The sequence below is a fragment of the Pyrgilauda ruficollis genome, unplaced genomic scaffold, assembly GCF_017590135.1.
Source record: "Pyrgilauda ruficollis isolate IOZ18807 unplaced genomic scaffold, ASM1759013v1 scaffold96, whole genome shotgun sequence".
NCBI classification, from domain to species: domain Eukaryota; kingdom Metazoa; phylum Chordata; class Aves; order Passeriformes; family Passeridae; genus Pyrgilauda; species Pyrgilauda ruficollis.
In genome coordinates this window covers 1,521,095-1,662,015 of record NW_024531710.1, presented here as the reverse complement: position 1 = coordinate 1,662,015, position 140,921 = coordinate 1,521,095, and the positions used below count along the sequence as shown (strand labels likewise).

Sequence of the window (140,921 nt, the reverse complement as noted above, 5' to 3'; positions counted from 1 at the left end):
CTCCTGCCCGTGCTGGCAAGAGTAGACCCTCACTCTCAGAGGGGAGCAACTTCTTCTGGAGTAGAACTTCGAAGTCTAATTCTGAATAGTTGCTAAGTCTGCATTACACAGTGCCGGAAGGAAACTGCCTCTCTGTGTGAATAAGGTCTGAATCTGTACACATTGCCACAGAGAGGCAGTTAGACTCTCTAGAGTGTAACTGGGTTTTTGTTTTAGAAGCTGTATTGTGTAGGTAGAACAATGCCTCATGGTATTTAGGTAAGATTATAACATAAATCAAAATGTAATTTAATATCTTTATATTTAGGATAAATAGTTCAATGTGCTGCCATTGCAGAATAGAGGCTTTATTGACTGAAGGCACTTCTTCCTCCCAGCCTGATGCACTTTCTGGATGAAGGGTCTTTTGAAGGCTCCCTCTTGGTCCTCATGGAACAGGTCAATGGTCACGGTGCAACACGTAGAACGCGCGTCCTGCATCTTAGAGACACTCAGGTCACATCTGCTGCAATAGTTCTTGTTTGTGTCAGTGGGTCAGCAAACAAAAGAGCTTAAGTGGTCCTTTAAAGAAGAAATTGTCCTTCCTTAAAATCTTCTGAGCCGATTTATTTTCTCATGTAGAGATAGGAGTTCCCATTTGGTTTATGCTGCTCATACTCATTGTCATAGGTAGCTAAGGACTTTGTCCTGCAAAGAATGAGCCATAACACTTCCACTGGGCTCCAGGTATGCACATTCTGCAGGATTCTGGAAGCAAAGCATGTAGCATGTTTTCAGTTGTGCAGCTGGGAAGTTGAAACTGAGGATCTGAGCAGGGCTTTTCTTCAGTGTTTCATACAATATACAGGCTTGGTACGTGTTTGTTGGGCCTGCAGCCTTACATTTGAAAATCTTAAGCCTACTTGCAATAGGAAATTGTTTGTCTCTCTGTCTTTTTTTTTTCCAAAGGGGGTTTTCTTTGAGGCAATTTGAAATTTTAAACAAAGTATTTCATATGGAGATGAATTTATTGTCATTTACTAAAACAACTGAAGAATGCTTCGTGCTCTGGTTTTTGTTTGGGGTTTGTATTGCTCTGTTTCTCTTTTTAGAGAAACCCTGTTATTGGAAACATATATTCCTCTCTGAAATGTTCATTTCCTGCAAAAAAACAGATATCAAAATATTTCCATTAAAGAGCTATGCCAGGTCTCCAGGGTGTTCTTCTGGAAAGGCAGAAACAAAAATCAATAGAAAAAAGAGTGACAGTCAACAGACAAATACTTGATTGTGCACTATGGTTCTTACTCAGGTGAAGTTCTTTCAACTTCCTGGAATAAAAAAATGACAGCAAATTTCAGCATATATAGAATCCTGCCTAACATACTAAAGTAACTCCCAGAACTACTCATTTTCCAGGAGTAAACACATTTTATACTCAAGTAGCCTACGTGTTCATTTTACAGAATCTAACAAGTGAAGAATAATTGTGAATGGACCATGAAGTTGGTTCAGCAAAGGTTTTCCTATAATTAAAATACATCTGGCTCTGTCCTGTGTGGGAAATCACAGGCCTCTGAATGTTTTGACTATTTCCTTATGCACAACAGCAGCAGAAAAACTCCATACACTTTAACCTGTCAAATTCTGTTCCATTTTATCATGTGGATAAATCAGCTGCAATAAGGAACTTTAATCTAGCATCTTTGATCTGAAGCTGAGGGATTCAAAGCAAAGACAATGGAAATGGTCATGGAAAGTATGAGGGGCTCAGAACAGCACCCTAATCTTCAGCACACTAGTGCTAATTTAAGTAAGTGTAAAATAGCTTGCTGTGTTTCCCCATAAAACTTGTGACTGCCACGGGCGTTGTTCTTCCTGATGGCAGTTCTGCACCGACATCCTCCTGCTGCCAGCGGAGCGACAGAGCCCTGGGAACGCGTGGCTGTGGCAGGGAGTGCTTTAGGCGCTGTGTATCTCTGTCCTTCACCATCTCGAAGGGGAGACTCGGCTCAGGGCAGTGACAGCTTCTTTACAACAGTTCCTTCTCCTGGAAAGTGTTCTGCTCCCTGACACCCTTTAGACCTGCTGGCTGTCCCAGGGAGCAGTGCTGGGGGCAGGTTGGCAGCTGGGAGGCCCGTGCATGCAGGGGCTCGGGGTGAGGTGTGATGGGCTGCTGTGCCTCGGCCCTGCCGTGGTGGGGTCAGCCCAGTGAGCCTGGAGAGACTGGCGCCTGCTTGGATAGTTCTCTGCCTTCCCTGCCTGCCTCTGGGGCTTTTCATCAAGCCCTCACTGTCCACCTCATTTGTCGGACAAGTGGCAATCGGGCTCTCGTTCTTGGGCAGCTGTGGAGCCTGCAAGGCAGGCGGCAGACGGTGATAGATGGAGAGGGCAGGATGGATGGATGGATGCATGGATGGATGGATGGATGGCCATAATTGGGAGGGGGCCGGCTGTCTGGCGGTGTGATGCTGGCCCGAGGGAAGGGGTGGGGGACCGGGTGGGTGTGCCCGGCTCTCCCTGCCGCTGCCGCCGCGGTCCGCCCCACTCACAAGGTGCCTGAGCCGGAGAGCGAGCAGCAGCGCCGCGTCCCCGCCGCCCCTCCGCAGCGCCCGTCCCGCCATGCCTAACTTCGCCGGCACTTGGAAGATGAAGAGCAGCGAGAATTTCGACGAGCTGCTCAAGGCGCTGGGTGAGTCGCGGGGGAGCCGGGCAGCGCGCCGTGTCCCGCAGGAGGGGACGCGGGGCGGCAGCTGCAGCTGCGCTCCGGTGCTCGGTGTCTCCCGGGAGAGCTCCGTGCGTCGGCCGCGGGCAGGAGCTCTCCCGCCGGTGCGGGGCATGGCTCAGAGCCCTACCCGGGAAGGGGCGGTCGAGGCACGGCACGCTCCCCGCCTCACCGACGAGCGCCGGCGGTCCTGCCCGGGCAGCTGGGCTGCCGCCGGCTCGGCGTTCTGCCGCAGGGATCTCTGCGAGAGCCCGCGTGTGCCGGCCGTGCCGAGCCTGCCGGAGCGCCGCCGCTCCCGAGCGCCGCAGCTGTGCTGTGCGGCTACGCGCGCTGCCCCGGCCTCTCACCCCGCTCCCCGATCTGTGTGCGATGCTGGGCGAGGTCAGCCCAGGGCACGGCTGGCGACTTCAAGCTCTGCTTCCTCCCCGCTTCGCCCAGGTGTCAATGCCATGCTCAGGAAAGTGGCGGTGGCAGCCGCCTCCAAACCTCATGTGGAGATCCGCCAGGACGGGGACCAGTTCTACATCAAAACTTCCACCACTGTCCGCACCACTGAGATCAACTTCAAAATCGGGGAGCGCTTTGAGGAGGAGACGGTGGATGGACGAAAGTGCAGGGTAGGAGGAGAGCTGGGGCATGTGCGTATGTGTGTGGGGTGTGTGTGTTAGCAAGTTCTTTTTAGATGGAACAAACACATCTGCTGCTGGTGTCCCCAGACAGTGGCATTGCTGCCCTCCACCCTCTTCTTGAAGCACTCCTGGGGGTTCTTGATGGTCACCACTTCTCTTGTCCCTCTTTTGGGGTAAAACTGAAATCTCAAGGCAACAGGACATGACAGGTCCCAAAAGCAGAGTTCACGTGTCTGGTTTCCAGCTTGGCAGGTTTTAGTTCTTCTCTTTTTGCTTCCCTCTCCCCTGAAGACCTCAGCTGCAGTGAAAGCTCTCCCCAACTTCTGTCCCTGACACAAAGATGGGAAATGGTGGAGCAAGAGAGACCTCAAGAGTCGGGATTTAGGGCACAAATCTGACATAGTTCTAGATTGAATCAGATGAGTTCTCAAGCAGGATCACAGACTGTTGGTTGGTTGGGGCTGAAATCCTCTTTCACACTCTTGCCAAGTGCATATGTCCTGTTTACTGATGATAGCTCTTTAATAGTGTAAGACAGGCTTTCAGCAGGTTTCATACCAGCCACAGTTATACCCTCTCCTTGAGCTGAAATGCATTAGAGGGCATTCCCTGGAGTGTTTTGGGCTTGACTCTGTGTGTGAGACCCTGCTCCTCTACCATTGTAGCCACTTACGTGGCCGTGGAGGAGGATTTAAGTCGGCAGCATCTGACACCAGGTCCTTGCTGGTGTAGATATGTGGGATCTGAGACTTGGGGAGCTGGACTGTGGTCACAGCTGCCTTTTGAAAACCATTATTGAAGGCATTGGTTAGTTATGCTTTCTTCAGACAGTTTACTCTCATAATTATAAAGAAGTATGTATAAGTATATATAAAACTCTTATAAAAGAAATACAAATAAAGATTATCAGAAGGTAGTCTCAAATGAGGATCCAGTTTTAAAAGTATCCAATGTTGGTGAAATAATCTACTTTCCAAAATATGATCTCTCCTAATTCTTGTGTCAGCCTTTGAGACCGTTTTTATCACTAAAAATTCAGAACTTACTGTCTTCAGTGCAATTGCTGTCAACATAAATTTATGAAAAAGGAAGCAGATTCTGGGAATCAGTGAATATTTAGACCATCCACTTGCTCTCTAGGATGAGTTATCATATATTTAACAGTTTGTCCAGGAAATGTCGCAGCCTTTGTTAATTTATCTTGTTCAACAAAAAGTGTCTTCTTATATAATGCATATACAATAAATGTGACCCGCTTGCTGGAGAAGGATTTATTGTTGCAGATGGAAAAACAATAATTATGGCTGTAAGCTATGAAAGTTGGAAAAACCTGAAAGAAATTGGTTTTGTGAAGAAGTAAATTTTTTCCATGTGTTATGAAATTATTTATAGTCCACTCTCAGGAATAAGTTGTACTGCTGTGTGAATATAACCAAGATGTGGCCACAGAGCAGAAACTGACAGATAATAAAATAATAGTCCAGAATGTAGTTTGCAGTATCTGGCAGAACTGCTGACTGGTGATAGATTTTGATATACTTTATGGGGTGGAAGGTTTTGTACTGCCAACTAACTTGATCCATTGTTTGTGCAGACAAAGAGGGCATCATATGTGGTTGTACTTCAAGGCACAGCTTCTATAACCGCCATTTGAAATGGCTTGTTAGTTTATAAAATCTATTGTTTTGAAAAATATTTAAAAAGTAAACAGCTAATTTTAAATCAAAGTAAAGGGTTTTTCCCTTGGAAAGTCTGGGAAGTGTTAACTTGAATTTGGGCATACATATGCACACACACATGTGTATATGTACATGTATATGATCACAGACTAATAAATGTCTCCCCTGTGTAGTTATAAAGCTTGAACATTCATTACAGGGCATCCTTCTGCACAGCTGTTCCGTTGCACTGTGGAGTAATAGTTCAGAGTGAAAAGCAACAGAGTCAGGGCTTGCCTGTTTGTGAAAGTTTAACAAAATCCTGTAGTTTCGTGTTCTTTTATTTTTCAGTGGTGTCATTGTCGTTATTCAAATGCTTTGAAAAATGCCCAAGGGTATTTCAATCGCCAGACTCACAACCTTAAAAAAGTAATGTCACAAACACTTGAATTCTGACAGCATTTTTTAAATTTAGCTGTGATTTATTCTAGTTTGTTAGCTCAATATGTTTAATACACTGTTAACTTGGCACAGTGCCATAGAGCAGGAAAGATTGTAGGTGACAAATACTGCATTATTTATGACTACAACTTGATTTATGCAATTGTTTATGCTTTTACTCTTAGGGGACACTGTAGTGATAAATAACACGTCAGATCAAATAATTTTTACAAAGATGCTTGGGAATGTAGACGCTACATTAGCGTGCTCCTAAATTACACTTTCCAGCATCAAGCATTTGATGGAAACTGAGTGTCTTCACACTGAAAAGACACATTTGCAATTACTTTGTTACTAATATATTCCTCTTTCCAAAATGCCCCGTTACACCTTAATTTTTATTTCACCACTTTCCGCTGATTACTTTTTTCCTCTGCCTTTGACTGTCTATGTGTTACTCCTTTAGTGGAGCAATTATTCTCACTACTGCTCATTGTTGTCTCTGTCTCATGCTGCTGGGGAATATAATTAATGTATTTCCTAATGGTTTTCTTGCCTGCAGAGTTTGGCCACTTGGGAGAATGAAAACAAGATCTACTGCAAACAAACTCTTATTGAGGGAGATGGTCCCAAAACATACTGGACTCGAGAATTAGCTAATGATGAGCTGATTTTGGTAAGAACCTTGAACTCCCTCAATACCTGCACCATATTAACAGGGTTTTTTGTTACCACACAGTATGAGTTACTATTTTTTCTTAAATCTATCTGGAAGACTACCATTTTTATAATCTGCTACCTTACAATTAATACATTGCTTTTTTTTCCTTTTATTTTTAATTTTTTTTTAAACAAACGGATATATATGCATGTTCTGACTTGCATTTGATTGTTAAAACTTTTACCATACTAATACTGGTAGAATAATCACAAGTTGGTGACTTCTGCTCTGTAAATTTACAACATCATCAAAGAATTTGCTTGATTTATTGCAGATTTTATCTGGTGAAAGTGAGATCAAGGCATTTGACCTCATTTCTGGAGAATCTTCTTTTTAGGCATGTGCATAATACTGCTTCTTATCCACGGTCACATGGCATGTAGCAGGAAAGACATGCATGTTGTTAGTATGCTCTAATCCCTCCTGTTCATGAAAAATACGTAATTTCACCCCATATCTCTGCCACCTTCTCCACTTCCCCGATCACCTCCAAGTCACATTGAGAATTGCCTTCATGAGTTTCTTAGAAATACAAAGATTTGCATGTTTGCTGCCAGCCAATATCCCCGCAGTGGTGTGTGAACTTCCATCTGGCAGCAGGGTGACTGTGGGCATTCTGAGCAGCGCCTCTGTAACCGCCTGGCTGTGCCCACCCTCAGTCACACACAGTTTGTTTATTCCAATTGTGCTTACTTCTGTTAGAATTCTCCCTGCTGCATCTTTCCTCAGTAGTCACTCCAGATTAATTTACCAATATCTGCACCTGAGTAAAGACACAGTAGCACAGTTCAGCTCGAGTTCAGAATCATTTCATTGCACATGTTCTAACTAGTGAATTCTGGATAAATAGTTGATTAGATTGTTATGCCTCATCAGTTTGGACATGGAAGACAGGCTCCTGGAGTGGTGGATAAGAAAACATCAAAGCAGGGAGGTTTTATTTCTAACTATCACACTAGCTAAACCTCTGTACTTTAAAAAACAAACGGCCTCCCCAGTGTTTCTCTAAAGCAGATGGAGTTCTGTTTTTAAGATTGTATCTGAAACAAAAACAGGACCCAAACATAACCAAGCATAAACAAAAAGCTTCTAAGGTGTTAATATTATTCCAGACATCTTGGAACTGTTCACCCACATGAGGACGTGTGCTGTTAGTGAAATCACACTGATTTCTAATGAATGAATACCCCAGTGCTGCATAATTTCTTTTGACTCAACCACTGGAATTCTTTATATTGTCACAAAACTTTAGGAGGCAAAGTACTTTGATATCTTCTTTGCATCTTTAGATGAAATGCAGTGGACAAAATATATTCTCAACTATAACTTTTCCAGCTTTCTAACAATACATTTCTGTAGTTTATTATTTAAGCAACAAGCTGAAGAGGCAACTGTTAAATAAAGTGCACTGCTGCGAACAAAGCAAGAAAGCGCTCATAATACAAATGCCTCCTGCTAGCAGCAATGTGAACTTACCTGCTGGGGAGGAATAATGAACCTGGGTAAGAATCCAGAGGGATTACAAGATTTAAAGCCATCTAAGCTTTTTTCTTGTTTAATACAGTCTGTTGAACTTTTGTGAATTAATTATTTTTCCAGTTAGGATATAAATTAGAACAACTTGCTTCTTATTAAAATGTTTTATGGGAACTCAGAACTTTCAATAAGTTGGTTTCCTGGTTAATTTCCTTGCCATTAGAATATACATATTTCTTTTAATCTGTGTATGTGTAGATTCAACTTCCAGTCATTACATATTGTGTATAAAAGAACCTAAATAATATGCCTAGAATTTGTTACTGCAAATACTCCTCTTAACACCACTGATCAAGCCACCTCTTAGAAGAACTTTCTGGTTGTGAAGCTAAACCAATGGAAAACCTCGAGTCTTTCATTATAAAGAAAGCTTTCATTGAATCATTATTTGAGTGCTTTTTAACCCTGTCCAATTTACAGATTTCCCTCCTAAACTAAGAAAACCAGAATGGCATGTACTGTTTTGCTAGTGGTCTAGCACCTGATGTTACAGTGATTTCCTCTCCCTACTCCTATCTAAAATGATCCTGATTTATTTGCAAAGGCTTTGTTAACTCTTTTCTGGTTTCCGTTTCCTCAGACCGATCCCCTTCCCATCTCGGGCAAGCTGGAATTACATTCATTGGTTGCAATGTGTGATTTTACTGTGGCCATGATGAAAATTTGGTATTTGTTTCCAAGTGATCCAGATCATTCTCTCTGCATTTTTACTATTCAATATGATATACAGTTTCATTCTCCCACCTCTTTGAGCAGAGTGACCTTTTTTGCTTAAGTATTATGGCAATAATTTGTCCTCAGGACAAGCATTCTCAAACCCTCATGGCATTTGATGGGACTGAATGTACAGATCTTTTAAATATGTGTGTTGGAGTTCAAGATCTGACAGCCAAAAGCTCAGCAATGAGGTGTTTCTGGGAGTAAGGGTGGTGTGAGACCTCTGGTCCTTTGCAGAAGCTGAAATGGCCCTTCTGGGGAAAAAACAAACAAACAAAAAAAAAAGGCAAGAAAAAAAAAAAGCTGAAAATTAACCCTTCTGGGAGGCAACAAAAGGTTCTACTGGTTGGAGAGAGACAGAAGAGGATAAGCTACATTTTCTTTTCTGTGGTCCCTAATTTTAAAGCCCCAGAACATTCCTTCACAGAAATGGGCTTTAGAAGCTAAACTATTGAAGGGATTGGCTGAGGTGTGTTCAGCAGCTGTAAAAGGGAACAAGGTAGGAATAAGAGCCCTTAGTGAGATGACTCTATTGATCTCTTGCCTGTCCACTGTGTTTGGGTTTTTCATCACTCCAGTGAACAAAGATTCCATATTAGATTAATTTATTTCATGCTTGGCAAATTTCCTTGGATCTGAGTCTGCAAACCCCCACTTATATCTTACTTCTTCAAAGCCAAGATCACAGTGAGAAGAAGAGATCTCTGTATTCTTCTTTTAAAGCCCTTTGTCAGTAATCAACCACTTTAAAATGTTTGTGTGTTACAAATTAAACTTAAATCGATTTCTTTCTTCTTCCACCCTCAGAGCTTTCTTAGGGATCTTTAGGACCAGAAATTAATTCTCATTCAGTTTTGCTGTCCATATTGCTTCAAATATTTAACAGTTCCTGTCTTCACACTTCTCAAATCTCCCTGCTTACCTAAGGAATGTTATTTGTTCCTCTGCTCTCTCTGATGTGCTTCAGTAAGGCTCTGCTTCTGTTTCTCTATCCAAAAAATTCTTTCAAGAATTTCTCAAGACTCCTTATTCGCTATTAGATGCAGTTGCAGAGGAAACCAAGAAAAGTCATACCCAGTTTAAAAGAAGTTGCAAGAAAGAATGTAAACTGTATTAGACCGAGGCATGAATTGAAGAAAGGCTTGGGGTAACAGGCAGGGGGTAAGAAATTAGTTTTACTGTGTTAGTATTGGCTCCATAAATGTTGGAGTTTTGCCACATAATTTTGATCTAAAATGCTGCATTGCTTAGGGGATCCATTTGTTTATGGTATTTTCCTAGTGTAAGGATATATTTTTCTTTCCAACCCAGCATTATTAAATAAAATGCATTTATTAGCCCATATAATTTAAAAAAAAATCAGTGTTTAATTGCCATGATTACCACAGAGCTAAAATAGAAACAATCTTTCTTGCATCCTGGCAGAAGAATTCCTTATGTCCTTCAAAGATATTTCCTTGGAGTAAATTGATGGTCTTGCAAGTCACATCATGTCCTCTGGTACACAGATGCTGAGAACACACTATTTAGTAAGCAAAGGTTTCCTTTTCCTTCAGTTGCCTTCAGGTCTCCTTAGCTCCTTGCAGCATGGAGAATAAAATTGCTCTTATGAGTAGTTAAATAATATTTGGCTCATGCAGTGACAGAGGTAGGTCTGAAGTCCTGTTAGAAAAAGAATTCTTTCAGCCAAGGAAGGGGAGGATCAAGTTCTGCTTTATAAAAAGATGGTCTGAAAACTAGAACATTGATCTAAAACTAGAACATTGCAAAGAGATCTTTTATCAGAGCTGTTTATTCTAATCTCATCTGATGCACTTGCTGGGATTTCAGCGCTGCATTTTTAGAATTACTGAACAATGTAGATAAAAATTACATGGAATGTGCAAGCAAGGGAGGATGGAAAGGATAGTTCCCCACCGAAGCCCACATTTATTTGTCTTGACTGCATCTTTATATTGTATTGTACTTTAGGATTGTAATGCATACACAGAGTCAGGATATCTGTATTTACAACTCTGCATTCATAAACTAGCTTTTGAGCAATCAAGATCAGAATATAACACAAAAAATATATATTTCTTTTATTTGTTTGAAAATTATGACCTGGAATTAAGTGCCTTTTCTTCCCTTTGTTATACTCACAATGTTTTTGTTGCTGTGTGTTTTTGTCAGGGACATTAATGAGCTATCAATCACTTATGTAAGTCAGCAGAACAAAAGATCTGCTCTTTGCAAAGTTGAAGGATACTGCTTACAAATATTGGCTATTCAAATGAGACACATTTATATTCAAACCTTAGGTGCATTGCTGCTTTCATGGCTGCTCATGCCTCTATCGATTTAAGTTTAATTTGTAACACACAAACGTTTTAAAGTGGATGATTACTGAAAAGGGGCTTTAAAAACAGCCTCTGACCACATTTTACACAGTTCACCTATCACACAGGGGTTCTCAGAATCGATTGTAGCAAGGGTCAAAGACCAGAACATTGGTGGGGGTTCAAGCATGGTTTCTATTCTACATTCCATCTTCAGAAAAATCATGCCATAGTTGATTAAAACTAGTGAACTGTGGAGCCTAGATGAGCAAGCGAACATTTTTAAATGATTTTGCTGACTTCTGAAATGAAACATAGTATGTGAAAAGGGTCAATGCAGATTTGGAAAAAGATTTTGCAGCAGAATGCTGAAATGTGTGATGTGCCTCAGCCTTGTATCAAACAGTGTCTAACTATCTAAGTGTTTAACTTTTCTGTAACTTTTGGAGAGTGATCTTGTATAAAATCAATTCTCAAAAGAAGGGTCTAGTCATATCAAGCTCAGAAGGAGGGGGTTGCTGCTGTTCCCATTAAAGCAGCCTTGACAGAATTTCAGAAGCCTGTAATAATGCACACGTGTGTGTTGCATGGGCCTAATGCTTTAATTTACTCTTTACCATGAGCAGATTTACAAGGGGGCTTAGGGATCTACAGTCCCTGCTCACTACTACAGCCTTGTCTGGATCACATCCCAAACAAAAAAAGAAGCTAAAGCCATTTGCATTTTGGCTGCACCCAATTCTGAATGCAGCCTTTTGTAACATCGCTTGTAGCTTAGATGTCCTCTGTGCGCTGGCTTTTAACTATAACTGGGAGATACCATTGTTTCAGATCTCTGTCATTCATTTGCTGCATAACTTTGAAGAAATTGTATAATATAGCAGTGCTCAAACACAAATACTGACATTTAGGCCCCTTGAGAAATCATCTAATTTTGCGTGATGCTGTCAGTTGATATCCTGAGGAACACGAGGTTTTGAATTGGGTGATTTGCTATTAATAGCCAAGCTTGAAAGTGAGGGCTGCACATTCAGTGACTATGGCCTTGTAAGGATAACCTTTTTCTTAAAATTTTGTGGGAGTCAGGAGGAGAATGGAAATAGACAACATGTCTTTGTTGTGAAGATTTATATCTTTATTCTAGATAACATGGAAGTGTGCACGTGGACAAAGCCTTTTCTGAGGATTCATTTAAGTAATACTTTCTTTTCTCCATCAGTTTGCTGATGGAATCCGTCTTCCTTTTGTAAGTTGCCTCTGCATTTTGATCAGTCATGAGCAGATAAAGGGGTTTCTGCATACACTGGCAGAAGTGATCTTTCCCAGGTGATTGTTTTGATGACACTCTTCCTTATACTGTGTGCTCCACTTACCACAAAGCCTCCTCAGCATTTATAAAGAAGGCCTTCAAAAAGCAGATTTGCTCCTACAGAAATATATTACTGCCCTGTAATTCTCTTTTAATCTCTCATGATGTCAGTGGTCATCAGATTTTGAGTGAACTGAGAGAGGTCAATTTATTGGATTATCCCCCCTGCACAGGGCTTTGTTTGCAGTATGCTTTTGGACTCTTAGCTACAGATTATGACAAGCTAAGTGAAGAAGACAATTCTGTAATTTGCAGTGGTTGCACATTATAAATCCTATTTTAGATTTAGATAGAAGCCTTGCCTTGTAACATTTTATGAGGTAAGTGGGACCTTTCCAAGCCGATGAGAAGGTGGTATTTGAAAATCCTCCTGTTACATCTGAATTACATCCTGTTGCATCCTGCTGTTACATCTGAATTACAATTTGGTGGCGTTGCACTTTTTTTCAGTTGCTCTGATGCAACTTCACCATCAAATAGCCAGGATTGCTCATTCTCTTTTCACTTGGAACTTCTACTGCTTTGGGTCATGGAAATCTTTAAAGTCTGCCTATTGGAACAGGAACTATCACTTCTTTTGTGTCTAGAATTAAAACCATAGACACTAAACTGCTTTATCCTACCACCAAATACAAGGATTTAAATGTGAAGAATAGAGGAATAACACCCTTTGTATTTGGATCCTCCCCTGACCTTGTAATTGTGCTCTGCATGATTTCTATCTCTTTGCAATCCAGATTTAAAGACATTATTGTGTTAAATTCTAGTGGTTTTCCAGACTGTGGGAATGGTGTGTTGTGGAGTCCTTGTGTGTAGCAACTGATTTTTTTAAATTTGGGTTCCCTGAATATGTTCATATTTTCTGCACTTGATTTTTGTCCAGAGTAATTTGAATGTAGTCCTTTGCCTGAAATTTTTGGAAGTCCAGAAGTCTAGCTGGATGCTGGAAGTACAAAGTGAGGATCCTGCATCCTGTGTCACAAACATGCTGAGTTGTGATTCTCTGAGTGCACAGCAGTCTGTGGTGCTGCTACTCACCCATACTACTGAGCTTTCCCAGAAAGTCTTATGTCTTTTTTCTTCCTCCACAAATTTTAATCTTTATTTCCACACTCCCTCCTGTAAATCTTCCAAGGAAGCTGCCAGTCAGACAACACTGGTGTCTTAGGAGCAAGCTCTGCCCAGGAGCACAGTTTTAGAACTGGACACTGCAATTTCAGAAGCTCAGACCTACAGTGGCTCCCTTGCAGTATGAATAACATCTCTTTGCATCTACTCTTCCCCGCAGTGCTCCTTTTCAATAGAACTGCTGGTCTGTTCTGAGAATAACTGCTGTTGCTTAGCTTTAGGGGAAGGAGTTTCTCTCTTAACTTGCCTGGAAGAACAGACATCAGTTTGTCAGAGAGGTTACATGAGTTTTGGCAAACGGCTGCTGCAGCCTTTCTCAATAGAATTGACTGATGTGACATCCATTCCCACCTCACGATGTGGCTGCATGGCTGTGCAGCTCCAGCTCTCAGACTGGGGCTGTGCCAGCTCTGGGAGAGCTCTACTCAGGAATTGTTTTACTACTGTTTATGATTTGTGTTGAAGGAGCAGCAGGGGACCCAAGCCTCCCTGTGCTTAGCAGTGCCTGAGTGTGAAAGACAATCACTCTTGCAGGGATCTCCTGCAACACAGAAAACCTTAAGCCCTGGATGGTCTTGACTTTTGCTTCCTCTCTCTGGCAAAACTCCTGCTGAAATAATTTTTCCGTTGTGGATCATTTGGAAATGTTGAAGGAAGCCATAATAAGAGTATTTGCAGCTGGTGCTGTGAACATTAGAGAACTATCCACATCCTTTAATGCTCATTTTCAGGTGTATTAATGTATAATCTAAAAGTATATATTAAGCACTGATATGATATTGATATGCATAAAAACAAAGTCAGTATCTCCAAAATACTAACAGACTTGTGTCTCCAACAAAGTGAACGAAGTATAAGTCAGAGTCAGTTTTAAACCAAGTCTTTTCAAACTATTGGCCAAAACAGGTGTAGAAAGCATTAAAACAAATAGCCCAGCTGAATTTTCATAATGCACTGGGGTAGTTCTTAATGCATGCTTTTCAGTGAGACCTTGGCAGTGACCACAGCCAGACATCCCACCTCAGACCTTGTTAGTGCTGAGCTCAAAACCTTCTGTCTGCATAGCTGAATGTGAAGTTTTTTGCAGTCTCTATTTACTCATGCTTGCCCGTATTGTTTCCTTCATGCTTAATTGCTCAAATTTTAGCTTGCCAGACCTGAAACTACATACAAACACTTTGGGATTCAGGTGGCTTTCTCAGACAGCCCCACAATCACTGTCCTGCCTAAATGTTCTGATAATCTGTAGGACATTCCAGATTCTTCTCATGGTTAACAAACTCACTGGTTAAGGGCACAGTGTCCTGAAGGAAGGCTGTCATTGAACTGCCCACACTCCAGCCTGGAGGAGAGGCTTTGGTACCCCAGCAGGGGCTGTCAGCTGCTTGCAGCAGCGCTATGTTTACAGGTATACATTCTCCTGGTCTTCATCTCTCCTCCACTGACTTCGTTTGCCTGCTTGGATTTATATCTGCAAATATCAAAGAATACCTCTGGAACATGCCATCTGAATTCCACCCTCAGCATTTCTAGTTCAAAGTGCTGCAACTGGTTCTAAATATAACAACAGTACATTCCAAATTCACTTTATTTTATCATGTTTATTTATCAATTCATGCCAAGAAACTACAAAAAAAAAAAAAAAAGAATTTATGCATCATTTATCATTCTGATAAAATCCATCCTGCCTTGAAAAACAGGTCATTTACATTGCATTTCTCTTTCAAATGATTTCTTTCTTTACTCTCATCTGTCAAAAGACATAAGAAAAAGTATTTCTGCTGTAGGACTAGTTACTTTAGTAAAAATAACACTTTGAAATGGTGTTAAATGTTTGCTGGTTCTATGTCTTTTGATTGATTTTTATTTCTTTTCCAGACCTTTGGTGCTGATGATGTTGTGTGCACAAGAATTTATGTAAGAGAATAAAAGCATCAATTTACTTGTCATCTGGGATGAAGTGGAGAACTGTGAAAATCCCCAGTGTAACGAGTATCTGTGTGTGCTGTTACTAAGGCAGTGTTGTATGTGACCGTGTGTGTTATATCTGAACCCAGATCCTCTGTTAAGTGTATTTTGCTTTCAGTTTTCGTTTCAGACACTATTCCTTTCCACTTTTATGCCATCAATTTTCATGTCTGCTTTGTATTTTGTAGTTGTCACTTGCTATGGTTTCCTCAGTTATTAAACTTATTGGGCATAACTCACAGCTGTTTGGGGGTGTTTTTAATTGAAAACCCAGCAGTGCTTTGGTTAGGACTGAAATACTTTTTACCTTCTGCTGAAGTCAATGTGGAGCTTCCCTGCTGTTGGCAGGTGAACACCTCCTAGGGCAACACAAAGGGATGGAGAGCAAGTGGATGGCAAGACCTTTCAAAGAGCTGCAGGCTGCTCTCTTGAACCCAGAGCTCTGCTTCTTTCCTTCTTTCTGTCCTCTCCTTCTTCCTCCTCTCTCTCTCTTGTCCTCTCTTCCTCCCTATTGAGGAATAATTCGTGTATGCTGTGGTTGCTGGGACTGTGGTTAATCTGAACCAGACAAGACAAAGTGAGATATTTCCCCTTTCCTGCTACAGGAGAAATAACATCATGATCATGACTAATATTCATTGTCATCACACCCAAGCACCTGATCAGAGAGCCAGGAGAATCTGACAGTTTACTTGTTTTGGCCATAAAAAAATAAAGCTGAGGAATGCTGCTTTTCTCCTACCTTCTCACCTGTGACAAAGAGAATTTCCAATGGCTTCACTCCCCCTCCATGTTACAACTCTCACTTCTGGTGATTCAACCTTTAATTCTTTGAGCAACTAAGTGTTTCACAAACCAGGGCCATAGTTCAAGAATTAAAAAACCACCACATTTAATGTATTTATTCTGGCTCAGAGTTCTGGCTGCAGCACTATCAAGTATTAGATTCAAGCTGAGCAGAGATTCCACTAATGAACCAGATAGCCTTCAGTTCTTCAGCCTTGGAAGTGTCTGGAGATTGAGACTAGGAGCACTGCTTATTTCACTGCAATATCCAATCTTATCTGACCAGCTTTTATTTTTGCAAGAGTAATTTTTCTGCTCCATGTCACACAGTAATACAAGATTTTTAAGAGGTTCAATATTAGCAGAATATATGCCCTGTTCACTGGATTCTGCTCACTACTCACAACAGGAAAATAGGACCAAAACTTACTCATCTTGGGACATCCATGAAAAATTACTCTGTCTCTTCATCCCTCCCATGGCTATGCAGAGAAATCCTCTTTGACAGGATTGCTGAACTGCCATAAAGAGATCAGCCTGCAGAAGCACAAGAGGAGAGAAACATACAGTGTTTTCTGTCTCCTCTGCTCTGACAGGTCATTCTTGCTTTCTCTGCCATCAGCACTCAAGATACCATATTGCACCTGAAAGGAGCAATCTGAAAGGGGATTTTTTCTTCCATGCTCTAACCTTAAGCCAAATCCTTTTTGTGAGACCTTGGTTCTATTGATATCAATTAAATAGAGTGCATGCTGGCCAACACTGAGACAGGAGCTGAAATTAGTTCACTGAGGTTTGGATACAGCTGAGGCTACCCCCCGTAAGAACGAAACCAAGACGGAGGAAAACTGGACAGGGATCTATCTTTATTTTCTATCTTCTTTTAAGATTCAAATTAAAATAGTTGAGTGTTTTGTTATAAACTAGTTCCACTTCAGGAATATCTGGATCTGCTTGTGCAATCAGCTGTGCCAAAGGGACTCCAGAAAAAAATGCCAGGCTTTGAGCTTGCTCAAAGCTTCTCATGGATGCAGACAAAACTGTCTTGCCACATCAAGGCTGAGCAGTCAATAACACTGTCTTGCAGGACATGTTGGCACAAGTCATATCCCAGAGCACCAGGAGCCCACCAACACCACAAAGGCTTTGCCTCTACCTCCAAGAAGTTGTGTGGTGGATGTAGAGGCTGGTACAAGCTGAAGAAGCAAGTAGTAGAGACAAAGCCAGTGAGTAGCAGGGCTGTTTTGCCATTCCAAGGAAAGATGCCACTCTTAGCAATTACCTTTTCCACCTGTGTCTGAAACAGCCCTGATGCACAGTTTGTGCGGGTTCAGCAAGGTATTGGCATGGGCCTCAAGCTGTCCAAAGCCAGTGAGTGCATTTCATAGAAGCAGCGATTGCTGTGTTTTATTTCTAGGAAGGCTCAAGCTAAGCTGTTGGGCTGCTCAAGCAAATGTCCTTCAGAAAACTTTCCCATCAACTGGAAAATGCCAAATTAGGTTTCCATCCAGTTGGCAATTACAATCCAAGTAGTAAAGCATGAGCTATGTAATGAGCTTGTAGGAGTTATGATTAAAAACAGGCTCTGAAGACGTGAGCAATGCTGAATAACTGGGAACTTTCTTCTTACAGGCTTGAAGCTGTTCTCCTAAGCTTCATTTGCAGTCTGGCGTGACAAAAGTTCCTTTCTTTAATAATTTCAGTGTGGAAGCTTTACCACTTGATTGACTTTTTTGAAGTTATAATAAATGTACCGGTGCATGGGTAAATTCCTATGAACAGAGACTAGAACTGGTCCAGGGTGTTAGTTTTATGGCTCATTGTTGAAAGTGCAAAGGCCAAATTGCATTTCGTGACTCCTCTTGGGTTTAAAAGCCTTCAAATTTAGGCAGTCAAGGATTTGGAGTGAATTTATTGGCCAAAAGCCTTGCAGTTGTCTCCTGCTCTTTTTTTTCATTGCTGAGATTAAGCTCCTTTGGCAACATGGATGTTGAATAATGCCATGGCGGCCAACAGAGACAGTTTTATCCCATTTTTGTGTAAAAAGTAATGAATTCACATGCACACACACCCCCCTAGATGAGGTGATGGAAGCAGAGTAGAGTTACTGTACTGTGTTGCATCCACAAAAATTAAGTTTCGTGATGTCTGAGTGTTAAATGGTTGCTCAGCAGAACAGGGTCCTGAAAGCTTCAGGCAGCTGCACACAGGAGGGAGGGACCTTTACAGGCAAAGGTGCCTGTAAAAGTCCAAAGGAGAATGGAACACCTAAGGGTTACATAAGTGGTTTGTCAATTATTTGACAGCATGTGATGTCTGAAAAAGCTCCCAGGGATTTTGATTTCACAGATACTGTTTTCCAGATTCAAGTCAAAGAGACAATGTCTGTGGCTCTAGGTAATCAGCCAGGGACAGAGCCTGGCTCGCAGTTACGTGTATCAGTGGGCAAGCAGAAACTTCCCCTCATGCTTCTGTGTTCTAAGCAACACTTTTGTCACTTGGGCTGGAAACCCTCTGGTTCTAAGCACTGACTGGTGACAAACATGGCCCACCTCTGTCTAGATGGCTGCTGATTGACCACTGGAAGCACCATCCCCCCACCTGCTGTATTGCACATCCCTGTGCCCTACAAGCCAAACTCCTGAGCTCTGCAGGAGCTCAGGTAATGGCCAAAGGACTTTCTGACTGTAGAAATGAATGCATGAAGGCACTTTCCTTGTGAGTGTATTACATACTACTGTTTATGGTTGAGAGCATTTCTCCACACAAAGGAAGCAGAACACAGCCAGCTAAGAAGTGAGAAGTCTTCCTCCTTGAAGTTTAAAGGCTTTGTCTTGCCATTGTCCGAACAGTCCTTGAATGTACAAGTACAAGTCAGTATTCAGTATTATGCCTAAACATGACTTTCTACAGCTGTTTTAGATATCCTCTGTATCCAAGACGTCTGCACAAAGCAGGATCTTCAGGGGAGCTGTACCTTTTTTTGGAAGGACAGCAGCAGACCAGGGACAAAGCCTGAGGGCATCACAGCTGGGGTGGCTGTGACTGGGCAAGTGACTGCCAGCCTCTGTGCCTGTAGGCTTGGGACTGAGCACTGCCCAGGCCATGCTGATAAGAACTGCTGCAGCAAGACAAAGAAAGGGTTTTATGGGTATCTGCAGCAACATGGCACATGGGTAACGTTTCACAACAAGAAGACTTGCCCACATGCGTGGAACACTAGGATCCAGCGTTCTCTGCCCTAAGGCAAGAAGAGTTCATTTTAGGATTTTCCTTTGATTTTCTATACTTTATTCTTAAGCTGCTTTCATAAAACATTTATTGTTTTTCTTCAAGAAAAATAAACATCCTAACCAGTAAATAAATCAGACAGTGAGTTGGAATCAAAATAATCCACAATGGGAAACTCAAATTATGAAAAAAATTCTCAGCAGAAATGTGACACTGCATTGAATAGTTCAGTTCACAAATATCTGTCTCACCAGCTCTTTTTGTTGGGATCAGAGCTGTCCTACTGCGTGCTGTGTGCTCTGGAGACCTAGGGCTGCTTTAGCTCAAGTGATCACTTCTTGCACACTGAGTGCAAAGACAACATTTCTGCTAACAGGAAGCCCCAAATCCCACATGGCTGCAGAATCCAGAGTCTTTGAATATTTTTTAAATTTATGCTCTCTGAGCACTGCCATGTCAGAAGTGGACAACCTGATGCTCTGCTGACATGATTTTGTGACAGGCACACAGTTCTTTGGCCATATTCTCAGAACAAAGAGGAACAAGGAACCTAAACTCTTTTACAAGCTTGAGTAAGATTTACCATTAGAATTTGCTGCATGGTCACACACTGCAACAAGAAAAGAAGGTGGTGAGGCTTGAAATGGTTTCAGCAGCAGACAGTATCACAGTCTTCTGCCAGATACTGCTCTCTCCAGCAAAAACCAGTGGCTCATGAGGAGAGGCAATTCAGTTGCTCAAGCAGAAAAGATGTGACAGCCTAGGTGACTGTCTGAACTACAGATTTCTTAAAAGCCCTGCAGATATGTTCCTCAACGTTAATCTTCACAGATGTTCATGTGGAGCTGGGGGACTGATTTCATCATAAATCTGATGAGTTCACAGAAAGTTTTCAAAGTGCTGAAGCTTTCGTGTCTAACTAGCTGCTGGTGCTGGTCGATAAAGGCACAACTGGAGTTGTAGTGTTCTTACAGAACTGCAGATAGGAGTAGCTATAGTGGGTCAGTGTAAAGGTCCTCTCTCCTCCAGAATTCAGTGCCTAAGACTCTTCCCTGGGACTTCTGGGAGCCTGCATATCAAAGTTACTCAGAAAGATCTTTTGAGCACTAATATATAGTCCATGTCAGTGCTCAGATTCTGCTGCTTTTAAGATGCTGAAACCATTGCTTTCCATTTATCTTGCTGTATCTGGGAGATTTTTAAAATGTTCCATATGTGGAAGTTTGTGTAGAACTGACACCATGCCATAATGATGCGTAGTGAGTCTGGAATATCTAAATAATGATAATAATTTGCATGATCCTCCATAGGGTGTGCCAGGACATCAGCAATGACTGCAGTGAGAAAGCCTGTCTCTGAAGTAAGCACCTAATAACTCTTTTTGCAGGAGTTTTTAACACTGAGCTTAGGCATGTGGCAAGGCTAGAGACTGAGAACATACTGCAGTTATTACGGAGCTTGAAGTCCAAGTTCCTTTTAAGACACGTCACTAGTAATGTGTTTTAATCAGAAGTATTTTAGTGAAGTAAATTGGAAGCATCTGGACCTGACTGGTATCCTGTTCTTTCAAGTGTGATTTACTCCATAATTCCTTTAATGAACTGGATATCAATACTATCTGATGAACAGGAAGAATAAACAGTAAGGATCTGTAACACTTTTTATTACAGGTTATACATTTCCAGTATAGGTTATACAGAAATGTTGCTGTAGTTGATTTTATTGCAGCAACAAAAGAAATCTTTAGTACAGTTCACAGGGCAGCTATGGGAATGGTCAGAGTGCTGTAAAAGGATCTTTTCCAGGGATAGAGCTTTCTTCCTTGCTATTGTTTAAGTAACAGGAGAATTAGTTAATCCACTGATTTCCTGCCAAAGTTTCATCCTCCTGGAAAAATACCTAAGAATACACTCCAGAACTTGGGATGGGGGACACCTTGCAATGTTTCTCCTGACCTCATAGTCAGGGTCCCAAGCGGTATGGGCACAAAACTGTGTTTTCAAGAAAGGGAAGGAGGAGGCAAGAGAGGTGTGTTTGTCTGTGTGTGAAATAGCCATCATTCCACAGCACCTGATTTTCACACAGCTCTAGTAGCCCTAGATAACGATGGACACAGTGCTTGCTTGCTTTTCTTTCAGTTTATTGGAAAGTGACCCATTTTGTTCAAAAGTTATTCACTTCTCCCTGACTGAAAGATAGAGAGATGGCATGACTGAAATACCTCCCCCCAGTGTTGGGAAACCAGGCTGAAATACAGTGAGACATGTACGGGGACACAGTTTTAGCGACAGAAGGAACACTGGACACTCCTGTAGATAGGGTGAATGGTGCTATGAAATGAACCATTCCATTATTTTCCCAAAGCTTTTTGATTTTGCCATGGGGTTGACACTGTGGCACAGAAGATCATGTGTACACAAATAGCTCTTTCCTCGCTCACCACAGCTTGTGCTTAGTGTGTTAGTATGTCAGTGGGGAACACTCTGCATTGTATATCAAAGTCTAATAAATCTCAAATATAATACTTGGAACCATTGAAGGATCTCAGCATAAAGCCCTGAGTCTGTTCCAAGGTAGGGAGAAGGAGGAGGAGAGAAAGGGAATTTATAACTTTTTCTATAACTTTTTTCCTTCTTGATTTTGGCTGAGAAACAAAATTCAAGGAAGGGTTTGGATACTTTGCCATAATTAAAAGCCTGGGAAGAGCTTCTTTGTAGACTTTTTAACTTACAAGCATTTGAGCAAGTTGCTGTATAGCTCCCTAAACTGTTTGACATTTGCTCTTGTTAGGGCAAATTATGGTTACATCTACTTCTGACCTGGATATTTTTTGAAAGAGTAAGTTGCTTTCTACTAAGTTTAAACAATGCAGCATGTGCTAAATGCTTGTAGTAAGTGCAGTGGCCTGTTAAATTAAGCCTCAATTTATTCAGGATATGGTAATTTTATGAATAATTTTGAATAAGTAATTATAATTTTGCCTGAAGCCTGTCATTTGGATGCTGCAATAATTAGGGTGCCCATTAGCCAGATTTCATCATCTAATAACACAAAGTAAATACAGAGGGAAATTGAGGAGAAAAAGTTGGTGTCTTGAAGAAGATATTGGGATAAGAATTTAGAATACATTTCTCTATAAGCAAGACAGGAGTTAACTGTTAAGTTTCTGGAGCCGATTCAAAAGAGCCACAGTGCCAGCATTCGTCTGGCAGGCAGCAGCCATCACAGCTGGATGGCTGGAGGCAGAGGCAGCCCGTGGGGATGGCAGGGGGCCACCACTCTTTGTCCTGGGCACAGCACAGGTCTCCAATGGCAGCCCCATAACATCCAGCTGGTGAAGAGAACAGTTCATACAGCCAGTCATAAACATGAGATCAGTCTCAAGGAAAAGATGAGAACCTACAAACATCACAGTGCTCACCAGCTGGGAATAGTGTAAATCTGCCTCTCACTTAACCAGTCCTGGAGGCATATAATCACCCTGTTACACTGCACTCTGGGCAGCAATTTTAAACTTATTCCTATGAAGTTGCATTGTTGCTTTGCAAGAATTTTATTACCATAGTTACCCACATATATGTAAAGGTGTTTTTTAAAATGAAGTTTTCTCTCTGTAGTTTGGACAAATGTCCCAGTGGAGTCCACTGAGTTTCTGCTCTGTCCAGAGTTTAACAGGAGATGGAAGGAGCTAGCTGGCTTTGGACGGTTATCCATGTCAACAAATTGTGAGAAGGGCTCATGGAGCAACAGGGATGCAATACACAGAGCCAATGCCATTCAGCAGCCCAAAACTTGCTTTTGGTCAAGGAAGCAGCTCTTGCTCCTCCTTTGCCCCTGCCTGAATAGAGTCAAGATATGCCATTCTGGCTGAGTCAAGGAATAAGGCTCAGGAATGGAGGAAAGGACAGGAAGGTGAATGGTCAGGAATTGCAGCCACGAACAGAAGGTGTTTGTGTGGAATACAGTTTTATCTCTTTAAAATAGAAGCAAGGGTGTCCTTACATTTAAGGATGTCTTACACGCTTTTTCACTCCACCTGGCTGAGGTTTCAGTCCTGCAAGTTGTTTCCAGTGCTGCTCACCTGACAGGAAGACGGTTCCGTGCTCAAAGCTGCTTAGAACGTGCTGTCTAAGCAGTAGGAGATCTTGCTGCAAGGCTCAGCAGTAGGAGATCTTGCTGCAGGCTGCTCAGGGAAACTACGGGTGTAGGTATAAAGGATTTCTTTCAAAGTCCATTTGAAGAGTGCCAGCTGCATTTCTAACACTAAAAATAGCAACAGTGCTTTTTCTTATATGTGACTTTCAGGGCATCATTTGTCTTATATTGGTATAACTACTGTCTTCTCATGCGCAGTGGTGCAAGAACAGCCAGAAGGCATTCAGCCTGCATGAGCCTTCACCAGAGATGTTTTCTCCACAACACATGGCAAAGTCCTCTATTGTTTCTGGGAATCTTTGTAGCTTGAATGCATTATTCTGTTGTCTTGTCATCCATGCACACGATAAACTGGGCATTCTTGACTATTGTTTTATGAAACTGTGGCTAAGAAAATTAAATGGCCTTTTATTTTATTTAGGCAGCAAAGTGATTTATGAAAAGACACATCCACTTCCCTGATGGAACGTCCATGTGTGCTTTAAGCCCCAGAGCTGACTGGACTGAGACCATGCCTTTGCCATAGTTGTTACCAATGGTATTACTGGAGTGCACAGGAGGACAGAGCTCCTCTACTGCCCCCAATTCTACTGTGCTATATGCTGAACAAAGATGGTTTGAGGCCCTCCCAAGCTTCAGCCTTTGTATACGCTCTGGGACAATAGTCCTGGGGACAGAAAGACACAGTCCTCTTCCCCATGGGGTTCAAATGATCTACACGGAGGTTGTCATCTCTTAAATTTCAGTTTTGAGCTGGAGGGAAAGGAGGGGGATTTAAGCAGCACAGAAATCATTCACACAGCCTTGCTTCAGTGCCTCCCCTCTCAGCTCTCCCCACAGCAAGGCCTTTCTCCAGAGCTACACCATTTTCACTTCACCAGGTTTTTGGCCTCAGTCTGTGTCTGGGAAACATTGCCCCATCTGTTGGGGATCTGTGTCTCAGGCAACTCTCACTTGCATGAAATGAAGCTGTGCTCAGCTTTATCTGCAGTTACAGCTGAGTGCATCCACCTTAGTTGGGCAGCCATTGGCTGAGGTTGGCTGAGCCTCTTGGCTTCATCTGGTGAAAGGTAAATGACTGAAAGGATGAAAATAGGGTTTTTTAATTGCCAAGCCACTTGAATCAATAGGAAACTCTGCATACTACTATGTGTGGTCTCCATGGACCCCATATGAAAGATGAAGGCAGCTGTGACCTCGCTTCATCACCCTTGCCTGAATCAATAGCTACCAGCTTTTAAGGTCCCAAAAGGTGTGATTAAATCTCTGCTGCACGAAGTTAGCATTTCCTAGCATATAGCCCATTGTCCTCACTGAAAGGACCTAAAAGCCCTTATTCTGTGAGGGTTAATGACCAGATGTCCCTGGAAGGAAACCCATCAGCCCTGGGCCTCAGTGCCAGATATTACTACAGCTGATTTCATTTCCCTTTGCATCCATGTCACAGCTTCGGTGGCAGCGTGAAGCATTTCACTTGGGTAACCGAGCCTGTGGGTGCAGGGACAATCCCAGCGATGTCCTGGGAGAGGACTGGAAAGAGACTGGTGTTATTCTATGATGTTACTCTTAGTATATGAGAGGATGCTTCAGAGGGATGCAAACTCACACCTTTCCACACTTGAGGGTGTGGTAGTGCATGGTTCAAGTCCATAAACGTAGCACCTTCTCTGCAGCAGTCCCTCTTGTGGAGTGAGTGCTTGTGTAAAAGTGACAGTGCCAGCAAGGTCTGAATCAGACTGTCCCCTTGTAATAGCAAGGCTTTAATAATGCCTGAACAGGACAATTGCACTGTCTGTGTAAAAACAGTAAGGACAAGTTTATAGTCTGCAGCAGTAGACGCTTCAGCACCTTTAACAGGAAGGGAATGGGCACTGTACTTTGGAGAAATAAATAAAGAAAATATTGTCTCATAGGGTGTAGGTATATGACACATTTAGGAGACTAATATTGATACATCATTCTCAAAGGGCCATTTCAATGTCACCATTTTCACACAGAAATCTAACAGTACATTCTTTAACTTAAAAGAGCTCTCTGAGTAGCTGCCTTTCTTGTACTTTTCTTTCACTCTGTCTCATTGTTGATCCCAGAGCTCTGGAGGCTGCAAGGATGCTTCACTTCAAGGAAAACACTGACACTGGTATCCTGCTCTCCTCGTGGTGTATTACTGACAGTACAATTGGATAGGGAATTTAGTTAGCACAGTATAACCAGGGTATGTGGTAATTACTGGAGCATCATTATTAGTCTTATGGCATGTTTTTAAAGTTATTAATTAAAGCTTTTATCTTCCTTTGCACATTAGAATTTTGAAAAATATTGGATACCATTAATAAATCTTTAGTCCCTGTAGCCAGCAGCATCTTAGCTTTTGGAGAAAGAAAAGCCCTGGAAATCTTCCTTCCAGGCAGTTGTGCCTTGCAGGTGAGGCTGTGTGTAAGGACAGATCATTAAGGATTTGCTGGTCTGGGATGGAGGCAGAAATAAACTCACATATGCACAGAATATGGAGCACAGATCAATCCAGCCATGATTCAGTTTGAAGGCAAGATTAGTTTCTTTTGAAATGCCATCAGAAAGCATTTGCTCAAAATGTAGGTCACAGCAACAAAGGCTGTGGGAGGGATTGACTGAAGGCAAAAGGAGTGAAGCTGAAATTGCCTATGTTCAACAGCTGTCTAAGCCAGATGTTTGCAACGTTAAATATTCTGTACAACAGAGGTTTGTAGCAATGTAGACCCTACAGTGAGAAGAAATGGAATTGTGCATTTCTATAAGTCCTCACAGTGACCTCGTAACTCTCTTACTTTTGCTATTGCTAAAAGTCTCTGCTTCTCTTCATGCTAAAAGTGTGCCAAACACTCATTTTCACAGCTAGCTCATGTTATGTTTTTTCTAGTGCCTCACTTCCTTGCCCTGAATAAAATAATTGTTCTTTGAGCTCAGTACCTGAACCAAACACTGAAAGAGATTACGATGACCAGCAGATGATGGGAAACAGAAAATTCAGCTAGACTCATTCCACATAAACAAATATTTTGAGGTGCACTGCTCAGGCAAACTGATTAGTTTGCCAGCTGTAGGTAGAGCTACAGAGGAAATTAAAAAGGTAGGCTATGCTGAAAACTGCAGAGGGAAAGAAACTGCAGCAGGGTCACTGATTCATAATGCAGCAGGGAAAGAATGAGGTTTAGACATGAATCTGCTGGGTTTTAAGATTCTTGCTTCTTTGAGAGACAGTCTGTCTATGAGACATTTTCTATATTGTCACGCCAGCAGTGAAGCAGAAACTTCTTTTTTTAACAGGCAGGAGGAGGGGGAAAAGCCCTGCATAAAGCCCAAGCTCCCATAAGTGGAAAATATCATATGTACCTTTTAAAAATCCTTCAGGATGCAGCTGCAAATAATGAAGACAAATGATTCCTTCAAAATAAAGATAATAATGGAAACAGGCTATGCCTAGAATTCACCTCAGCTTTAGATTCTGATGGCAACAAAGGTAGTAGTATAAGGGAGCCTATTAATACAGTAAGAGGCAGAAATAGACAAAAACTGCAAGGATGAAGGGTTACTTAAAATCTCCAAGAGATGTATACAAAAGAGTCTGAAGCAGGAAATTATCAGTGAGATCATGAAAGCATGAACAGTCATGATGAATATCTGAAATACTTTATGACCTACCTTTATTTGCAGATAGAAGGAGTAGCATCTCTATTGCCCTCTGCAAAATGGGATATTTCAGCAAATATCATTAAGTGGAAAACAGTCAGAATGTTTTCAGAAATATTCTTCTTTTTGTCAAGAAACATCAGGCCCCAAATTTCTCCTATCAGCAATGGAAGATTAACTGTGAAAACTCAGTAGGTTTAGGGTAGTATTTCTACTGAAAAAGCATCCAATTACAGAAAACATCCCAGTAATTTTGGCACTCAACAGTATTACAAGAGACACAGGAAAGTTTGTTCCAAGTTCCTCTTCCTGTTTAGATGATGCCATGATCTTCAGTCAGATGACATAGAAAATGCCTGCTTTTGGTAAGAGCTTTTTGGCAGCCTGGACATTCTCCTAATCCCTGAAAGTGATTAAAAGGTCTGAGAGAAATAAATCTAAACTACATGCACTTCTAAAAGTGAATACTGGTCACCTTATCAGTTCACACTTAATGCTATCTGATAACACAGTAAGGCTGGAGTGTCTTTTTTGTGTTACTTCCTCTGATTTTTAAGAAAATTTGGGACATAATTTAAATTAAACTGAATAGGAAAAAAAAAAAGCATATTTTGAACCAAAGAGGGAACTGAGAAAATTCAAGGATGGGGTGAACCATCTGGGGAAGTAGGAAGCCTGGTTCATTTCTGTCAAACTGCTCACAGCATTCCTGGATGGTAACGCAGGCCCTGCCTGAGCCCCCATGAACGCTGAGCAGCAGGGTAGGCCTGGTCTATGTACAAAACATACAAAGCTGTCACTAAGGTCTGGTAAGAGCAAGGCTGTAGGTGTAAGGGACACGCACCACTGGAATAGCTGTACTTAGAGATCAGTGCTGAAAGAGCAGCTGGCAGCTTATATGAATAAGGTTTAATCTGTTATCCAAGGAGAATGTACATATATCACAGGAGTCTGTGACCTCCCAGAGGGAGACTGACTGCTAACTTCACTAGGATTCGTTAGAAATTAGGCCCTTCAAGGCCTCTCCTCTACTGATTAATCATTTAAAATACTTTTGAGAATCTATTTCACACCTGACCTTGAAACCTCAGCCTGCACCTTTTTAAGTTTGCCTTGTTAGCTCTCTTAGACCTTCATACATTTGCAAAAACCCCCAGAGCCACAGTATCACCCATCTTTAGAAAACCTGCCTGTACCAAGCAGTCTCTGGCACACAGAGCAGTGCTGGGGAGGCAGAGGGGCCATGCCATCGCTCCTGATGGTCATTGGTACTCTGAGCTCCCTGCCAGTTCTCAGATGCTGAGGCCATTGCAGCAGGAGCAGTCTCTGTTCCATGTGCATGGTCCATATTACAGTGGGGTCTGGGGCTGGAGGCAGCAGTACATTTCTGCTAAACAGAAAAATACTGCTACTAAGAGAACAAAGCCTTTCAATGTGATTAACATTTTATTGCCTGGGCGGTAGGTATCAAAGGGCTTTTTGGCTCTTCTAGAGCCACTTCAGTCCAGTTGGATTAAAATCAGCACAGCTGTTCCCCAACTGACTTTAAAAATGCTTCTAGTAAATGCCACTTCCTGCTGTTGCTGTCCCTCCTTTTGGAAGCTGCATCATCCTGCTTAGCTTAGCTCAAATGCTTGCTCTTCTACTCCCTCCTCCCTCTCCTTTTCCTCTTCCTCCTCCTTCCCTGTGTGTTTGCTTTAGACCTAACAGTCTCCATCCCTATATCCCCTGCACTTCCCAACAACAACTTTCAGCACAACATTGGTGAGTGGGACGGTGGGGGTTACTAATAAGGAAATGGAATTGCCCACAAGAGAAGTGGGGCTGTGAGCAGGAGAGATGCCAGGTTACTCCTGCTCTGCTCTCCCCTCTACACTGGACTTGGACACCAGGACTGGATGCTCTCCATGGCTCTTCCTGCATTGATAGACAGGTGAACTCTGCTGGAGCCAGCAAACCCACTGTGTGCCAGGGAGCTGCTCAGCAGAGGCAGGACAACTATTTCCTTGGACATGCCATGTGGAGGTGAAACTTCCAGATAGTGAGGACTGTAACACCAGCAATAACAGGTGTTTCTGTGGATAAAGGGCTGCAGAACTCTCTGGTAGCAAAGCAGGCATAAAGAGGGGCTGGAAGACTCTAACTGCACTTGGAAGTGAGTAACAGAGAGTGTAAATTTAAAAGAAACTAGTTCAGAGTGTCTGTGCAGAAGCTAGGACAGCAGAACTGGAGCAGCTCCTCTTCTGTTAAAGAGCTGCAGATGGGTGATCCCAGTGGGATGGTGAACAACAGAGTGACAGAAGTAGGGTTCAAAGTTGTCTAAGCTCCTTTGATATCTCTCTAATGCACTGCCGTGCTCTAGCCTAGATTCCACTCCATCCCTAGGATGCAGATGCCATCTGCAGGAGCCACTCGATCCAGCCTCATGCAAACTACAATAGCTGTGAAGGGAAGATCTAATTCTAGTAGTCAAAGAGATGACAGAAGAGGGACTCCATCTGCCTCCCTGCCTGCACCCCAGGAAGGAAGCACAGTCCCTTTTTGTGGAGAGAGCTGCCATGGTGGGTGGCATGAAAACCGCCTCTCTCAGCCAGGGTCCAGGGGTGGGGGAAATTAGTTTGCTCAGGCATCCCTCCTATTTTAGGGTGTAACTTGAAGGTCTCTCCTTGTAGAGCTAAGGGCTTCCCACCTCCAGTAAAAGTGTGTTTGACAGTAGGCAGAAAGGTTGGGGTTGTCTGCTCCCACAGCAGATTTCTCTCCCATATGCCTCATAGGTCTGTGGGACTCTTACTCAGTGCTGACTTGAGGACCATTTTCTCAGAGGATACAATGATCCTAGCTCACACTGTTGGAAGTTTGTAGGAAGGAGGGGTATGGTTTGGAGTGGTCATTAGCTTCAGGAGTTGGGGAGTATCTTGCTGAAAGCCTCAAACACTTCACTACATTAAGAAGTCCTGAGTACACCTCCAACATCTCTCTGTGCTTTGGGTCACAATGACTGAGCTCAAAGCACAACTTGCTGCAAGCCACATCCCAGGTCTCCAGAAAACAAACACAGGAAGTGTCTTGTCCTGCTGCAGAGGTTTCTGTGGATGACTGAGCACTGTCAGGTGTGGATGAGCTGTCATCATATTAGAAGCAGTTAATAGCAATCAGCAGCTAAAAGGAGTTTTGACACCATCCATTCTTCCCTTATGCACTAGGAAATTGCGTGCCTAGTGCTGAAGGGTGTTACTTAATGATTGTTCTTGCCAACTGTCGTTAAATCCCCCAAATTTCTTTCTTGTGGATGTGTGCAGTGTGTTCCCTGATGCCATCCCTGTCAGAGGGGATGGAGCTCTTGGCCCTCTGCAGTTGGGATGCACCCAACAGTGGTGCCCAGCATTCCATCCCCACTTCAAACCTCATCCCGCCCACCCCACCCCACCACCTTCTTCCCTGCAGGTGTGAGAAATGCCCCTAGTGGGACTTGCTAAATGAAGCTTTCTCCTGCAGTGAGTGAGGAAAGAAAGCAATTTGGCTCTCCAGAGCATGTATGAGCACATGGCAGGTGACCACTACCTTCCTGAGAAGGAAAACGTTTATTCCCAGAAGCCAGCAGTGCCTGAGCTTGCAAAAAATCCTGAGGTAAGAAAGCTAAACTATGCCTCCCATCTCCTTTTCCAGCAGCATTGAGGAAAGAAGGCAACAGATGCCATCCATTTAAAACAAGCATGTCAGTAACAACCACAACCTGAACCAAACCAGATGTGATCTCTAGGGCTGTTAAGTCTGATACTGTACAGACTGCTCTAAGAGCTGGGCAGTACAGCTTGAGGTTCCCCAGTTGCTTATTGCACTTCCTGAAATGAAGACCTCAGGCTCACAACTCAGAGTTCAATTGATCTGCCATCAGAACAAGAGTCCTTCTTCTTCCTGACATCTCTGGGAAAAGACTTTGCACTCAGTCTCTGTTGAATAACTAGAAAAGGCAATTTTTCAAGCTCCCTAATGATACAAGAGGCCCAACAGTGCTGCAACCTGAAAATAGGTGCCTGGTTTCAGATTAGCAAAAGTTCACCATCCTATTCTTCTATTAGATGATGTAATTGGAAGTAAGCATGTTTAGTGAATTTCACTTTTGGTACTAACGAACTCTTCACAGCAAGGCTATTCTCCCAAACACAGTTTCTGCAGGATCCTGTACACAAGCACTTGTCTCACATGTGAAAATCATCTTGAACACTTTTCCTCCACCTGGAGAATAAAATGTACTGAGCTCAAGAAATAAGTCTTGAAAAGCAGCTTCCATGATACTTGAGCCTCTTCATATACCCAGCCTTAGAACAGTTCATGTGCTATCTAGATATTCACAAGACAGCATTATCATCAGATTTACTAAGAGTCTGCTGAATGCTAGGGAGGGACTTTCAGAGGGGTGTTAGAGTTGTGTACTTCTGTTTAAATGACAGCTGTAGTAAGAAGAGATTGAAACTGATTTTTTAATTTCCTGAATGTCAGCATTTTAGATGAAAAATTATGACAGCAACTTGAATTGCCAGCAGTGAATCAATTAATAAACACCATTCTGAGATAACAAATATTCCAGGTATGAGAAATCTAGGTAGTGTTATTTCTTAGTGGAGCCTTAGCATGAGTAAGGAACCTGACTTTTAGTGTCTTTCATGACACGGGCTCAGACAGCACAGACTTGTTGCCATACCCTTGTGTCAAGAAGAAATGCTTTTTCCTCTGGCAGTTATGAATCTATTTACTTTGACATAAGGGACAAAAAAGCAAAGCTTACATTCATATTCTTGAAGATGACATGGTAGCATTGAGGATACTGTATTCAGAAAGTTAATTTACAGAAATAAAGATTGTATCTCAGACCACTGTGGTGTCAAAACTAAATATTCAGTCATGCTCTTACTGAAGTATCCAGTCTGCCATGTTCTCAGTTTACAGCTCACCTAATTCCTGTGGCTTTGCTGCTGTGGTACAAGACACAGGAGAATGTGACCACTTGATTTTCTTCTTACAAATTGTGCAATCTGAATTTTACAAACCCTTTTTTTCAGTTTGTTACTGAAATGTGACAATGTCAAAATATCTTTGTGATTTTTTAATCAGCTGCCCCAACTCTGACTGCATAGATTACTGTGTGTCTTACCCACTTTGTACCTTCACCTGTGGATTTAGACTCAATTGATTGGACTGACCTAAATTTCTTAAGTAAATACTCTAAAGAGGTTTCCCTTTTTTTTGAGATTTTCTTTCAAAACCTCATGTATTCATTCAGTTGGAATAAAATCAGGTTGCTGTGTTATTTTTTCCATCTATAGGCAGTTATGAACAGTTTCACTCCCTTCCTCTAAAGATGTCTCACTGCCTCACAAGAACAGTGTAAGATTTAGTGCATCTGAGCTTCAAGTATAGCAGTCATATGGAAGCCAGGATTAGAAGTGATTTGATTCAAAGGGCTGTACTTCAAACTCCTGAATCAACCTGCTCCTCCTGCTGAGGAATGGATGCTGTGGACGGTGTCTGGTTGTCACTGCTATTGCCTTTCCTCTGTCTTTATAGGGAAAATGGAGGAAGACAAAAGAAGGGCACAACTAGAAAAGTGTCTTGCACTGGTTTCTCTCCGTCTTGCTGGGGTCTCTTCTGTGTGACAGTGCTGTAGAACACAGACCTGAGAGCAATATTTAGCTCAGCTTTTTCCACAGCAAAACTGCTTTCTCTGTTTGAAGGCTGAAATATGGTGAACAGCAGTACTGAAATTCTCTCTATGGAGTGACTGCCTTTCACACAAGTAGCACAACGTAATTCCCTCTACTCACATTATCTTCTTCACTAAGACTCTGCTTAGCCTGCTTCTGTCAGCTCTAATTATAAACCAGCAATAGCCATCCCTGCTTTCTTCTGGATAAGCTCTCCCTTGAATTTGACTTATTTCAGGATGTTGGATGCCAGGTGGGAAATGGAAAATACATCCTGAAAACTGCAAAACCATCTTTCTTCCTAGACAGTTACACATTTCCTTAAGGGACTTAATTCTAGAAGAATCACATAAAAAATAGTAAGCAGAACAGTGCAGTAGCTCAGGTGGTAATAAGCAAAAAGAAAGAAAATTTTCAGTATAAATTGAAGGCCAGACATTGTGTTAAAACCAAATATATATGCAATTTGTTTTCCAAGAATCTGTCTGGTATGTAGGAAGGGCACAAACCTCTAAATATTTGGGGTTAAAGGATTTCACATGTGAGCAAGAAATAGTCCATACTGCCTAAAATTCCTTTCCCTGGATGTACCTGACACTGAAGTCAGCCTTCAGCCAACAAAGGGAGATAACCAGCAGCCATTTATTCACTGGCATCCTGAGGACTGAGCCCTGTGAGACTGGGGTGTCTTTGGCAAAGGAAAACAATGGCTGAGTGATGGTGCAGCACATCCCTGGAGATGCTTCTTATCAGAATTTGTCAAGAGACAGAGCTCCAGCACTTGTCTGCCAATACTTCATTTGCTTGTCACCACAGCTGCCAGCACCAACCAGACACTCCTGCCCAGTTCCCATGGAGCTCACGTGTGACCAGCACGAGAGGCAGCCTTGTGTGCTGGGGCAAGGGTCTGTGCTGGGTTCTGTCAGGGGAAAGGACTGCACTGATCCAGCAAGGGTAAAAGCTACCCCTGAGATGTCACACATGAGTGATCTCTTCAAAGACAGACAGCTTTGGGCACCCTGAATGTGCTTTACACAGCAGAATTTGGGGAGACGCTCTGGACACATCTTGGCCACATTCTCCACTGCCTTTCCACCCATGCCATTCCCTCTTCCTGCAGTATGTCAGAGATAGGTCAGGCATCATTGCAACCTGGAACAGGAAAAAAGGGGCCACAATTAGGGTTGCTCATGCAGTTTTGAGCATAACTATTGCAATCAGTGTGTCAAGTCCTTCTGTCACTATTCAGGAAGGCAATGGCAGTTTAGGTCAAAAGAGATGCAGGCAAACAGGAAAATGGATTGAATAGAGGCTGAGGCAGACATCTTTTTGGTAATCTTCTTTTCTGCCTGAGCCTGGTGATGAGTTCTGGCTGCATTAATGTCTAAACCCCAGGTATTATCTATGTCTTATAGCCTGAAGAAATGACTATTGCTTGACTCGTTCACCACTCATGTACTGCTACTGTTGCACTTAAGATGAAGACAAAAATAAAATTCCATCATCCAGCAAAGAAAAAAGCCTCTTATTTAAGAGAAAGAAAAGAAGAGAGATATGGAAAGGAAAAATCATTGTGAAGAAATCTAGCATCAGAGACTAAGAGCAAGAGCCAGGTCAGGCCCTGCTGTAGGGCAGTAGACAGAGCACACGCCTTTCCGCCCTCAGTGTGGGCTGTGGTAATGTTCCTGCCCTGCACTAGGACACGGCTCATGGAGACTTCTAATGGCCTGCCCTTGGACAGGTGTGCTAGCACGCGTTTATTTCCTCAAGGACCACCCTTTGCCTTCGGAGCAGGGGGAGGCGGGAGCACCGTGAGCTGTGCCGCGTTCCGGGCGCTGCTGCTGGGCCTGCAAGGCTCCGCTGGGCGCTGCCCACAGCACCGGCCGCCCTGCCCTCAGCGCCAGCTGCGGACAGCGCCGGAGCTGCTGGAGCGGCTGCTGGGGGCCGCGGGGGCTGGAGCACCTTCCCTGGGGAGCCAGGCTGGGAAAGCCGCGACCGCTGAGCCTGGCAAAGAGAAGGTTGTGTGGGAGCTCGCAACGCCTTCCAGTCCCGGAAAGGGCCCTACAGGGAAGGTGGGCAGGGGCTAAGGTGGCAGGACAAGGGAAAATGGGTACAAATTGAAAGGAGGAATTTTAGATGAGCTATTAGGAAGACATTCTTTACTGTGAGGGTGGTGAGGCACTGGAACAGGCTGTCCAGGGACGCTGTGTGTGCCTCATCCCTGAAAGCGTTCAACGTCAGGTCGGATGGAGCTTAAAATGGGAGCGTACGATCTTTAGGGCCCGCTGCAGCCCTCAGCCTCGCACGCTGCGCGGAGCTGCGGGGCCGCGACCGGGGAGGGGCCAGGCCCGGCCGGAGCCCCCCGCCACCAGGCGGTGCCACCGCGCGGGTCTGCGGCCCCGCCTCCCGCATGGCCCCGCCCCTAACGGTTCCGTCCCAGAACGGCCTCGCCCTCAGAATGGCCACGCCCCATCATGGTCCCGCCCCCGGCGCGTCCTGACCGGCAGCTCCGCCCGCGCGCTCGTCATTGCTATCGCGAGAGCAGGGGCTGCCCGCTCCCGGCTACTTTCGCCCTCTCCGCGAAGCCTCGCGCGATCTCGTGCCCTTTCCTCCCGGGTTGGGTGCACAGTCTCGCGAGAGCGGGGCGTGCTGCGACTGCGGGGCGGGGGCGGGGCGCAGTCTCGCGAGAGCTGCGCGGGGGCGGGGCGCAGTCTCGCGAGAGCTGCCGGCCCGCCGGCGCCCCCCGGCCCGCTCCCTCACGCTGACATGGTCGCCGGCGATGGACCCTGCCAGGACAGGTCGGTCACTGCGGGGACGGGGCTCCCGAGCCCGCAGGGACACCGCGGCCCGGGACATCGCCTCGCCCTCTTCGCCGCCGAACGGCGCTGTCTCAGGCCGCGGGGGAGAGCGGCCCCGTCCCCGCCCCGCTGTCTGCTCCCTCCCGGGGGTTATTTATTCCGAGCGCCTAATGGTTGCTACGAGGTTTATTTTTGTGTCTTGTTTCGTTGACGGTGGCTTGGCAGTCAATGCTTTGTGCTTCCTGCTGTATTAAAACCCTTATCTCTTATCTGCGCTGGTGAGGTGTCTTATCCTGTGTGTAGATGGCAAAGTGAGATAACAAAGGTCAGGTGTGTTCAGGCTGTGCTGGCGACCTGCACTGACCTGTATGTACCTCCTATTAGCGATGCTTTTAAAATTCACCTTAGTCACACATCTTCATCACGAGATGTCTCAGTCCATTTAGAAACCACTCCATGTTGCATCTAATTACAGTCTAGAGGAACGTTATTTCTGGCGGAATCAGAAGTAAAATCTTTTTGTGAGTCCTCAGTCAGTGCTGAAACGACCCATTGTTTTGTGGCTGTAACTTTGTGTGTTTCGTCCCGCAGGAAGCCCTTACCAGCCCGTCATTGAAGCTTTGGAAAGCCACCCAGAGAAAAAGTTTTACAATGTGTCGAAGCTCGGAGGCGCCAAGTACGGTACGATGCTCTCGGGGGTAATCGGGGTGGGGCCAGCACGCTGCACCACTGGGCCCTGCGGTGGCAGGAATTTCTGATGGATGTGTTTGGAAGCTGATTACATCCCAAATTCTTAGTGCTTTATGGCGTTTGCAGGGGTAATACTTGTAGGGTTTTTTTACTAAGGGAGAAAGCACAGGAGTTTCTGCAGTTTTCAGCAGTATTCCAAGTCAGAAGAATTACTCACTTTTGGAAAAAAAAAAATGAAGTGACAAAGAACTCCTGTTTAATGCTTCAAAAATAAGTACAGCTTTTACTGTAGTTCTGTACAGCTTCATGGTGTTCTAGTTTCTGCTCCCCAGCAGCCTCACATAGCGGGTGACTGTTTGCCAGAACATGGCTCCTGCTGCAGGGTGAGGTTTTGTGGTGCTCGTGCTGTTCGTAATCTCAGTTTGTCATTAGTATGCAGTGGCTGTCTGTGCCAGGGAGGCCTTCATTGGGTCTCTGTGTCCAAGTGCCTGTCACAATGTTGCACGTGTGGTGGGAGGGGAGTCCATGCAGGGAGGGAGCTTTGCTCGGTGCCAGCTGGAACAGGCTTTAGTCTTGCAGGTAATCAAAGCATGCTGGCATTGTTCTCTCCCTTTGTCTTCATGTTAAACTGAAATACTTATATGGGCTACTTAGTAAAGGCATTTGGGCTGTTTTTTGCAGTTTTGCAAGGTCTGAATTCTTCTGTATTCACAGAATTTGTAGTATGCTTCTTGAATAAAAAGAATCAGTGCATATTTCACTTTAAACCCATATTTGACCACAGTTATTAACTCCATGTTGTTTAAAGAGAAGAGAGAGGGGGCACAGTGTCTGCTGAAACTTTGTGCAACAGCTGTGTGCTCTTTTAAATTTCCCCTGCTTGTAGTAACAAAGTCGGTCTTTCAGATAAGCACACATGGAGGAAACAGTGCTTCTGCTGGTGGGTTGGTCCAGGGAGAAGCAGTGCTATGCCAGTAACAAAACCAGGCAATTCTACAGCAGTTTTGTGAAAAGCCTCATGACAGGAGTGGAAATAAAACAATATACAACTTTCTGCTAAAATGTGCCATAAAGCTTTCAGCAGCAATAGGTATTCCCAAACATGTTCTCAGGAGTCTAAACAGACTGCACCAAGAGGGTGTTTGTCTTCCAACAGAAACTTCTGTGCAGAAGCTGGAAGCCTCCTGTTAACTTCAAGGTAGCAAAATACTAAATAACTCCTAGATGCAGTGTGGGACAGCACTGGTAGCAAATTGAGCATCTGGAATTGCTCACCACATTTGTTGCTAGAACAGTTTGTTTTACCTGTTTGGCTGTAATTTGACATTAATTGCCAGTTGATATTAATCAGATTACTAATGTAAATGTTAATTGGTTTACTTACCAGTTTTCTAGTATTTTAAGACTTATGGGAAAATGAGAAGAGCTCAAAAGGATTTAGGGCAGAGAGGACATGTGGAGATTTAGACCAAGCTCTTGCTGGGGCTGGAGCTCATGTGGGGAATCTTCCTTCCATGGTTAAGCTGTGCCAGTCTGGGAGGACAGAGATTCCACTGCCTCCCGTGATGCTGTGCTTAACTGCGCCCCTGTGAGCTGCTTTTCCTTGTGCCCAGTGCCAGTGTCCCTTCCTGTGCCCTGGGCCTTCTGCTGTGTCCCCGTGGCTGCAGTGCCTGGGGCCCGGGCAGCGGCTCCCTGGGGGAGCCGGCCCAGCTCTGCCTGCTGCTCCTGGGGGTCGGGCACGGCAGTCCCGGAGCCTCCTAGAGGGCCCTGTGAGCTCGTGCACATGGTGTTGCAGATAGGAACTGCTGGTGCCTCATGGAGAGAAGCAGCTGCTTCTCCAGAGTTGGTGCTGAGCAGCCCCTGGGGCGGTGAGATTTGTAACCCACAAGAAGGTAAACAAGTTCTTCTCTGGGAATCTGGCTTTTAAATCAAGGAAGTGGTGGCATGAAGGTTCATGAGACCTTTTGGATGACATCTTTATACTCAAATTTATTCAAATCTTAAACTCAAAATAGTGACTTGTCTAATTAATTAGACAACAGTGGATATTATCTCAGAAAGACACAGTGAGAACAGTCAGCAAGTTCTATATTAGTAGTTTGTGAACAAACCACTGGATTACGTTGAGACCACCAATTTTTTTTTTTTTTTTTTTTTTTTTTTTTTTTAAAAAACCCCTTGGATTTCGTTGGCCCCCCCATTTTTTTTTTTTTTTTTTTTTTTTTTTTTTTATTAAAGCCTGAACTTAATTGTGTCACCTTCCTCCAGCTAACTTTTTAGGATTTCTCACTGTTCTTATGAAGCTAGCTGCCTGCTTGAATTATGCTGAAAATAATGGGATTTGAGGGAGAAATGTCAATCGATCTTTTTTTTTTTGTTAGTAGTTATTTTGTTTTGTTTGCAGTGAATAGTGACACTGGGTGTTTTTTCTCTTCCCTCTTATTTAATTCTCATTTCCATTTCCCCTTTTTTTTCTGTGAAGGAAAATGCTGCTTGTCTGTACCTTGATTCATATCAGTAGCAAACTAACTCAAGCTGTATTTAATGAAATGTTCTTTATATTTTAGGGAGTGTGTTAATTTTAATAGGGGTGCATGGCAGAATAGTTTCTGGTCTTTGTATCGCTGTTTATTGAAAATAATATCCTGACATTGGTTGCTTGGGCTTGGTATCTTGAGTTATGGGGTGGCAAAATTTACAGTTAAAATGGTCTTCAGTATTCCAGAAGTTGTTGCTTTTGTCCTGCTCTCATCAGTAATCCCAGGTCTGTATTCCTTGCATCTCTCCCCTGCCAGCCTAACGTGCCTTATTAAATGTCACTGTCTGAACAGTGTGCACAAGCCATTGGGATCTCCCGTTAAAATCCCATAGGATAATGCATCAATGTGTACAGAGAGTTTTGCAACTCTCTGTTCCATATTGTGTAGGGAATATCAAACCCAAAGACAACTGGAAAAGCAGGCTCCTGAAGCTCTCATCCTTCCAAACCCTAGAAAAGTGGAATTCCTTAGAAATGTGAGATTATAATTTCAAAAAACTGTGTAAGCTGCAAGTGCTGTGCTCATGGGGTCTCTCCCTTGCCTCACCCCAGATACTCTGCCTTACTCCATCCGAGTGTTGTTTGAGTCCAGTGTCCGTAACTGTGATGGCTTCTTAGTGAAGGAGACGGATGCTATGAACATCTTGGACTGGAAAACAAAACAGAACCATGTTGAAGTGCCCTTCTGTCCTGCCAGAGTTGTTCTTCAAGACTTCACGTAAGTATGTGGGTGTGTGCAAAACCCCCAAAAGAGCCTTTGCCAACTCACTGAGTTTGTGTTGAATTCTTTGGCATGAGAACAAATCACACTTCCCCTCTTGATACCCAGGTAGAAACCTGTGTGCTGCCTCTGCTGTGCAGTAGATTTCTCATGATAATTCCATATGATGCAAGGGTATGAGTTGTTCCTTAGGGTACTCTGGCTTTGGGGCAGGTTGGCAAGGCTGAAACTGCTGGCCTGCAAGGAGCACTTTACAGGATAAGAGCCAGAATACAAAGGGAAGTGGTGATTTTTTGGCTGTAGCCAGGCAGGTGGCAGTTCACACTGTCACTGATAGTTCTTCTTGGAGATAATTGAAGATTAGATATTGCTTACTCCACAATGAGTAATCCAGTTGAATCCATGAATAATACATATATAGAAAAAGCAGCCTCTTAGGATGTTAACCTTCTTGTAGCATAGCTAAAAGGACAGTCCTTCAGCAATTTGCAAATACTCAATTTAAGCTGTTCTGCTGACTCTGTATATTTATTGAGATCATTAAAAAAGGAATTATGATGATAATAAAAATGAGGTAACATTTGCTTAGCTGGCAAAGCCAATAAGATTTACATACTACTGTGGTCTATAAACATTGCCTCTGTTTTGTACAGCAGTACAAATATTGTGAAATGCTACAAGCTTCAGAAATAGCTCTGTTAGACAAATGATACAGGCTGAGGTGTTAAATGTATAGCATGAGCTTTGCTTGCATAACGAGGTACTGTTGTAAAGGTAAGGAGTATCTAAAGATCGCTTCTGTACTGCTGTACCATCACACCTGAGAAGCAAAGCAAGGCACAAGAGAAGTGTGGTTATCTTTGAGATGGTTCCATGTTCTTGTTTGGTACATTGCCTTCAGACACACTGTTGCTCATTGAGAGGGTGTACCAACTCCAGTGACTTTAAAAATGGTTCAAGGCCTTTAAACTTTAGAGAATAACAGGTGTATTTTCTGAAATAGGATATAGCTACTTCTAGATTTGGATAAAATGAAAAAGAAGTTTGTGCATTTCAGCAAGTTAATGTCTCATGGTGTTTTACTTTTTTGTTTTTGTCTGTCAGTGGAATTCCAGCAATGGTGGATTTTGCTGCCATGAGGGAAGCTGTGAGAAATGCTGGAGGAGATCCAGTGAAAGTCAATCCTGCCTGCCCAACTGATCTCACTGTTGACCATTCTCTGCAGATTGATTTCAGCAAATGGTAACATACTTGTTTTTATTTTATTTTTACAAGCCATGCATTTCTGTGTGGCACTGAAGTGGGGATTCATTCAGGTCTTGTTACTATCCCATCAAATCATTTGCCATATGTGGATCCCTAAAACAAAATGTGGTGGTATATGAAAAAGGGCTGGATAAAAATGGATAAGCACTCTTGAGGGAGAGAAAGAATGTTTGTGAGACCTTATGGGTGAAGCTGACTGATAATCCAAATTCTGGGCAAGATTTTGTTGAAATAACAGGATCTGGCATGGTTTCCAGAAAATAACATGTATCAAGAGAATGAGGCAGAGGGCGTTTGTTGTTTTGCTTCGCTCTGATTTGATTCTTCAAGTTAAACAGAACTTTGTTTCCAAACGTGGCTGCCTTGTCACAGCTCCAGAGAAGGGGCCTGCAATTTTACTGGGCATTTTGAAAGGCTGTCATTGCAGCCCATGGCTTGTGACTGGTGTGGGTTTTTATGGGCTTTGCTTTAACCCCAGATAAATGAGGCTAGGGATATTTTCAGAGAGAAGTATACTTGGAGAAGTCTGGAAAAGTAAGGGGACTGGAAAGCTACCGGCATGGTTTTCTTAGCCTGACAGGCTGTGATGTGATGAACACAGCCTGGGGCTGCCTTTGCTAGAAACATAAATACTGCACAAGAGGAAGAACTTGGAGCTTTTGTTTAGTATTTGCTGAAGTAAATACTAAATAATGCAGCCTCCCTTCACCTTCTCCCCTGCCTCTCAATTGTGGAGCCTTCTAAAACGCATGCAGAATTGTATAAACTGCTCAGGCTCTTTGGAAATTTTAAAAGTTCATGGGGAAAAAGCCTGTGGTTGAAGGATATGGATGTGAGTAATTTCTGTCAACCTTCCAAATACTCACAGAGTTTCAGTTTGCACGTGTCAGAAGAGCAAGAAACTGCAGATGATGTGTTGTCCTGCATATGTGTTGTGTCACTTCTGTGCTCTGTCCATGCCTGTGTCCAGAGGGACAGCTGATTCTTTTGCAATTAGGCCAGCCTAAAATTATCAGGCAGACCAAGTGTTGGCAAGAGGTCTCCGCTTGCTGCTTTGTAATGATAAATCCGGCCTCTGGAGTGTCCCTTTGGGAAGCTGTGGGGGCTCAGCAGCTGCTGGCCTGTGATAAGAAAGCCTTCGCTGCCGGGTGATTTGTGCTGCTTTTATAGAGAGCTCCCATCTGTGGGTTACAGCCTGGTGGGCTGCAGTGGGATTTAGACAAGGTATCTGCTGGGGCCAGGCAATACCCTGCACTTGGGATAACTAAGGATCTGGCTGTGTTACTGAGGCAGAAGAAAGCAGTGGCTTTAATTGCGATTTTGTGATTTAATAATTACGGAGAGAGGTGAAAGTCATTAGTTTTTCACAATAAGCTTTCTTTGCTCTCCTGCAGAGACCAAATGTTGCACCAATAGAAGTGTGCTATGTGGACTTTATTTAAAAAAAAATACCTGGCTTTTCTCTCTTACTTCTGACTGGCTTGAATAATGTATACAATTTAGCTGTGCCTTCGAGAATTTGTATTAAAAGCCTAATTATGATCAGGTTATGTTTATTCCTTGAGAAAGCTTTTCCTGCAATCATTCCTCTGTGGTTTTAATAGAACATGTACAGTACTGTCTTAAAAAAAAGGAAATAAGTTCAGTCTACCATTTGTATGGACTCTACCGACACCTTCCAAGTCCAAAACTCTTGAGTTCAGCCTTTGAAATGCTGTTTAGAAAGATTTCTGCTCTGTTGTGAACAAATGGAAGGAGTTGTTTGGTGTTAATCTTTCAGACAATCCAGTTCTGTTCACTTCTTACCACACTACATTACTTAACTAAGTTTATCCAGCGACAGTTTACTTTGCAACAGGGTTGTAATAAAACAACTCCCTTTTTTCAGATACCATTTTATAATCTGTTGAAGAGATTGCAAAAAACACAAGTGGGGGGGTGCGGGGTGTGTTCACGAAGAAGCAGCTTACCAGTGTCTCAGTGGATGCTGTATTTGATGTTGCAGTGCAATCCAGAACGCTCCCAACCCCGGTGGGGGCGAGCAGAAGCCGCTGGCCAGGCTGTCCCCGCTGAAGCCGCCGCTGCGGAAGCCGCCCCCGTGCCGGGGCCACAGCGGCTGCCGGGGCTCGTGCGGCGCGGGCGAGGCCGGCCGCAGCCCGGGACTCTTCTCTGCGCAGATCGAGAACACCCCGATCCTCTGCCCCTTCCACCTGCAGCCTGTGCCTGAGTAAGAAAGCTCCTTTGCTAAATTGCCTTGTACCTGTGTGTTGTGCCTGTGACAGCTCAGGGAAATGGGATTTTTTTTTTTAAACACCCCTGTATAGTTTTCACCCATGCCATAGATAAGTTGTTTTAGTATCTAGAAGTAGGTTGGATGTAGCAGTTAAGAATTAGTCTACAAATTTTGCTTTTTACAAGAGCTTTACTGTACACTCTGCAGATGGCCGCCTATTGGCTCATGGCTGTGACTTTTAAATTAAATATTACTACTTCTCTCATTTCTTTACAACAACAACTAAGCACAGGAGTAATTCTCAGTCTGTTGCAAAGCAAGCCTGATTGAATAACTCAATGAAGCATTAATTTATCTCTAAAAGTGACTCACAGATTTTTGTAATAACTTTTCATAAGTCTCTTGCTCTTAAAGAACAAAGAACTAGCCTCTACATCATCCAATGTGTACAGGATCTTACAGTCTATCTGGCATTGAACTGAAATTCAGTAAATATCCTGCCTGTGTAGTAGCCCAGGAGAGCCTCATGTCTGTGCCTCTCCCAGATTTCTGTGTTACTAACAGGTCGTTGTGCACTGTTCCATCTATGCCAGTTAGGCGTAATTGTCCTCCTTCAGCTGCTGCCTCTTTGTCTGATGGACTGTTGAGATCCCTATCTGCCTGTGCTGGACAGGTGTACAATTAAAGAGCTGATCAGATCTGTATCCCACAGTGATAATGTGTGGAATGCTGTGGTAGCATTATGGATGTGGAAATGCTCCTGCTCAGTGCAGGTGCAGGAATGCAGGAGGAGTGATGTTTTCAGCACCGTTGGTGTTCTGATAGCACACCAGCAGTGCTATTTATGAAGCTGTAGGGTGAACGCTGACTGTCCCTTGGGGCTTGGTGAAGCAGGAGAGCTGCTGACCTGCTGCTGAGAAGAAAGGGAAGGGTCATGACCTCAAAGTGAAATACAGTTCTAAGAATTGAAGACTTCCTTCCTGGTAAAAAGCAAGCGTGTTCCCTTCCTTGTTCAGCTGCTCAAAGCAGAGGTTATTCCTCTTAAGTTATGGATTACTCTGTTACAAAAAGTATCAGCATCTTAATAAATAAGACATACAAAGAAAAAATAGTTCATTTTATGAGACTGTACTGATGAGTACTTGTGAAGAAAAACTTGTGGCTTGGAGGAAAATACAAAAATGGAGGATAGTTACAATTAAACTAGTGAACATCTTGGTTCTTTAATGTTACAAAGTTTTGAAATGTGCAGCCTGTGAGTTAACTGCTAGGGAGCAAAAGCCCCTGTGTATTGTAGTACATGCTTGGAATAGGTCTTTCAAAGTATTTTTGAGATCACCCACTTTAGGCAAACCATACCTAGAATAAACAGGTTCTCAGATACAGCATAGATGAAATCAGCTAGATCTCATTGTTTACAGAAAATTGCTTCCCTGCAGCAAGCTATCTATGTTCTAATAAACCTCTTCAAAGAGTCCTGCAGGCTTAAATAAGTCTTTCATCAAATAAACTAAAACTACAACTTGTTCTTCTGTAATTTGAAATAATTTATGACAGTACTTGTAAACTTGTTTTCTTTCTAGGCCTGAGACAGTATTGAAAAATCAAGAGATGGAATTTGGCAGAAATAGAGAGAGGCTTCAATTTTTTAAGGTATGTCTGTGTACCTGCAGGCTTTGTGGTTTAAGAGTCATTTGTCCACCAGTATTGAGGTTTAGATGATAAATTAAATGTAATCATTTGGAAATGTCAGGTTTTCAAATCTGAATTTAAACAAAAAAAGAAAACTAGCTTTCTGACTTGAAAAAGTTTACTCTGATTTGGTTCTTGAGATTTGGTCAGTGGGGATTTATGAAGCACTGGTGTTTTTAATGCCTTTCATGAGCTCAGTGCCTTAGGTCACAGTGAGTTTCTGGCTGAAAGAGTCATTTATCCATAACTGTTAACAAAAGTTCCTTAAATTGGAAGTGCTGAGTGGAGACCAGTGTTCAGACATGGCTGCTCTCAAACTGAGCAGCAGAAGTCCTGCTGCTGGGCAGGGCTCTGCAACATTCCTATTTGATCCTCATCCTCCGTTTTGATGTTTAGGAATTCACTGCAATGATCTAAACCTTTTCATGGATGTAGACTAGAGGTTTCTTTCTGGAAGTCGCAAATTAGCTTTTACATTATTAAAGAAGGAAATGGCCAGGCTGAATCTTGTTAGAAGTTTCCGTGTCTACTCTATTAAATGTACCATCCTGAATTTGCAGGCAGTTTCACCCTGGAGTGTCAAACCTAAACTCAGTTACGCTATAAATATAAATTCTGCTATAGATACAAGTGCTTAGGTTCTGTTGTCTGAATACCAGCCTTAGGTGGGCTTGTAATCAGTTGTATGAACTGAAAGGTAAGAGATTTCTGCAGCCCTGCTTTTGAAAGGGGCATGAATTACTGATTTCGGCCTTCAGAGGAATTGAGTGAAAGCTTTTGTCGATGATTAAGAATGTATCCGAGGAGATCACACACCTCTGTTTGACAAAGGGACAAAAGCCACTTGGGTAAATAGCAAGGGCTCTTTCATTGTGTCTTTGGTTTGTCTTTTTAGTTATGTTCTAAGAATTGAATATAGCTTTGAAAAAAATGCAACTCTTTTATTCTCCTTTTGGAAAAATTACAGTGGAGTTCAAAAGTTTTTGAGAATATTTCCATAATTCCACCCGAGACTGGAATGGCGCATCAAGTGAACTTGGAATATTTGTCTCGAGTGGTTTTTGACGTGAAAGATTTCCTGCATCCCGATAGCGTGGTTGGCACAGACTCGCACACAACCATGGTAAATGGCTTGGGTATCTTGGGCTGGGGTAAGTATGCTCAGAACTTCATTGCTCTTAGAAAGGCAACTAAAGCTTCACTAAAAAACATTTCTTCTCACTGGGTATTTCTATCTCAAGCATAACAGACTGTCTTGAATTATTGTTCTGAATCTTTTTTGTGTACAAGTAATCTTGAATAACATTTCTTTCCATTGAGGATTGTAATTAATCCCTTGTAATTTAAAGAGAAAACAACCAAAAACCAGCTGATATTTAAATAGGTACTGTTTGTACAGCAGAAATTTGTGTGAAGGTTTCTTTTCTCACAGATTAGTTTTAGATATAAAATATTTTCTAGTTGACTGTGATGTCTAACTTGAGCAATAGTCTTGCTTGATTTTATTTTTGATATGCAAATATTTAATGGAACTTCTAAATTTCTTGCTGTGCCCTCGTTGGAAATGGAGCAATGCCCTTCATTTGTGAGAGAAAAGCAGCAATATGTTTATTGTCATGAATCTTTAGTCTTTATATAAAGGGGTTTATTATTTTTTCGGACTGAACACACGGGGTGTAGGTTGGTGGAGGTGTGACCAGCTGTGTCCCACTCTCCCTGCAGGCGTCGGGGGCATCGAGACGGAAGCGGTCATGCTGGGAATGCCGCTCACCCTCACCCTGCCTGAGGTGGTGGGCTGTGAGCTGACAGGCACAGTCAGCCCCTTTGCCACATCCATAGATATCGTTCTCAGCATTACAAAGGTAAGACTTCAATGCCTTTTCAAACAAAAGAGAGATTAATGCAAGTACTACCAGTGTTGCTTGAAAAATGAATTAAGTGAGGGGAGTGTTTTTAGTATGCCTTTAATCGTGGCAGTGCAGAAAGGTACAAATAATCTCTAACCATTTTTATTTGCTAGTCCTTTGAAGTAGTGAGGGTTTTTTTCTTTCCCCTCTATAGTGGTTTGCTTATAGACCCTCTTTAACTAAAAATAATTCATAATAATTTTTTTTTTCAAACATGGGCCTTAGGGTTTCAACTTTTTGTTTTAAATGCTTGTGAATTGTGCCAAACACAGCTTGCACTGTACGTCTTCATAGAGCAGGTATTGTGTTTTCTTTCCAACAGCATCTTAGACAAGCTGATGTCGCTGGAAAATTTGTTGAGTTTTTTGGGAGTGGTGTTTCCCAGCTGTCTGTAGCAGACCGAACCACGATAGCAAATATGTGTCCTGAATATGGTGCTATTCTGAGTTTTTTCCCTGTTGATAATGTGACATTGAAGCACTTAAAGCATGCAGGTAAATATTAAACTAAAGCAAGGATTCATTGTAATTGTGGTTTTCAGTTGTGGTAATATGTTTTTTACTCTGCAGAAAAACCCAGTGTAAGAACCACTGAGTTTTTGCTTAAAGCTCCTTAATTCTTACGTGGTGCTTTTCTGCAAAGTTCTGATGTGTATTTAACATGTAATTAGACTTGTGCTTGAGGTTTGTGTCCAGTCTGGTCCATTTGTCTAATGCCCAAATTACCAACATGATACTGCTTTCCAACATCCAGAGTCCTGGTTTTTGGAAGCATAGGTAAGCCTATAAAAATATTAAGGAAGTTTTCACTTACTTTGAAATATGTATGGAATGTAACTCTTCTTGATTTGAAATGAATCCCATAACCACCTGGAGATTCCCTACAAAATCAAAATTTAAAGTGATTACTAGAAATAAGTGAAACTGCAGAACAAATGTGAACACGTCTCTGATTTTTCCCAGTGGTTTATGTTTCCCTTTGAAGTGCATGGTTTCACTGGCATCTCAAGCTCAGCAAGGTGGATGTCAGTTCCTTATCAAGCTACTGCAAACAGGAAACCACAGGGTGACAGATGCCAAAAAAAGCTCATTCATGAGTGAGACTTTCTGAGACTGAAACCTTCACTTTCAAATCAGAGTTAAATGCTTTCAATAGCAAATGTTTTTGTCTGATCAGTGCGGAGCAGGTGAATGGGTTTGGAAGAGCAGCCAGCAGTACTGCCTGTTGTCAGCTGAGCACAGGGTCTGTGTTAGACCAGGAAGCCCTAACACAGAAAAGCCTTATGGATTTCAGGGACACAACTGTCAATTTAGTAAGAGTTACCACTGCTAGAGTTGCAATAGCTTATTTTGTTCCTTGACATAAGAAGACAATATAATTTAGAAAAAAATGTAATCATTTATAAATGTTTTAATTTGTGTGTCATTCCTGAATAGAAGTTGGGATACGGAAGTGGTGTACTTGAAAAGAAAGTACTTTGAATATTACACTTAAAACAATCTGAGTGTCCGGTAGTTGTGTGATTTATTTTATTTATGTCTTTACTGTGACTTTTCTCATGTTTGACATGACCTTCCTTAGGTTTTGATAAGGCCAAGCTTGAAGTCACAGAAGCATATCTTAAAGCTGTGAAGTTATTTCGAAATGATGAGAGTTCTTCCAGAGAACCTGAGTATTCCCAGGTATGCTTGAAAGGAGTTGTTTGTTTGATTCTCATAAAAAACTACTGATGATTTCAGTCCTACCTCCCACTGCAACTTCCATTGCTTTCAGCAAAGTTGTTTTTATTAACTCAGAGTTTTGAGAAAGCAGAGTTTGTAAAACGTAGAGGGGGTGGGGATAAGAAGGGAAGCACAGTAACATTATGTTAGTACAGAAACTGAATTCCAGTCATCCCAAGGACTGCAAAAGGTAGAAAAGTTACGGATAATGTTAAAACATTTGGAATGAGAGGAATAGCCTCTTGAGTGAATGGTGTTGAAAATGGAATCCCAGAGTTCTGGATGTCTGAGAGCATTGAAATTTGGAACAAGAGTTGCTGGGTGTCTCGGGAATATATTCCATGCACTGGTGGGCTGGGGTTGGTAATGCCTGCACTTTCTGTTTCTTGGTTTCTTAGGTAGTGCAAGTTAGTCTAAGTTCTATAATTCCATATGTCAGTGGCCCCAAGAGATCCCAGGATAGAGTGGCTGTTAATAACATGAAAAGTGACTTCCAAGCCTGCTTAAATGAAAAGGTTTGTATTGCTGATGCTTGCTTCAAAAGGTATTTCCTATCATTCACCTGAATAAATGTTGTGTTATCTATTCCTTGCATACCTACTGAGCCTTCCCTATTGCTACACAACTGCTTATCCAGGGTGTTCTGTTCTTGCTTGACAGGCATCCCAAGAGTAAATAATAGGTGTGTTTGGCAGGAACATGACCTTCCCAAAGTCCTTAATTTCACAGTTTAGATTGCTAGGGAGAAGGAACTTTAGGTAGTCCATAGTGTGAGCTTAGCAAATATTTTCACTTTTTCAGGGTTTTTTTAAGCAGTTTTATATTACTTAATTTCCGAAACAGAATTTACCCTAAGAAAACTATCATGCCTTAAAGGAGATGCAGAAAGACTGCCAATATTTGTAGCTGAGTGTTCTGAGTTCTTACATTAGCAAATGATTTTTCCTTACAGCTTAATTTGTCTTCACAGAATAAATGTTTTTACTCTGAAGGTTCTGGTTTTGGTTAGGGGTATCCTTGGGTATCTGAAGAGTGCAGCTAATATAGGAATATACCTTCATTTTATTTATCATTAATGTTCAAGACTTACAGCAGTATTAGAAACAGCTTATAATGAGGCCTGTGGTACTGTGGTTCATTTGTGCTGGAGGGAGGTCATAGCTGATGGTGGAAGACAATGGGTGAGGTTGAAAGTGACCTCTGGAGGAAGTTTGAGTCCTGAAGAGCACTCAGGTGAATGTGGAAAATGCTAATGGACCTACTCTGGTTTAGTTACCACCCTCTTGCAATTAAAATCTTGGACATGCTTCTAATTCAGGAGCAAGTATTTGTTCTTGAGGAGATGTTCTTCCATGTACACAAGGAAGTGAGTTGTGGAACAGCCACACACAGACTGACATTTGTTCACAACTGTTGCAAAGTTAAAGCAGTTGTGAAGGAAGAAGGCTGAGACCCATGTACAAACAGAGGGACATGAGCTGAGGGCTGCTTTTAAAATCATGTAAGGGTTCCTAGTGGCACAGCTGAGTATTATTTCAAAACCAGTGTTCACTTGGTCTTGCTGTAATGTCATCCTTTCTGTACTGTAACAACTGCTAACATGTACTTTTGTCATCCAGTCTGGTGTTAAAGGGTTTCAGATTGCAGCTGAGAAGCAAAATGACATTGTGCCTGTTCAGTATGAAGGAAATGAATACAAGCTGTCCCACGGCTGTGTTGTCATTGCTGCAGTCATCAGCTGTACAAACAATTGCAATCCATCTGTCATGCTTGCTGCAGGTATGTTGGGACCAGACAGCTCAGCATCTTAATGGTGCTCCCATGTTTCACAGTCCTCACCTTCACTTCTGTAGGTTCTCTTTACAGGTTTGAAACTGCAGACTTGTGGGTTCTGGCTAGGTTATATAGGGAAAGTTGCTTTTCCACAATACAATCTAAGCTTGTCCCATAAAGCAGTATTAAGGAGAACAGTTATAAAATCTTTACATTTCACAGTATGACAGCAAGCAAGCAGTGGTAGGGCTCCTGTCAGTGCACAGTGCCACAGCTGATGCAGGAGGTGGGCTTTAGCTTCAAGCCTGTCCTGGCTGATGAGCTGTCATGCCACAGGCAGCACAGAAACTCTGTATTGTTGAGTAGTTGTTCTGTCATTGCTTCAGGGGTATCTGCCGCACCTTCTCAAGCTGCAGATGGTTTTGCTGGAACAGCTCATCTGTCAGACCTTGCTCTCCTCTTTTTAAGATGCTCTGTGGCCAAGGAGAGCTTCCCCTTAGGGCTGTGTGGCCTGTCTCTGGAGGCTGAATGGATTGGCACTGTGAGCTAGAACATGGTAAAGAGATTTGTCTTAGAGAAAGTAAAATGGGTGTCTACCTTCCAGGAATGGGAATAAAATTATGCATGGTATTGGTATGCATTAAGAAACTATTCAGGCCACTGATTGCTTGAATAGTTTAATAAACTGAAAATTGTCTAATCCACTGGGGGTTTTTATGCTTGGTTTAACTAAGGTAGAACCATACAGATGTCCTATGAAGGGATATAGAAATCATAATCTGTGTCCTTTTTTCCTTTTTGTTTGGTAGGACTGCTGGCCAAAAAAGCTGTTGAGGCTGGCCTCGTGGTGAAGCCCTACATCAGAACAAGTTTATCACCTGGCAGTGGCATGGTTACACATTACCTCAGTTCCAGTGGAGTATTGCCATACCTCAGCAAGCTTGGGTAAGGCCTGGCTCAGGGTACCTTTGGGCAGGTGGTGCATACGGGGGCTGTACAGGCTGATAAATAGGATTGCTGTTCATTGGGGTCTGGCTAATTCCTGACTTAATAGATTGCTGATTTGCTTCCTTGCTGACTTAAAATTATTCTGCTTCATTGTATTCCCACTTCAAAATTTATGATATGTAGTTCTAATACATCAGAGCTGTTTTTCCAGTCACAAATTACTTCATTTTAAGTGACTTGCAGGACAGAATGTGCTTGATAATGTATTCTAAAAGTGGAAGCTGGATGCAGATTTGTCAGGACGGTCTGTATTTGTCTTCTCTTATCATTGCTGCTTTCAAGGGTTGTTTAGTTAATGGTTTTGGTTGCTCTGTAGCAGTAACAGAATATGTTCAATATTCTGTAACAGTGCCCAGCTGTGGTTTGCATCAGTGACATGTAGTGTCTGTTGTTCATTTTCTAAAAAAGCCTTAACTATCAAGGGACAAAAAATTCTTGGGGATTGTTAATAAAAGAAAAAGCAGTTATGTTAACAAATTGCTCATGACCATGTGTTGACTTGATTGGTTTTTCCCATGCAGGTTTGAGGTTGTTGGTTATGGGTGTTCCACCTGTGTTGGGAACACGGCCCCTTTGCCAGAAGCCATCAGGAATGCAATAAAACAGGTAAAGTTCTGGCTGGCTTGTTGAACACAGAAATGTATTTCTCACCCTGTTTAGCAATCAAGAAATACAGTAACCCATGCAAAGTACACTTCATTTGTGGTTTGGACTTAACATGATAGTGTTGGCGTATTTGCTTGTTAGAGGGAGACCATGCCAATTAATTGCTGTGTAAAATAAATGTAATAAGTGGTATTTGTAAAATACAGTTATAAATTACAAGATGAATTCATATGATCTAATCTTGCAGAGGATGCAATGTGTAGATTTTGTATCATAAGTGAAGAAGAGGGTTTTAATGTGCTTGAATAATTTTAACCAGCACTGTCTAAACAGCTACAGCTTTTTTCTCTTCTGAAGCAGAAGAAAAATAAATAAATGGCAGGAGAGGAGTTGAATGAAGCGACAGGAAGGCACATCAGAGGGTCAAAAAAGAAAATGAGAAGGGTAGTGAGAGAGAGCAAAATGCCTTTCAGTTGTTATGTTAAATATATGAAGTGCAATGCTGAAAGCACATCTGACTTAGTCAATAGAAGTAGCCGAAGCTGTTGAAGTACTCCAAACTGGGCCTGTCTTTCAGGGAGATATCATTGCCTGTGGGGTGTTGTCTGGCACAAAGAACTTCGAGGGCCGCCTGTGTGACTGTGTCCGTGCCAACTACCTGGCGTCCCCCCCGCTGGTCGTGGCCTACGCCATCGCGGGCACGGTGCAGATAGACTTCGACACAGAGCCCTTGGGTGAGTGTTTGCCTACAGCTCCTGCAGCTGGTGCGCCTGGGCACAGATACCCACACATGATGGCAGCACCCAGAGCCAATGCATCTGAAGAGAAAGCACAGCCGTGTTTGGTTTGTGCGTGGCTAAAGCGAAGCATTCACTTAACGGATCAAATTCTTTGCCTATCTGGTACCATCTCTGCAGGCCTGAATTTATACACATCTGTATTCTAATACAAATCTCAAGTCTAGTAGTTTATTCTTCCAAACTCCTGTTGTGTTTAAAATCTTACACAGGCACTGGCTTTAATGGCAAAAGTATTTACTTACGAGATATTTGGCCCACCCGACAAGAACTTCACACAGTGGAGGAAGAGCGTGTGATATCATCCATGTTTAAGGAATTGAAAGAAAAGATGGAGGTAAGAGTGGTCTGTTCTACATAATTTAAAGGTTGCATTTCATTGTAGCTTTAATATCTTGCAGTTGAATGTGATTGCTTTGCCATTTATTTCTGTTATAGTAGTGGAGGGCTTAACTGAGATGGGTACTTGTATTTAAAAGCAATTCCTAAGTAATACCCAGTGATGTAACATGTAATATGTAATAGAAAATTATTTACTAAATAATAGTAAATAATAAAATCACTGGTATGTCTTTCGTTTTTGAGTGTAAAATACAATAAACTAACTTCTGTTATTTTTGATTAATTTTCTTTCTTGTAGAAAGGAAACAAACGATGGAATTTACTGGAAGCACCAGAGTCAATTTTATTTCCCTGGGATTTAAAATCTACTTATATTAGATGTCCTTCCTTTTTTGATAAACTTGTAAGTAGAGTGGATTTATCCACTAGATCATATGCATTGCATTTAAGTAGAGGAATAGCTGTTACAGCAAACCTTCAATGTTGAACCAACAAATTAAATTATCACTCATATTTCTCAGTCTGTGAAATATTTGTGTCTCTGGAATGAGTAGGGCCTGTCCATCCAGGGGCCTTCCTATACTGCAGATATGTTTTATGTCTCTAGTTCCTGGAAGAAAATGTTTAATGTTCCTTTTGTTCCCTTCTGTTGTTGTTCCCCCCCGCCCTGTCAGGCCAAAGAAGCAGTTCCAGCACAGGCGGTTGAGAACGCGCACGTGTTGCTGTTCCTGGGGGACTCTGTCACCACAGATCACATTTCCCCTGCTGGGAGCATTGCGAGGAGCAGTGCTGCTGCCAAGTACCTGACCAGCAAAGGGTGAGCCCTGCTGAATAATTGATCAGCATTGCCACCTTCTCTAGAAATGCCTGTCTGCAGAAAGGGGAGACTACATGTGGAAAAGCAAAATACTTAATCAATGTTAATAAATATGCTGGTAATGGTTAAGAGGATTAGTAAGGTGGGTTGTTTCCTAGAGCAGTCTCCCCATAATTCTTCTGTAAGTACCACACTGCTTGCTGCATTTCATAAAAAGTTGTAGAAAATTAATTTAAAATTGCAGCTTTCCTCAGGAGTAACCTAGCAGCAATTTGCACGTTGTCTATGATTTATAATAATTACTTTCATTGGAGATCCAGTTCTTTACATCTTCCACTAAAGACTTAGGTATGCTGCAATAATTATAAGAAAAAATCATAATATCCTTTTAAATCAGATCATCTTTAACTGATTTCTTTCAATTTGTTTTTTATTTCAGACTCACACCTCGTGAATTCAACTCTTATGGGGCTCGAAGAGGTAATGATGCTGTGATGACAAGAGGTACCTTTGCAAATATCAAGCTTCTGAATAAGTTCATAGGAAAACCAGCTCCTAAAACAATTCACTTCCCATCAGGACAAACGGTAGGAATATATTTGTTTGCACAGCTACTCTGGAATAGTGAGTGCAGGTTTAGAACTCACTCAAAATATGTCATTTTGTCATTCCACAGCTAGATGTGTTTGAAGCCGCAGAGCTGTACCAGAAGGAAGGCATTCCTGTAATTATTCTAGCAGGAAAGAAGTATGGACTGGGTAGCTCAAGAGACTGGGCTGCAAAAGGGCCTTTTCTACTGGTACTGCTGGTTTGTTGGGGTTTTGGGGTAGTTTTGTTTTCTCTGGAAATACCTAAAAACACATTGTATAATTTCTTTGTTAGAATCTTCATGGAAGAGAATCACTAGTCAGGATAGATCTGAATTTCCTCATGTAATTTACTGTCTTGGTTACCAGACTTTGAGACAAATCAGGCATTTGTCTGTGCTGATCTCTGTTTTGTCTCCATGGGGTGTTCAGTGTCTCATTGTTGGAGGCTAATTTCCACTAATATTGAGAATATATTCCAAGTCAGCCATTGATTCCTGTCCTGGTAACCCCAGCATGGTCACTGTCTGTAACAAGCTCCATTTCACACTGCATGGGCCTGCTCTGGCTTGTTTGCTCCCATCTAGCTGGGAAGCTACTAAATGATGTTTCCAAGGTACTTAAAGGACCCTGTGCAAAGCACTCTCTCTTGAGTTTGAGTTGTGAGATGTTCGACATAATCTGTGTTTGAAGGTTACTTCTGTGTTTCACTCTGCTTGTATTTTTGCAGGGTGTTAAAGCTGTCCTAGCTGAGAGCTATGAGAAGGTTCATAGGAGTCAGCTGATTGGAATTGGCATCGCTCCACTTCAGTTTCGTCCTGGGGAAAATCCAAGTACTTTGGGACTCACTGGCAGAGAGCAATTTTCTATATTGTTCCCTCCAGACCTGTCGCCCAGAATGACCGTGGATATTAAGGTATCTGTGCAATAATTTTAATTTATCTGTTGAGTGTTCTGATGCAGATAAAACAAACTTAATTCTGATGATAGGAAGCAAAGCAAGAAAAGACAGAACTTAATTCTCTTGGAAGGTAAGCTTATTGCCCTGCCTGAAGTTTGCCATGGCTATTGGAGTTTCCCAAAGTACATATACACATGTTCTTTGTATACAACTTTGTACGCAGCCTGATATTCTTGATCATTCTGAGTGGTATTTTGCCCCTCGTGGGCTTGGTCTTAGGGTAGAATTGAGTCTGTCTCTCATAAGGGTGATCATTTGAGAGAGGCTTCAGCTCTCTGTGCTGTGTAAACAAGCCCGTGACACACTTTGTGCCATCTTAGGGACAGGGTGTTCTGTGGTTACCAACAGGCCCCTGGCGTGCTCCCAGCTGCACTACAACAAGCCTTCCTTCCATCTGGCCCCAGCAGGCTTGGGGCTGTATGGGCACATCAGAGGGCTGAACTTGCTTGTGTTCTGTGTTCAGCAAAACTTGGGGTTAGAACGTTGACTAAGAAAGAAGCAAGGGGAAGTGAAAGCAAAGCTTAATTGGTTTCTCTTTTTTGCTTTTCTTTTGAAGACAAGTACTGGAAAAGTATTCAGCGTGATTGCCTTGTTTGAAAACAATATGGAGATAACTTTATACAAGAATGGTGGAAGTCTAAACTTTGTGGCTCGAAGATTCTTATAGTACCTACTGACTCTCTGGGTACCCTGCATAACTGGTAATGCAGCAAATGCCTTGTGTGAACCCAGGAATCTGTACTGTGGAACTGCAAACAGTCCTAGTGTGCTCAAAGTTACTTCGTCCATGGATGTAAAAGATTGTGAATCATTGTAACTGCAACGAGATCCTTTCTGATTTTAAATAATATTCTAATGGTGCTATTAAACATTGCTAAAATCAACATGTGTATTGTGACAAGAGAGCTGTAAGTATGGAGGGGATGTTTTATCAGACCATTTTGTAAATAAACTATGCGAAATTGAAACTGATTGTGCTGAAGATTATTATGTAAGAAGATTTTCTGCAGCTGTTTCCACTCATTTTTTGCACCTGTAAATCTGTGTACTGCTGTTTGTTGGTATAAGAGTAACAAGATGGTATGGAATTTTGAAGGCCAAACAGATTTTTTTTTTCCTAAACCAGAGCTTAAAAAAGATACTGAGTTTTCAGTTTCTTTAGGTTATTGGCTGAACAAAAAGCAGCCCACGTGAGGCCCATGGTATCCTGTATCACAGATGTTGACTTCCTTACCTTTATGGGATTATATTTCCTCTGGATCCAGATTTAAACTGCTAAAGCTATGAAATATGTAAAATTCTGTGTGCTTAGAAATGTGGGAAGCATTTCTGCATTTAAAAACAAATCTCCCAGTTGTTTAATTCATGCAGGTTAAGCCATGGTTCTTCACGCCCTTCGACTGAAGTTTGTCACATCTGCTTCAAGGGATGCACTTTGGTCATTTGTGACATCTGTTTTTATTGTGCTCTCTGCAATATCATCAGAGAAATACCTCCTTGTAATGTTTTAACCTTTAAAGCCTTTTAAAACATTTGGTAGGGCTGTTTAAATTCCTCTGCTTTAAATACAACCTGTCTAACACATTACACTTGTCAGATGTTCAAGAGCCAGATGGCCGCACTGCCTTTGAGCGCATCCTCACGTGCTGGCAGCTCCCAGCTCTTGCGGAGCATCCCCTTCTGAGGAGGAGCCCGGAGCACTGAACAAACCTGTCCCTCATGGCACTGCAGCAGCTGTGGCTGGAATTGTCAGCACACCGAGGGTGAAGCCTCTGTTCCATAGCTTGTATTGGCAGGAGATGCAGAGTTGCTGCAGTGTGGTTTGTGTTCCCACTTCACAGAGCTTTGGTGGTGTCTGAGCTGTGCAAGTGAGTCTGCAGCTCCAGCAGGCTCTTCCTGTGCTCCTGTCTTGAAAAGCTTCATAACTCCACTTACAGTTTGTGTAGAGTTTAATTTCTGCTGGAGAACAAAACTGCAATACTTGCCTATAAATTGTCAAGATTTTGCTTTAAGGACTTGTTCTTGATAAATGTTGTCTTAAATATTAAAACATTCAAGAGGACTATATTAGCTTTATTTACATGTGCTTTTAATTTATAACCAGATACTGAAATAGTTGACTTGTGAACTAACATGAACTGTTCAAATCTTGAAATAGTATGTTTGACATTCCTTTAAAAAAAGCCCCAAACCCAAAATACTGCAAACCTCGTGGATAATTATATCAATACAGTGTATTAATTTTTTGACAGTTCAAAAGCCAAACTAATTTGATTGACATAAATTTGATACTTATTTTTCTGTTTTGTTAGACAAAGTTTACTAAAGTTTGAAGTTCTGTATAATCTGGTTTTATATTTCACTAGTTTGATGTGATTTTCTTTTAGGTGAGATGAAAACCATTCCGGTGACTCCTGCCGCTTCTAAGGGGGGATAAATCAATGCAGTTTTGAATGTTATATTCAACTGAATGCTGAACGAGTTCCTGTTCTGTGGTATACTTCCATTAATTCTATCCAGCGTGACTGGGCAGATCCTACTTCTTGTACAACAGTGTCTGATACTATTTTATCCCAGCTCAAAGGTATATTCTTGATTTAGTTCAAGGAAATGTTACTGGGGAGAAAATGGGAATTTAGCGCTGGTACATAATGGTGCCTCATGCAGATGATACAACTGCAACCCCATGGCCATTTACTAATGCTTGAAGGAAACAGCCCTCTGCCCTTTCTCCATGCTTCAGGAGACAGGGATCCAAGCCATGTCAAGGCAGATTGATGAGATGAAGTGCAATTTCAAGGCATGTGACTTACCTGTGAGTTGTCACCAGTAAAGCAAGTCAGTTCTTTTCAGAGACACAGGGGGCTGGCTTCATTACCTTAGCAGTTGCTCTGGTTCTACTGCACTAATGTGGCCCGTAGGCCACGAGAGAGAAGTTCTGAGCGGTGCTTGGGCACAGGGGCTGCTCAGCTGGAGGCTCCTATTGTTGCTGCAGCAGGTCCAGCTCTCAGCAAGCCTGAGACTGGCATCTCCAAGGTGGGCAGGCTGACTCCTCCCCTTGGACCCTGTGGGTTGGGGGCGCTGTGTGGGACAGCACTGCCCGTGTACCATCTGCTCAGCGGTGGGGAACTCCTGGCTCATGGGCCACGGGAACAGCCCTGTTCCCTCTCCCCTGTGCAGAGTGCAGCTCAGCGGGCCAGCAGCCAAGGAAGACATTTAACTCTGGACACACTGCTGGCACCCTGAGTGCCATAGGTGGGCAGGAGTGGCAGGAGCCCTCTGGCAGGGGCAGGCCATGGGACAGTCAGGGTTGCTGTGCTCACACACCAAACATTCAGTTCCATCTCTCTTTAGTATCCTAAGGTGTAGGAGGACGTGTACCTGTTTGAGAAGTGACTCAGTGTCTTAGATGTATTTAACTTAGACCTCTCTCCATTTGGATTTGGGGGAGAATCTTGTTGAAATTTTTGTAAATGTTTTCTCTTCTTGCTTCCCTCTTCCTCCCCATCCCAAACTACAAAGCTTTGGGATAGTGTTGATGTTTATACATTTTACACCTAAGTATAAGGCAAGAAGCTATGTATATTAATCCTATTTAAGCAACTGCAAATCACTGTCTGCTGTTTAAAGCCAACAGAACAGTCTTAAGTTGAGTAAGTATTGCATAAATATATCTTAAGTTCAATTGATGAAAATTGTGCATACAATGTTACCAATGTTGTAAATTATTTTTAATAAAGAAAATTGTATGACAGTTCTTGTATGTTACTGTCTATTTTGAATAGATGATAAGGAATACACTTAAAATGGTACTGTGCGTGAAGGGGTGGGGTGAATAAAGAAAGGGGATAATATTGTGTATTATATATGAGCATGTTCCATTTACTTGTTAGGAGTGAGTTTGGGCTCACAAAGCATGCTTAGCTGGTGTAGAAGGATGTTCTCTGGGTCAGCTGTGCTCCGGACACCACTCTGGATGTTATATCAAGTGCCTTTTTAAGAACTTTTTCTTTCCCTTCTGAAAAATGTCTCATTTAGAATCTAGATGAAATCCTGTATTAAAGCAAGCTGTTGGCCAAGGTTACAACTCTGACAAGATCCTCAGAAGTGATTTGGGGATGTCCACCACTAACCTACTTCAACCCTCACTTTCAGCACAGGCATTAGAATGGAGTTCAACTCATGGATGCTAAATTATTCAAGTCTATCTTTCTTCAGTCAATAACACAGGCCAAAGTACAACCTTCAAACTCTGCCTTGCCTCACAACCACAGTGAGCTTCCCCCAGAGCACCAGGCAGGCAGGAGAAGCACAGAAGTTTACAGGTCTTTGCTTTCACAGTCCAGTCTGGCAACTGAAGCAAGACTAAGCAGTACAGCTCTGCGCTGTAATCTTGTTTGCAGAGCTCAGGAGTTCATTTCTATAATCAGCTGTTAAACCACAGCAAGAATACTTTTCCACTGTTATCGATTTTACTCCAATGAGCTAAAGCTTCAGGGCCTCAGAAATCAGGAGAGGGAACACTAAATATTTTACAGAGCTCTATTCTTTGTAGAAAAAAATCCCTTAATTTTGTTATTTCTAGCGAGAAGAGTTGGTAAAATACTTTTATTAACATTTGTTCTGAAACTGGAGAGAAAAAAAAATTGTTTCTTGGGGAAATAGTTTCCTTTTTTTAAATTCCCTATTTGGTTAAAATAAGCATTTGATGAAGATAATGTTTTCAATTTTGGGTCCCTAATATTAGAAACAATACTGAAATTTTGTGATAGAGGATTTTTAACTGATTTACTTAAGATGCTTTAGGTGTTGTTTGGGTTTTGGGGGGAGGGGGGGTTGTTGGGTGTTCTTCAGCTGTCTTTCCTAAATTCCTTTTTCTTCAGGTTTCTAATTCTGTCATAGCAGGACGTCAACTACAGCAGATTACCTTTTTTCATTAGGAGTTTCAGAAGATATTTCTATATTAATCTTAAGGTTTGTCATTATTTTCATTAAGGGTCAAATTTTCTGGGACTGGACCTATTGTCCCGGTAAAAACTCTCTGGGACAGTCTAAGGACATCCCGAGCAAGATGCCTCAGGTTTGTTATATGTATTTATATGTGGTCTTCAGTCTTAGCATTTGGCGGAGATTTTGATGTGGTGTGCTGATAAAAGGGTTTAAAGAAAAGAATAAAACGTACGTGTTCCCTCCTGCCCGCTGCGGGCGCAGGGGTTTTTAGCGTTCTGCCTTCGTGACAGGAAGTCGTAGCTTTCCTCCCCTCTCGTGCCGCTGGCAAGCAAAGCCCACGGCCCGGGGCAGCGCTCCGGCGCCGCGGGGAGGCTCCGGCGCCGCTGGCCCCGGGTAAGGCGCGGGGGCCGCGGGCTCGCCTGGCCGCGCTCGGAGCGGGCGCAGCCCCGCGTTCCGCTGAGCACGGGGCGCTCCGGCCGCCAGCAGGGCAGGCGGGAGCCGGGCTGGCCGGGCCCCGGCTGCTGACGGCAGCTTCTGCAGTTCCTCGGCCTCCCCGGGCTGGGCAAAGGTTGGCGCGGCTCCCAGCGAGTCCAAGGGTTGCGCCCGTCCGCGGAGGCTCCAGATTGCTGCAGCTGGGCAGGCGAGAGACGAGCGAGCTCCTGCAGGTTTGTGCTGCCTTTCTTAGCACAGGAATTTGGAAGGCCGTTACCAAGCAGAAAGATTTAATCTGCTTTAACGTTATGATTTACTAAAATGATTCTTGCCTTTTGCAAGCACGAATTGAAGACCTCTGATCAGGGATTCAGCAACTCTGCTCCTGAGGGAGTCATTCCTACCTATCAACAATACCAGGTTAGGCTGCTGCTAGAAATGAGCTAATAAAAGCTTGGTTAATAAGCTCTTCATGTCTGCTATTCTGAACAGATTGAGTGCATCTCTCTGGCAGTCTTTCTTTTGAGGGGCTGCAGCCTAAGTATTTGGTAAGCTATGATGTAAGAAACCTGAGCTGGCATAGGGGGTTGGTTTTCTTTGCTTGTTTGATAAATGTAGGAAACTCTTCTCCAGTAGCTGAATGCATTTTGTTGCAGTCATTACTGCTTCTGGTGTCAGAATACAGATCAGATCATCCAGCTTTTCTTTTTCTCCTAGAGACACAATGTCTTCTGGAAATGACTGTCAACCCCAGACCTTGACCAAACCTACATTTGATGAGAGAGAGGCAGCTGAATTGGTTGACAGGGTGTTTGGATTGAAGGTATCTTGGATCAGGTCTCTCCCCAGCTATGATGATCAGAACTTCCACGTGCGTGTCTCAGCTGAAGGTGCTGATGAGTATGTCCTCAAAATCACCAATTCAGAAGACAGCCAGCAGCCTGACCTCATTGAAGCACAGACCCAGGCCATGATGTTTCTCAGTGCTGAAGGTTTCCCTTCACCTACTCCTTATCTGACAAAAGATGGTAACATAATGTCTCTGGAGTCAGGAGGTGAGCCACTGTGGGCACCTTTACTGCCCCACTCTCACCCTTAGCTCGGCAGTAGCTTGCTGTATGGCATACTCTGTGTATGCTGTAGGGAAACTCTAGGCCTGTGTTTGAATAGTAGGGGTATGCATCAGGTGACCTGTATTCCAGCCATAATAGTCCAAAGTTAAAATACCAGAAGCAAAGCAGCTCAGAGAGAGTAATAATTAACTGCGAAAACACTTAGGAAAACACTTCGGCTTAAGGAATTGGAGAAAACATTTATCTGACATGTGTCCATGCACAGGAAAAGTTAAAAACGCCTCATTGACTAGGTGGTGCTTGAAATTATTTGTCTTCAGAGTGGTGTAAAATACAGTTCTCATCCATCCCTGAAGCCAGAATAAATTGCTTTAATAGTGCTTGGGAGAAAAATGGTGTTGGCATTTAGCTTTTACTGTCACTGTAACTTCCAAACAACATTTGGGATTCCTGAGACCTGTTCTGCTGCAAAACTTTATGTGGGTGTGCTCAGGCACTGGAGGAACCCTGCTTGGTGCTGAGTTTTTCTCAGCATAGATTTTCTAAGTGTGTTAAGGTTTGTACATTACACAACATTCTGGCAAATCAAATCTTTGCATTTTTATGAGATACATCTGACAACTTCTACACTGGGATACGCCTTTTTTGCCTCTTGCATTAACTGTTACAGAGCAGAGTGACTGACTGCATCTCTCCTTCCTTGTCAGGTGCTGGACTTGGGAGCAAGAAGTACATAGTCAGATTGCTGACTTACCTGCCAGGTACACCAGTAGCAAAAATCAGTACCAATGCTCAGATTCTGTATGAGATTGGGAGGCTCGCTGCCAGCGTGGATAAAGTGCTCTCAGCGGTGAGTTCTCATGCTTTAGCCTCACACTTCTCTCTTAATCCATGTCTCTTCAGCATTTGCTCACGTGCTTGGTGCCTGCTTTTCGGACCTGCAAATTGCAAGTTGGTGATTGCAGATGTCAGTGCCTCATGGCTCAGGTGCCAGCCTCCAAGCTGGCTAAAGCCTTTCCCCAAGTACTTGACAAGTGACACGGTACTGGTGATCCTTCTGCAATGCATTTTTGTACCATGAATAGGGAGATAAGGAGTTCTTTTTACTTATGCAAAGCTCGCCTGTTAGTGTTTCAAACCTGGCAAATAAAGGAGAATGAACCCTAGGGTGCTCCAATTAGAAGAACAGAATGCCAAGCTTGTTTTAAAGGATTTTTGTGTAGTGCTCAGCTGGCTGATCTATTATTTTGAATTCCTTTTGACTTGCTGACTTTCTTCTCTTCATTAGCACTTGCGACCATTTCACATTGATACTCTCCCTACAGTGCCAGCTGTGTCAACAGAGTTCGTGGCACTTCTCATTTGCACCACTTCCACTCAGTCTTAATGCAAATTAAGTTCTTTACTCTGTATTTACACAGGATAATAAGGCTGATCAATCAGCCAGTACTAAGTTTGATGCATGAAAGACCTCACATTATTTTATTAACCTTTCATTAACCTTTCCTTCTCATGTTCTGGCTACAAGCTTCAGACAGTTATGAAATGTGAATTGCCAGTTTTACTAAGCACATTCTTAAATTACAAGAGCATTTTCAGTTGTGAAAGATAACTTACTGTTGCCTTCTGACACACTGGTCACACTCTTATAATGTGGTTAAAATAAGCTAGCCTCAAAATATGCTGTGATTGATCCTGCTAATAAGCAAGTAGTTAATGAGAAGCAATTCTGATGGAAAAGGCTCTTTATTCCCTTAACACATGGATTATCATCCACCAAGGTGGTTTAGGCTTGATCTTGTTCTCTACTTGTTCATACACTGTCTACTTTTGACTTTCATTTAGTGATCTTTAAGAGCCTTAATTACAAACATAATTTTTGTAGTTTTTTTCTTAAAAGGAGGCCAGCTACTTTTGTGGGAAGTTAGTTTTTTTTTTTTTTAATTTGCCCTATGCACTGATCCAACCTGGCCCAGAGGTTACCTTAATAAGCATTTGAGGAGTCCAAGATAAGCATGGTGTGCGTAGTGGGAGAGATACTTTTCCTCTTTGAATGTCACTTTCCAAACCATCCTTTCCATTTGCTAGTGAGAGAAGGGTTAAGAACCTTGTATGTTTGAAGTAGCGAGGCCTGGATGTACTAAGGCAAATTTTCATAAGCATAAAGCCATGGTCAGTGTCTCCATAAACTACTGTGCTCAGGATTTTCCACACACCAGCTGTTACTAAGGCTTGTCCCCTAAAGGTGCCACCTTTAGAAGCACAGAGTGTGCCTGCTCCCAGCATGCTGGCAGGTTTTGTGTCTCTGGTGCTCCCACAGCTTTCTGCAGCCCTAGCTGTGTAGGCTGAGCTCTGCCAGAGTGGGACTCTGGCCTTGGAAGAGGCTGAAAGTTGCTATGCTAACATCACCCTATGGACAGTCAACAGCAGTTTCACGTTATTGAAGTGACAAATGACTTAAAGTAATCTTTGTACCCAAAACATGGGAAAAACCATTCAGGCTGTATGTAGGTATTAAGATGCTTGCTTTAGTCATTCTTCAGGTTATTCTTTTACATGATCTAAAACAACAGTCCAACTCATGGTGCTTTTTGGTAAGTCTTATTAGAAACCTGTTGAAATTAATAGGGGTTTTGAATCAAGCCATTTAATCATAAAGTCTGCAATTTTTTTCATGCCTATATTATTGTGTGCTTTTTCCAAAGAAATTCCAGCATCCATCGGTAAAAAGTCTGCATCGAGGTCAGTTCATTTGGAATCTGGCAAATGTTCCTCTTCTAGATCAGTACATTTATGCCTTGGGCCAAAACAAATACTGTGCAGTGGTGGAGCAAGTTATTGAGCAGTTCAAAGGCAAAGTAATACCCAAGCTAAGCAGTTTCCGAGCCTGTGAGTATTTTATTCTCATTGTAATTATGTTGAACTGAGACACAGAAATTTCATACAGGAGTTTGGCTCTGTAGAGAAGGAAAAAAAAAAACCAACAAAAAAAGTAAATCTCTTTTCCTTAGCCTAGATATGGACATAGCACAGAGTAAGCCAAGAGGAATGTTCTGTCCAGTCAGGGTCAGTTCTTTATTCTTCTGAGTTTCCTCTCATTTAAGTTTATGATTTTCATGCTGTTATATCAGCTTACTAAATATATACAGAGTACAGTGCTACCTTTTGTAAAGGCCCAAATAAGTACTTAGTCCAAATTTTGGAATTCAAATTACATTGATATTGATGATGAGGTGACAATTCTATAGTTGGAAACTACTGTTGTGCGTTTGTGAACACGCAGTGTACTGTAGATCACAACAGCCTGGAGCGCCATCCCGTAACGCTTCCTCTTCTCCTCTGCTGTCGGTCATCTGGCAGTGCAGTGGAGCTTCACGGGAAGCAGTAAAGGTGTGACAGGCAGCACTTGATGCTGCAGGGGACTAGTATGGTTTTGTAGCTGAGTGTTAGTTTGACATGCATCTTCCTAAAGCTGTTTCAGGTGTTTAATAATTATTAAATACTGTTTCTATTTCTTCTGTGTTTAGGTATCAATCATGGAGACCTTAATGACCACAATATTCTAGTAGATTCCAGTTCTGCTTCCCTGGTGAATCCCCAGTACAGAGTGTCTGGCATCCTGGACTTCAGCGACATGAGTTATGGGTATTACGTGTTTGAGGTTGCGATAGCCATCATGTACATGATGATTGAGAGCCCAGACCCTCTGAGTGTAGGGGGACATGTTCTCGCAGGGTTTGAGAGCATCCTGCCGCTCACTGCTGAGGAGAGAGGTGCCCTCTTTCTCCTGGTGAGTGGGAGGTTTGCACAGTCCCTCGTCATCGCTGCCCACACGGCTCTTCTGTACCCAGAGAACAAGGAATACCTCACAATCACGGCAAAAACTGGCTGGAAACACTTAATGTCAATGTTCGAGTTGGGCCAGGAAGCTGTGGAGAAGAAGTGGTTTGAGACTGCCCAGGGGTACACGCACCACGCATCTGCCCCGTAGGTCCGTGGCTGCTGAGGTACTGGGGGTGACTCCAGACTGAATAAAGGCACAAATAAAGCAATAAAGGCAGCGCTGTCTGAGCTGGATGGGCAGCGTCCGCGGGCAGGGCGGGACCCGACTCATCTCCCCGGGAGAGAAAACCATTACCGCCCCCACGGCGGGCGCAGGAGTGTGGCCATCACCGCCCTCACAGCGGGGGGAAGGGTACGTGACCATTATGCGCCCTCATGGCAGGAGCCGGGCTCTTTTCCCACCCTCACGCCGGGCTGCGGTGTGACCGTTACCTGCGGTGTGACCGTTACCTGCCCCCTCACGCCGAGGTGCGGTGTGACCGTTACCTGCCCTCGCACGGCGGGCGGGGCCGTTTCCCGCCCCTTTCGGCGGAGCTCGGGCACGCGCACGTGACGCTGCGAACCGCGCGCGCCAGCCCCGCCCCAGGCCGGCACGAGGCACCGCGCAGGCGCGGCGGCCATTTCCGACGCGGTGGTGAAGGTTCGGGCGCGGCCGCAGCGCCCGGTTCTTGCCCGCCGGCTGGGCCTCGCCGCCCCCCGCCCGGCCCAGCGGTTGCCTCCGGCCCGCCGTGAGTGAGGACGGGCGGCGGGTGGGCGGTGGGGCGCGGGACGCGTCTCTGTGCGGTGCGGGAGGCGGCGCGGCCCTCGCGTTCTGCCGCGCTGAGGATGACTGTGCAGTGGGGGCGCGGGCGGCAGCGCCCCCTGGGGCCGTGCCGGGGTGCGCTCGGTGCCGGTTCCCGGGGCTCCCGGTTCACGTGCCCTGTGCTCTCTTGCAGGCCCGGTGCCGGTTCCCGTGCCCTGTGCTCTCCTGCCGGCGCGCTGCCCTCTGCCCGCGGCGCGTCCCCGGCACCATGGTGAGTGACCCGCCTTCCCCGGAGCTTTGCTGAGCCGCGGGTGCTGCCGAGTCACGGCCCGGGCGGGGGCGGCGGGCGGCGGTCCCACTGTAGGGACCCGGCTGCGGGCACCAGTGACCAGCCCGAGGTCACCGAATGGCTGGGTCTGTTATATAGGGGCTTTATGGCGTTGGTGACAAGAGACTGGTGATACTTACTGAGCTATTCCTTTTACAGTCTCGAAGATATGACTCCAGAACTACCATATTTTCTCCGGAAGGTATTTTTTTTTACCCGACACTTTCAAGTCAGCTCTAACTGTTCTGTCTTCTCAAAACTATCAAAACACTTGCACAAAGGGTGGTTGTTAGTAGCATGTTTCTGTCTGAATATGAATTGCAGATATCATATTTGCCCACACCCAGTTCTGTAGGGACAGCAAGGATCCGGAGTGGACACTTTCAAATTCATTCTAATTGAAGCAATAATAAGACTGAGTCCCATTAGTGAGTAGTATCACGTGCCATGTTTTTGAAATAACTATTTATCTCTTGTTTGAGCATGGTTAGATTTTGTCACTATCCCCTGAGAATGGATAATATCCTGCAGGTGCAGTAATGCCTCTCCTTGTTATTCTTGCACATGCTGAAACAAGTACGTACAAACCATGTTTTCTTACTTCTTAGATGGGAAGAACCCAAGAAATACAGTATAAAATATTTTATTCATTTATTGAAAATTTGTCTTGGGTTATTCTACTGCACAGAGTTCTTTAATTTTTATTTTTTTTCTATAGAAATGTGGTTTGGTTTTTTTATAGAAAGGGTTTTTTTCTCCAGTGGCCATGTTCAGTATTACCTTATTTTCCTTCTGTGAATCCTTCCTCCTTTTCAGTCAATTAATTTACAACTGACTGGTAAGAGACTGGAGAAGTAGATGGGACAGTGAGCACTTGTCAGATTCTTGTAACTTTCAGTCACCTTGTGCAGTTGGTCTTGTTCAGTGTCGTTTTTTGATGACAGGAATTCCAATCCTTTCCCAGGTCGCCTGTACCAAGTTGAGTATGCCATGGAGGCCATCGGCCATGCGGGCACTTGCCTGGGAATCCTAGCAAACGATGGAGTTCTGCTGGCAGCAGAGCGGCGCAACATTCACAAACTGCTCGATGAAGTGTTTTTCTCAGAGAAGATATACAAACTTAATGAGTAAGTTGGAATGGTGATTAAATGTCCTGTGATGTTACCAGCAAAGTGCTGGTTAGCACATAACCTGGTCTTATTTTATTTGAAGTGTTAATAATCTTTTTGTTTGGTGTTTTAGACAAGTATGACTATTCTGTCTTTGTTCACTTTAGCAGTTCCCCTTCTAAAGTAGAAGTATTGCTGGTTTGTTTTTTTTATCTCCAGGAGAATTTTCTAGGTGGAATAGCCTGCTTGTTGGTACTATGCCATACAAGGTAATGGTATTGTAGCAGTTAAGAAAACTGGAAAATCTCAGCTTTACAAAATACCGTTGGGGGGCAGAATAAAGAGGGCACACAAAAATTACCATGGTATTTCAGCTTTCCACATCTCTGTTTTTCTTTTGTCCGAGGTAACTGGATAAAATGTGCCTTAGGCTTCTTTGCCACAGTTATAGCAGAGATGAAACATCTGTCCGTCATGATTTTCATTCTAGCTCCTGAAAGTTAAATTTGTGATGTCAGAGCAAAGGGATTTATAGATTATGCTTTTTTGTTGCACGGGAGGTAGAGCTTCATCCTTGACAAAAGCTGCAAATGACCACAGATAGTTTCCATCCTGTCTTGCCTCCCATTCCATGTTGATCTTGAAAGCACCTGGAATGGTAGGAAGTACTGGATTTTCAAGGAGGCAGTGTAACAGCACACTGGAGTAGTCACCTAGAACAGCCTTTCCATCTTTTGGAGAATTCCTAATTTCACAAATCTTTTTTGTGTAGCAAAAGATTTGTAGCATATCAGATTGAGCTAAAGAGATACTAAATTAAGATCCAACAAAACAATCAAGGATTGAAGTGCTTATTTTTCTTAGGGCCCTACCAAGACCATGAAGTTTGTTACACAGATGCCATGTGTCAGCCAGCAGCTCCCACTGAAGGCCTGTCACATCAGTGTGACATCAGTGTCAGGTGGCCTCCTGAGAGGCACCTGTATGAATGTGCCTAACAGCTCTTGTAAAACACTCAGAACTTCATCATCCTTGGCATGGCCCTCTTCCCAGAACTGTAGGTATAACTGACATCCTGACTTGCTGACTTTGGCTGTCCACCTCTGCTCTTAGCAAATGGTAACTGATATTTTTGATGCACCCTAAGGGCAAGAGCTGATGAACCCATTTTGTGTGGCAGCTGTGTAGCTTTGATGAGAAAGCGGGTGCTCTGCTTGAACCTCTGTATGAAGATGTGAGTGTTGGTTGGAGATTAACAGGAATTCAGTTAATTTGTATGCTTTTCTTGCAGGGATATGGCGTGCAGCGTTGCAGGAATAACTTCAGATGCCAATGTTCTAACAAATGAGCTGAGACTGATTGCACAGAGGTGGGTCTGCTGACAGCTAGCATGGTTTTACTCACCTGTGCTGTCACATTCAGCTCTCTTTATGCACTAGATCAGAATGAACATGCATTTGGTAGATCAGAAGTAGGTTGAAGTAGAACACACAGATACTCTAACTTGGGAACTTGTTTCCTCTTAAATGTTGTGCAGGATATGGTCAGGAAAACAAGTTTTGAAAACTGTTTTTTTTCCTCTTTGATATTAGGTATTTGTTACAGTATCAAGAGCCTATTCCTTGTGAACAACTAGTAACAGCACTGTGTGATATCAAGCAGGCTTATACACAGTTTGGAGGTAATGGAGTGTGATGAATCATTGTGTTACTAAATGTCTCAAGAACAATTCTTACATAATGTGAAGGATCTAAGTCTGTGGACAGTTCTACTGAATTCTCTTAAAAAGTTATACTTAGGGAAAAACAGCCTAATTTAAGAGGGGAATGTGTAGTCATGGTAACTGTTTTTTGCTGCTGATGCTTCTACTTTTTATGGCTTGGGTAATTGATGGCTGAGATGCTGGCTTATTGCATAGAATGCTTTGAGTGCTCTTGCATTTAATGAATGCCGTCAAAAGACCAGCAGACAATTGTTTAGACAACCTTTCAACATTTTGGGCCCATCCAGCATAATGGCACAATGAATCAAAAACAAGGCTGTATGTAGGGGTATCAATATTCTAACACTTGAAAAAAGTACTGTTTATGTGGCTCAAGCAATATGTTAGAAAATTATATTGTAAATAGTGTTCCTCAGTATGTGAACTGATGATTGTGTTGTTTTACATCTATGTAGTGGGAGAGAAGTACCTTTTAAACTACCTGGCTTTTGACATTGCTAAGTTAAATGCTTTAACAGCTAAGCTACATACTTGAAATAGTACATTTTGATTTAAAGTTCTGAGATAGTAAATTACAATTTGTGGAGACACAAATGAACTGCTCTTAAGGTTAAATGGAATAAACCTCTGCTGCCTCCCACCCCATGTCTTAGAAGGAAATGCTGGCGTGCTTATCTCTAGCAACAGAAGTGCAGAACTGTGTTAAATCCTAGTTCACAGGAATAGATTGAAAAACAAAATCAAAAGAAAATAATTGTAACTCATGACCAATCTTGTTACTAAATTTAGGTTGCTAATAGCCTTCTTTTCAACAGGAAAACGTCCTTTTGGTGTTTCATTGCTCTATATTGGCTGGGATAAGCATTATGGATTTCAGCTGTACCAAAGTGATCCTAGTGGAAATTATGGAGGGTGGAAAGCCACATGCATTGGAAATAATAGTGCTGTAAGTTCTGGGTTTTTTCTTCTCAAAAAGACAAGTTAAAAAGTGTCAATTGTACTGTATTAATTAAGCTGAGTGATTATTAGTGTGGGAGAGATTTACAGGTAATTGTAGGAATGCTGCTGTTAACTCCTGTGTTGGTATCTGGCAAAACCCCGCACCCTGGCTGTGTGGTTGATTGCCCACAGACACAGCTTTAAATTCTGTGAAATTTACAGGCAGCTGTGTCAATGCTGAAGCAAGACTACAAAGAAGGGGAAATGACCTTAAAGACTGCCCTGGCATTGGCCATTAAGGTTCTAAACAAGACCATGGATGTCAGCAAGCTCTCTGCTGAGAAAGGTGAGCATTCTCTACACAGGACAGCACCCTCTGCTTAAACAAAGGGAGCAGTGAGTGCACATATTCCAGATGTGGCTCACTGGAGTGTTAGTTGTCACAAAAAAATGTTTTCAGAAGATGCAGCAGTTCTCAGCCTTAGCCTAAGAGGCATTCAGATAGCTCAGTCCGGGCCGCTGGGCCCTGTTAGCCAGCTCCAGAGGTGAGGCTGCAGTTCGGGGATGGAATGTCTGTGTCTGGGAGCAGAGCCCTGTGAGGAGCTCCCCTGCTGCAGGAGGGAGCTGCGGGTGGCTGCCTTCAGCCAGGCTGCGTGGCACAGGGAGCTTTGGAGCCTTCTGCCTCACTGTCACTTGTCATCTCAAACCTTGCCCTGCTGATGATTGCTCTGCCTAAACGCTGCTGTCTGTTCCATGTGTTTCAGTTGAAATTGCAACACTGACAAGAGAGAACGGAAAGACAGTAATAAGGGTTCTGAAGCAAAAGGAGGTGGAACAATTGATAAAACAACATGAGGAGGAGGAAGCAAAAGCTGAACGTGAAAAGAAGGAGAAAGAACAAAAAGAGAAGGATAAATAGAATATGAAATCAAGTGTTCTCTAGATAATAAAGGACCTGCTTCAGCAAAAGATAATCTGGATTTTTGTGCTGTAGAAGCCTACAGCTATGCCATGGAGGACCCAGAAGTACCTTTGATGAACCAGGTCCTTAGTCATCATTTAGATAATTAGTTTACTGCTCCTTACATTGACCAATAATTGCTTTAATTCTTGAACACTCTTTCTTTCATCTTCTATTTTTTATTATGGAATAAAATTTAAGAAGAATAGTGATGGGTGTCTTTATTTCCTCAATAATGCCTGGATATGCACAATCTTGAGGAATTTAATTGCTTTAAACCATTAAAACAAGGTATATGCTAGTTGGTAAAGAACAAATATGGTGTTAGAATTGCTAGAATTTTGTGTGTATGTGTGGGTTTTCCTTTAAAGGTAGTGAAAAGAGCTCCTAAGTTTGAAAAGTCATTTCACAAATACAGAATTAAAGTGTGCTGGCATGCCAAGTTTTAGTTTTGGCCTATTTTGTTCTATAGCAGGCTCTGTCAAACTGATGGTCTTGCAAGCAGTAGTGTTTTAAAGATGCCCTGTAGCAAATGTGTTCAGTTTATCATAGCCTTCACAAGTGCATGTGTTTTCTAAGGAATTAATCATACAACACTAGTTATATTCACACAAACTAGAAAGATATTTTACAAAGGCCATGTGAAAATGCTTTGTCTTGTCAAAGTACAAATAGGTAAGTAAAATAGTGCATGATTTTTAGGCCATGTTGACTACTTCACATTTTATCCTGAAAGGAAATGAAGATGTTTTATGTTCAGTTGAGTGTTGCTGATACTTCCCCAGTGAATTTGATTCCCTTCTCCGATACACCAGTCAAAAAAACTAACCAGTTAACCACCAATTAATTGTGCATTAATTAGGAATCATAGTCATTTTTGTCCAGCTTTCCCCTATACTGAATGCAAAAAAGTATGATTATCAGATTAGGAAAAAACTCATCTACTTCTGAAAAAAAAAAAATTGTAATCTGGAGTGAACAAAAAAAAAAATGCTACTGAAAATTACTGTGCACCCATTCAGATATCAAAAGCAAAGTGAAAAACCTGAGTGCTTAAAAGTGAGGCCTTGCTAAATTTCAAACCATAACAGCAGTGATCCAGCTCATTTGTGCCCACCCTGGATTGTATTGCTCTTGTAGGTTGGTTTGGTTTGGTTTTCTTACCCCAAAGGATATTTGATGTATACAGGATTTAATATGACCATTTAAAGAAACGGAGTGAATCCATACAGTGTTTTGTTGGTTTAATCCATCTCAGACATTTTTGACTAAAATGTACTTTGTCAACATGGCCAGAAATGACCCTTCCTCCTGACTGAACCCATTTTTGAGCTCACTGCTGCAAGAGTCACTGTGGAGAACAGAGGGAAGGAATCTGCCTCAAGATGTCTGTGCTGCAGCTTGTGTAGTTACCCTGCACTCATTCTGGCAGCCTCTGTGCACAGAAGGGGGAGGCTGTGGGTTCTCTGCAGGACCTGCTTGGTCATTCTCTAAGCCTTGGTGCAGCCCAATTGCTTTAGTCTTTAGCACTGAACTTAGATAGCACTTTGTTAGTATGCCAATTTTATAGCTAATGAAAGTTCTACTGACTTATTTAGGCCTTGTGCAGCAGTAGGTCTTCCAAATAACAACACAGGAATGGTATTTCATGTAGCAAGTCCTGAATAGTTGCAGACAACATGCAATGGGTAATATTTCATCTCCATTATAAAGGATTGTATAAATACCTCAGGCTCCATTTAATATAAAAATTCAGTGCTGAATCTTTCTATTTTTTGATACCATGAATGCAATATATCAGCATCTTTTGCAGATTTCTGGATCGCTGATGGTGGTTATACAAGTACTTGGAATATGCTCTAAAAGCAGCAATGCCAAAATGGAGTTTTTTCTCACTTCTCAAAGACGACTTGCAACAATACGTGATAGATTCCAGCAATGCTTTCTGTCTTCTGGGAAACTTAGTGCATCTGAGCTTGTGTTCATCAATGTATATAGTTCATAAAAGGCAGTTTGTTTAGTGTAATAGTGTAAGTATTATCAGGTATCTTAGAATATAGACTTAGTAAAAATATTTTTCTTAGAAGCATTTTTTTCTAAAAAAATGGGGATAACTCATATATGCATATTTTGGTTTAAAAAATTACCAATACCATTTTCTTGCCAAACATGGCATCATTTGCTGGTAAAGGAGAACTTTTTAGGTACTGTAATAATAAAAAGTTGGAATGACTTTAATAAATATATCGAAGCCTTGTAATAAGTTTTAAAAGATCTATTTATTTAAAGGTTTTGTTTGCAAAAGTGGAAGAAGTATTGTCTAATACTTCTTGAGTATAATCTTTGAACAGTAATTACCAATTTAATTTAAAAAACCATCATCTCTCCTGAGTGCCGTCAATAGCTGGTTGTGAGCTGAGCCCCAGGACTGCCTTGGAATAGGCAAGTAACTCTAGCTGGCAGTCATGTCCAAGATGTACAGCCAAGTTCTCCTCACTGAAATTTAATTTGGGATTCATTTCTGCATTTGAGCCTAGAGCAGTAAGCAGATGCTGGAGATCTTTCATTATTAGAATCTTCCTGAGCCATCTGGACACTAATGCAAGTTTCTTTCCTGTTCTTCCTAGAAATAAGAGCAGTGTTTGACTGCATTGGCCTACTGTATTGATTCTGGCTTTGTGTGTTAAAAAAAAAAAAAAAAAAATCACCACCAACTGTGCCTTTTCTGGGAGTGGTTTGGGGATAAGTCGTAAGAACAGAAAAATGATTCTGGCGATACATTTGAGGTATCTTTGCTAATCAAAATTATCTTTATGTTCTTTGTATGTTTTTTTTTTTTTTTGGTGTACGTAGTGTTTATGTAGAGTTTACAGTGTAATACATAAGTATTTAAAATATTTAGCTATTGCTGTGGATTTAATGTTATTTTAAAACAAGATCTTCATGTGGTGCTGTGGAAGGTGACAGATTTTTCAAATTAGGTAAAAGTATTTACTTAAAATTGTTTGCATAATATGATGTTTATAAACTTAAAAAACTGGTTAGCTTATATCTCACTTGAGTGCATGATAGAATTTGTTAGGGCAAGTATGCAAATATTCACAAATAGATTGTCCTAGGAAATTGTAATGTGGTTTGTTATTCTAAGTAGTTTAAGGGATAATGAAACTACTGCTTCTCCAATAATTACCTGTGCTGTCTCTTGCATCTGTCAGTGTTTAAAAATAGTTAGCTTGTTTTCTAGGTGACTGTATTCTGTTCAAATAAAGTCAAATTAACTTCCAAGACTGCTTCTTATATGATCTCCTTTAGGTATGCTTCCCTCTTCATCCAAATATTTTACTTGTTGGTTACAAAAGCACCCAAATTAAGAGACAACAAAAAACTCCTGATGTTAAATTTGGAAGCCTCTTCTGGTTTCTTATATATTTCCAAGGTAATTATTTATTCTTTCCCTTCATAACCTTAAAATTAGGAAGAAATACTTCTCCAATGTGTTGTGAAAATGAATATAATGATTGAAAGGTGTTCAATGGTTTCAGGACTGTGATACATGGATAACACAGACATGATACAGACAGGATAATACAAGACATGTAAGTCCAAGAAGCTGGTGCACTCAAATACTTCATACATGAGAGAAATTGTTTTGTTTTAGACTGGTGGAGATCCTAAGACTTACTTAAATGTCTTTAATTTTCTTTAAAGAGTGTTTTCCGCTATGTTTTTCTGCAGTAAAAATTATCCTAATTTTCAAGTTTTAATTGCAGTCATTTCTACTACAATATGAAGACCTACTGAAGTTACTGGATTTAAGAGTACCCTTCACTGGCTTTAATCTTGAGAAAATTCAGCTGCACAAAGTTTTTAGAACATTTCTCATTTTACAAATAGAACTGCGCAGCTGCCTATTTTTATCCGGGTTTAATTTGGCATTTGGCTTTCCAGTTAAACTACTCTTCAGTGCACAGTAAAAGCTGCCATCAGCCAATTTATTGCAGCTTCTCGGAGTGTACTTCAGCAGGGACCTTCAGATGTCACCTCCTGCTGACAAGGATCCTTTGAAAGACAGCATTACTCCTAATTGTTTAGGCTTTTATTTAATGGTAAATAGTAAACTTAACATGCTGCTGATACCATTAACATTCTGCTCCAAGTTCAAAGCAGCAGGAAAAAACATCTACTTATTTATAACTACTGTTTTCTAAAACAGTAATAATACAACATAATTAACATGTGCCAGACGATGCTACATAAAATATTTAGCAAAATGTTAGGCATGTAACCCAGACGGTTTAATCCTTTTATATCCTCCAGCATCTGTTTTGCCTAGTTAGGACCCAGCTGCACACAAATCCACAGTTATGTAATAAAACCAGTTTTCCTATGTCCTGCACGTTCTAGTGGCAGCTATGTTCAACATTGGTAACGACACATTATGGCTCTAAAATGCATCTGCTGCAGTGCACAGAAATACAGATTTTACCTGATAATCTCATATTAGGAACACCAGGTGCAGTGCAGTAGTGAACCAGCTTCCATCAAAAACTACAGAGTTGCAATTAGAGTACAAATTTTGCCCAGTAATTCTTGAAGCACTCAGAAAATATCACAAGTAGAGTGTCACCAAAAAAACAAAAAAAAAAATCCAAAAAAAAAAAAAAAAAAGTGGGAGTTTGTGCCCTGTTTTGGGCTAAAATATATTTTTCATTTAGTATAAAATCTTGAGTTGACAACAGCATATACTTTGAGCATTTCAAAATAAGAGCATGCTGCATCCTTTACCCAAATATTCTGATTGTAGAAGATATGCCATATAGAAATGGATTCTCAATATATAAAATGACCATATTTACTGCAGAGCATCCAAATCAATAGAGCCTGTCACTAGAAGTGTGCTGGAGGAAACTCCTGTGTAAGCAGCCTTTTTTGTGTGCTTGTACAGCCTGCATTATGTCTTGCACAGACATGCACAACACAAATATGGCTGCAGGAAAAGATAATACAGAAAAATATGAATCTAAAAATTAAGAAAAGGATTGAAATGCTCCAGTATTCTGTTTTGGTCATTGAAAAGATTCACTGTTTACACAGAGATGCAGTTTTTCTGTAAAATAAACAACTTGTATAAAAGAATTTTGACAATTGACAACATGCTTAGTGAAATTGCTCTTTGGGTAGTGCTCATTTTAGAAAGGCATAAAGTTGCTAAAATTATTTCAGTTAAATAAGACTATTTTCCTGAGGAATGCGGTATCTAGCACTTTTCATGTAGAAGCTGATTAACACATTAAAGTCATTTAGCCCTTCTTTCCAAGTCTCTTCTCTCTATGAAATATTAAACACTGTCTTAGATGTAAAAAATGTATTATTGCCAGCTGCTTCTATTTTTTGGGCAGTGTGTACACTACACATTGCCATTAGGATGACTTAGGAAAAATCACTGATTAAATTTCACAGTGTGTATGTTGGAATTTGTCCTTTGTAACAGATTTTATTTATCTGATACAGAAAAAAGTGGTGTTTTGTACAGAGTATTTATTACAGATGTTGTATATCTATAATATACCTAAAGATGTGGAAATATCCTAAGTCTTTTTAGCTTGCATTAGTTTATCTATTTTAGACTAAAAGTTCCAAAATATTCTAAATTAGAAGCTTTAAAAAATCGTACCGATTTAGAAACTCACAAAAAAAAAAAAAAAAAAACCCTACCGAGTGTTTCAAACGCAATGGAAATGAAAAGGTTTTTTTTTCGCCAGAAGTCACTTACACTCGCACCTCCCAAAAGCTCGGTGCAGCCGCAGCAGGCGTTGCCCGGTGCCGTGCCGGTTACGGGGCGCTGGCGCTGCAGCCGCGGCCGCACGGGACAGCCCCCGCGGCCCCGCCGGGCGCGCACCTGCTCGGCCCCGCCAGGAGCCGCTCCCGGGCGGCGGGACGGGCACGGGACCGAGTCTGCGGGCGCAGCGCCGCCGCCTCCTCCTCGCGGTACGTGCCGGGAGCTCCTCCGACGGCACCGGCTCCCGCGCCGGGCCGAGAGCGGCGCCGGGCCCGCGCGCTCCGAGGCTCCCGCCCCTCGCGCCTCCTCACGGCCCCCACGGGGCGGGGCCAGCGCCGCCCGGCCCCAGCGGCTCTCGGCTCCCGGCTCCCGCCGCGGGCCCGGAGGGAGCGGGGGCCGTGCCCTAGCCATGGCCGGGCGCGGAGCGCAACTGTGCTGCGGCCGCCCTCCGTCCGTGGTCCTCCTCACCTGGCTCTGCGCGCCCCTGCTCGGCCAGCCCGGAGCCTCACACGCGGGTAAGGCGCCTCGGGGCGGCTCCGGGGGTGGGGGTCGGCGGGGCTCCTGGGAAGAAGTGAAGGGTGAAAGGCGCTCCGGTGAGGAGCCAGGAGGGTGTCGGAGGGAAGGGCTCGGCCGGCCGGGGGTTCCGAGCCCGCCTGGCGCTGTGCGGGGCCGCCGGGGATGGGGCGGGCGGTGCCGTGGCCCGAGGGTCTGCGGGCGCCGCTGCCCTGCCCGGCCGTGCCCGGCTGGGAACACGGGCAGCGGGAGCGGTTCGTGAGGGGAATGAGGCGGGGTTTTGCGAGAGGGGAAAACTGTCGGAGATGGGGTCTCTGCGCGCCAGCTTCGTTTTCCGCGCCATCAACTTTTTCCCGGATGAGGTTCAGGTAAGGCTGGTGCCGGGTGCGGCGGCGGCTGCTGAGGGAGGATCGCAGGGCTGCGCTGGCCCCGGGAGAACGAGCGGGACCTGCCGAGAGCGCTGTCCAGCGGGCCCACCGGGGCCGCCCCCTCGCACAAGAGCGGGGAAAGTCTTTGCAAAACTGCAGCTTTTCAGGTGCATTATCAGTCTTGAATGCCTCACATTTCATTACATTACATACAGTTTCTAAACGTGTCTATGTATAACGCTTTAAAGATCTCGGCTGCCATAGCTTTCAGTTTTTAATCTGCTCACTTTTTGAGAGAAGGTGCAGTTGGGTTTGTGGTGCATGCTCTACATCTGGTACCGAGGTAAACTTGCAGAATGTATTTTAATAACTGTAATTTCGCATATGGATGTGACTGCACATGAAAACAACCCTCTTAAGAATTTATAACATGACTCTCTGTACTTTGGTCATGCATCATTTCTTTGACTTCAAAAGAGGCAGTCTCATAATTCAATCAGGATTTAACTTTCCGAGTTGAAGGATGTAAAATAGCATGTGAAGCTGGAGTGTTTATAGAATTACACAAAGATTAAAGGAGCAAAATCACCTCTCTTCTACAGATTTATTTAGAAACAGTTGTTTCAAAATGTTGCACTTACATAATTTGTAAGTGCATTCCCAAGAGTTTTGCAGACTGTCTTGAAAGCATAACTACAACAATTAAAGGCAGACAGAAAATTAATGAAAGATAAATTTGAGCGTTTTTTTATATTAACTGAAAATTGAAAAAGTGGTTGTAAATATCGTTTATGGAAACATTAATGGAAAGGTGTTGATTGTATCAACATCTAGGTTTTAATTCAGCCTACAAATACTCAGTCTGTTATTGCTGAATGTGGTTTAAAAGACTATTCTTTGTCCCAGCATTTGGAAAAGTAGTGTTTTTCCTGTTCTTCATGACAGAAGATACAAAATCATTATATTACATTATATGATTTATATGACTGCATGGAATTACCTGCAGTCAGGGTAAGCCAGGTTTTGCCTTGTGGCACAAGCCAGCAGTTTTGACTTCACTGAGAACTGATTGTATACAGTGAGGCTAAAGTTTCTTTTCATAACTTGTTTTTTTTTTTTTTCTAAAATAAAATGAAATTTGCTATAAGAGTGCTTGTAAATTAATTTGGTTTCCTTCAGTTAATAGTGAACCAATATTTTATCTTGGCTAACTCTGAATTGTCAGGAGAAAATACTTGCTGATTTAAAATACAGTTAAAGTATGTTATGTTCTTGCTCTGAATTTTCAACTAACAGGTGAGACTGGAATGCCCAAATGGAGTTGAGGTTAATAACAACCTCTAGCCTAGCCCTGCTGTGCTGTGCTGCAGACCTGTGATGGTGTTTCCCTGGCACTTCGTGCACCCAAGTGTTTTCCACTCAGTTTAACAGATCAAATCCTTCTCCCTACCCAACAGCGAGTGGCAAACCTTCCTGCTTGTATGGGTTTCTTGTGATTTTTCTCTTAAAAAACTATGTGCTTTTTGTAGAGGCTCTTAGGGGGATAAATGTGAGCATTGATTTGTGGAGAAATACCTGTGTTGGTTTGTAGAAGGAACTGTGAAAGGAAATACTTGCATAGTTTCCCATGTTTTAGAATGGTAAAACCCAAGGTTTGTGTGATATTATAGGTTTTGAAATCTCCTCATCTGGTTTTGAGCAATATAGCTGATTTCTGTGAGCTCTAGGATTCTGTGTTCCAGTGTATCCAAGACTGGAATGGAGCTGAGCGGGCAAAGCACTCCTGAGGCAGAAGGCAAGACTGGTGCCCAACATCTGCAGCACCCAGGGCTGCATTGGCAGCTTGTGAGAAGCCCTGGCCTGTTTCTTATTTCCCTAAGGTCTTTTTTACGTACATTTCAGATTTGTGTTTAATTCCATGACACGTGGCCTCTAAATTTATAAATGGTTCTACTTATCAGATTCTACATACTTGTTCTTCCTTGTGCTATCTGCATTTCCATACACCCTTTTTGCTGCTCGCTTTCAGCATTCCTCAATGCTTCACAGTCCATCTTCAGTCTTTACCGACAGGCCAGCAATCAGTGAAAATGATGGAATGATTAAAAGTGGTACAAAGAGGGAGGACAAAATCCTGGATCTGTTACAGGAAGGTCCCCCAGCCCTCAGTGTGACAGGATTTTCCCCGGGGCAGGCTGGCATGAAGCAGCCTTTTCCTGCTTGGAGGGGGATCCCAGCTGTGTCTGTGGGAGCTGAGGGGAGCACGGTGTGTGTCGGTGAGCTCGGCAGCAGTGCTGCAGCACAGCACGGGCCTGCAGTTACAGCTGCAGGTCACTGTCACTGCTGCTGGCAGTCCTGTCCTAGGGAGCACAGGAAGCTCTTTGGCACGTGCTGCAGACTTAGCACGGATGTTCAGAAAGGAATGGTTGGTGGTCCAATTAGCTCTTAATCTAAGGACTGTCAGTTCACATCTATTTCTTGGTTAGTTTACAAACTACGTGCTAGTCTATTATGGTTACTAACCAAAGTTGTACATGTATTCAGAAATATGTGCCATAATGATACCTTGTTGCTAAGCTGTTAGGGGGTAGTTTCATTCTCCTTTACAACTATCAAGTTGTACCTTTAACATTTTAAATTTGAATTGAATGTGAGCAGCCTTTGTGCCTCCGTGCGTGTTTAGAATCCCCGCCTGTCACGCGGGAGACCGGGGTTCAATTCCCCGACGGGGAGCCAAGCTGTAATAAACAGGGCCAGGAGATCAGCTCCTTTAAAGAGGCCTTTATTAAGAACAGCTCTTGGGTGGGGAACCCGAGAGGTCACGCACACCACCACTGCTCCCACAGGACAACCACGAGAGGCCTCAGAAGGCAATGCTGGCTCATAGCCTAGGAGTGTCATCCCGACTGAGTACTCCTCAAGCCATGGTGACAGGACGGAATCCGGCTCTGGTCCATGGTGGGTGATTCCCTGTAGTGCTGCCAGTTTAAAATCATAGTTTATGTGCTGGTTTGTTGTTTTTGAGAGAGTCCATATCGTACCAACATCTCCTCATTAAATTCAGTCCGGGTGCAAGTCCCACTGGGAGCAGGGGAAGTGGTTCCTGATGGAAAGGGATGCAAACACAGGGTAAGATAGTAGCACTTAACAGTGGCAACCAAAAGCAAACATTCAACATTCAACAACAGACTGACACTTCAAATTAAGATCCTATCAACTTCATCAACATTAACTAGCATCTGCCACTGTGAAAAAGAGCTCCCATCTCCAGTGTTTCATTTCTCACAGTAAGTACTAAGCAGTATTGCAGTTCAAAATTCCTCACAGTTTCATGTCCAATATTTGTTGTTTTATTTTGCTCCTGGTTGGCTGGAGGTTGATGTTCTAGTTTAGAGAGAAGGCACAAATCTTCCCAGTAACTTTAAAGCCACCTTTTCCATGCTTGTAGGTGTGGTGATAGGGTTTGCCTTTATTTTTTAAACAGGGGAGGAAAAGATAGTTCTGGGAAGTTCAGAATGTAATAGTTGGTTTTTCTGACTTCTATTCAGTAAATAGAATAAAGTTAGTATTGCTACTTTGACTTACAGACATCCTAGTTAAGATGATTGTGATCTTTCTAAATGCTTGCTGTTAATTAAGCTCTTGACTGTGATTGGATTCTGGGCAATTGCTAATGCATAGAAGGAAAAGTAGGCCAAAAATTAAAGACCGTGCAGGAAGTATGGCTCATGATTCTTTTCAAAGGGTCAGAGGAATCAGTATAAAATAAAACTTTAATTTAATACATTATTTGTCTTTTCTACCTAATGAAATAATGATGGGAGATCATCTCAATAAATATCCTAGAGTATGGAAGGCAGGGATATTGTATATATTTCTTCACCTTACAGATTTCTAAGCACATTATTAGTTGTAGTATGTAGCAGTTAATTTGTGGATAATGGTTTGTGTTATAATACCCCAGAATTAAAGAATATAATGTTAACTGCGAAGTATGGATATTTTGCAATGTTTATTGTCCTTAGCAGTGTTTTTTTGTTTGTTTGTTTGGTTTTTTTTTTTTTTTGCTGTAATGGTATATGATTATAAATAATATATTACTTCTCAATATGCATGTTAACATTACACTTCTAGAAAGTGACCCTTTCCCTTTCCCCATGGGCCTCCTTTTGCACCCAGTAGTGATGCAAAGATAACCTGAAATCATTAACACTTAATTCTGTCAATTAGAAAATGCTTTGAGTTACACTGTTTAAATTAGAAAATGCTTTGAACTGCACTGTTTAATGTACAAGGACCAGTGTTACACCTGCACTGCCATTCTGGCTCTTAGACTCAAGTATTTCACTGGTAATTCTTATAAAAGGAATAATGTTGCTAAATCATATTAAGATGCTAGGAAATTGAATCCCATAATGGCACAATAAATTACAAAAGTGTTATTCTTTTGTAAAACCCATCTTTTGTTTCTTATCTACAACATTTAAAATGTCAGCCATTAGCAGCCCATGTGAAATTTTGACTTCAGAATGTTATCAAGATAAATAGACTTGTACATGTTTCATCATGCTATTCCTGTATCTGAGGCCCATGTAATGTTTCACCCAATTTTCTAAATAGTTCTTCCAAAGTACTTTAATAAAAAAGTTTGTTAAATACTTATGGAGGAAGTGGTAGAACCGAATTTTTAAATACAATGTTTTCAAGGTCAAGTGTTTCATTAGAATTTTTACTTAGCCTTTGTCAAAAGCGTTCTCCAGCTACTTCAGAGTTTTAAAAAAATTGAATAATTACTCTGCTTTGTGCATAAACATTTGTTTCCTTTGTGCAGAATTAAAATTTGGGCCATCCAACCTCATATACGATTTAGGTGTGGTTTTTTGGTGTTTTTTTCTTGCTAAATATGGACTTACACACTGAGGGGCAGTGAGAAGAGTTTAAGGTGCAGATAATAAAGGAAATGTTGTCTTTGGGAGTTATCACTGAACAGTGCAGAGAGCTACCTTTGATGTAAACTGCAAAGGTTCCCTGACCTCAATAAAAATGAAGACACACAAATACAAGCCAGCTTAGAAGTGCCCTTGAAAGGCTACAGATCTTTTTTAGTACTCTGAGCTGGAGGCAGGGGTGAGTGTTGCTATAATCTCTTGCCATCTGATTTAGTATGAGATTGTACTCTGAGTTGTTTGTTTGCTAATCTTGCTAGTCATAGGTTTTAACCTCTTTCTGTTTTTCTCCAGCCAGCATAGAGACTCTGCTGCCTTAAGCCATTAAAACCTGTTTTCCTCTCTTTACATTTTTTCCCCTTGTCACCAGCTCTTCACAATTTTTTGAACTGATGTTAATACAAGGAGTAACTAAGAAAGCCCCTTGTTGTAATCTTAAAATCATAGATACGTGGAAAAGAGATGTAAAACATATGCAGTCTGTGTAACAAATTATTTGAATGGCCATATTAAATAAAATGTACAAGGTACGGGTGATTACTTTTTTTGTTTTTGCCAAGTCTTAATATACTCTTATCATTTCCAGCCTCCTCATGGAGCTCTCCTTTGTTCAAGATGTCTTTTCTAGACCAGTTTGCCCCAGTGTATTAATAAAGAGAACAAACTAGAAATATTGAAATGTGTGGATACATCTGTGATCAGAAAAAGAAAGAAAGAAATAATTGAACTATATTGTTAGTAAATAATGGTCATTGTAATAGATCAGTGAGTATACTATAGGTCTGAGTATAAAATGTTTGAAAAATAATCTAAGTATATAAAAGCAGTAAAGAAACATGTCCCCTTTTAGCATAGCAGAGGAGATGCTGTGTTTTAAGAGAAGCTTCATCTGGAAAGAACATGTAACCTGAAGATGCTGTATCGTTGCACAGGAGGTCGTCTTACAGGGACACTGAAATGGTGAAAGTGCAACTTTGCCTCTGCATTGCTTCAAGGTCAATTAATTGAGAGATAATATCCAGCTGCATTGTCAGTCTTAAATTCAGTTGAGAGTTGTAACTGGAGGAGGGAAATGTAATTAATGCTAATATAGAAATGAAGTATTTATGAAATATTAGGCTGAAATATACACAAAACCATTCATAATTCAGGAAATAGGGGTATAGAAATAGAGAAATTAGGTTGTATCTTCAGGAAGCATTCTTTCGGATGTCTGTAAAACGTAGGGCTTGGCAAATCTGTCTATAGTTACAAATAAGAATAAATCCTTGGCTAATGAGGATATACTGAACCAGTTAAATATATTTTTGGCACTTGTATATTTACAAGATAACTTGTACATGTGCAGCCTTCTGTTGCTGGATCCTTTCTGGCAGCAATTCTTATGTCCTGTGAGTTTTTCTGTATCCACCTGAGCTATCTCAGCAGCATGGTGTAAGTTGCCCATCAGTTCTTTGCACATCCCACAAGTCAGAAAGGTTTGTATTTTGAAACAGAAGGGTGACCTGTCTTAAAACCCAAATGTTGATTTGGCCCACAGCAAGAGCCATTCAGCAGCATGTTAGTGTAGGGTAAGACTTGTAGGAAAAGGGGTCCTGCTGCTCCCCCTGTGCTGATCCTGTTTCTTATGCTACATTCTGCTTTTGCTGCTACTATGACATTTCAGAGAAATCTGGTTAGTGTGTAAAACAGTAGTATTTCTGCTGGACTGCCCCACACCTGCAGTGCCAAAGGTAGGGAACTGCCTTGCTGAGCTCTGCAGTGCTTTGGCTGTTTTGACCAAAGCACCTGTACATGGAGCCTTTTGCAGCACAGCAGTCGCACTTCAATGAATGCAAGGGAGCTTAAAACTTGGACTGCCCATCTTAGTTTGTCCAGGCTGCAGTGGCTGCAGTCATGTGGGACTGGGTTAGCTCAGTTCAAATTAATGGCTTAAGGGGTGTCAGCCAAGCCTCTGCCACAAACACCAAGTCATGGAAGTGTTGGTCATGGAAGTGTTGTCAGCTCTGAGGCAGCTTCAGCAAGTTTTGTGGAAATGAGAACTGATGCCCTATACAGGTGTGACACTACCTGACATACAGTGTAGTCATCCCAGGCAATTCTGAAATCCTAGTCCTCTTCAGTATCTATGAATTGCTGATTTACTGAATGTTGATGGTAATGAACTTCAAGTAGACATTATTTATGCTACCTTTAATTGATACTTTGTTTCCTTTAGCTTGTTTTATGAGAAAGATTAGATACCACCACGGTTTTGCTGCTTGTATCATTCCTAGTTGAGCTACTTCTGTTATGTTGACTAAATTCACCTCCTCTCCAAACAAAGTAATGTTAATCTTTTAAATCTCTCCTTGTATGGATGACTGTCTCTGGTTTTAATCTGTTTATGTCATTCTCTGGTGATTTTCTGCTTCTGATGTATCTTTTTTTAGATGGATGCTGTTAGTGAGCACATGATTTCTAGAGAGGTTGTGCCATAGATTTATGTAATAGCATAATATTTTAAGTCTGTATTTAAAAGAGATGGTGGTGAGCTCCTTTCTTTTGTTTATGCTGTCCCTTGAACTAATGATAATGGTTGCTAGGTCTTTTTTTGGCAGTAGTTCCTTTTAAAATTTCATTGGTAAGTAGTAAAAATCTTTATGTAGAACATGTCAGTGTTTTGTGGTGGTCATTCTAATTTATCTCTGGGGATTGCAGACCCTTCTGTGCAAGGTGATGTTGTAGTTTGTGCTTCTCGAGGCAGCAGCCATCTTCAGGTGTTTCACAACACCTTTGAAAGCTGTTCTTACTCAAGTTATTTAGCTAGACTCACATCTTCCCTTTTTTCCTCCCATCTCTCCATCTTCCCCAAAATTACCCCTCGAGAGCTATGAAAAAGAGCTAGAAAGGTGCATTCCAGTCAGTGTAACATTAGCATGGGTAGAGAGTCCACTGGTAAGTAGTTTGGCATATGCATCTAAGATACAAGGCAGTGTGAGGGAAAGTGTTCTACAAGTGCAGCAAAATTTATACATGGTAAATGTGCCCCAACATTAGAAGAAATACATTAAACATTAAAAATACATAAATACATTTAGAGACTGAAGTTTCAAACTGGGTTGCAAGTTATGCAATATACTACAGGTGTGTGATGTGGATGTAGGTTGACAGAACTTCAGTCCCTCATAGGTCAGCTTTCTGTTTTAGAGGAGTTCCATAGTTGCTTGGCACTGGGTAAATGATATAAGAGCTTTTTGCCTGCTGAGATTATCTTAATGTTCTTGAGTCATCAATTTTAGAAGCGTGATAATGGTATGAGGATGCTAATAAAACCAGGTAACTTCATAAAATTCTACTTCCATGACCTTGGGCATGCTTCTAGAGAGAAGGGGATGAGATGAGAAATTGAACTATGCAAAAAAAAAAAACAACCTGTAACTGTTTGGACACAAGAATGCAGATGTACACTTCTCATTTGAATCAGTGTTAATAATTTTTTTTTTTAATATAGCTGTATCTGAACCTTCTTTTATTGCTAAAAGTGAAGATCGTTTGTTTAAGCATTTATTTGAAGACTATCAAAGATGGGTTCGTCCAGTGGAACGCTTGAATGACACAATAAAAATCAAGTTTGGCCTTGCAATCTCTCAGCTAGTGGATGTGGTATGTAGTAAATAAGTTGTATTTCTTTTTCCACTGATTTTAAAAGGAGCATAATTTCATGTGAAATAATTGTGCCTGTTAAACACAATAGATTAAGCATCTTAAATTATTATCTGTGTAATAAAAATGCCCTGTAGATGAATATATAATGTTCTCATATAAACATACATAGTGATTAGAATGCTTTCAGCAGTGTGTTTTGTATTTTAAGTTACAGGCCTCTGTGAACTAAAGCAGCTATTTCCTATGGATAGATTATTTTTTGTGATATATGCTTTATTTTACAGGATGAGAAAAATCAATTGATGACAACAAATGTGTGGTTGAAACAGGTATGTGTAAAATACTGATGAAGATTTCTGAAGCTTCATAACTGCAAATCAAAATTTAGGAGAAACTTTTCTAGTTAATGTATATTCAAAAAACTTAGCTCTTGCATGAAATTTTGTTTCACATAGTATCTTTATAGACTGTCCCTGGAAATTATTTAAAGGATTAATTGTGACAAATCTCTTAAGAAAACCATAACAAGGTAAATAAAAATTCACCAAATTAAAAGTAATATGATATGGCATTACATGGCCATTTAATATACCAAGGTGTATATATCCAACCATAAATTGCTGCTTCAGTATGAAAGTTTTCATTCAAAAGCTTTATTAAGAAAAGTATGGTTGGTGTATTCTTCTGTATAATATTTTTGAGGTCTTTTTCCTGTGGGATATTTGAAATTATTTGATATACATTATTGTAGAATTCCACTTTCAAAGTTAAATATGCTTGCTAGAAGGAAATACTTTTTTCTCTTAAGTATATTTGGGTTTGGGCAGGAAAAAGCCTTAAGCTTTGTAATTGTCAGAGTCCAGTGCTAAACTTAATTGCCAGTATTTACTTGGGTAATGCTGCTCACAAATCATTCTTAATTTCACTGAGAAGAATCTTTGCAGATGCTGGGTGTACTTACTAGCTTATGGAATTATTTTTGTTTGGGCTAATTCCTTTCTGTTTGTTTATTTGATTTTTTTTCCTTTTGCTTCCCATTTCCTTCTTTTCATTAACTGTAATTTTAGGCCAAGTTTTTATTTTCAGGAAAACTTTGAGATTAGTCAGCAAATATGAGATGGCCATGTGGACTGATGATTCTTTGTGCCCTCTGTAATAGTTTCTGCAGATCTTCTTGAAGCTGAACCAGTTTTAAGAGTTGGAACATGATGGGGTTTTTTTATAATGAAAATGTTTAAATTGCTTCTGATTAGCTTCCAGTCATTGGTATTCATCCAGAACAAGCTTTTTTCAAATTTAATTTATACAATTAAATTACATTATAATAGTTCTTACTTACAAATACATGCTCTGAAAAAAGAACATCATATCTTAAGTTCTGCACAGAAACATTGTCAAGCAGCTCTAATAACAGAAAACAAATACTGAATGAGGTAACTACGTGCCTGTTCAGCAACTCCATTGTTTTATGCCAATGTTATTTCAATTTGACTGTTGTTAATTGTCCTGTTATCTATTTTCATCTGGTATCACCCTGCTGAAATCCACTTCCCAATAATAATGATTTTTGCATCTCACATATTCACAGGAATGGATAGATGTGAAATTAAGGTGGAATCCTGAAGACTATGCTGGAATAACATCTATCCGTGTCCCATCAGATTCTATTTGGATTCCAGATATTGTGCTGTATGACAAGTAAGGTTTGAATCTTTTCATACAAAATGCATTTACTTTATAACTTTGCTGACCAAACTGCTTCTAGGAGGCTCACGGGATAGATAATGTGTACCTTTAGTGGGCTAGGAACCTGTGGAAGAACTTGCCTCTGAATGCAAATAGACTTTGTTGCCATGTTAAGTGCTCAAATGTTTTGCTTTACTTCTGAATGGAATTTCTAGTCCCTTTGAAAAGGTTACTTCAATTTTGTTGTGTGACTTTCTTTCTTTATTGGAGAAAAATATCTTACACAGTGCTGTCTATAAATAGTGTAGTGTGATGGGAGAGAAGCAACTAATTTATGCTGTTGTAGGTCATATTCAGCATGGAATTAAAGTCAGGTGCATTTAACAGTAAGGGGAGGTTGGGTTGGTTTTGATTTTTTTTTTTTCTTTGGAAATTAACAGATTTCAGAAACAAGAACTTTTGAATTAACCTTTCTGAACAACTTAGGTGCATATACAGTGATTTTACATTCCTGACTTGTCGAGTCAGGATAAAAGGCTGTTGCAGTGATTGTAAATTCAAGTTTGGGCACAAGTATTGTTTTACCTGTTTCGTGACTCTTTTTCTTCGATAATTATGATTTGGCTAAATTTAAAAGTACTTATTCTCTCTTACTAATAGAAACACCAGAGCTGGGTCATGCTGTTAAAAATCAGGATTTTACAATTGTTTCATAAGTCATTGGGACCATAGAAAGTTACAGAGATCTCTCCAGGACTTGAAAATATTCTTCAGTCTTCCAAAGCTGTTTACCTATGTTAGCTTCAGATTTGAGGGGAAAAAGTTGACTATGAAGACAATACAAAATTTTGGCTATCAAGGGATAGACAGCTGAAATGACAATAACGAAGCATCATTTCTTCTTTAAATACATCCCCACACCCCATTGTAATTGCCTGCATTTATCTCTCTTCTTTCAGTGCAGATGGACGTTTTGAGGGAACATCTACAAAAACTGTGGTAAAATACGATGGCACCATTGCTTGGACTCCACCTGCAAACTACAAAAGTTCTTGTACTATTGATGTAACATTCTTCCCCTTTGACCTTCAAAATTGTTCAATGAAATTTGGTTCCTGGACTTATGACGGCTCACAGGTTGATCTAATTCTTGAAGATTATGATGTAGACAAAAGAGACTTTTTTGATAATGGAGAATGGGAAATAGTGACTGCAACAGGGAGCAAAGGAAACAGGACTGATGGATGCTGCTGGTATCCTTTTGTTACATATTCATTTATAATTAGACGTTTGCCACTTTTTTACACTTTGTTTCTCATTATTCCTTGTATTGGGCTTTCATTTCTAACTGTCCTTGTCTTCTATCTTCCTTCAAATGAAGGTGAAAAAATTTCACTCTGCACTTCAGTACTGGTATCTTTGACTGTTTTTCTTCTTGTTATTGAAGAAATTATTCCATCATCTTCTAAAGTTATCCCACTCATAGGAGAGTATTTGGTGTTTACTATGATATTTGTGACCTTGTCCATTGTGATCACTGTCTTTGCCATCAACATCCACCACCGCTCCTCGTCCACACACAACGCCATGGCACCCTGGGTTCGCAAGATATTTCTGCACAAGCTGCCCAAGCTGCTTTGTATGAGAAGCCACGTCGATAGGTACTTTGCTCAGAAGGAGGAAACAGCAAATATGAATGGATCAGAATCATCCAGGAACACCTTGGAAGCAGCTCTGGATTCCATCCGCTACATTACGAGACATGTGATGAAGGAGAATGAAGTTCGCGAGGTGAGTGTGTCGGTCCTGCTGCACTGATTTTGTGCAAGTGCAAATTAGAAAACCAAGACCTTTACTGTGCAGTTGCATATTAAAGATGTGCTACAGATTCCCAGCTTTTGTACTTTGCTGAAGTTGTGTAGTTGTTTCCACTGGGAAAAAAGTGCGAATATGGTACAATCCTGAGACTATTTGGCTGATACAGTACAGTATTTGGGGTCTTCAGAAGTCTTTTGCTGTTTTCTAATAGTTCTTGTCACTAGTTACACATTGTGAGACACTTGTCTGTGACAAGAGCATGTACTGTAACTGTTCCCTCCAGCACCGCTGAGATGACAAGAGAAGGAGATCTTTTTCACTTTAATGTTGTACTCGAAGGCTGTCTTGAAAAATGCATTTGCCTTATATTTTCCAAATATATACTGCCAATACTTATCTTGCAGCTTTCAATTTCAAATAAAAACAGTTTGAGTGCTCTAGCTTATATTAGTTTATATACAGGCTATAGCCATATGTTGGCCATTTTGTGCTCAGATGAAACATGGACTCAATGACTTCCTAAGTGTTCTCTTCTACCCTTACTATTATTTGCCCTAAGTTTTATCAAAAGATGTCAGAGGCTTTTTTTCAGTGTCAGAGTGTATTTGCACTCTGAATTATCCTTAATGAATGTTTACAACATTTGTGTAAGAGCATTAGAAATCTGTTTTCTTTACATGCTCTTTAAGCTAGCACCATTGGTACATCAGAGACTTAAATGCTATTTCCAGCCTAATGTAGAAGTTTGTAGAAATATAGAAGTTTGTGGTGCACTGTCTGTTCCTGATGGCAAAGCCTGAGGTTCTTTCAGTCTATATGGGAATTGCTGTCTTCAGAAGGCTCTGGTTGCTGAGAGTGTGTTCTCCCATACAAGACTTGGAGTAATGTACCTCCTCTGATGTGCCTTCTCAGGACTTGATTCTGACATTGTCACAAGGGATGTGGCCTAGATTTTTAATAAATGTATCTGCTGTACTGTTAAAGCAGCATCTGCATTGTATGAACAACAGAAATATAATAGTTTGCTATTAAATGCATAATTTCCTGTAAATTAAGTGTTGACTGTGAGTGACAAGTAGTAAGTATTTTGTTTTTCAAGTGTAATGTTGTTACTATAAACCTTGGAAATTAATATACAGCTGTCTGGGGATTCAGCTGTTTTATTATTACTGGGCTCCAGAGAATGCAAGCTTTAATTGTAAAAGTTGTTAATAAACACTAGACAGCTAGTGCTATTGTAGCCTTACATCTTAGGAAGCATTAGGCTTGGGAAACATGGATAGCTCCAGTTCAAATCCAAGACAATTGTTTGGCACAGTTTTAATTTGCTTGCACAATTAAATCTGCAATACTTGCAAAACTGTGTATAGATATGAATAATTTTATCAAAAAAGAAAGTAGTTTTGAAACTAGTGTGAGTATTCTCCCCAGTATAATTCTTTGCAGCTTTCAGCAATTGTTTGTAACACAACAACTGCTCTGTACTAACAATTTAAAAAAAAAAATTTATTTACTACTTGGCAGGCTTGGTTTTGGTTTTCTGGTTAGTTTTTTTGTTGTGGGTTGGTGTTTTTGGTGTTTGGAGACTTTTTTTACAACTTTTGCTTCCAACTCCTCCTTGGGAATTCCACGTTGTGATGTCATGTGTCATGTATCCTGCAGTATGTTAGAAAATGGCAGGCCAGTCTCATCTCTATAGATGAGGATGTTTGGTGCTTCTCAGGGTCAATTCCTGCATCAAAACCTACATAGCTTATCAATCTTCACAGAGGGAAGCTTGCTTCAGTTCTAACTCGCAGTATAATTATAAAATATTGTTCCAGAGGGTTATCATAGGGACATGGTTTGGAAAAGTGTATCTTGAGATAATTAAGAGTTGCAGGATTTTTTACTGTGTTTTTGCCTGTTCTTGCACACACTGACCAACTCATGTGCTCTCTGTGTTTTAGGTTGTTGAAGACTGGAAATACATTGCTCAGGTGCTTGATCGAATGTTCTTATGGGCTTTTCTTCTGGTTTCAATAATTGGATCACTTGTGTTATTTATTCCTGTTATTCATAAATGGGCAAGTATAATAGTCCCTACCCATATAGGCAGTACAAATGCATAAAGTATTTTTGGAGCTATGTCCTATTGATCTGGCTCTAAATTTTGCAGTAGCTCTGTTTCCATGCATGTTCTTTGTAGGTATGTTTCTGATAGAGTGAAAAAAAAAAATCCAGAACTAGAAAATTAGTTTTATCTTAAAGCATGGCATTCCCAGGACACATAGAAGTCAGTCTGCTTATTGCCAGTCTACTGAGTTACTGCCAAGCCAGGTCAGGATTAAAAGAACCATTTTAAGCCATGGCATGTATGATTTATCAAAAAAGCAGACACTGACACCTACTGTGATATAGAAGGATTTCAATTTTTTAATGATGATCACTGTAGTCCAATTATTAAACTACTATATCAATTGTTATACTGAATATTACATATTTGCAGTTATACAGTAGAGTTGTTTATTTCAATTTAGTAGACAAAGGTGAATTTTCATCACTTCTCTTCAGTGTGTTGTAGAAGTCTGAAATTTCACCAGAGTAATTTAAAATAATAAAAATATAAGTTAAACTTCCTGTGTATCTAATATACAACTAAGAAAAGCAATTTGGCCATGTTTAGCCTTTATAAATTTTCAGTGGAATTTGCTGCTAAATTTTAAAGCTTGATAATTCTGGGATACCAACATGAGCATTTAATAAGCCTTAAAATGCCTAAAGCATGTATGTATATTGATGTCTCCATCAGCTTTGGAAAGAAAGGCAAAGGCAGTTAACTGAGTTCCCAAGGTGCTAAGTATTCTAAGGGGCTGGAGCATTCAGATTTCTTTACTCTTGATGAAGAATTCGATACAGTGTGTGAGTTTACAGACATGTTCATTATTTCCTGTATCTGGGTGTTTCTCAGAATTAAGATTTTTAAACACAGGCAGAAGGAATTTGTGGAGCATCTTTCTGAAGGAATATATATTACTATAAATTACTATGCTGTGGAACCAAATGGAGATGATTAATGATTTTCACATTTGTTTAATTGAACTTAAGAAAGATACCTTGGATTAGTTCTTTCACTTTAAAAACCATGTGTAACTCTAAGCAGCAAGGACTTAGAGTTTTCTGTATTTCCTTTTGCCTAAGATCATTGAAAACGAACTTGCAATTTTCCAATTATTCCATTAAAATGCATTCTTTACACTGATTCCAATGCCACCTTTCTTCCTTTCTTAATAGTTTTATTTCTGGAAAAGACTCTAAAATAGTTGGGTGTTTTCCAACACTAAAGTTTTTTCAGTGTTGTTCATAATATAATTGCATCCTGTAGGCCTAATACAGGAGTAGAGCAGGCGAGAGCAAATCTTAGGAAGTTTTTGTTTGCTTAAATTACTACATGAAATATAACATGTTTAGGTGAGAAGTTTTAATGTAAACTGTGGTATCTTCAATAATTTAAAGTTTTTATAGTGATTATAAATTTGAACAACAGATATGTATTTCTCCCATACTCCCTCCCAGATCTCCTTTAGAGAAGCCCTGCACTAATTATAATAGTGATTACTTATGTAATAATTTATATATAATTGAATATTTATTTCAAAATGTTTTAATCTGCAGGACAGTCTTAGTTTTGTGTAGCTTTTAAAGGCTCACAAATAGGGAAATTATATCAGGCAGACCTTTTTTTTTCTTTTTTTTTTTTTTATAATAGCAGTTACGGATTTACTCTTCTTCAGTTACACAGTTACATCTGACATTGGATATCCATGTTTCCTCTATTCCCATCATAACTTGCACAGTGAATTTGCAAAGATTATCTGTTTTAATTCATTAATATAAGAGCTTTAACTTCCCAGTATTACTGAGGTTAAGCAATGCATCAATGACTTTCTCTGTGTGCAAGTTGCAGAAATACTTCAGATAGCTTGTTTCTTCTTCAAATACAACATTTCTTTTTAAAGTCTTCCATAGGTTTGAATTACTGAAATTTATCTTACCTGTAGAGAAAGCAAAATGAGTACAACTGTAGATTAGATATATATCTCATTTTTTTACTCTCCATTTCATCTTTTTCCCCTTGTTAAATGATGTCTCCAGGCTGCTCAGTTACATCATGATGGGCAGCACATTGTCCAGTGGAGTCACTCTCTCTATTATAGTAAATCACAGTTTTTGCAAATGCATGGATTTCTTTTAGTGACTTCTAGTCTGATCATGATAGATTCAAATAACGCAGCTGACACTGGAATCCTCGGGGTCTTCTGCTTATCAGGTGTGTCTGAAACAAAAGAATGTTAATATACTCAGAAGCATGGACTTTTACTTCTGTACCTTACTGCTGAATGTATTGAACTGTAGGTAATACTACCTTATCTAGATCTCTGTCACTTACTCAAAATAAATGAAAAAAAAAGGCACAGTTTTCAACAGTTTGATTCTCTTTATTTTCATAAATGTTATATCACTTGATACACTGTATTTCCACAAGTTTTCAGTTTGGTACAGAGAGAACAGTTTGTATTTTTTACAAAATATGATCTGATTACAGTGTTTTGTTACATTCTTTATTCATACTCTTAAATAATCTGCAGTTACTGATTTAAAAAAAAAAAAAAGATAAGATATATATGCCTAAGCAACAATTTTAGCACATTTTACAGGACTATTTTTGTCTACCTGCCTTACCTTGGCATAAAACACTTCACTACAGCAGGATGCCTCTGTATCCAAACTATCCTGTCCAAGTATTTTGATCCTTTACATCACTTGCAGACTGTCTTATTGTGTGTTTTACTTGTACACAATTCTAAACATCATTAGGTTTGAGCACTTTTTTCCCTGACAGCCTTCACATGCATTGCAGTCTGGGGAAACACAGAGTTTACTTTATGGTTGCTTTATTACCACCATCTATTATTTACCTATTTGTTCTCCTTTTGTACTAAACCCCTCCTCAGTCCTTTCTTGCCACTGTGTGGGTCAGTTTGTACAGCAGGTGGCAATGTCTGCACTCCAGCCATTTGGTGCTTCCCACCCTTCTGTCCTTGGGAGGGTGTTCATGGAACTCACTGTGAACTCCTTCCAGAAGATCCTGGCATGCTCTGAAGAAGCTTGGGACCAGACTACAAACAAACCTAACAGCTCAAAGCATTCAGCTCATCTTGACTTTCCAAATACTCATCTAATTTTCCATTTCTTTATTAACCCCTTCTTAAACCATTCCTATAAAGTTTAACATACTGCCTCCATCTTCTCCAGCTATTGTGGGAAGTAGCTGTAAAGCATAGCTTGTATTACTTTGAGATCAGCGGTCATAAAGGTTCCAAATAATTCCTTTTTCTGCATTTTGAAAAAATATGCCTTCATAAAGTGAAGTTGAAGCCAAGAGGGATCCTTGTTCTACTGCATGGAAGAGATGTGAGGTGCTGGGAGAGGAATGCAGAGTTGATTGGCAGCTTTATTTGATTTCACAACGTATTTAATTTTTACATTTCATCTCCAGCCATCAGAGGTTGTAAAAACAATCCTGCTGTTCCTAGAATACATACCAGGATGAAAACCCATAGAAAAATACGATCAATTACCATGGCAACATATTTCCAATCATCCTGAATCTGAAAAGAAAAAAAAAAATTGCAAGTTGGCATGTTTATTAGGTGAGTAAGTTGCATTAGCAATAATACCATTTCATATAAGAAGCACAGTTTTTTCTGTATGTAGATATGCTTATGAATACACAACTTACATATCTGTTTTCACTGACAAATGAATTCATCTTGAAGAAGCTTTATTTGAATATTCTATTTGCAACAAAGCCAAAAGCTGCTGCTTCAAATCCAAAAGGTTGTTCACCAAGACACTGGACTTGAGGAGACACAACGTCTCTATTCAAGCTCTACATTCTTAGATGAACAGGTTTGTACAGAAAATGTTACTGAAACAGACTGCTCCTACTGGCCTTTAGGTAGTATGTAAAAAGCAAAGATCTATTGGTATATAATTATTTGGTACTTTGTGATGTAGTACTGAAATTTGTCTATTTTCATGCATCATGTAAAATTTGTCTCTGTGCCTTTCATGTAAGGAGGTAACCAAGTTTCAGAAAACACCTGATTTTTCTAATTTTCTTTTTTTTACAGTATGTTTTATAGCAAGAGTGGCAATGAAGTATTATATATGTTATATATTCATAGTAACTCAGTGATAATTTTTCGTTACTATTAAGATTACAATTCAGTTTTTTTGTTTTTCTTCAAGAATGATAAGAAATTTGTTCTTTTTGGCTTAGAACTTCTTTGTAAAGGGAAACTTAAGAATCCAAAGCAACTGTCTATTTTCTGTACCAACTAAATCTAAATCTAAATAGAGTTCTGATTTAAGTATAAACAAAATGAAGTTAGAATGAAGTGCTATAGTTTGGGGATTTAAAAACTGTGATGGTGTGGCTACTGCTTATATTATGTTTGAGGAATATGGTAGAAAAAAAAAAAACCTTTCCATTTTTTTTCTCCTGTATTAAGATGGAGCTTCATGAAAGATGCTGGTCCCTCTCTTGCAGTAGTTGCCTCATTTAGCTACAGCACCTTACCCTGCAGCAGCCACAGAATGAACACCATCATCACTGTGAGGGACATTCACTCTAACATTTCTGTTGTTGAAAGTAAGCTGTGGGAGAGAGAATGTAACTTTCTAAATGCCATAGGGTCAGTAAATTCCACCATTAAGATTATAACTTGGAAAATCCTAACTTCAGCTCTCATGGGATGGGTGCTTTGGTATGTTCCCCTTAATGTGCCTCACTCAGTATATGTATTGTCAATAAAGAGAACACTGTGCAGCAGAGCTGCTTCTCAATTATGTAAGTTCAAAATTGCACATATTTGTAATATAGCTTGTGTAATTTACTTGCATAAAATAATGGTCTCTTTTATCTTTTTTGTCTGTTTGTTTGAGATCTTTTTCTTACCAAACATTCTAATGGCAAAAGGTATCTGCAGTTTGAGTAACAGTAATATGTTCTTACCTCTTTTGCTTCATTCTGCATTTTCATATTTTCTGCAATGTATTTCACACTTTCAATAGCATCTCTCATTTCTGGTGAGAGAACTGAAAATGAAAGCATAGGATCTACAGACTCAGAGCTTGAACTTCTAGTGAGATTGCCACTGAAATCCGAGAACTTCGTGCACTGATACTGACAGCAGCTGCATGCCATATCTTGACAAGCAAAGCCATCTTTGCAGCATTTGGTTTCAGAGCCATTGATGCAATTTAAGTTTGAAAACTCAGAAGTGAATAATGGTTTTGGCTTCTGACTATTCTCTTCATCACTGGCAGGCCTTGTCATGAACATGATCCGGGGAAGTAAGTTCAAGAAAATGGTTCTCACCCACACGGGCATTGTGTGTGTCTTGGGTGTTCTGTAGTGCACATTTAGTACAAATACTGTAATGACAATCGAGAGAGTTACAAATATCATGGTGAAAAGGAGGTATTCCCCAATAAGGGGAATTACCAGGGAAGTAGAAGGTATGGTTTCTGTGATAACAAGAAGGAACACTGTTAAAGAGAGAAGCACTGATATGCAGAGTGTCACCTTCTCACCACAGTCTGAGGGCAAATAGAAAACTAATACAGTCAGAAAAGAAATCAGCAGACAGGGAATAATCATATTGATAGTGTAAAATAAAGGTAAACGCCTGATGTAAAGAGAATATGTGATGTCTGGATATATCTCTTCGCAACAGTTGTATTTGATGTCATGTTTATACCCAGGAGCTTTAATTATAGCCCATTCTCCGCTCTCCCAGTAATCTTTCAGGTTCATTGTAGAGCCAATTAGAACTAAGTCAATTTTGGCTTTGTCGTAAGACCAGGAACCAAACTTCATGGTGCAGTTCTGATAATCAAATGGGAAGTAGGTTACATCTATTTTACATGAACTTTTGAATATAGCAGGAGGTATCCAGGTCACCTCACCCGTGTATTTTAACAGGGCCTTTGTCTTGTCATCAACCTGGAAATCCCCAACTGCGCTGTAAAGCAAGTAAAAATAGCAAAAATTAGAATTACCTACCCCAGGTAGTTTCATACATTCAGATCATATACATGAACTCTTTAATCTGTTTTGGGGAAGTCAGCCATTACTTGTTTACTTGGAGCTGAATTGCTGATGCAAGACTGACTCAGTGACCATCATAAATTCGCATGGTTAAACTGAAACAGCTCTATAAAATTCTGATGCAAGACTGACTCAGTGACCATCATAAATTCGCATGGTTAAACTGAAACAAACAGCTCTATAAACTCACCAGGGAGGAGGTGAAAGCCAATATTCTTCCATATTAATAGCATGGCTTGGTGCAATCAATATTCAAAATGGCAAATAACAGATTGCAAATGGCAGTCTGACTAGATGAGTCTTGTAGGCCCCTTCCAACTGAATTATTTCTTTCTGTTCTATTCTAGATTGATCAAGCACATCAGAACTCAGGGGTGATAAGAATATTACTGGTATTTCCACCTCTTCCATGGACAGTGCAGGTAGTAACTATGGAAGGAGGGATGAGGTTTGGGGTGTATCTTTGCATAAGGAGTGTATTTGGTAAGAGGTTATTTTAAGTCTCACTTTGCTAACTTAGATGATCCAGTTGAGTATATGAAAAAGTAAAATTAAAGGGTAATTTGAAGATTTAAGGCCCCAGTTAGAAAAGGAGTGTCATCACTGTTGATCCATAGATCTGAGTTCTGGATCTGTGTAGCTGAGTCCATTTATATGAGAATTGCATTCTTACAGATCCATTTAGTTATGGTTTGGCTCTTTACAGTCTCAGAAATTGACATCTAAAGTAAAATTTTTCAGTGGCTTTTATTTTTCAAAGGTGTCAAATTGTGGATTTGACTGCTAAAAAGCTAGAATTTGCTAGAATTCCTTTCAGTTAAAGCTGTACTCGCAGGGGCTTGTGAAGGCGAAAAACAAAGTTCACTTTGGCCTGCTTACTTGCAGCTCCAGGGTAGAGCTGGCTCCTGCCCAGTGATGCTGACACAACTGGCATGAAGGTGAGAACAGCAATGGGGGGATGCAGAACACAGGTGCATTGAAAAGCAGCTTTTCGGTGCATTCTGTGAACTTGCTGCTGATTTTTTTAGAGCTGGTAACATCACCCCTCTCTCCCTGAATTAAGAAGTTAAATATGCAAGAGCCTTACTTGTTATATAAAACAATATCTGGCTTCCAGATCTGGCCAGATGGAACTCGGATGAATTCAGCACCTCCATAGTCTGCTGGATTCCACCGAAGCTTGTAATCATTCCAGATCTAGTTATGGTAGAAATGAGTCTATGTTAGGTTTGTGAAGAAACTGAAATTCAGTGGACTAGATCTGAACCAAGTACTGTCATATCACTTCCTGGGTTGATTTATTTTGGATACTACAGTGCTTAGATGTTTCTTTAAAAAAACACATATGTGTTTGTTCATATGCAGATTGTACAGGGGGGCCTAGATATCTAGACATTATATACATATATGACTTAAATTTATGTGGCTGTCCCAGGAATGCCTACTCCATAGCTGGAACAAGCTGAAAGAAGGAATAAGACACTCTCTTTTCAGAGTGTAGGATTGTAATAATTACTTTGATCTCAAAAAACCAGATATCTATGGGACAGTGAAAACAAGTTCCTGGAGGCTGGTGGCACAAGTTGTGAGCATCAGTTGAGGGACCTTGGGTCAGACAGTGCTCCAGCGTGTTGTGGCTCGGGTAACAGCCTTTGTCACTAGCGTTTGTTAAACCCCATTTCAACGGACTTTAATATCAAGCTGAAGGTGGGAACTAAGTTGATTACTAAGCTGACTGCAACAGTGGGTAACTGCATTTTTAAAAAGGCTTTTTAACATGAAGTACACTTTTTTTGTTGTCACTTTACGGGAGCTAACCAGCACCAAATGGCGCTGTGCAGGACCGCCGAGCCGAGGTGCTTCCTTTGCGTTGATGTCTGCCAAGGCAGCGATTTGGAAGTCTCCAGAGCAAAAATGTTGTATTCAGCGACTGCAACAAGTGTAGCAGCCTTGCTCTCCTCCCGTCCCGTCCCGTCCCGTCCCGTCCCGTCCCTCCTCGTCCCCGCTGCTCCGCTCCCGTTCTGTCCCCGCCTGCCGAGCGGCGCGGCGGCCGCTGGGGGGCAGCAGCGCCCCGGGGAAGGGCTCGGGCGGCGCCGCCGGCGCGGAGGCGGGGGGGGTGGGTCTGCTCTCCCGGCATCCTGCCCAGAGATCCTGCCTAAGGATGCTCTCCCGGCATCCTGCCCAGAGGTCCTGCCTTAGGATGCTCTCCCGGCATCCCTTCTAGGGCTGCTGTCCAGAGATCCTGCCTAAGGATGCTCTTCTGGCATCCCGTCCCGGGATGCAGTCCAGGGTTCCTGCCTAAGGATGCTCTCCCGGCATCCTGTCTGTCCCGCGAGGAACCCGAGCCTGGCGCCGACCCCGCAAGCCCGGTGCTCCCGGAGCCCGCAGACGCCTCGCTGGCGGGCGGCTCCGACACTCCCGCGCCGGAGGGGCAGTGAGCTGGTGCCCTCTGTGCTGTCACCGAGCGCTACTTACGTGCTTCAGCCACAAGTTGGTTTCCATGATCTGGTTGACTTCGTCCTGGAAAAGAGAGGTGTGTCGGGAGAAGCGGCGGCCCTGCCGCGTTGCCCGACGGGGCGGTACTCACCACCTTCACCAGCTGCGACATGGACACCTCGAACTGGATGATGACGGGGTCCGAGACGTTCTTGACGGGGCGTACGAACTGGTTGTAGCTCTCGAAGAGGGCCGTGTAGAGACGGTGCTCGGCCTCGGAGCCGTCGCAGCCTGCGGAGGGCACGGGGTGAGCTCCGGGCCAGCCCCGTGCGGGGCAGGGCTGCCCCGGTACTGCCCTGAGTGCTCGGCACCCCCGGGCGCTGGGCAGAGCCCAGCAGTGTGCCATGGGCGCGTTCGCTTGGGCTGCGAGAGGGAGAGCGCTGAAAGGCAGAGCTACGACACAGGTTTTATAACACACGTCTGCAAATGAGTTACAGAAACAGTTTCGGGGAATGACTGAAGAACTGGGGGTGCAAAAACCCTTTCCCCTCCCAGTCCCAGTCCCCCAGACCTGGCAACGCCACAGGGCTGTGGAGCAGAGGAAAGGGAAAGCGTAGCCCAACAGACCAGGCCCCGGGTAAGGGGTAAGAATGCCTCGCAGTAGGAGTCGTCCCAGGAAATGAGAAGTTTGCGTTCTAGTCTGAGTCACGATTGCGTGATTACAGTGAGGATAGTAGCCTGCTTCTTAAAAGATATATTTAAAAGGATTAAAATTTGATTAACTGTTACATTCAAAGACTTTTCAGCACACCTAAATAAGTATGCTAATTACCCCTTTATTATTCTAAGTGGTTTTTGTTTATAATATATTCCTATTGTCCTTTTGCCACTCATAAATGCAGTTCATCATACCCTGTGGCCAACAAAAAACTGCGAACTGAAATTCTTAAACAACGAGGTACTTAACCTGTTTCAGGATGAGGCGTGAGAGCCTGTATTTTACACGGCCATTTTACTATCAAACTCTCTAGGCAATAACCATCCTGACACTATTGGAAGCCAGTGGCCTTTTCTTTTTAGAGGGCTATCTCTTAAACTCTCTTCTGGACAGCACATGCTCATGAATTCCAACTGAAACACCAGAAAAAGTGTTTTGTCGTTAATGTCACTATGCAAATTTGGCAAAGGCACAAACTGAAGTCTGTCGAACATATTCTACAGTTCCTTTGAAACAGAAACATGGATATATATGAAATATGAATATTTGCAAGGACATGTTTATTTTCTGCCAGTTGTTTTTTAGTAGAGAAAGAGGGGAGGCAGAATTATCTGCAGGTGACAGAATACACAAAGCAGGTGTTACTTTTGAATCTGTGAGACCTCACCTCTCCCTATGACAAGGGTTCCCCTCATGTGAAACTATTCAGCTAAAAGGTCCTTTGTTTGCTTTTGGTTTTGTTTGGTTGATTTTAACCCCTTGTGCGTTCCCTTGTTCGCTTGGAGTACAATTTTGTTTTCAGATTAGTGAAATCATTCAAGCCAACTTGCTAACTAAAAAATGAACACTTTTTAACTGCCAGTCTTGCCCATATTATTTCCTGATATCTTCTATCTCTTAAATTGAGATTTCCTGGAATAAATACCCCCCAATCTTTTAGGTAAATAATTTTAAATCTAGATCTTAACAACTATTATGGTCAATCCTAAACCGCCAGCCTTTTTACACGGTACTAGCACTCTAATTAAATTAATCTAGCATCCACTGTTTCTAAAGAAGTGCATTCATGTGAGGGTTTTTTGTTTAACTGTTTGGTGCTTTCCATATCTGCAGAGAGATGTGCTGTTTGCAGCACATACTTTATGCTGTCACTTTCTTGTCTTCTCTGCAATATGTGAAACCACACCTTTATGTGTGAGGTCCTTTTCCTTCATGTTAAAATGGCTTTATGTGTCCTGTTTGGCATTTTAAATAAGGACTACTTAACTACTTTGCAAGGATAAACTTAAGCCCCCCACCACCACCACTGAACAACAAGCTATGTAACAGAAAGAGCTGTACCACAATTCTGTACATTTGCCCCTTAGGTTTGAGAGTGCTTCTGCACTTCTTAAAAATAATTTGCACCAAAACCGTCTCCTGCTTCCCTTTTCAACCCTCCCATCAAAGAATAACAGATTAAGGATCACTCACCTTGACAGAGAAAGCAAACAGCAGCAGTTAGAAGGAGAGTGTTCCAGCTCTCCATGGTGTTATGGATTACTGCCTGTGGCCAGAGGCTGTTGAGGATGAGCTTCACTGCCAGGACTGTAGGAGCACGGGCAGCAGGGAGGGCTGGGCTCCCCCGATGCGTGAAATGCCTGCGAGCAGCAGCCGGCAGGACCCTGAGCAGCTCTGCGCACAGAGCTCCCATTAGCTTTGCTGTGCTGCCCCCTTTCAAGCTACCCAGGCTGTCAGAGCTTTGGGAACGGCAAATAAAGTGCAGGAAAACAGATGTTATTGTAGGCAAAGAGCAGTCTTCTGGCACAGATAGTGGGCGAGAGTCCTTAAAATGGTGCATAAATGAGCTTGGTAATCTGACAACACTGAAGACTTTTCCAGCCAGCTGCTATACAGGATCCTTATCTATCAGAAGATCATGCCAGTCTGCTAGGGGAAGTTTAATTAATACAGATCTTTTAATTGAATTGTTTTGAAATGAATATCGACATTAGGGATGACTGATTTAGCAGTGAACTGAGATCATGGGACCTGATCTCCAATGAGGCTGTTGAGATTTTTTTCCTCCTTGTGTCTCATCTCACAAGAGCATGTGCTGTGTGCTTGGCCATGTAAAAAGGATGTGCTATTCCCAAGGAGTAATTAAAGGCATGTACAATTGGTGGGATCTGAGCCCAGAGTGTTAAACATAGCAGCTGGATCTGGCAAGAATCTGGGGGCTTTGAATGGAAATCAAACTTGACTAAACCCTTGAGAATAACTGTCTTTGGAATATTCCTATTTTGTAGATTAGAAAGGCGAAATCTGAGAAGGGGAATACGAGCGCAGGATCCCAACTTGATCCCACAAGACCTTATTGTTCATAGGAAAGGACACTAGAAAGAAGGAGGACCTGTTTGAAGTTCAACCATAAAATCATGATTTGCAAAGTGAGACATTTCCCAGGGGCCCATCAGCTTCCTCGTTAACTTACAAGTCACCTTTTGCACTGCCCTCCCCATCTGGAAGGACCAGGTGATGCAAGGCTCGTGCAGTGGTTGTTGCACACATCTGTGTAAAAGGAAGAAGTGGGGAGAGAACAATATGGGATTCTATCCTCATTTTTAGAACCGATGAGAAGGAAGCCCTGTGGGACAGGAGCTGCACCAATAGGTGCTTCACTGTCTGCCCTTAGGCAAGGATAAGCAATGACCCCGGCTGGTGCTGTGTTAAGAGGTAGCAGTGGGAGAAAGAGCACCAGACTGGGTTCAGTTCTTGGCACTGAGCTTGTTTATCCTGTTAGCCCTATCTCTCAGAGCATCATTCACTTTGTCCCCAGACACATGCTCTTATGATAATTTCTGTAATTCTATTAGCGTGGAGGAAATAGGCTTTACTGTCCATTTGATTTTATTTCTTTTTTTTTTTTCTTTTTCAGAGAACTCAGCTGCTTGGTCTTTTAGCTTAACCCTTTGTGGATACTTTTGGTTTTGCATTTCCAGGGCATTGAGGCTAAATGTTTTTCCTTTCTGTCTCCTTGCTATAAGCAAAATTATAACTGAGAATTTTGTTTGTTCTTTTTAATCTTTTGTTCTAGCTTTTTAATCCCAGCTAGAAATGAGTTAAGATCAGACCGTAATTGGTGTTCCCCAAAAGTCAATGTTGAACCTGAATAATTTGGAAACACCAATCTGCAGAGGAAGCGAAGAGCCATAGTATCAAGGGATATAGATATTTTAGCTTAATTTGCCTAGTTACTGAAATTTTCAGTGGTGTTTGTATGGCACAGATATTTTTTTCCTAACATCCCATGCTGTATCTCCTGGTGAAATCAGCTCAGAATTGTGGTAGAATTATTTTTATGGCTGGGGACGGTGATGTGATGAGAACACGTCACCATCACTGCATTGCAGAACTACACAGAAGAAGAATTTGTATGGGTAGGGGGAAGCTGATCTACACAGGAAGATATGCAGTAACAACCTATGCAGCCTTTGTTCTTTAATAAACATGCTGCTATTAGGGGGGTTTTGCTTTGTTAATATTCATTAAGATGAAATCTTAACTCAGGTGAGGAAGAAAATAACATTTTCCCACCTTTGGTCTGGGGTATTGATGGTCCCACTTGTTCCCAGTTTGCTGTGGCAGCAGGGGTGCAGAAAGTCCCCAGTAAACTCATCTGAGTGCAGGTGGTGGAGTTGGAATTTCTACATCTTCTGGTGGAAGGCAAGAAAGGTTCAGGATTAAAGAGTTTTGTAATGGTAGGGAATGGAGAGAAACCAAACAGAGATTTTTCCTCACTGGTAGGGAAGCAAAGACTGGTTGCACAATACCATTGAAAAACAATTTTAGTGTAAAATACATTTGGAATGTCCACTTTTTTTTTTTTTTTTTTTTTTTTTTTTTTTTTTTTTTTTTTTTTTTAAATGGAAAGCATTATGGTAAAATTCCTGAAAAGCAGAAATGTTAAAGTTTATTTTGTTCAATGAGCTGGGACATTATCATATTCATATTTGCCTGCAAGAAGACATTTTTGATATTTCCTTTTCTCCAGTCTTTTAGTTTTAATATCTTGCCAAAAAATAAAAGCAGCAAACCCTATGATTCTTTGACAAGTTAAACTGGGAGCAGTTCTATCTATTATGTAGGTGGTGCTGCCGAGAATTAGGCAAAAATAGGATTTGCCAATTGGAAAATACAGTTTTAGGAGGTCAGATTTTTCCAAATGTTAGGACTTTGGGTGAAATTTTTCATTCTGAAGTTTGCTATGGATTAAATTAGATCTGGAAATGCTAATGATACAGAGGTGGTTCCCAACAACGTAACTAGGAAAGAGTATATTGGTTCGCTATGATTAAAAAGGAGTAAGGCAGCCACAGTAGATGAAAAGCACCAGAGCCTCCCATTTCCTGGATGAGAAGCTCTGGCTCTGCAGGGATCTCCCTGGGGCCAGTGATGTGCCTCTTGAAAGCTTTTTCTGGGTTTGTCAAGTCTGAGGACTTCATCTGCCTGGACTCTGTGATAGCTGCTAACCGAGCTGCCAAATCCTTTCTAAAACTTTTGTTCCTGCTGAGGATAATTCCGCTGAAGGCTGCAGTTACAGAGCCAAGCATTGTCAGTCTTTCCTGCTCATAGAGATAAGGCCAGTTCTGAGATGGGAGCACCTGGGGCCTCATTTCAGATGCATTCAGGCAGTGAGGGGGAGGATAAGAGGGAGGTGGGTAGGGGAGTAATGAGGGTAAGAGTGGGACAGAGCCCAAAGTGCTGGTGATGCTGGGTGAAAACAACAGAAAGGGGTCTGTCAGGGGGCTGCAGATGCTTTGCTGCATCCATGGCTGCTTGGCTGGGCGAGTCCCTCTCCCTCCTGCCCTGAATTAGTTTGCAGCAGCTCTTGCAGCTTAAGTTTGCACTGCCTCTTTCAGATTCCCTGTTCAGCGTTAAAGGGCCTTTATCTTTACATTGCCTGCACAGTGCTGGCAGCTTCTCTGGCTTCCCTATGCCTTCACTGCAAGTAGAACAAGCTGTTCAGCAGCTGAGGCATGTGTGCACCTGCAGCTGGGATGTAGCCCAACATACAGAGCATCTCCTTGCTTGGGGAAGGCAGCGCTCTGCTCCCGCGGCTGTCCGTGCCCCATCTCACCTCACAGCTGCTACAGCTGCCTGCAGAGGAGCAGCTCTGCTCTCCAGGTCTGGAAAGGAGAAGGAAACATTTGAGGTGGGGAGAGTCTGTTGACCCATTTAAACTTTACACCACCCACCGGTCACCACGGGAGTGTCCAGAGCAGTTAATGTTTGGGGAGGTGGCCGGGGGCTGCCCCCGCTGTGTGAGGAGGAGATGGTGATCCCAGCGTACGTGCATCACTGGGGCGGGCAGTCCTGCAGCTATCCCTCGCCTCCCTGCCCTGTGTCAGGGACACAGTGCTTAGAGGAAGGGGAATGGAAGGGAGGGTGACAGTGTGAACTCTTCCTCCTTCTAACGAGGGGCTGCAGACAGCCTCACCCACCCCACTTGTGATACTTCTCCCCATCTTCTCAGGCTGCACCCGGCCCTGCTGAAGGACCCGGGGACCCTCCCAGGCCTCAGGGATGGGGGTGCCTCTGGTGCAGGGGGGTTCAGCCAGGGGCTGGGAAGGAGTGAATGCGGCCCTGCAGCTGCTAGGAGCAGTTGCAAAGGCGTGAACGCAGCTGTTTGGCACAGCTGAACCTATGTCCTTATCTGAGGCTGCCAGGGAATGACAATCTAGGTGGAAATGTAGCTTGGTCTTGATGAAGGCAAGTAGGGCTGGAACTGTCTTCATCTGTGGCTTGTTGAAGAACACAGGTTTAGGTGTCAACTAATCCCCCTGCGACAGGCGAGACTCAAATCCCCTTCACAAGTAAGAGCGGACTTCAAGTTTGTTCACCAGGCATTAGTTGTACTTACCAATGGTGATACAATTGTTCTGTGTCTTTACAGCACCCCAGGGGAAAACTGAGATTGGTTTAACTTGAAAAGTGCCAGGAGCCCACTTCTCTTTTTGCAGGTTACCTGGAACAAACTGTGGTGGGATTGTCCTGTGATGGGGGTGGGGTCTGGGGCCTTGATCTGTCCTTTGCCCAAGACTTTAAGACTCTGTGTGCTTCCCTAGCTGATTTGTTGAGGGTTATACTTAAATCCACATTAAAATCTCTCCAGAAAAACACACAGGTCTGTGCATGCTCACATGTCCTCTCATTCTTGCTGCCTTTCACCATTGTCTTCTCCCATTGCTTTCCTGTGCTCGTAGCCTTAGACTCATTAAAGTGTGTTTGTGTCCCAGACACATGAGCTGTCAAACTTGCAGGAAATTTGAGGACTAAATCTATATAAAGGAAAATGTTATGTTTTATTTATATTTCATCATCAGAGTATTAAATACATGTTTGTTTATCATACATTAATTTGGCCTTTGTTGATCCCTCGGCTACCAAAGGTGGCAAGCTGAGAAACCTTTCAGTGGCTACCTCAGAAGTGTTTCTGTTTCTCAGTTCAGATGTAAGTATCAAACCCACTTGCAAAGCTCTTTATAAATCAGACACAAATAACTTTGATGCATTTGAAGGAAGTAAATTTCACAGCAGTATCTTCTTTGTAACACGGAAATTTCAGTATTCTAAGGAAAGAAAATATCCTTCCTAAGGCAATGTATTTAAAATACATAATAATAATAATAATAATAATATGGTGATGATGATGATGATGACGATGCCAGGATGACATCTTGTACAGAAAAATTCTTTCACTGTAATGTTCAGACTTCAAATAATTGAAAAAAGGGCAAGATATCACCAGAAGTACTGGACTCACTGGAAAAAAAATAGTTTTTTCTTTGTTTTGTTTTTTTCCTATCCCAGTAAGTCAAGCTCTACGTTCCTTTTCCCTACTCTAAGGGATGTAAGTGCAACTCACTTGGCACCTCTGTGGAGTTAACAAAGGGGAACTGAGAGCAGAATGAGACCGAATGTCTGTGTAAGTATTGACATTTTAAATAATAGCTAAGGGTTTATGGCAGCAGTGTGGTTTTGAAAAAGTGGTTGCAGAAATAATCCAACAGTCCCCAGGACACAAACAAGGACAAATATCCAGAGAAACAGCCTGTCCACTACCATGGCAACATACTTCCAATCTTCAATGACCTGGAAGAAAAAGCCAATTAAAGATATTAGTAATTTGTCATATTCCTTTGGTCTTCCTTTCGCTAGTGCTGAGTTTTTGTTTATCAAAATAAAAGGCAACTGCTCTCAAGGTTCAGGGAATAAACTGGCTTTAGGCTTGGTAAGGGATTTTTCTCCTACAACACATCTGAGCAGTGGAGAAAAATACAGTAAACATTTCTTAGCTTTCTTGGATACATCAGATACTGAGTGTGGCTGTCTGGTGTGGTGCCAGCCTTGAAGGACCCACACTATAATTCAATTAAGGAATTTCTTTCTTCAAATTTAGTTTGTAAATGCTATTAATCTGAATGGGCAAAAATAGATGGTGTTTACTGCTGTTAAACAAGGTTAGCTTCAGAGTTCTTATCAGCAGTCATCTTATTCATGGGGTTTAATGCATATTAATACTGTTGGTTTTATTAAAATGCCTTTTTGCTCTGCATGTGTTGTCTGTGAAAGTCATGGCCTTAGATTCTGTCTCAGACTGAAGTGACTAGTTGGGCTATTATTGTAACGGAGAAATATATCAATCTGCATTTGCATCTCAGGAATAATTTTTCCTCTCTCATTGATTCTGGTTACGCAGGGGATGTCTTCACATCAGTGACTTTATCATCCTTGTCAGTTGAATCATGTCTGATATTAGACCGTTACATATTTTTCCTTCAGTGCACACTTTTCATTCCCACCGCTGCTAATGGGAATTGAATGCTTCTGCAGTCAGACTATATAAATGTACATGAACAGTTGTTATCAGACAGTTGTGATGAGGGAAGGAAGGAGAGAATAAAGTTAAGAATCTAGAAAAAAAATGCATGTAATATCAGAGGACCCTATGTGAAAAGCAGTAAATGGATTTTCAATATATAAAATGCTCTTGAACATTGATACTTACTACCAAGTGAAAGCTTTGTCGATCCTTTAGTGTGCACCCTTGCAAGAATTTCTGAGCTATTAGAAAACCTTTTCCTGCACTGTGAAGTCAGCTTCTGTTCAGTCAGTTTCAATGTTTACAAGCTCATGTCTAATGTTAATAGCTGAACTTCTTTATTTATATTGACAGTAATTTCAGTTAATAGAAAACATGAACTACTCAGCAGCATGCTCCTCTAGGGACTGCTGCAAGATCAGAAACCAGACTTTATTTAGTCTGCTTGGCTGAGGTAGGGGCAGCAAAACAGGAATAGAGAACCTGGAGTCTCACTGTGGTCTGGATTAGAGAGAGGACAAGGGGAGGTATAAGGATGATTTTTCCCAACTGTAGGCACTTGTCTAAATAAAACCCATGACCCACCTGAATTTTCCAAGCATTATTCACAGTGTGTCTATCAGCTCTATTGTGCTAGCTACAGGCCTGTGAGTAGGGCAGGGGAATGGAGCAGCAGCAGAGCTTAAATAACCAGTAATGAGTCTGGTGTATATATGCAAATAATGAAAGAAGTGTCAGCTCTGTTGAGGTTTTTAATCCTGCCCATGGCGTTTGCCATATACAGGCAGGTGTTTTGGTCTACAGAGGGTGTTTACAAAGGGCTTCTACCAATTTTGCTAAATGCTCCTGCTGTGCTCAGTTAGGTAAATGAAGCATGGGAGGAAAGTTGTTTCTGGTTATCTTGGCCTGGCCATGGATCGAATCACAGTCTTACTGATTCACAATGGTGAAAAATGGTCTATTTCTAACCTGGAACTGAATATTGTTTTCTTCCCCTGCCAATCACCACTTGAATGTGACAACAAAGCTTTTTTAAGTGTTTCATGACTTACTGGGCAATCAGCAAACTCTTTTTGTAGAAATAGCCATGTTATTTATCAGGAGAGTATTTGCAGTTATCAAATTGCTTTTCATTAATGGCATAAATTGTTTCCTGTTATGAGCTATATCTAGAATCTCTCTAAAATCTTGACAATAGCTAGAGAGTTCAAATATGCTTTCTGAGGAATAGCATGTTACAGAGGAGGACAGAAGATGAAGTTTGGAAGGGCAGGGATTTCTTATTTTTACTTACACTCTGGTCGTTGTCATCGCTTTTCATGTGCTCTGCTATAAAACTGACTCCATCAATTGCTTCTTGCACTTCAGGAGAAAATTTCGCACCTGTTCTTAACCTAAAATCTCGATGACTGCTGACATTGTCAGGTGTCTCAGAGACTTTCATATCATATCTTTTGGCAGGAGCTGTATTCAAAAAATAGGTAGAGTTCTTGTAGAAGTCAGATGGCTCCATACAAGGATTCTCTGGTTTTGTCTTTTTGCAGTTGCATGGCTTTTGCTGTGGAGGATTATTTTCTGGGCGCTTCATGAACAAATAGGCTGGGAGCCTTTCAAGGAAAACCATCTTTACCCAAGGGGGCATAGTGTGAGTACTGGGAGATCTGTGGTGGACATTGAGCACACAGACACTGGTAACTATTGAGAAGGTCACCAGCACCATTGTAAACATGAGATACTTGCCAATCAGTGGAACATCTAGAGATGTTGGAGGGACAATTTTGGAGATCAGCAGCAAGAACACAGTCAAGGCAAGCAACACAGATATGCATAAAGTCATTTTTTCACCACAGTCTGAAGGCAAGTAGAATACTAGGATGGCTAAGGATGTAATTAGCACACAGGGAATGATAAGATTGATGGTATAAAAAAGTGGCTTCCTTTTAATAATGAAGTCATATGTCACATCGACATAATTGGGGTCCAGAGGGTTTACAGTCCTTCTTCCTGGGAGTGCTACAATGTCCCACTCTCCGCTCGGTGTGAAGTCGTCCATGCTCGCCATGGAAGTCTTGAGCACCATATCAATTTCTGTGTGGTCATACGTCCAGGACCGGAACTTGAGGGTGCAGTTTTGTTGGTCAAATGGGAAATGCTTCACCTCAATCTTGCAGGCACTCTTGTAAATGGCTGGTGGCAACCAGCGAATGCTTCCGTTGTTATTTACAATGGCATTTGTGTACAGCGAGACTTCGTACGTGCCGTCCGCACTAACGAGAGGAGAAAAGAGAAAGGGGAGGAAGTCATAAAATATTAGGAGAAAAAACATAGTTCAAAACAGAAAAGGTCAGACATTCTTGATCTTGTGGGCCCCAGTTGTTCTGAGAATCAAAGTTTAGTAATACTATTATTCTGAAATCTATGCTGTAGGGAGCTAAACTTGATAGGGAGATCAATGTATGCATTTCTCCCAATCAGATAGTTGATTTTTGGTCCAATACTTACAGAAAAAAAAGTTGTAAAATTATAAAACACACCTCTGTTTCATCCAAAGAAATCAATGTATTTTGTAAATGTTTGCTCAAGTAATCAAAGCTTCCGGCATCTCCGAAGGCTAAGCAAAAATGAGATCATCCCATGTGAAAACAGAGGGATTTGGAGTGTAGCCACTGCTAAGAACACAGAGCAACACTCCTAAATGACTTGGACAAGGAATTAAGGATGAGCTGCATTAGTTAGAAATGCAGGGAGAGTGTAGGCAGAGGAAATGTAATTATATGGCTTATAATTTATTGTATCTCTCCAGTTAATGTTTACTTATTACAAAACCAGAACAGACAAGCCACAGTGTTCTTAGTGCCCACAAATAATCTTGGCTTTGTATCCCTTCCAACTGCTGAACCAGGGGAGTCTTCTATGTTCTGATGGGCCCTTTAACTTAGGGACAAAATCATTATCAGGCAGTAGCATCTCCTCCTGCCCAACAGCGTGGGCCAACAAGGTAGGGCTGTTTAAGCCATTAAGTATCCCGAGGTAGTGTTTGTTAGCAAGGCATCATGGAAAAGAGTTATTTCAGTGCTAAGGGTGATTTTTTTTTTTTTTTCCTAAGCAGGGAAATGCTACAAATATCTAAGGCTTGGCACATGTGTCTGAATCAGTTAGGTTTGACTCTGAGCCCTTTCCAGAGTCAAACTGGGTGAGGCAGTGAGTGCCTGTCACTGAGCTGAGAGGTTTGCAGTTAATTCATGCAGACAGTGAAACAACCAGATATGGGAGTGAGTGGCTACAGCCACTAATAGGGGTCATTGCCAATAAGGTAGCTATGTTTTGGGAAATGAATTGTATCTTAGTTGGCATATCTCTACTCCCTGAGTTAGCTTTGCCATCATGCCATGCCATGTGCTGGGCAGAATCCTGGGCTGGGAGTATGTGAGTTCTGGTGCTGACTGCCCTGTCTGAGTGGTGGGGCTGCACTCCCAGAGCCCTGTGCACAGGCCACAGACAGAGCTGTGGGCATGAGGACATGCTTTGTGTTTTCCTGAGCACCTCAAACCGACTGATGCCTGCGAAACTCTGCTCCAGCAGCAGGAAGCTGTCCTTTAGCTAAAATTTAATTGAAGCTTTGTACTAATGTAGAAATCCATTACAGTGTGGCTTGTTCCTGTGCATTTAAGAAACCTTTTGAAACTATTCCTTTCTATTTTTACAACCTATTAAACAGTATCACTTGGCCAGTAGCAAAAAGAAGCAGAGGGCAGAGGCACAATTTACCAGAACAAGCTTTGAGCAGGCAGAGTACATCCTAATCCACTGGCTGAATTATTTTGTGACTAATACATTAGGTTTAAGTGTTCATCAAATCTGGTTTCCAGTAGTAGGATTCCAAGGACTTAACTCAGTTATATATAAACTTCCTGAGTTTCCCATCTGTATATGTTCATAAGTCATCATGTGTTCTTGAATTCATTGGTTTTCAAAGTATCATGAAATTATAAATTTTGATTATTAAAAAAAAAGTTTATGATCCACTTCAATGTTTTGCCAGAGACTTAAACCAAAGCAAAACAAAACTGTCAGTTAGCTGTCTGTTTGAAAGAGGAACTGAAGTGTGATATTTTTCTCAGTACTATAAAGCAACGGGGTCAAATGCTGACAGATTTCTTATGTATTTATAGAATGGGTTTTTTTCAGTGCTTTATGAAAATTGAGTACGATTTGGTTTTCTACATGAACTCCTGGAGTTATGGTATGTGTGAGCTTTGTAACAGATTTGTGTCTTGGGGTCTGTGGTAGGAGAAGGAGAGGGGGAAGAAGGAAACAAAACTGTATCTCAGCCCCTAAGATGACTGATAGGATTCCAGATGTCTTCTTGCAACTGCACTTATACCTACAATTTATTCTTTCCATACAGTCTATTTTCATATAAATCTGTCTCAGTTGTGAGCTTTGGCATGGATCCTCTGCTGTAACTGCTCACACTGCAGACATCTTCCAGCTCTGCTGGAATTTCTTTAACCAGAGCGCTGATGGTGAAAATTATCTTTGAGCCCAGTAGCCCAGTTAGATACACTTGCTACCATCTAAAAGTGACAAAATTCAGTTTAAAAATTTTACCAGACCTACTTCATTGTTTCTGATATTTGTTCCTTGGATATAATTTTGTTCATTGTCTGTGTAAACTACACCAATTTTACTTACTTGTTGTAAAGCACAATGTCTGGCAACCAGATGTGTTTTGCAGGTATTCTCAGCTTATTTATTCCTTCATAGTCAGAGGGCTTCCAAGCCAGCCGATAATCAATCCACTCCTAAGAGAAGAATTGTACAGCAGTGATGGGAGTGTCCAGACCAGCACTAACAAAACAATCATGTGATGGAGTGAGAGCAGTTGTATTTGTGGTTTGCAAGAGCCATTAGTCTGTGGGTTTGTTACCTGGTTCAGCCAGACGTTTGTAGTCATGATCTGCTCCCGTTCATTCTGCAGGGAAAAAACAGAGACAAAAACTAAAATATTTCACTTTATTGCAGTAATAAGATGTATATATTCAGTGGGTTTTTGAGCATGATTTTGTCTAGTGTATTTCAAGACAGACATTTCTCTGAGGTACGATGACCAGTCTTGTACACATACTGATGATAAGCAGTAACCCCATAAATGTAGAATTCCAAATGCCTTTTAACAAGAACAGTTATGGCAGGAGTGAGTGGAGTTGCTTGGAAACAATGACCACCACTTTGCTAAGCTGGTTTCCTCCCTCACCCCACCCCACTTCTCCACCCTTGATTTGAAACAGAAGGGACAATTGACCATCAGGGAGGCCTACATGACGTTGCGTGAGGTTGGTGTAAGGTTTGCCATGTAGTCTTCCAGCTGGCAGGCTCTGCTTCACGAACTGCTGTCTCTGGATGGCAGTCCAGAAGAGAAACTTCTCTGTAGAAGATCTGTCAGGAGGATTTCTGCAGGAAAATGAGTTAATTGTCTGATCCTGAAGATGCTTGAGGTTGTTGGAGCCTGCAAGATGCCTAATTTTGTTCTGTTGAAGAGTGAGGCTATAAAGGGATAGGGACTGAGCTGTGCTGGTCTTGGTCTTTGCCCATTCATCCACCGTGCTTAGGTTGTTGATCACCAGGGCCTCTGGAGCAAGACACCTCCCTTTTTATGCCCAGAATCTGATGGTGTGAGGAGACACTGTGTTCGTGGTGGTAGTGCAGGATGTAAGGATACACGTCTGTGTCCAGATGGAGTTCCCCAGGAGAGAGCACTTAACTAGAATCATCTGGTATACATGCCATTGAATCCTGAGTGTATATGTATATACATCTATGAGTATCTATATATATTATATCCAGTCTGCATGGGTGTATGAAACCTCAGCTATTTGTACAGTTTCCCTTACGTTCCAACAGAGTCTTTCTCATTTCCTCTTGAATTTCAGAATGTAAATTCTTTATGTCTCTAAAAGTTTGTAGCAGTCCAGTCACTAACCCTTACACAAATTCTGACAAGGGAGGCAGTCATCTGTATCTTCTCTGTCATCCAGGGAGAGCAGCAGAGTTGAAAGCCCCAGTTCAGGAAATTATTCCCACTTATATACTGGCTCTTGTTCCCACTGCAGTTAATGTTAACCTCTCTTAGTAAAGATGTGTTTATACCTCGGAATAACTGTCAAACACATACTAACCTTGTGGGTGAAAGTGTATTTTAGACCCACTGAAGTAATTGTTATTGAATATGAGGAGTTGCTTTCATGAGGATTGTTTAAACCATGTTAAGCTATTCTAGCCAGAACTGTGTATTTTTCTTTACAGCATTCCAGTGTTCTTTATTAATATGCCTGATATGTCATATGATTTGGATGTGGCTTTGCAGCTTGTTTTCAAGCCATTGAACCCCTTCAGCAGAAGAAGGATTAGCATTCCACTGATGGTGGATGGTGTGCACGTCGCTGGTGTGCACTGTCCAGGATAGGTCCTGATCTGGGGTAACTTACAGTAGCTGTACTGAAATCAGTGGAATCATGTTGAATTTTAGCTAGATGAAATTCTATTGGATGAAGATCTGGCCACATCCTTCAAAACTTAGGCATAGACTGATTTCCCCATTGTAGCTCCATTGTGAGGTATAAAACTGGTAAATTGCGTGTATGGGCTCTGCCTATTAACAGTGTTACACAAATGAGAAAAGAGCAGAGATGTAGCAATGCCAGTATAACTACTAATTAGAGTGCTGTGCAGGTAGTATTGAATGTAAAGGCATAGCCTAATTTGAACTTACCACACTGATAAGCTGTGCCAGGGAAACCTGCAGTTCTATGGATACCAACTGGGAGGAGTTGACAGCTGGTCGAATTAACTTATTGTACCTGTCAGGACTCAGCAGGTGGTTCATTAGTTTTTCTTCAGCATCTGCTGCCATGCTTCCTGTAAAGCATCACAAAACAGAATTATAGAAGGGAGACTAAAGTCATGATGTAGAGCTCACAGAATATCTGTGCATCAGATCATCTTTGGGAAATAATGACAGCTTTTGATTTTCTAAAGGCTTGTGTGAACAGGAGGATAGGGTGCTTGCACTGATATCTGTTCTGCTGAAGCTGACTGTCTTTGACAGAGCACAGATCAAAGCAGATCCCTTTCAGGGTTTTTTGCAATAAAATGTCAAGCTCAAATAGGTAGATACTTTTGGGAATTGCACTCAGAAATAGAAACTGGGAGCAAACCACCCTCTTGATAGCAGGGGAAGAATTATTCTATGATCCAAAGGGAGGGATCCAGCTGTGACTTCTCTCTTTAGTGCTATAGGAGACAGAGTTGTAGGTGCACATTCAAATTTAAAGCCTCTGCTTTATGTAGAGAAAACCAGGGGATAAGCTTTAGGAGTCATAAAGGATTTTTAATGACTGGGGACTCTCTGGTAGCTAGTGATGTTTCTGTTTCAAAATTTGAAAACCCAAGGCAATATCTTAGATTTATTTCATTGGAAGCAAAACCTGATTTGTGGACTAGCACAAATACTGTAAATCTTTGCCAAAGCTGGAGTCCAGTGACTACAAAATACAGCATCTACAGGTTACTATCAAACAAGCCTGAACATTCCCTGTGCAGCAGAGCAGCTTCTGGCACAATCCCAGGGTCATTTATTCATTTATTCTGTTCTCATGTTCTTTGTGTGCTTTTTAAAGTCACCCCAGTGGACTTTCAAACGACTGTTGACCCCCTGACCATACTGGTGAGCAAGGTCCTGCTAACATCCTGCTGACAGAACCGAGCCAGAGACACTGTGCTCTGTGCTGGGCAGGTCTGTGTTGTGGTGCTGATTAAATTACTGTGTTAATGAAAGCAGGTTCCAATACCATGGATAGAATACCCCTTCCATAGAAAGGGTCACCTAATTCAGCTCACCTAATTCACCTCTAGACTTTGCAGAAATGAGGGTAGTGTCCTTACAGCATACATGCTTCATTATTTCCCAGAGCAATTTCACATAGTAAAAAACAATGGACATGCAAGTATTTTAAATTTGTGGTGCATTAATTTGTTTTGGGGTTTTTTTATGTTGTAGCATATCCATGAAATATGGGGAAAGGCAGACACCAAAAAGTCAGGATCAAATAAGCTGCCAAAATTCGTGTGCATGTCTAGAAGGTGCCACATTTCCTCGTGAACTGGGCTGCAAGTTGATAGGCTGAACAAGTTTCTCTTTAAATTTGAAATTCTTCTGAATCCAACTTGGGTTAAAAAGATACCCTAAGACCTCCTTGTTTCTGATCCAGTGAGAAAGTGAAGTGAAGTAAAAGGAAAGATTATCAAACAGAGATTTCACATCTAAGAAAGACCAGGCTTGATTTAATTCTTGTAAGACCAGCATGGACTGTGGCCTGGTAGCCCAAATTCTTCACCTCAACTATAATATTGTTCTTCAGAATATGCTTTTCAAATACTTTCCAAGGCACTTGGATGAATGTATCTGTGTTTGTTGGGTCAGTTTGTTTTTTGATTCACACTTGCTTTGTACCTCCCTGCGAATTGTTACAAAAGCCCTATACCACGTGATATTTTAATATGGCATTTGTTCTCAATGCAAGGTGCCTAATCAAAAGCTTATGCTAGAGCTATGCTGAGTCTTGCTAAGCTTCAGATTCTGGGGTGGTTTTCTTCTGTATAGCAATCAAAGAAAAGCTAAATTTGATACTGTGAAGAAAAGAGGGCCATGTTCCAGGAATGAATCTTCTTGTGGTTATTAGGATAGGATAGAAGTTCTGTGGTAGTTCAATAGAGAATCCTTGTTAAAGTTGTTTTATTGAGTTCTTTGGTAGAGTTTTATGTTGGGTTTGTTTATAGTAGATTTTTTTTAGTAGACATTCCCACTGTTGCATATGTAAGTGATGTAAACATATGACTATAATTCAAATATAAATAAATCATCAGTCGGTTTGTTTCATTCAGTGGTCACTGAATACCGTTAGCAAAGACGTGAGTTCTTGTTTGACTTGTTAACTATGTCTTCACTGCACTGCTGCCTTTGTCTGTGGATATTCCAGCACAGAGATTATTTGCTAAACATGGAGTAAGGGGTAGGAACTGTAGAATATTTGCAGAAAGCTAATTCTGGATTTGCAATTAGTTTTTACTCTGAAACCTGCTTTCAGCAATCACAGTCGTCTGGTCTGCAAATCCAAACATGGTGTGGGGTCTGAATATCTGATGAGAACAGCTCAGATTTCCAAGTACTGACTGTTAATAAACTTTATGTGGATTAATGACAAACCATGACTTTAATTATAAAAAATATTTATTCAGCAATGAATACCTTTGAGAAACTATTACCTGTTCTTAGTGAAGGCATTCCTTCACTAGGGATAATCCTTTGTAAAATTCCAGTCTTTGTAACTTAGTAATCAGAAATAAAGGGACGGCTCTGTCACCTGTATCATACACCACTAGATGTCAGCCCTACACTGCCTTAAAACTTGTTAAAACCAATCTCTCCGTAAATACTGGCGAAAAATTAGTGTTTCTTGTCTAACTTTTACAGTCTTCTTTCCATTAACAATCTACATATAAACCAGATGGCAATTAATGAGAACGAAATTACCAGGCATCCAGTCTCATCTTTATGTGCATTGCGTGTGAGCAGCCAGGCTTTTGAAATGTCTCTTTTTCCTCTCAGGGTTGGAAGAAATGGAAATCCAGTTTTCCCCACAAACTGTTTTTTCCAAATAGCAGTAATCACCAGAGATGTTGCCGACGTTAGACTGATGCTTTTAGACAAATTACTTTAACAACAATGATCAAGCAGTCCTAATTTGGGAGTGGAGTATCTTTGTGTACTGAAAGCAGTAAATAAATAAAGCCCATTGGGGCGGATCCTGAGCTGGGGAAATTATTTTAGCCTCACTGAACACGCTACACGTCTGCTCTGTGACAAGGAGAGCAATCACCACGTACCTTGCAGTACACATTCCTCAGAAAGTTCGTTTTCTCTGTGGGACTATGAGCATTAAAAAAAAAATTGCACCAAGATGCTTCCAATTTCACAGCAAAAGAAACTAAATGACAGACTTCATTCGCTCTGCTGTGGAGACTTTTCTTGTTACATAGTCTAATTTAAATACATAAAGGGAAATAACTAGACATCCTGTCTTACACTGCTTGATTTCGGTGTAATAACAAATTCATTGGAGTGATTTCCACAGAAAAGAATAAGGAGCAAAGCTGAGAGATACAGGCAAGTTCACCGTTATTGCTGTCTACATTTCAAAATGTAACATAAGACATATTTCTAGTATTTCTCTGAACTCAGTTCTCATAATAAACATTGAAATAATATTTGTTTAGGAGTAGCACTGTAGCATGTGTTACCATTTTAATCCTTTACTCTCTCAGACATAAGTGACATACCAAGTTCCCATCTGTATTTAGTAAAGAACAAGTAAGAAGCAGCAATGAAGCAGTCCCATTTTCTTCTCAGAAATTACTTCATGATGTTGTTACTTCTTGACATATTCTCAAGCAAAAAGACTTTCATAGCCTCTTAGAAGAACACATACTGATTTGGAATGTTTTTTGTTCCAATGGAAGTAGCAGTGAATTTACTGTATTTTAAAGATTTTTAATTTTTACGCTGCAATTAATGCAAATAAAAAAGGAAGCACTCAGGGGTTAGAAGTGTATAATTTAAAAATCTAAAGTGGGCCCTCATTCTCCTTTTGTTAAAAGCAGATGTTTTCTGAAGTTGTCTTTCAGAGACAGAAGAAACAAAACAAGTGTGGAATGAACAGACAAAAATGGGAAGTGTGTAATCTGAGGATCTTGGTTTAGTTTCAGCCAGTTTCTCTCAGAGCACTTCAGAGGAGCCTCTCCATGGGAAGAAGCTCCCATGCTAAATGCACTATTTCATGCTGCTCTCAGGCTGTTGTGTTGGCTAAAACATATCCAAGAAATCCTGACAGACTGAGGGAAACGTTCTTGTATAAAAGGCATAAATACATGGGTTTTGTAGCATATATTTACATATGACAAATTAATTTAAACTGTTTCCATTCTAATTTAAAAAATTAGGAAGTATAAACTTTGTAAAATATAGGAACTTGAGAAAATAATGGTAGAAGGATGAGATCTGTCACATTTATGGATCATGTCGTGGTTCATTTTTTCACCTTCAGCACAATATGCTGCTTTTCCTACCACAGACAATGCTGGGAGCATCTAAATGGATATTATTTAGTCATTATCATTGTCATGTCCTACAGTTATGTAATTTTATATCCAACCTATCTGTCCATATTCGTCGTAGTGCATGTGCTGATACCAAACAAGCCCAAATCAACACTAAAATAATCAATTTTATACATCCTCTTAAAGTCAGCAACCTCCCGAGGTGATGGTTACAAATTGTCTGTGAGCTCATGTCACTGCCTTGCCTCTTACCCCCAAAAGCTCTCGCTGTTCTGAAACTGTAGGAGAAAGAAAAGGTCACTTACCGTTCAGACAAAAGGAGCCCACTACAAAGAGAACGAGGGGGTACATTTTCCTCATGACAGTAAGAAGATGTGGATTACTGTTCTTCAGCTTGGACAGCTGGCAATAGGCTCTGTTGGCAGGGATGCACAGGGAAGAGAGGGAAAAGCAAACCTGAATCTTGGAGGTATGAAATGCCAGGAAAGAGACAGACAGTAGGACCTGACAGAAGCGTTCTGCAAAGTGCAATTTTCCTGAGCATAGTGGTCCCTCCCCCTTTGCAGCTGTTTAAAGAGCTTTGTGAAGAGGAAAAGCAAATAAGAAGAGTGAACATAATGTGATAATGTTGAAAAAGAGGAAATGAAAGAGCAAGCTAAGGGACACGATGTGCAAAACACAACTGCTTAATTCTTGCTACCAGATAACATTTAAAAGGCTGTCTGATTAATGAGTGCAGTGGGTGAGAACAGCTGTGTGGGAAGAACTGGTTAAACTTTGTGCCATAAAACCTCTTAGTGTCAATAAATTATAGCCCCAGCAGAGGGTTATTTTCTGTGTAAAGAGAGAAAGTTTAGTACCTACTGCCAACCCTTTTCCACTCCAAGGCCCACACATGTGATCTCTTTAAACTAGAGCTCCAAAAACTTCTTGGGAGCACCAAGAGAGGAAGAAAAAAATTGTTGTCATTAGCACGTGATAGGATTTTTAAAAGAAAGCTAAAGCAATCTGTGGTGAAGTAGCAGCAGGGATAAAGACATTTCAGAGGAGCATTAGAGAAATTCTGTGGAATTCATCTTTTAGAGCTAAAGGGTTTAGCAGACTATAGAGTGTCATGTGTTTTGGGACTTGCTATGGGAAGATTTGTGTAGAAGGAGGGGGCAAGAAGATCTTATGTGCCCTTTGCAAGAACTGTAGGACAGGCTGAAACCCTGTGGATAGGAAAAAACCAAACCAACTTTGATCCCCTGTAACTTCTAAATTTTTCTATACATACATGTAATCAATTTTGTTTAGAGGTGCATTTATTGTATTTATGCTATGCAAATATCTCAGATGATAAAAAGTTCTGTGGACTATATGGTGGAATTGATGGTTGATGACTTCTGTGTACTCAAAAAGATTTCTCAGCACATTGTTGCCTTATTGTTAAACATCCCAACATTAATGTGCTGGGTTTGCTGCAGATCTTAGTAAGTTGAGCCTGGTATCAGGGGTAATCTGATACCAGGTTCAAGTTCCTGCCTGTTATTTTCAGTCTTTTTTTCTGCTTTCATCACTCCCTTTTCTCTCTTATTCTTTATCCATTAGCTAGAATTGGTTTAAATTGGGACTGTTTAGCCTGGAGAAGAGAAGGCTCTGGGAGACCTTAATGTGGCCTTTGAGTACTTAAAGGGGCTTATAAGAAAGATGAGGACAGACGTTTCAATAGGAAAAGGGATGATGTTTTTAAACTAAAAGAAGTGGATTCAGTCTAGGTATAAGGAATTCATTTTTTACAGTGAGGTTGTTGAAACACTGGAACTGCTTGCCCGCAGAACTGGTGGACTGTAGAGGCCACATCCAAGGAAACTGAGTCAGACTGGACGAGGCTCTGAGCAATTTGGTCTAGTTGAAGATGTCCCTGCTCATTGCAGGACTAGACACATAACAGCGGACCCCGACAAGATGACCTTTAAATATCCCTTCCAACTGAAATTATTCTATGATTCTAAATAGTGTGGGACCCAAGAGGGATTGTGAATGGTTTCAGTAAGACAAACAGAACAGTCATGGTGAGGAAATCTACTTGACTTAAAAAAAATAGTGCAGTCCTAGTGAGTACCTGTAAATAGACTAACTGCATGAAAATATAACACTATTTCTCTGGTTTTGTCATGTTTAATCAACAGCATGTAAAAAGAGACTATAGAAAATTCTTCTTTTGCAAAGGTCAAAAACCCTAGGAGGTGTGTGCCAAGTAAAGTCTTTATCCTGAGCCTTCCACTTTGTGCTTCTCACTTCAGTGTGCTTGTCATGTACCTTGTCAGAGGCTGGTACATCAGAGACCTGGCTACACTCCTGAGCCTGCTGGGCAAGATTGTCTCTCCTCATGTACAGGGAATTGCTTTCACAGAGCTGAACCTTCAGTTCACAGGGTGTGTTTGAGCAAAGTATCAGCGTGATGGGGAAGAAAGACTGCATCTGTTTCTCTGTTGTTACATTCTGATATTTGACCTCTTTCTCCCCAAAGGCAAACCTTCCATCTGCCAACCCAGGCTCTGTGCTTTGCAGTGCTTGTAGAAGGAGCCGATGTGTGGCCCCTGGAGTCACTGTGCTTGTGCCATGTTACGCTGGCTGGTGCCTGAGAGCTGAGTAGCAGTTCAGGGTATAGCAAAACAGGCTGGGATTGCTTCTCCAAAGCAGCGGGCCCTCACAGAGCAAAAGGGTCACAGGCCATGGCCTGATTGCTTGGGTTATCCTGCTGAAGCTGAGGTGGAAGGGAGGAATTACCACAGCTGGTTTTCGCACACCTTCCTTCGCCATCCACTTTCATTCATTCATTCTGACGGAGCGCTCAAGGTCTTCCTTCACCACTCGTGCTCTGCAATTGTTTTCCCCACAGTGATGCTGCAGGATTCCATTTGTTATTAAGCTGAGGTCCCGAAATGAAATGCCTTTTTAGCAGACATTAGCATATGTGATACTGTGGATTTGCATGTTCTTGCGCTGTGAAAGCGTGGGAATGGCGCGGCAGGGAGCCGAGCCTGAACTGCTGGGGCTGGCTGCTAGCGATGCTTTGCATGCCGTGGGGTATTGGAGCTCTCAGATGCTTGAGGAATGCAAGATGTTCAAGTGTCCCGGGAAACTGGCAGTCCCCTTCTGTGGATTTATCGTGGTGATTTCCTGCTGCTGTTTGTATTAGGAAAGAACCAGTCAGAAATGCTGGAGCTTTCAAAGTGGAAGCAACCTAGGGTAGAGCTGGCTTCCTTAATGACACAAGCACAGGTACAGGCAGTTTGCTGCAAAAATTAATGCTTCTGGGTGGAAGGGCACAGCTAGTTTCCAGTAGTTGTGATGCTGAAATGAAGTTTCAGAAAACATAGAACTGACTTAATGTTGCACTAAGAGAACAGCTGTCACTTTCTGGTTGAAAATTACTACAGAAAATGTCAACTAATGGCAATTTTTTCCCACCCTAGCCCCTTTTAGGTGTGAAGTTAATGATATCTGCCAAAGTCCTGGCTCATGTCATCAGCAGCAAGGTTTACATTGCTTTCTGTCTGGTTGAAAAATGGAACTTTTTACAGGTAACTTCTGCAAATACCCAGAGGGCTCTGCAGGTTTTCCCTACTCACCACTACCTAGACGAGCTCATTAGAACAGCTGTACTGGAGCTAACATTTTGCATTTCTGGAATTTTTTTCATTACAAGTGCACTTCCTGTCCTGTTAGAGAAGTGGGATGCCTCAGTCATTCTGGTGCTAATGTTTTTGGGTTAAATTGTACTGCTGCAGCTTCATTTCACAGTGCTGTAGTGTAGCCCAATTTAAAATCTGCAAGGCAAAACAAAACTGTGGTACTGTAGTTCCAGTAACTGTCAGCTGGATGAGCTTAGGAGGTCCTCACAACTGTTAGTAGAAATTAGTGGGAAGGACAAGGATATGTGGAACATTTAGTCTTCTGTAATTGAAAGCTTTGGAATTTAGTAAACTTTTTTTTGATTACCAGATGCTTTATACTGGAGAACTAGTTTTCATCTAGAGGCTTACCCTACAGTGATGGACTGTGTCTATGTGGGTAATTGTGTCATAAGGTCTGTTTCCTACAGCATTTCTGTAGATGCATTTGCCTTCCCAGATGGGTTCTAACCATTTTGTACAGGTATTTGTAATAAGCTGTCTTCAGGCAAGGCAAAACACCATCAAGCTTTTGCAAAGGGCAGTGCAAAACCGCTGTGGATGATACCAAATTATCAGGTAAATAACACTCCTTTAGGGTTTCAGATGATGATACTATATGCTATCCCATCAGAATCTGCTCCAAACCCCCAAAATGTTCCAGATAATTGCCACTCATAACACTGGGACAATGTTACTAACAGGAATGACTCAGTAGCAATGGATGCAAGTCCAGCTTTCATTGTTAAAATGCAAATTATTATGGATAAATGAAAAGCCACCTTTCTGCTCTGGAATATGACTGATGGCAGACAAAGTCACTCCTGAAAACCAGTGCTTTCCTCTTCTGGTTAATTTTGGAAGTGGTTACCATGTACTTGTGAGCTACAGATGTGTTATGTTTGTAGAGTACATAGGCAATAATATTAAGCCTCTATCACTCACTGATTACCTTCACCATCTTTAACCTTTGAAGTGCCCAAGTGCAACAAGTCCAGAGAGCTCTCCAAAGCAGTGCAGAAGCATCAGCTGGAGGTGGTTATGCTATTTTGGAGCTGATATTCTTAATTTTATTGGTCTTCTTTTGCTTCCTCTTACTTGCTTTGAGATTACTGCAGGAAAACCTGCTGGGTGTCCAATATATGGCTGGCCAAGAGTCATGCATCCTTTGAAAACATTGGAAATGAAGCTGTAGCCTTTCTCACAATGCCTGTATTTTGTATGGAGTTAAAAGGAGCTAAATATTTGCACATCCTTGGCAATATCAGTGTGTTCCATATACAGCATACAGATTTTTGCATGTTCTTACTTTCTGAAGTAAAAACTCTAAATGTAGATTCCAGGAGTAGGAAACAATTTCTTAAGTTTATCTATCTTGCTACATTATCCTAAATAAGAAACTGTGCTTGTTTAATTGCCAAATCAGTGTAATTGCTGTGCAGTTTCCAGCTTAGGTGTAACCACAGACTGTATTACATCTCTTGGTAAGGTCCATTTATAAGTTTTTAGTATTCACAATGTTTTCTAGATTGAGTAGAATTGGCCCTTTTAATCCTCCTCACTTTCTTTATCATCAAAGCCTAAGAATCAGTTACTCAGGATTTATTTCCAGCTTTTTCAGTATTTACACCTTTCTACTGAAATATGTGGAAAGTCCTATAGCAAAAACCTGAAGCAAAAAACTATTTACCATGGGTGCCAAAAACCTGTAATGCATATAACATTGCTGTGAAATGGAACATCATTGTCCCAAGAGAAAAGATTAAGCAGTCTGTGCTAAGGCAAATGCACAGTCAACTATGCAGATTGAAATTTTAGTACCATTTACTGCTGTGTTTTCTGCAGTAGTTGGTAAGCTATTGAGAAAAGCTCTACTGTCTACCAAAAGTAAATGCTATGAATAAATCAAACATGATCTTTTCAAGCTGTTGTGAATTTATTGTTGCAGGGCCACACCTGCACATCTGCTTGAACTGTAGAGTGATGTGAGTTTTATCCATGAGGTTGGCAAATTTTGTACTGGCCAGACTTGTATTAGAAGGGTTACTTTTTTGGCAGAAAAATTATTTTCTTTCTCAAGAGGCCTCTCTGTGCTGCAGGACGTTAATAGCAATAGATAAGTACATACCTGGTCATCTGGAAAAGCCAGCAGTGCTGTGGTGCAGAACACATCCACTGCAAAATTGTGAAGAGTTTCACTTGAATTCTAACCACAGCTCTTCAGTGAGACAGAGCTGCCCACTGCTGCCTCCTTCCTTGCTTTCATGTTGGGCCCATGCCAGGGTAGTAATGGCTCTTCTGTACACTGGGCTCCTAGGAGGAGACATGGGCATTTGTGGATTAATCTTCTGTTACTGAGATCACTTGTGTGCCAGGAAAAAAAACCAACAAACTCTCAACTCTTTGTGGCACAGTGCAAAGGTTTCTCTCTTGCACCCATGGTGGAGGGAATCATAACTTCTGTATCTGCATATCCCTTCTAATGGAGAAGGAGGAGAAGACTGAAGGACAACTGTACTGTTTGAACTTGACCATTTTATTTAGAACTGCTACATTTCTAAATGAGAAAATAGAAAAAGAGGGCTTTAGGATACAAGACTGAGAGCCAAAAGACATGGACTTGTTCTCAGCTCTACCACTAGTCTCTGGGGCTGTGTTTAGATAAGTACCATCCTTGCTCAGTTGTCTTTTCATTGTCCCCAGGTGTAAAGCAAAGATAAGGATTTCCAAAGAATTAACTAATGTTTGTAAAGGGCTTGGATGGCAAGGAATGAAAAAGAATCATGAAAACACAGGGAAGCTGTGTAGTAATTTGGCTTTCACAAAGAGGCTTTTGCTTTCCTTAACAAGCAAATAAAATGGACACTGGGCTTGTGTTGCGGTGTGTTGTCACAGGAACCAGACACACCAAGGCAGTCCTGTCAGTAATACTGGTAAAATCCAATAGGCTTGTCTGTCGTGAAGTTAATTTGGTGTCTCTAAACTGATTAATTAAATATGTTAAATGTAAAGCAATGCAGCTGGGACAGATTAGCAGCGCAGGTGGTTCTGTGGGAGGCCACTGTACATAAAATATGGTAGGCCATTATACAGAAAATTTTCAGTATGAGAGACTCCTCAAGGTCACTTTAAAGTGTTTGGGTACAAGTCAGATTGTTCCTGCTGCACTGCAGAGAAGGATGCAACTGAAAACACTGGTGGGAAAGATCTCGCAGCTGGGGAGGCAGGTACAGCCTTAATTTTTGCCTAGAGAGAAGCTCCAGAATTAATTCTTTAAATGTAGCGCTTTTGTACCTTCTCAGTTTGGGAAGCAGCAGGCACTGGGAGAACTAGAAGCCAGAGGTCTGATACCAGAGCAGGGAGCTCCATAGCTGGGAGATGGAGCTCTGTGTTGGATGCAGAGGGTAGTGGTGCAGAGCTGGAGAGGAAGTGTCAGCGGGATCTTTTTTAGCCCTTGCACAGCCAGGTCCAGGGCAGGAGCAGGGAGTGCTGCCAGACACTGATGGCAAGCACGGAGCTGGCCACGAGGAACGCAGCCCTCGAAGCGATTCGTGGAATACACAGACTGCACAACCTGATGTAGTATGAAGTGGGTGTGTGTGCCAGCGCCCGGCACAAGCGAGATAGCTCTCGTGAAAACTTGTGCCCCGAGCCTCGGTGTGACCCACATCTTTATTCACAGAGGTGTTCCATATGCAATACATTGCACAGCCTTGGCGTGCAGTCAACCCCTGGCCCCGCCTGTCCTCTCCTGGCGTGCTAAATAGGTCCACGCTCTTCTGGGCTTGAGTGGTTCGCTGTGGTGGTCGCACGGGGGTCTTTCGGTGGTCTCTGAGGCTGAAGATTGTGGTCTTCATCATGATTGAACTTTTGAACTTTTCTCCTTCACGCGTGAGCTTTTGGTCCTTTGGTGCTTATCTGAGTCCGTCTGTCAGTCTTGATGAGCTTGGAGACAGAGGAGCCCCTTTGTCTGGGTTCTTTGCATCCCTTGGTCTCCTCCGGTACTGTTCTTTATGCAAGAAGCTTCAGAAATTTGCATTTCCTATGCCCTTTGTACCATGGCAAAGGTTTCTTAAGAAAAAGGTTAAAATTCAACGCATAATTCTACAAGTTAAAATTTAAATGCTTAATTAATTTTGTTAACTCAAGTGAACTTAAAAAATTTCTATTTCACCCTGGCAAGGAAGGCTTTCATACCGACGTCCCGGCCACCGAATGATCCACAGCCCGGCCAATGGATCTGCTGCCGCCGAGCCTGGGCTCGCCCCCCGTGCTCTGCCTTTGGGTTCAGGGGGGCCCTGCTTGCTCTCGTGCGAGCAGCAGGACCGCGGCTGTGTGCAGCAGCAGGACAGTCGGCGGTGTGCAGCAGCAGGACAGTCGGCTGTGTGCAGCAGCAGGACAGTCGGCGGTGTGCAGCAGCAGGACAGTCGGCGGTGTGCAGCGGCAGGACAGTCGGCTGTGTGCAGCAGCAGGACCGCGGCTGTGTGCAGCAGCAGCTGAGCTGCTCCTGCAGCCCCTGCAGGCTCCGCGTCCTGGCCCAGCCGTGCTGGCAGCAGCGCTGACGTGCAGGAGCAGCAACAGCAGATGGCAAGCAAGAGCTTGGCTGCTGGTGCATACAGGGCAGTAATGGAAGGGTAATAAAGGGATATTATGCAGGATAATGAAGCAATTCCCAGGTCCTGGATTTGAAAATTCAGTATTTCTATCTCAAGTAACAAAAAAAAAATTATAAAGTCACATGTCTGACAATGTGTTGGATTTTTTTGTGGTTTTATCACTTGATCTAGTAAAAGATCCTATTACTGCCTGCAAACTTTGCAATGTATAGAGCTTGTGAACCTGTCATGTAACCACTAGCATTTCCTCTACCCTTCCTTCAACTTTGGTATACTAAGAAAAATTAAAAGAATAGGGAGCCATTTAGAAAAACACTCTAATTGCACATTCATTATTTTTCAAAGCTGAAAATAGAGCTCATTAGTTTGCTAGGTAATACCTCAGTCTCTGAGTATTACACATCAATATACATTTAATGGAGAGACATGAGTATCTAAACACAGGCACTTCTAATTGATGGGTTTTTTTTGTAATTTAGAGCAAGAATCCAAACTAAATTTTTAAGTATGTAAACCTTTTGACGCTCCATCAGTGTCCCAAATGAAAGGTTTTTCTTTTGCCTTACCCATCATACCACAGCAGAATTTGTTATTTCCAAGTCAAAGGAAGCAGTTCCTTCTGTCTCTTCACATTTGGCTTTTGGGAGTTTCTTTAATGCCTCTGGTTCTATCATCTGCACTGTGTGGAAAGCAGTAATTTGTGCTGACATCATCTAACTGCCCTGAAGAAAAAATATGTTGCATATCACCAAGGAAAGGGGAAAATTTATCCATAATTTAGGGCAGTAATGGGGTTTAATTCACAAAGTCTCATAGCATCTCACATACTGACAGATTCTACTATCATTAGCGACGTCTTGGGATTCTGTTGTATGGATTTAATCAGTTATGACTGAAAGGAAATCATTACGAGGGCCTCTGTTTTGTAACCACTTCTGGGCTTTATTATCCTTTGTGGCAGTTGTGCTTATGAGAACTCAGGAGACGTTTATTTTTCCAAGCAAGGAAACCCATGCAAATTGTTGATATTTGAGGGGGTTGGTGGCAGTGAGATGCTGATGCTGAATAAAAAACTGGCTCCTCCTCCCCAGCCGCAAACTCCCGTGACAGCCCAGATTGATGGGTGGACATTTGTTGGTTATTTGTAGTTCTTTACCTGCCAGGGCTGTGCTGATGGCCCTGGCACAGCACACCAGCATGCCAGGCAGGCAGCTGCAGAGCCCACCCGGGCAGCTCTGCCCAGCAGCATCTGTGACCTTATCCTTACCTTCCGTGTGCACCTCATTGCTGCTGGGGTTTTTCTCAGTGGAGGGAAATCATACTATGTGACATGCAAGGCAATATGTTGCCTGTAGTTTAAGAAACTATGTTTCTGTTTGAAGAGATGAGGCATCTGATTAAGTAGTAAAACATTTGATTCAGCAGATCTGACTCACTGCGTCATTTATTTGTTTCCTAAGTAGTCATACAAAGTGATTAACAAAGCGTCTGGCTTACTACGTGTTCTGGTTTTCTTTTTTTTAATCCTGTATAATTAACTTATGTATGTCTGTGTGATTCCTCCCTAGCAGTCCATAAAATCTCTGTCAAATTTGGTTTGTGACATCTGTCCCAGTGTGTGGTCAAAAACAATAGTGGCCCTGTTCTCACACACAGCTCAACAGCAGTCACTCTGAATGTGGCCACGAGCTAAATATAAACATGGGATACATTTGCTTGTCAGTAAAGGTGGTGTATTTTTAGAATTCAACTGGAACCTTACAATTTCTTATGTGTTATTGAGAGGCTTCAGGGACGACTGTGTCTTCCACAGCCAAAAACCTATTTTGAGTTCTACCCAGTGCAATCTGTATTCCATCTGCTCCTTATTTCTGTCAGTCTGAAGCATGCCAGCATGCAAGGGGACAGAAGCCATCCTGTTTTGACTAGGCTAGAACCATGTCTGTAATATTCCTGTTACAGTCCCATTTGAGGCAGTAGGAGTAATTGATTTAGTGCGACTGGCACAAAACCAGACAGATCAGGTCAGACCAACACTGAACTAATTTTGTGAGGATTTTTCTTGTTTTTAAAATATTTTGTGTGTCATCATTCCAATCAAAACGTTCTGGTTTTGAATAAGTTGTAAATATTGCAGACACTGAACTGGAGATACCCTGAGGTGAAATGCTTCTAGTCTCTGATTGCCACTGATTTTCTTTCCCAGAGTTTTAAAAATATACTGACATTCCTCTTTTTAAAATTATTTTCTTTTAAATGGCCATTTTGCACTGGGAGCAGGAAGATGCTTGGTTTGAAGCATGTGCACACATTTGACATTCTGAGCTAGGTTGGGTATTTCTGCCTCCCCCGACCTTGTGTTTGACAGATGTGTCCTGACTTCTTATGCTTTATGTGACTCTTTTCTGCCTAAACACCATTTTGTTAAGATTTCCGTTAGTTCTAAGAGCAATTAATTTTTGTAACAGCTGTCAGTGAGGAATTACTTTTCACCTGAAGACAGCTGCTGAATGTGAACACCTGAGAGCAAGCTGAATCCATGGTCATTGGAGCTGAGAAGTTAGTCCAAAGGAGGACACTCCTCCTGGCTCTCCCGGTGACCTGAGTTCTTTTATCCCTGCACTTGGATAGGATTATGTCCTTGAGGCTGCTGGCATTGAAACACAGAGGTAAAGAAGTCTTAGAATGTGACATGAAAGGGGTTGGAAGTCAAGGTGTTGGAAAACAGCTCCTTCAGGGCTCAGTTATGTGGCTGAGGAAGGGGGACAAACTGCTCAGAGAGCTTATAATGCTTGATTTCTTTATAAAGGCTAAATGTGTTGGGACAAAGAAATTTAAATTGCTGTTTGTTAAAGACTTATTATCATCCCTTAGCACATGGGAATGGCTAATAAAGAGGTCACAGGCCTTTCATAGTGTCTTTAGCCACATCAAGGGAAGATAGCTTTGATAAAGTGTATCATCCCAAGATTCAAAAACTTCTCTTTCAGATGAATCCCTTGTGTTTTGCCTAATTCTCACAAGAAAAAAACTCTTTTTTAACATGTAAAATTTATGATCCACTTATAATCAAACTGTCTTGCGTTTCTCTGAGCCTAGTAGTTCTTTCAGGGTTGCGCTGCCAACACTGGGATCAGGGAGGCTGCAGAAAGGGAGTGATTGGCACAGGAGAGCAGAAATGTGTGGATTATGAAGATATGAATATCTGTGCTAGGAATGAAATTGGATTTTCAAGTGAACAGAATTTCACCACTGCTCTCAAAGCAGATCTCTAGGGGTTTGTTAGCTGGAGCCGAGGGGAGAGAGAGGAAGGAGATGTTCATTAGTGCACAAGGCTTTCAAGAGGTGGCTTTGGGAAACTCATATTGTATGGAACACTCTCTGCTTCCAGAGGAATCAGAGGAATTGTTCCAGATTTTCTGTGACCAGCTGGGTCCCTTGGTAACACGGTTTCAGTGAAGGGTGATCATGAGGGAGCACAGAATATGTGCATGCCGTGTATTAGCTTTTCTTTTTTTCTCTCCTTCCAGTCCTCTCTGTCTGACTGAAGTCAGCTGCTGTGTGGTGAGTAGGAGGAAATCTCACATCCCCCAGCTTTCCCAAGTTCTGCCTCTGCCAGCTTGTGTTCAAAGGACTCTCCTGATGTCTTACCTCCCACTACCCATCCCCTGTCTGAGCGGGCTCCCTTGCCAGGGACACCTCCAAAGCTGCAGCAGTAGCACTGATCTAAGCACACACACCATTGGTGTGGAGTGCTGCTTGCTTTAAACCAAGAGCCATGCTGTTTATATTCCAATTATACTCTCCACAGCACAGCTGTGCTGGAAATGTCAGTGCAGCCCGTTTGTCCTGGCTCTTGTATCGTGTTTGTGCAGAGGGGAGCATGAATGTGAGCCTGCAGGAAACTGCAGATCCCACAGGTCTTTTTCTGCCTTACGCTTTGCCAAGCAATTATTGAGGTTTATGTTGGCTTCGGTGCTTTTAAAAAAAATTATCTTCAGGGTGTTTCATATCACCTTATTGTGTACACTTCGAAAAGACTTCAATTAAAGCAGATTAGTATTTTATTAATATGATTTGTACAGGCTGTTTTCAGACAGCTGCAATAAAAAGAGATGGAGTCTTATAGAAGAGAGATTCCAGAGGATAAACAACTCCCAGCTGGAAAAGCTATGCCTGATGCTTCACTTTACATTGCAGTCTTCACAAAAGATAGCTTTGAACTAACTAGAAACCACACTCCAAAACTAGAGATACTCTGGAGTGAATCTGTGTGAACGTGCTGGAAAGGATGCTGTGCTTTTAAATCCACTTGAAGGGCTGCTGGACCACCTGCTCGTGGCCATGCCATCAGGAGCACTTCGAGAGACAGGTTAGATGTGGAGAGACATCTAAACCAGAAGTAGAGAGGATTCAGAGCTTGTGCTCAGAGCCCTGCAATGCCAGGTCAGACAGGTGTCTGAGGAGACAGGTTCCACCACACTGCAGGCAGCCAGCTTGTCAAGACAAGAAGGACAAGTGTCTCTTGTGTAGGTGAGAGCTGGAAGCACTGACTGGATACCAGAATGCCTGGGGGATGTCTGTGTGTACCCATGGGAGAATCCTTTGTCTATTGTCTGTCAACTCTTCAAATTATCTGAAAATTTACACTCTGCTTTGCCTAAAGTCATGCAAAGAATTAAAGCTCTCTGGCCCCCACAGTAGGTGATGGGGGTTTTATGTAGAGTAAGCTAAGTATTTTATTTGGAGTTAGCACCCAACTACATACAGTGGTATGTTGTGTCATAATTTAAGCAGCTTCTACTGCCTAAAAACACCAAGAAACCCCAGAAACTCTGGTACCCAGCCTTATTCTCTTTCTTGGGTCATTCAAGAATTGTTTGAAGTATGAGTAGGTCTGACCCAGGAATTTCGGAACTGGCTGAAAATGGAGTCTGGTTTGCAAGGCTGTTTCTAGTACAGGTCCCCTGATTAATCAAGAGATTAATCAAGATTAATATTGGGATTTCTCTCTGCTGGTGGTTGCCTGTCTGCAGAGGTATTGAAGTGGTTCGAAGCCTTGTCCTTCTGGTGAGCACAGCTTTAGTCAGCTGTGAAGTTCCAAAGCGCCTGGGGCCAAAGGGGCAGGAATGTGACAAGGAATAAGCTCTTGCTTTACCAGGAATACAAAGCATGAAGTCACTACCCACAGGAGTTAAGGAGATGGGCTTTTCCTTGTTTTCTTAGCTTTTTACTCATAGCATGTTTTTTCATATTAGGATGGTAGTAACTTTCCCAACCCTTCTGATTTTGCTCCTTTAAATCTCTCACAATTTGTTAATCCCAGTGTTTTTGTGAATTAACTATTCACACGACCTCTTTTACTGTTGAGTTTCTAAGACATTTTTTCCTTCTCTAACTTGACTCTTTACACCCTCTTACTCCTTCCTTGCCTTTACCCACCTCCTCCTCTTTTGCTTAACACATCAGCTGCTTCTTCCAATTTTATCACAGCACTGGGCGACCGGCAAGTTGGCAAATGCATAAACCACTTCACTGATGGTTCTTGCTATGTTTGCCAGTACTCAGCTGGAGAACTAAGTACTGGTAAACCAGATACAGCCTAATTTCATTGAACTTTGTATTACTGAGAGGCCCAAACCACCCACTGCTTTCTGTGCATCCACTGGCTCCTTTCTGTTGTGGCTCTGAGAGCAGCACTCGAGCTGGTTTTGTGCACACTGGGTAGACAAGGGGGGTGGTGGAACTAAAGGTGGTCATCTGTCATGTCCTGCTGGCACAGAATTACAGGGAAATGTTCTGTGGGAGCTTTTCCCTTTTATGACTTGCCTGCAGATTTACAAGTGCTTTTGTAAAGGAGGAAGGAGGCTGGCTTCAGAAAGCAGCAGGTGCAGCAACTGGTAGCTTTCCACATGAGGAAGGCTGAATTTTACTTTGCTTTATTATCAGTGATTTCTTCCTCCTCTGAGATCAGTGATGCCATTTCTGCAGAGCCAGGTCCTAACCTGTGTACAATCAGCGTCACTTTAATCAGGTGGGATGAAAACTGTGCTTTAAGCCTGGCAATAAGATATTAGAATTCCTAGTTACTGACTCAGTACTTATTGCTCAGTATTTAAATACTCAGTATTTATATTAGTTTAAATGATTTTAAAAAGAGAAGTCACGTGTTTAATTTTTACTTCTCCCACCACTTAGAGAACCATTTGGGTCCATCACTAGGTTCTGGCAGGGGGAATTTTCTGGTGACTACAGCATAGCAATTGTTGATTACTTTTGTCAGGCAAACAACAAATATCCCAGCTCCTAAGCTGCTGAGCCCAGGCCAGCTGTGTGTTCTTCTAGAGAGATTGCTGTTCCTGTACAGCTCCCAGGGAACACGGAATTGAGCTGGTTCCTTGGGTTATGTGCTTCTGGGGGAGGCATGTAATGAACTTCTCCTGTTTGGCTCATGAGTGTGTACATTATTTTGGGGATTTTTTTTTAATCTTGCAGCAATTAAAAAATCAATGTAATCTACCATATTAAAGGATGATTAACTGGCTAGGTTTTATTTTTGATAATTTACTTAATAAGTCATCTAATTTGCAGGAAGATGGTAGCAACTAAAATGTGAGATGTTTCTTAATGATTTTTTTCTATATCCAAGAGTTTTGTCCTAGAAGCATAAAAGTTCTTTATAACTGAATGCAACAGAGAATAGAGTTGGTTCAGGTGGTTCCTTGGTCTTCCATTAGGAGCACTTGGAGTAAGCCTGAGCCTTGCTGAAATCACTGGAGCAGGCAACCAGCAGTCAGGGAGGAGAGCCATGGAAAGAGATCTTGGTTTTGCCCAAAATGTAGGTTTGTGTGTGATGTCTCCTATGGTTCTCCTCAGGACTTTTCTTTCTGCATGGAGTTCAGCAGGTGGACTGGCTCTGTGGCACACAGAGCTCTGTACCTGCTTTGTCTAGGTTGGATCCATTCCTCATTCTTCTCCATAATTTCTGTGTGCTTGAACAAGTCCCTCAGCTTCTCTCTGCTTCCTCACTGGGATGCTGAGAAGATGAGTGACTCACAACGCTGGAGGCTGCTAAATCCTGTGTTAACAGGGATCATATACATGCACTATATAATGTCTTAATGTGAATTTTACCCATTCAGCTTGATCCATGTGCCAGTTGAGCTTCACTTCGCCCAGGATATTCCATTGCTTTAGAATTGTTTCTAAAAATTGCTCTGGTGTTGTCTGCTTTAGGCTAGGTTTATGCAAACAACACTTTCTTAAGACCAAAAAGAGCTATTTGCAGCAGCTTGAATAGCAAATCAATGGGGTAAAAACTAAGATGTTTTATATTTAAGGAGAATAGAAATTCCAAATCCCAGTCCCACCAGGTTTATTGACAGAAGGTTTTGCCATCCTTTCCTGAACCTATTCTGTCAGGGTGTGATTGTTTTCTAGCAGAAAAATTCACAAATACAGGCAGAGGAATGGAAAAAGAAGTCTAAATTCTGGACAGTATACTTTTCGATTATAATTTTGCATGCCTGCTTTGGTAAAGGCCAATTATTTTGCTCTATATGATTGAGCTAAACTGACAGAAAAGAGAGATAATGAATTCTAGTAAGGTTAAAATACCCAGAAAGTTACAGTATACAGAGCATGAAAAGTGCATCTATGCATAGAAGCTCCTGGGCCTGAATCTTCATGCAGTCAGCCTCTTAGTAGGTCAATTAGCACCTTTACTCTATTTGGGCCATAATAATCAACTGGTCTCTACAGAAATTGGAAGTGACATTCACTGCATGTCCCCTTCAGACATTTATGAGTTCGTTACCAGCGCAGTAAGGCAGCAGATCTCACACTGAGCATCATGACCTCGGAGTAATACCTAGATGCAAACATTTTGGCAAATAGTTACTGATTTCAGACTTAGGAAAAGAGGACATTTTAGATTCCACTCCTTTCTTCTGTGCTTGAAAGGCTTGTGTAGGTGGGTACAGCAGGGACCGCTCCTGGTGAGACCTCCTCAGTCTGAGCAGGGGCATTCAGCACCTGAATTCCCAGGCTGTCTCCTTTGGAGGTGGAGCTGCATAGGAAGTCTGGACAAGACCATCATTTTGTTTATCCAGGTCACTGGAAATATGTTTTGAGGCCTCCCTTGTTGGGTTTGTCATCACCCACTGTCTTTATTTTAAGGTCTGAGAGGCGTGTGTAGTAAAAGACATACTCTGGCTTTTTATCAGCCAAAGGTTATTCTTGGGGAGTACAGAGAAATACATGAGCCTGTTGTGTACACTGGAGAGTGAGGTGGCTGGGGAAGTTACCTTGGTTTTACTTAGGCAGTTCTTGGCAAGGGCTAGGTAAGCATGAATTATAGCTGAAAATGAGTCCAGCCGTGCTTCTAGGGAAGGGGTGGTTGGGTTTCTTCTCAGTACTTCCCATGTTCTAACAGGACAAAGTCAGGGAAGCCTTTCTGGGCTTGTACACGCTCCAAGCACCCCTCCTTGTTAGACTCTTCTCTATTTCTCCTGCCAGCTGGCACAGCATTTTAAAGCCATCACCATGCTGCACTTGGAGCAGAATTATCTCTGCTATAGTTTTCCTGAGGTCAGTGAAAATATGAGACTGAATTTCTGCAAATGGATTTTCTGTCCAATCTGCCTGTATTCATTTCTTCTTCTTGCCTTTGTCCGTGAGCTCACTCAAAACCAGCATGGTTAAGTTGGGAGTATTCTGGGACACTGGATTTGTGCAGCAGATGCCATGGAAGGCACTTAAGGCTGGATAGATTGTTTTCTCTAACCAGTGTGTACATTTAGTACTAGGCTAAATCCTTTTGGATTAGTGAAGTGAGAGAAAAATAGACTATTTCTAGAGGGAATTTTCCTTCCATGCCCCTGATTTTTGTGCATTTACAATATTGCTCTGAACTGGAATCACTGTATTTGGTACGCTTGATCTTTTCAATCTATTCCAATTATTAAGATTTGAAGTAGCATCCCAAAAAAGTGCTGATTCCTTCAGGATGACACTGAGGAGTCAGCCCAGCACTTTGTCACAGCTCTGTTTGCCAGCATGCTAAGGGCTATTTATATCTTTCCCAAGTCCTGGCTGGAGAAGAAATACAGCAGGCTGGAATCTGCAGACAAACCTCACATGAGCCCTGGCATTCTCATTCACATGATGTGTGTCCTGAAATTGCAACAACGTCTTTCACACAAATCAGCAGACCTTGCCAAAAACAGTTCTGTAACACTCATTCAGAGGTTTCTGCCTTTCCCCTTAGGAAAAATCTTGTTCTTTTGCAAGAACTAAGGACACATCAAAGGTCCAAATGTGCACTGGGCTTGAGGCCAGTTCTACCTTTGCAAAAAAGAGTGTATTCTGAAATGTAGGTTTGGTTCCTGGCTAACAGGGAGTAAGGAGTATCAGTACGGAGCATCAGGCAAAGTCTCTTGTATTACCTTTTTCCATATCAGTAAAATTCCAGGAGAACTACAACAATTGCTACACATTTCTGGTTTGTTTTTTTTTTAACAGAAAGAAATACATGCTAATGAGTAATAAGATACAGGCTTGTGAGTTTACTTTGCTGAGAGTTTATTTAGCTTATTTATTTAGCTCTCCTCTCTATTTCTCCTGCTTTTCTAAACAGTTCTGACATGGTTCAATTTGCTGACAGGGGCTTCAGCTGAGAGCTGATGTGGGCACTGTACGACATCCTGCATGAGCTGCAGGACCACGAGTGAGTGTGTCCTGCCAAGTTCCGTTCAGCTGAGGCTGGAAGCAGTGTAAAAGCAACGGATTTTGCTGCAGAGAGGAAAGAAAGTCGGGTTTGTATCACGCTTCACTGCTTGCTCTCAGCTGAGACGCAGCTCAGGCTCTCATTTCACAGCTGCAGGGTGAGCACAGAAACAACAGCTCCTACAGGAAGGAGCAGAGAAACGTAAAATGTTAGGGCAGAAGCTGTTGTGTCCAGAGACATGGATTGAAATCTCCAAAGAATATCATCCATCTCTGCTCTTTACTCCACACACTCAAATAGACCCATATGTGCACGTGCACTCACTGGGAGCCTTGATGCATGAATAAAAGGAAAAAAATCAATATGTTGTGCACATTAGGAAGATAATGATGGGTTATACCTCTTGTCCTGGGATCAGCTCTCTAGTGTGTAGTGAGCATAGCTGTTTCTAATGCTTTAGAGCAGTGAAAGCTATTAATATTTAAATATACATGCCTTTTCTGTTCCAATTTTGCTGAAGGTGTGCTGTTATAGATCATGCTATCCCAGAGACCAGTAAGAAAATAGACACAGTGAGTGTCACGTTGATTTTTTTTTTTTTAATTCAATTTCTTTCAGTCTTTCTTATGCCAGCATTGCTGGTAGAACTGCAATGCTGGCCTTGTAAAAATTCTGATATGGAAGAACTGACACCAAGAAAAGGAATTGATATCAAATAATGTCATCTCTCTGTCTGTTGCCTGTTTGCCAGAACTCCCTACTGTCCAGATTGGAAATTTCATTTCTGTATAGCAAATGCAGAATCAAAGCAAAGGGGCTTTGAAAGTACATCCTCATGGATCTGGGCTCCTGCCTTGCTCTAATAATAGGTTTATTTAAGAAGTCACTGCTGATCTCAGGATGTTTGGGACTTCCAGGACATTGAATGAAAAGTCAATGAGTAATGGGCCTAGACAATCACTCTGCAAATGCATTTAGGTATTCAAACACTGTCCACTTGAAGACAATGGCAAGTGTTGCAAAAATGAATGGTGTCTGGCCCTGCAGGGGTGTTTGCCCAGGCTGTAGGTAAGTCCATGAGCCCATTTATAACAACCACTAAAACATAGATACCAAAATGAGTGACAGGCACTTTTTTGCTTATAGTGATCTGTAGCAGTACTGTCATAATGGGGAGGACTGTCTGTGCACTATAGATCTTACCACCCTTCATAAATACAGAAACTGATGAAGAAACTCAAGTGACTCACTCCAAACTCTCTGAAATGTACCAATACCAACAGTGACTTCATTTATGGAGGACAAGAGCTGGCTCTTAGGAGTAAGCAGATTAGTTTTGTGTGGTGTGAGATGAAGGAGCAGGCAGGAGGTTAAGGAACTGGAAGATTTTGTCTGTCAGTTCCCAAGGCAGAGCAGGGCACACACAGCAGAAGAGGAGCCACTGCACAGGAGGGACCTGCTGTGGGCTTTCCATGTGTGGAAGCCTTGTAGTGTCTCCAGGGGCTGTGGATGAAGACACTACATTTAAAACCTGATCTAAAGACCACAGAAATCAACATAAAGATTGTACTTGCCTTCAGTTCTTTCCTCTTATGCAGAAATAGAGATTTCTCAGCAGTACCAATAAACTGAGGTGATGTAATCCTGGATAACTGCACCTGGACAATTGTCCATACTGGCCTTCTGTGTCTGAAACCCTCTTCAGCAGTGTTACCTCCTGCTGGGTTGAGGCACTACTTGGGCTTTCTTGGCCGTGTATGAGTTCCCAAGGGGATGATGTGACTGTTGTGCTGCCTCCTCATGCCTGCTCAGTCCTGTCACATCCCTGTAGCCACCCCATGACTGTGTTGCAAGGGTGCAGCAGCTGGGAGGGATGCTCAGCAAACACTGCTTACTCTGCTGCTGTACCCCTGCAGGGAAAGTAATTTGCTTCATCCTGAATTGAATTATTTGCTCTTTACACAATAACTGATTATTCTCCTTGAATCATCAAGCTTTATAAACTTTGGGTTTACAGACAACTTCTTAAATGCCAGAACTTGCAGATACTGAAAAGCAAAGGTTTCATTATTTATTAGTTCTTCTGCCACCTTTGTGTTGTGCCAGTCTGGAAGCTGTTCTCTCTGGAGCAGCCTTAGTCCCACTTCAGCACATCTCCTTTGGTGTGCTGTGCAGCCGTGGGGCAGGGCACATCCCTGGGGACACTCTGGTGCAGGGGAATGCTGGCTCCTGCCTTCTGTGAGGAGCAGCGATAGCCATCAGGGCTCAGCTCTATGCAGGGAGTTGAAAATAAAGAAAGAAATAATCAGTTATATATTTTCAAACATAATCCCACCAAAAATGCGAATAGGGAAAGGTCACTGGTGATTAGAACATGCATAAGAACAATCGTGCTTGAGCAAACAAAGGTCCTGGCATCCAAATTCCTGATCTCTGCTGATGGTTTGGTAACACACAGAATGCTTGGATAAGAGTAGAAGAAACAGATTAATGACCAAAACTCAGAGACTTTTGCTAAGA

General features: G+C 41.8%; 7 protein-coding genes across 14 annotated transcripts; 5 read left to right on the top strand and 2 right to left on the bottom strand.

Moving 5' to 3' along the window:
* Window positions 1-2,429: 2,429 nt before the first annotated feature.
* CRABP1 (cellular retinoic acid binding protein 1) lies at window positions 2,430-15,430 on the top strand. The gene is made up of 4 exons (XM_041489747.1): window positions 2,430-2,671; window positions 3,143-3,321; window positions 5,995-6,108; window positions 15,100-15,430. The coding sequence occupies exons 1-4, from the start codon at window positions 2,602-2,604 to the stop codon at window positions 15,148-15,150; spliced, it is 414 nt and encodes a 137-aa protein (XP_041345681.1). The 5' UTR covers window positions 2,430-2,601; the 3' UTR covers window positions 15,151-15,430.
* Window positions 15,431-35,293: 19,863 nt separating this feature from the next.
* IREB2 (iron responsive element binding protein 2) lies at window positions 35,294-56,153 on the top strand. 3 transcript variants are annotated; one of them, XM_041489713.1, is made up of 22 exons: window positions 35,294-35,530; window positions 36,122-36,211; window positions 39,312-39,477; window positions 40,585-40,722; window positions 42,752-42,973; window positions 44,563-44,632; window positions 45,639-45,822; window positions 46,394-46,533; window positions 46,901-47,072; window positions 48,160-48,260; window positions 48,698-48,814; window positions 49,919-50,078; window positions 50,882-51,017; window positions 51,602-51,686; window positions 52,264-52,420; window positions 52,696-52,820; window positions 53,124-53,228; window positions 53,500-53,642; window positions 54,082-54,229; window positions 54,319-54,450; window positions 54,960-55,145; window positions 55,747-56,153. In XM_041489713.1, exons 1-22 carry the CDS (start codon window positions 35,512-35,514, stop codon window positions 55,855-55,857), a joined length of 2,907 nt encoding a protein of 968 aa, XP_041345647.1. In that variant the 5' UTR covers window positions 35,294-35,511; the 3' UTR covers window positions 55,858-56,153. The 3 variants fall into 3 exon arrangements, with proteins under 3 accessions (XP_041345647.1, XP_041345649.1, XP_041345648.1); XM_041489714.1 differs by having other exon boundaries at window positions 35,393-35,530; window positions 54,319-54,441; XM_041489715.1 differs by lacking the exon at window positions 48,698-48,814.
* A 3,938-nt stretch (window positions 56,154-60,091) lies between these two features.
* On the top strand, window positions 60,092-65,647 carry HYKK (hydroxylysine kinase). Of its 5 annotated transcripts, none has more exons than XM_041489703.1 (6): window positions 60,092-60,270; window positions 60,915-60,992; window positions 61,290-61,627; window positions 62,353-62,495; window positions 64,351-64,534; window positions 65,173-65,647. In XM_041489703.1, exons 3-6 carry the CDS (start codon window positions 61,297-61,299, stop codon window positions 65,634-65,636), a joined length of 1,122 nt encoding a protein of 373 aa, XP_041345637.1. In that variant the 5' UTR covers window positions 60,092-60,270; window positions 60,915-60,992; window positions 61,290-61,296; the 3' UTR covers window positions 65,637-65,647. The 5 variants fall into 5 exon arrangements, with proteins under 5 accessions (XP_041345637.1, XP_041345639.1, XP_041345638.1 ...); XM_041489705.1 differs by lacking the exon at window positions 60,092-60,270 and adding an exon at window positions 60,331-60,805 and having other exon boundaries at window positions 64,351-64,387; XM_041489704.1 differs by lacking the exon at window positions 60,092-60,270 and adding an exon at window positions 60,332-60,805 and having other exon boundaries at window positions 61,290-61,564.
* Window positions 65,648-66,163: 516 nt separating this feature from the next.
* PSMA4 (proteasome 20S subunit alpha 4) lies at window positions 66,164-71,498 on the top strand. Its single transcript, XM_041489706.1, has 9 exons — window positions 66,164-66,216; window positions 66,424-66,501; window positions 66,718-66,760; window positions 67,523-67,685; window positions 68,959-69,036; window positions 69,260-69,348; window positions 70,206-70,336; window positions 70,552-70,675; window positions 71,094-71,498. The coding sequence occupies exons 2-9, from the start codon at window positions 66,499-66,501 to the stop codon at window positions 71,246-71,248; spliced, it is 786 nt and encodes a 261-aa protein (XP_041345640.1). The 5' UTR covers window positions 66,164-66,216; window positions 66,424-66,498; the 3' UTR covers window positions 71,249-71,498.
* Window positions 71,499-77,424: 5,926 nt separating this feature from the next.
* Window positions 77,425-94,487, top strand: CHRNA5 (cholinergic receptor nicotinic alpha 5 subunit). Its single transcript, XM_041489804.1, has 6 exons — window positions 77,425-77,584; window positions 86,390-86,541; window positions 86,829-86,873; window positions 88,133-88,242; window positions 89,190-90,021; window positions 91,998-94,487. The coding sequence occupies exons 1-6, from the start codon at window positions 77,479-77,481 to the stop codon at window positions 92,157-92,159; spliced, it is 1,407 nt and encodes a 468-aa protein (XP_041345738.1). The 5' UTR covers window positions 77,425-77,478; the 3' UTR covers window positions 92,160-94,487.
* A 147-nt stretch (window positions 94,488-94,634) lies between these two features.
* CHRNA3 (cholinergic receptor nicotinic alpha 3 subunit) lies at window positions 94,635-103,150 on the bottom strand. Its single transcript, XM_041489803.1, has 6 exons — window positions 102,834-103,150; window positions 100,794-100,933; window positions 100,682-100,726; window positions 99,294-99,403; window positions 97,109-98,120; window positions 94,635-95,699 (listed from the first exon to the last, which is right to left on the bottom strand). Exons 1-6 carry the CDS (start codon window positions 103,051-103,053, stop codon window positions 95,571-95,573), a joined length of 1,656 nt encoding a protein of 551 aa, XP_041345737.1. The 5' UTR covers window positions 103,054-103,150; the 3' UTR covers window positions 94,635-95,570.
* A 4,570-nt stretch (window positions 103,151-107,720) lies between these two features.
* Window positions 107,721-120,929, bottom strand: CHRNB4 (cholinergic receptor nicotinic beta 4 subunit). 2 transcript variants are annotated; one of them, XM_041489825.1, is made up of 6 exons: window positions 120,705-120,929; window positions 115,997-116,142; window positions 114,155-114,199; window positions 113,920-114,029; window positions 110,519-111,491; window positions 107,721-108,494 (listed from the first exon to the last, which is right to left on the bottom strand). In XM_041489825.1, exons 1-6 carry the CDS (start codon window positions 120,757-120,759, stop codon window positions 108,354-108,356), a joined length of 1,470 nt encoding a protein of 489 aa, XP_041345759.1. In that variant the 5' UTR covers window positions 120,760-120,929; the 3' UTR covers window positions 107,721-108,353. The 2 variants fall into 2 exon arrangements, with proteins under 2 accessions (XP_041345759.1, XP_041345760.1); XM_041489826.1 differs by lacking the exons at window positions 115,997-116,142; window positions 120,705-120,929 and adding an exon at window positions 114,546-114,716.
* Between the last annotated feature and the right edge of the window lie 19,992 nt (window positions 120,930-140,921).

Coding starts and splice junctions, on each gene's coding strand:
- CRABP1 (XM_041489747.1), top strand. CDS start 2,602: ATGCCTAACTTCGCCGGCACTTGGAAGATGAAGAGCAGCGAGAATTTC. Junction 2,672..3,142: donor CGAGCTGCTCAAGGCGCTGG/GTGAGTCGCGGG, acceptor CGCTTCGCCCAG/GTGTCAATGCCATGCTCAGG. Junction 6,109..15,099: donor CTAATGATGAGCTGATTTTG/GTAAGAACCTTG, acceptor TTTCTTTTCCAG/ACCTTTGGTGCTGATGATGT.
- IREB2 (XM_041489713.1), top strand. Junction 40,723..42,751: donor CAGATTGATTTCAGCAAATG/GTAACATACTTG, acceptor TTGATGTTGCAG/TGCAATCCAGAACGCTCCCA. Junction 42,974..44,562: donor CACCTGCAGCCTGTGCCTGA/GTAAGAAAGCTC, acceptor TTTTCTTTCTAG/GCCTGAGACAGTATTGAAAA.
- HYKK (XM_041489703.1), top strand. CDS start 61,297: ATGTCTTCTGGAAATGACTGTCAACCCCAGACCTTGACCAAACCTACA. Junction 62,496..64,350: donor TGGATAAAGTGCTCTCAGCG/GTGAGTTCTCAT, acceptor CTTTTTCCAAAG/AAATTCCAGCATCCATCGGT. Junction 64,535..65,172: donor GCTAAGCAGTTTCCGAGCCT/GTGAGTATTTTA, acceptor TTCTGTGTTTAG/GTATCAATCATGGAGACCTT.
- PSMA4 (XM_041489706.1), top strand. Junction 66,761..67,522: donor TACCATATTTTCTCCGGAAG/GTATTTTTTTTT, acceptor ATCCTTTCCCAG/GTCGCCTGTACCAAGTTGAG. Junction 70,337..70,551: donor GCATTGGAAATAATAGTGCT/GTAAGTTCTGGG, acceptor TGAAATTTACAG/GCAGCTGTGTCAATGCTGAA.
- CHRNA5 (XM_041489804.1), top strand. CDS start 77,479: ATGGCCGGGCGCGGAGCGCAACTGTGCTGCGGCCGCCCTCCGTCCGTG. Junction 86,542..86,828: donor TCTCTCAGCTAGTGGATGTG/GTATGTAGTAAA, acceptor TTTATTTTACAG/GATGAGAAAAATCAATTGAT. Junction 90,022..91,997: donor AGGAGAATGAAGTTCGCGAG/GTGAGTGTGTCG, acceptor TCTGTGTTTTAG/GTTGTTGAAGACTGGAAATA.
- CHRNA3 (XM_041489803.1), bottom strand. CDS start 103,053: ATGGGAGCTCTGTGCGCAGAGCTGCTCAGGGTCCTGCCGGCTGCTGCT. Junction 99,404..100,681: donor CCAACTTGTGGCTGAAGCAC/GTAAGTAGCGCT, acceptor TACCATAACTAG/ATCTGGAATGATTACAAGCT. Junction 98,121..99,293: donor GATATTGTTTTATATAACAA/GTAAGGCTCTTG, acceptor CTTGCTTTACAG/CGCAGTTGGGGATTTCCAGG.
- CHRNB4 (XM_041489825.1), bottom strand. CDS start 120,759: ATGAGGAAAATGTACCCCCTCGTTCTCTTTGTAGTGGGCTCCTTTTGT. Junction 114,030..114,154: donor CAAACGTCTGGCTGAACCAG/GTAACAAACCCA, acceptor TTCTTCTCTTAG/GAGTGGATTGATTATCGGCT. Junction 108,495..110,518: donor GCGATGACAACGACCAGAGT/GTAAGTAAAAAT, acceptor TTTTTCTTCCAG/GTCATTGAAGATTGGAAGTA.